The 122,738-nt window shown below is 39.8% G+C and overlaps 9 protein-coding genes, 1 long non-coding RNA gene and 2 pseudogenes across 11 annotated transcripts; 5 read left to right on the forward strand and 7 right to left on the reverse strand.

Moving 5' to 3' along the window:
- The first annotated feature begins 2,278 nt into the window (after window positions 1–2,278).
- Window positions 2,279–4,370, forward strand: LOC102722259 (NAC transcription factor NAM-B1-like). Its single transcript, XM_015842183.1, has 3 exons — window positions 2,279–2,474; window positions 2,871–3,217; window positions 4,056–4,370. Exons 1-3 carry the CDS (start codon window positions 2,279–2,281, stop codon window positions 4,368–4,370), a joined length of 858 nt encoding a protein of 285 aa, XP_015697669.1.
- A 4,518-nt stretch (window positions 4,371–8,888) lies between these two features.
- Window positions 8,889–9,542, forward strand: LOC102722538 (NAC domain-containing protein 83-like). Its single transcript, XM_015842184.1, is given in 2 exon segments — window positions 8,889–9,084; window positions 9,286–9,542. Coding segments are annotated over 2 exon segments (453 nt in total).
- A 3,421-nt stretch (window positions 9,543–12,963) lies between these two features.
- Window positions 12,964–14,848, forward strand: LOC102722814 (annotated as a pseudogene).
- A 2,587-nt stretch (window positions 14,849–17,435) lies between these two features.
- LOC107305276 lies at window positions 17,436–18,382 on the forward strand. Its single transcript, XM_015842418.1, has one exon. The coding sequence runs from the start codon at window positions 17,491–17,493 to the stop codon at window positions 17,848–17,850; it is 360 nt and encodes a 119-aa protein (XP_015697904.1). The 5' UTR covers window positions 17,436–17,490; the 3' UTR covers window positions 17,851–18,382.
- Window positions 18,383–24,576: 6,194 nt separating this feature from the next.
- On the reverse strand, window positions 24,577–26,646 carry LOC107305310. Its single transcript, XR_001551435.1, has 3 exons — window positions 26,480–26,646; window positions 25,460–25,591; window positions 24,577–24,916 (listed from the first exon to the last, which is right to left on the reverse strand). It is a non-coding gene; the product is annotated as an uncharacterized LOC107305310 (long non-coding RNA).
- Window positions 26,647–45,585: 18,939 nt separating this feature from the next.
- LOC102714802 (vacuolar protein-sorting-associated protein 37 homolog 1-like) lies at window positions 45,586–52,024 on the forward strand. 2 transcript variants are annotated; one of them, XM_040529112.1, is made up of 8 exons: window positions 45,586–45,794; window positions 47,908–47,952; window positions 48,600–48,827; window positions 50,286–50,373; window positions 50,779–50,818; window positions 50,938–50,984; window positions 51,157–51,277; window positions 51,630–52,024. In XM_040529112.1, exons 2-8 carry the CDS (start codon window positions 47,927–47,929, stop codon window positions 51,788–51,790), a joined length of 711 nt encoding a protein of 236 aa, XP_040385046.1. In that variant the 5' UTR covers window positions 45,586–45,794; window positions 47,908–47,926; the 3' UTR covers window positions 51,791–52,024. The 2 variants fall into 2 exon arrangements, with proteins under 2 accessions (XP_040385046.1, XP_006665021.1); XM_006664958.3 differs by lacking the exon at window positions 45,586–45,794 and adding an exon at window positions 47,703–47,714 and having other exon boundaries at window positions 48,603–48,827; window positions 51,630–52,022.
- A 4,791-nt stretch (window positions 52,025–56,815) lies between these two features.
- LOC102715085 lies at window positions 56,816–69,371 on the reverse strand (annotated as a pseudogene).
- A 7,842-nt stretch (window positions 69,372–77,213) lies between these two features.
- Window positions 77,214–82,275, reverse strand: LOC121055677. The gene is given in 4 exon segments (XM_040528545.1): window positions 77,214–77,411; window positions 77,544–77,902; window positions 77,904–82,113; window positions 82,116–82,275. Coding segments are annotated over 3 exon segments (4,608 nt in total). The 3' UTR covers window positions 77,214–77,411; window positions 77,544–77,664.
- A 4,566-nt stretch (window positions 82,276–86,841) lies between these two features.
- LOC121055678 lies at window positions 86,842–90,322 on the reverse strand. The gene is made up of 4 exons (XM_040528546.1): window positions 89,806–90,322; window positions 88,481–89,373; window positions 87,467–88,231; window positions 86,842–87,108 (listed from the first exon to the last, which is right to left on the reverse strand). The coding sequence occupies exons 1-4, from the start codon at window positions 90,320–90,322 to the stop codon at window positions 86,842–86,844; spliced, it is 2,442 nt and encodes an 813-aa protein (XP_040384480.1).
- A 2,019-nt stretch (window positions 90,323–92,341) lies between these two features.
- Window positions 92,342–103,518, reverse strand: LOC102716652. The gene is made up of 7 exons (XM_040528547.1): window positions 103,002–103,518; window positions 101,677–102,569; window positions 100,903–101,427; window positions 100,763–100,823; window positions 100,043–100,276; window positions 99,801–99,958; window positions 92,342–95,365 (listed from the first exon to the last, which is right to left on the reverse strand). Exons 1-7 carry the CDS (start codon window positions 103,516–103,518, stop codon window positions 92,342–92,344), a joined length of 5,412 nt encoding a protein of 1,803 aa, XP_040384481.1.
- A 2,019-nt stretch (window positions 103,519–105,537) lies between these two features.
- LOC121055679 lies at window positions 105,538–115,928 on the reverse strand. The gene is made up of 4 exons (XM_040528548.1): window positions 115,924–115,928; window positions 114,940–115,002; window positions 114,623–114,743; window positions 105,538–108,561 (listed from the first exon to the last, which is right to left on the reverse strand). The coding sequence occupies exons 1-4, from the start codon at window positions 115,926–115,928 to the stop codon at window positions 105,538–105,540; spliced, it is 3,213 nt and encodes a 1,070-aa protein (XP_040384482.1).
- Window positions 115,929–116,979: 1,051 nt separating this feature from the next.
- On the reverse strand, window positions 116,980–119,612 carry LOC102718777 (leucine-rich repeat protein 1-like). Its single transcript, XM_015842386.1, has 7 exons — window positions 119,534–119,612; window positions 118,841–118,973; window positions 118,316–118,387; window positions 117,884–118,027; window positions 117,534–117,614; window positions 117,369–117,421; window positions 116,980–117,062 (listed from the first exon to the last, which is right to left on the reverse strand). Exons 1-7 carry the CDS (start codon window positions 119,610–119,612, stop codon window positions 117,022–117,024), a joined length of 603 nt encoding a protein of 200 aa, XP_015697872.1. The 3' UTR covers window positions 116,980–117,021.
- Between the last annotated feature and the right edge of the window lie 3,126 nt (window positions 119,613–122,738).

The raw sequence follows: 122,738 nt of genomic DNA on the forward strand, positions 1-122,738 counted from the left end.
ATTATGTGTAATCACCGAATCTCAGCATTTATATGTAACCGTGGGGGCGGGGGGGGGGGGGGGGGGGGGAGGTATGGTCACTAGGACGTGCAAAAAAACCAACATTACCAAACAATTGACATATAATAGATATACAAAATATTTTATAGTGAATTTGTTGAGTCTTTGAAACCTAAAAATTCTCTTACACAAGCGTGTATGTGAGAAAGCAAAATTAGGTAGTGTGCATGTGAGAGATCAAAATTGATGAGGTAGAGAGTGAGTAAACCAATTTTTACTAGTTGAAAACAATAAATCACTACAGTGTCAGAGAAGGCGAAATTGGCTTAGTTAGGCCTTACATTTTATAACCACGGGGCATATCTACTATAGGAGCCATAAGAGTACCGCATCGCCATGTAAAATGCTATAAACATAAATTTTCTGAAAGAATTTATTTAGTCATTGAAAGATTTTCTTTGAAAAATTGTGAAATATAACATTAGTATGAAAACTGGAGAGGCATTGTAGGCTTCAAGTAATAGAATATGTAATTTAGATGTACTTAATTCATGCCCAGCAGATGCTAGCTATCTAACAAAATGAGAGGTCGATTTTACGCTGGTAATGTGTAGCACTACTTTATAGATTTTTATAGAACAACATTTTCATTGTGCAACAAATCCGAAATGATTGCATGGTAAAAATAATGGTGCGTATACATTTAATCATATGATAGTATTATCAGTAGGCTATGTTAATTAACACACAATTTACATCAAACATTCCTTGTTGGGTTGTCTCCGGCACTACACAAACCCATGTATTTACCATTGCCTCAGTGTCCATGCAATTCAATCATAAATGAGAGTATTTTTTGTTCAGAAAATATTTTCTGATATTCATTAAACAAAGTGCCCCCGCTGCCCCCCACCACAACCCCAGAAAAAAATCCAGTCATGACATGTTCTCCAAAAGAGCCAGGTGTGGTTAATTTCCTTTTACATCATGAAGAAAATTAAACATAATTGATTATACCTACGAACTAAATATAACATAGTATAACTATAAAGTTACAAATAGCTTCAGAAAAAAAATTATCTAAGCTAAAAACTGGCACCCATGAGGAATGATTTTAGACCAAATCTTCTTTGAAATGTGGCACCATTAATCTATTTGATATTCCACCTTTGTAAGCTTCCACAATGAAACCTAACTTGAATGCCCGCGCAAATGCACGGACTGCCTTCCTAGTTAATTAGTTTCTTAAAAAAGATAAGTTCTATGGAGTTTCACAAAGTTATATCGTTAGCTGAAAATAATTAATTTTTTATTTAATCAAAGCGGAAGTTCTCTTGCGTCGCTTTTTCAAAAATTAAATTTGTTGCATCCTAACATCTTATGATCGAAGTCACGCTCATCATACATGTAACTGGTTATTTCGAAAATAAAATGTATTTCAAAATTCAGATGGTGCATGCGCTCATGCATGTATGAGTGTCCAAACAAAACGAAAAACCAGCAAAGGCATATGGACGGCTCCTAAAGTATGCTAGCTCATGCATGTATGCCCAAACAAAATGAAAAGCCAGCAAGGCATATATGTGGAGCTGGCATTTGAAGTCACGTTTTCCAACAGAAACCCCCATGTCTTTAAACCAGCAATTTACTCCACTAGCACCAGTAAAGCTCTGCCATCCATCCAAACCAGGACACAAATTAAACAGCTTGCAAGCAAATTAAGGCCCACCAGCCTTAATTCCGGACTTAATAGCTAAGCACCCACAGTTTAATTTCATAGTCAGCAGTATTCCAGCGTCTCCTGATCACTGTGATCATCTCCCCCCAAGAGACGCATCAAACTGCAGCTGGAAGAGCAAGATACAGTGAATCTCACCCGTTCTAAGCACAAAAAAATCATGAGAAAACTCCATCGCTAGAGTTCTCCATCCTTTTGGACCATCAAAGCTGCCACACCCCCTGGCGCTAGCTCACGATAGACAGCTTAGAGATAGATAGAGTGAGGCAGCAGCAGCAGCAGCAGCAGCAGGATGCATGGCATGGCATGGCATGGCATGCAGAGAGAGAGAGAGAGGTTGAGTCTTGCTCACGGCATTCACACCTGCCGGCCCATCCACGTGGCAAGATGGTGAGCTGGCGACACCCCCTCTTGGTGCTATAAATACAGCCTCCAGATCTCTCCTCCAGATCACCACAGCAGCTTCAAGCATCCTTCAATCAGTTGACAAGAGTCTAGGGTGAGATCTGTTTGTAGCTTGCAAGAAAACTAGGTTGCGTGATGGCTGGCCCTGGAGTTTGCATCCCCTTGGTGAATGGTAGGACGATGCACCTCCCCCTGGGTTGTGCTTTCCGCCCCACCGAGGGAGAGCTTGTTGTCAACTATTTGTACCGCCGGGCAATTCAGGTGCCACTAGCTTCTCACTTCATTACTGATGTTGACATCATGCGCCACAACCCCTGGGATATTGTCCCTGGTAAGCATATTTTCACTCGCCCATCCTTGCTTCCATGAAAAATATTGCCTGTGAAGGTCATCTTTTGGCTTTTTCTAGAGAAAAAGTAAACAGCATATTTATAGAAGGAATATAATTTGTAAATAATTTTTTTATGTACGTGTTTATGTCGATCTAGAAGCCATGACTGAAAAATAAACTACGACTAAAAAACCTCAAAATCAACTCTAAATTTAAAGTTGAAAATTCAAATTTGTCTTATAAGCGTAAGCAAAAGTCAAAGATGGGGGTTAACTAATTTCTTATCTGATTTTGTCATCTGTAGCCTCACCTTGGATAGATTCTGTTTGTTTTCACGGTTATCTAATTCTGCTTTTCTCAACTTTTACTTTCATTGGTTGGGTGATGATGGAGCAGCGGAGGAGAAGGTGACCGGGAAGCACTTCTTCACCCGTAAGGAGAGAAAGCGCCCTGGTGACAGCCGCAGCAACCGCGCCGCGGGTGACGGTTTTTGGAGATCGACAGGGCCAGAAGCAGCAGTATACCACAATCCCGGTGACAGTGGCGGTGAAGTGCTGGTGGGGATGAAGCGCACCTTGGTGTTCCACTACGGGAAATCTTCGTCGTCCGCTGAGAGCACCGAATGGGCGATGCAGGAGTTTCGTCTTGCCGGTTGTTGCCTCTTGCCTGGCCATGTGACAGGGCCTGCCACAGGTGATAGCTCCAACCCATCGTGCATCAGCACCCAAGTGACCATTGCCATGGTAAGGCATTGCATCAGAACTTCATACTGCCCCTTTTATGTTGGATTAATTTTTTTATTTCAATCTGCATGTTGAATATGATTGGTAACATATTTGTAAGCTGTCATTGCATTGTGTGATTCATATTGGGGGATAGGAAAAATATGATGACTTGCTACCTTACAATTATATTATTGGACTGTTAACTATATATTGCTGTTGATGGGTGCCGGCCACTAGGTCTACCTTGATTTATCAAAGCCATACTAGTCATTTAAATCTTTTTATGGCGTGGGATCTAGAGGATTAGTAGAATATTATTACAATTAATTAGATTTTTATCGTTATGGGTTTCTTTTAAGAGATACAAATTTGTTGAGATGCAAAATGGATACATTGTCAGCTTGTGTCTTTATCGGTTGAGATCTTTATTGAACACCACACATAGTTATACCCTTAGTCTGGTGATATTTGAACATCTAAAAATTTTGGGATCTATAAAATAATTTATTTCAACATGTGAAAAGGGGATGTTTTGTTGTTTGCATTTTTCTCAGCGAAACTCTTTGTTTGAATATCATTTGTCATTAACCCATAGTACCGGGATGAGATGTTTGGATACTATTTTCATCCTGATCCCTTATTTTAATGAAAAATGACATCTACAATTTATTTGTACAATTAAAACCAGGTAGGAAGTTATCAAATGCTTCTATTTCAGTCACTGGTTGATTAGCATGAAACTGGCATGAAACTATTTCTTGCTACTAATACACTCATCTCTCCCTCTCAGCTGTACATGTTAAATATACGATTACATATCCTTAATAAGCATCAACTAATAGACTATATGATGCAGAAAAACGATGGCCAGGATCTGTCGGCAGCACATACTCATGACACCCCCCTTGGGAAAACCATGGTCGTTGAGCCTGACAGTTCTTGGCTGATCTGTCGCATCTACAAGAAGAGGCAGCGTGCGCCACATGTGATCATCCCTCCATCCATTGGCGATGCAAGGGAAGTTGTCCTCGCCCTACCAGCTATTGTCAATGCAGGTAGAGGCCGATTCCGCTACGTTGACTTCCCAGGGCAGCCGTCTTTTGAGGAGGGGACTGATGAGTCTCCTGATGTCCACGACGACAAGGCTGCTGATGGCCCTGGCAAAAACTAATCGAATGGAGCAACTCAGTTGTGACAAGAATAAAAATCGCATATGGGATGCCCCATATGTGACAAGAAAAATCTGCGAGCTATCTATGTGTTTGAATTTTAAGTTCCTGCTTGAGAGACTATATATGCATCACTATGTTTAAGTTGGAGTACTCAGCTGTTAGTTTAATCTGAGGTCTATGTTGTTCTGTCGTTGGAGTTGGAGTTTGTACTTTTTAATTATTATTTTCAACAAAGTAAAGTGTGCTTGGGTTGCCCGAGAGGCAAGATGAAATCACAGGGAGGTATATAGCTGCCTTTATTCTGGTGAAGGTTAACTATTGCAGCTGCCCTTCTTCATTATATTGTGTTTTTTTTATCTCGTATACACTAGGTATATCTATATGCTACATGCATTTTATTTTCAATTGGCATAGGTTCTTCACCCTGCTCCAGTGAGCTTTGTATGTGATTGATGCTGTTTATATACAGACTGCTTGGTAGATTACATATGTTGAAAAGGCATGTACGGTATATATCTGCAAGGCTTGAAAGTGATTAGTACATGGCATATTATTACAGAGTTTCTATCTCTGTATCATATCATCAGTGAAAAGTACATGTTAATCTCAAGCGGAGTCATCAATATGAGAGGATTACTACATCCTTTGTGTTTGAACAGCAGTAGGATTATTTGTAACACCAGGTGTGCGTGTTACATAGAGAGAATGTATATTGATATAGATGGGATAGATAGAAAAATGATTGATGATAAGAGTTAACTTTGTAGTACGCGTAGGTGTAGCCAACTTAAATTCAATGTGTGTTTGCCTGTTCAAACTCTCTCCAGCTATAAGCTATTGATTTGGGACTGATTGAATGTGGTATATCTTTTGGTGGAGAAAAATAAACTAATTTCAGTGGAAAAACGATGCTTGCTGTGACATGCAAAATTGATCTAGCAGATTAGGTTTTATTAGAGTAGATGAATAGGATTTGTATGATCGGTATGATAGGATTAATTCTTATCTCTATCTATTTCACATCACTTAAGACATAAGTCATTCTATATATATATATATATATATATATATATATATATATATATATATATTGGTACTAGCACTGCTCATGTTCTTCCCTTGCTCCCACCATTTAGACTAGATATCACCCAAGGGAGGACTGTTTTTCGTTTTTCATCATCTTAGTATCGACAAGCTGTCCATCATCGCAGGAGAGGCCACTTCCCCATGTGTTTCTATCACCATCAATCAGTGGTAAAACACCTTGACAGCCCCAATCGTCCTTGACTATAACTCAAGGTGTTCAGGACCTCTGTCACGCTAATCTAGTGGGACAATTTGTGTTTTGGTACTTCCTGCCTCTGCTAAGGACCCCAAGAGGTACAAAGTCATCCCACCACTCTCAGTTGCCCATTGCCGCAAAAGCAAACAACCTTCCTAGATCTATCCTAGCGGACCATCCAACTCCCCTTATCCCTCAACCGGGTCGCTATATGGCTTGCACATATCTGAGGCTTGTGACTGCCCTCCATAGCCGCTGCCTATCTCTAGCATTGTTCATGATGGTTATCATGTTCCCCATTGCCTCCACCTGGTCTACACTACTAGCCCCACCACCAGTTCCACTACCAACACACGAGGGAACTCATCTTTTCCGGCCTTGATAAGGACTCCATCTCTCTGATGCCATACCACAACTGCTAGCCACCTTTGTGATTATTATCATGTTCCTCACTACGGCCTCCATGAGACTACACCACTGATCACGCCACTTGGTCCCACGGTCAGAGCATGGGTGGACTCGTTTTTATGGGTCTTGACAAGGACTACCCTTCTCTGACTGTACCTCTCCGATGACAAAGGGAAGCTCAGTGCTGACATTGTCATGTAGCTTCCCTATGTCTTCTTTGTGGGTGTCATGGTCGTCTATATAAGGTCATGTTCGGTTGTTAGGATGTACGTATGCTCCAGAGAACAATGATGGCTAGGTAAGGCAGGACAATGGAATGCAATGAAGATTTGTTTGATTTACTGGTAGAGATAGCCTTCATTTTTAATTATTATGAATATTGTATAATAGATAATATATACCATAATAATTCTTAATATAGATAAATATGCACTAATATAGCTTAATTTAAGCTAAGTATTATTGAATGATGTTGTTAATTAATTAATATAGCCAGTTCAGCCAGGCTCACTAGATACAGATGTCCTTGTTTCCTCGAAGCCAAGCCAAGCTTTATATGATGCTTGTCTCCAACCCATGTCAAGCCAACCAAACAAAGAAATATTGCATAAGGTAAGAGAGGCTTGACTGAAATACAGTGAACCAGGCATCCTCTAAAGATCAATGCCACCATTGCCATTGGCTCTCTCCATAGCTGCCCACCTGTCTCCACCCATACGGATGCCTCTTGGCCCTCTTCGCCGCCCTTCACTTGGACTGGCCATCCCAGCTCACCGGCAGGCAGCCACTCACTATGGAAGGCACATGTAGGAGCAAGCAGCAGGAACGTAGGGGTAACAACCTAGCCGGAAGCAGCAGTTAGCAGCACCACCCCCATACCAACGAGGTACGCATACTGTACACAACCAAGTCATAGAACAAGAAAATTCTATCAAATTTTGCTCAGAATTGTGTTGGTAAAATTAAAATCATTTAACATATGTCAGTATTTATCTGCATTGTTTTGTGACCATATGTCATGTCAAGAATTTGTGTAAAATAAATCCCCTTATTTGCAACAGCCCCATAAATAAATTATACCAATGGAAATCCCATGAAGTATGCTTTACTGACCTAACTCTGATTTAACTCCAACTTGAGTACAACTTGATCCTTATTAATTCCTAACTTTTGGACTATTTAATTAATAAATGTAATAAAATGAACCTCCAACATGAGAACAGTACTTATTCATTAATCCCTTATATTAAAATCACCAGAACATAGAAAAACTATAACTGACTTTCAAAACCAAACCAAATATGACAAATTTTAACTACGACTACAAGCTAAATGATACTTGTAATTTAATGCGAAATTCTTAATAATATTAACAGAACTGCTCTTTCTATATAGTTTTTACCAACTAATAAGCAGTAACTAGAATTTGTTTGTCATTGGATCATATTAGTATAGAGATAGCAGGTCTGGTATTAAGAAGTTCATCATTCCCATTTAATTGAATTATTGATTAGTCACCCTTTCACATTGATCTCCACTTCTAGCGACACAACGCATATTTTATGTGCTTATATTTCCAGTATAACCGACCTCTGTATGGCTATGATTGTTTTTGTTAATTCGCAAGCTATAATTATTTTATATATTTCCATAGCAGATATATAGCAGGGAAGTGAATAGTCAACCATCTCCTTGTTTAACAGCCACATACATCATTTGCAGTTGTGGTTCCATTTTTGCAATCTCGTAGGATAAGTCGCCGGCATGGAAGCACAACAGCACGAGGAGAGGTGCTTTGAGAACCCAGGGAACAAATACTGGAAGCAATTAATAATTAATTAATGTATACTGATTATCAAAGAGTTACTTGTGTGTGTGTGTCATTTGATGGAAAATAATTAATTTTCAAGTCAATAAAAGGAGAATTTCTCCTACACCCCTTTTCGAAAAATTAAATCCATTACCTTGATATCATCTTATGATTGAATTGGTTCCCATCGTCCATGTATTACTGGTTATATGCAAAGCAAAATGTAATTTAATATTAAGATGATGCAAAAAAAAATGTATAACATCAACAACCTACAAATTGCCTGGCATGGCTCATGATATGTAGACGATGCCTGGCATGGCTCATGATAACTCCAAAATAATTGTAAATCCAGCTAGGCCTATATGGAGCTGATTTTTTCAAACCACATTTTCCAAACGTATCTTTAAACCAGCATATTAATTACCTGCAAGCTCCATAAAAAAAAACTCTATTAACAATCCAAATAGGGACACAAATAATATGCTTCCAAACAAGTTTCAGCTAGCACCATTAACTCCATCCGTAATTTGCTCCCACAGTTTTCCCAATCAGCAGTATTAATTGTGCAAACATCCTACCTCACTGCTATGTTCTCCCCAAGAACACATCAAAACAGGAAGCGAGATAGAGTACTGAAACTCACCAGATGTACTATCTCCCAAGGAATTAAAAAGCACAAAAAATCAGGAGAAAACTGACGTTGTGATCCTCATCGCCACATCAGGGCTTTGCAAGATAGAGTAAGGGCAAGCATAGCATGCATTGAGAGAAAGAGAGAGAGAGAGAGAGAGTTAGTGAAGTTTGAGTCTCCCCCACGGCTCTCGCATTTGTCCATCCAGGTGGCAAAAAGGTGAGCTGGTGACACCCCTCTTGGTGCTATAAATACAGCTCCTGTCTTCCTCCATTTCTATCAACACATGCAGTGCATGCCTTCAAGGTTTCATTCATCACTTGAGTGAGTCCAGTGTGAGAGGATAGTTAGTCAAATCTAGTTGTAGCTAGCAAGCTAGGAAGATGGCTGGCTCTGGAGTTTTCATGACCTTGTTGAACGTTACCACGGTGCACCTCCCGACTGGGTATGTTTTCCGCCCCAGCGATGGTGAGCTTGTCCTCCACTACCTATACCGTCGTGCCATTCAGGTGCCACTGTTGTGCGACTTCATCATTGATGTCGAGATCTTGCGGCACAACCCTTGGGATATTGTTCGAGGTAAATATATTTTGATAGAAACTTTTTTACTCCAATTAACATTATTGAACCAAATCTTTACCAATTTCTTTGATTAATTTTCTTAATCTCTAGCCTCACCTCTGATAGAATGCTTGTAGGTGTTTCGATGGTTGATTTATCGTTGTACTCTTTTTGTCTCAACTCTTATTTAATTTCTTGGGTTCATATCGTTATATGGAGTAGTGGACGAGAAGAATGGGAAGCACTTCTTCACCCGCAAGGAAAGAAAGCACCCTGGCGACCACCGCAGCAACCGTGCCACCGGCAATGGTTTCTGGAGGTCAGCAGGCTCAGAGGCACCGGTGTAGTACAGCGCCGGTGGTGGCGCTGAAGAAGTGCTGGTGGGGATGAAGCGCACCCTGGTCTTCCACTATGGGAAGCCTTCATCCGCGGAGCGCACTGAATGGGCAATGCAAGAGTTCCGACTAGCATGTTGATCTGCATGTTGAACGTATTGGATGATATTTTTATTAAGTTGATCTGCATGTTGAACGTATGTGGTAGATTATTAGTAAAAAAGTATAGGTTTGTGAGGCTCGTCTTGCATAATAGGAAAATATGATGAATATATTAGTCATCTTGGCTAGTGATCCCATATATTTGAGTTGGTTGTTGTTATAATTGATTAAATTTAATCACAAGGCGCGAGATTTATAACATAACCAAAATTGTCGATATCCAAAAAGGGTGTGTTCTCGGCTTGAGTTTTTATTGGTGGAAATTTCTACTGAACACCACAGGTTGTTATGCCCTTAGTCCTGGGGTGTCTGAAAATCCAAAGTTTACAGGATGTATACGAGGTTCAAATTTGTCGAGATGCAGATATGGGTTATATCATCAGTTCATTGCTTGAATACAATGCATGGTTAATTCCTTGGTCCCAGCCTCCCAGGCTGGGATGTTTGTAGCAAGCATGTCTAGTCTCTACATTTTAATGACAATTGACAGTCTGCAGTATATTGGTCAAATTGACTGGGGCATGACACACAGGGCCCATTTAATTCCAAATTTTTTTTACAAAAACATCACATTGAATCTTTGGATATCTAAATGGAGCATTAAACATAGATGAAAAAAACTAATTACACAGTTAAGAGAGAAAATCATGAGACGAATCTTTTGAGCCTAATTAGTCCACGAATAGCTATAAGTGCTACAGTAAGCCACATGTGCTAATAACGGATTAATTAGACTCAAATGATTCGTCTCACGGTTTCCAGACGAGCTATAAAATTCATTTTTTCATTCGTGTTCAAAAACCACTTCCAACATCTGGTCAAACGTCTGACGTGACACCCAAAAATTTTCTTTCCGCAAACTAAACAGGGCCTCATTTGTCCACATCAGAACAAAAATTGGACATATAGCCAACGTTACCAAATTCGGTCACTGGTTGATTCTCATAAAATTGGCATGCATCCAATTTTTTCTTTACTATACTAGTACACACTACTTCATCTATCCCTTTTTTGTTCAAGATGTTACAGATACCACTGCCGCGCCTTAATAAGCAGCATGAACTTACTGACTATATACATGGGGGCTGTTCTATAGAAAAACGATGGTGGCCTATCGGCTGCACATACTCATGCAACCTGTGGGGAAATCATGGTCCAGCCCGATAGTTCTTGGCTGATATGTCACATCTATATGAAAAGGCAGCGTACACCATATGTCATCATCCCTCCATCCATTAGCATTGCAAGGGAAGTCGTCCTGGCCTTCCAGCCATTGGCAATGCAGGCGAAGGGCGCCAAGTCCGCTTTTTCGACTTCCTGGGGAAGCCATCCTCCCATAATAACTGCATCATGCCTCACTCTTTGGAGGAGGGATTTGATGAGTCAGCTGATGTTAAGGACAACAAGCATGGTGATGATGGCCATGGCAAGAACTAATCAAAGGATAGAACTTAATTGGGTGAGATGAGAATAAAATTTGCAAATGGGGGTGCCCCATTGCAAGGAAGACCTGTGAGCTATTTATATGTTTTGTTTTTAAGTTCATGCTTGAGACTATGTTGTTATGTTTAAGTTGGAGACTTTGTTGGTTAATTAGTTTCAAGAAAGTCAAGTGTGCTTGGGCTGTAGGATTCTAAGATAAATTCACATTATTCATCATTTACAGTCAAATGTGTCTTCAATCAGCTCAACATATTTAATTATTTTACCTTCTAAATAGTGGGAAGGTAACATACCGTTCCATCTATGGAAGAAAAATATTTGTTACATAATTATTTGATGCCTAATTAATAGATATTTAACAATTATTTGGTATCTATTTCCTCCATATTAAAAGACAACCAGTTCTAATTTTTTTATTTGTGGGAGTAATAATGCAGTGAAAATAGTATGGCTTCCAGGATAAAATGAGGGTGACTGGGAGTAGAATTAAATGATATGGTTCCTTACTGTTTGCTACAAAAATCAAACTGTAGACGCTCTTATGTTGGAAAGACAATAGTAATAGGTAATCACAATTATCATACCTAGTAAACGATACCTAACCCAATTCTTTGAATTTCACACCCCCCCCCATCATGTTAGAAAATGGACTGCTCACTGGCACTTAAACCGGCTTTGTGTCTGCTCCACAAGTATTCATTTTTATGCGTAATCTCAGAAGGACTTGACGACGCAGCCAGTATTTTACTTATATACCTATACACTATTGTACTATGGTTAAATTTTTGCTTAGCTTTTGAATCTGGTATTTATTAGTGTGGGTAGCATTTTTGATAAACCGACTTTGTGTCTGCCCCACAAGTATTCATTTTTCTAATTTTATGCGTACTCCCGGAAGGACTTGACGACACAGCCAGTATTTTACCTATGTACCTATACACTATTGTACTATGGTTAAATTTTTGTTTAGCTTTTGCATCTGATATTTATTAGTGTGTGTAGCATTTATGATTTTCATTTATATTTTGGCCATGATTTCCTAGCTTATGTACCATTTATTATTTCGTATGTCCATTGGACGTGGAGAAATAATGAGTCCTGCAATCAAGAGTTTTAACACATATATGTAGTGCAAGGAAAATTCTGATGCAAAAAGTAATGGTGGGTCAGTGATTGTTAGAGGGTAAGGTTCAGAGAAATTTGAAGAAACAATGTTTTATGAGGAGCACCCCAGTGCTACCTGGCAAATAATTAATTGTGGTTAACATTTATTGAGGCGTACAGCTAGCATTAAACTCACATTCTTCAACACAAGCCTCCTATTGTATGACCATCAAACAAGAAAAAAAAAAGAAAAGCTCTACCAACCATCCAAAAATGAGCCAATTCAACAAGCTTACAAACATGGTTTACACATCCTTTAATTCCAGCCTTAATAGCTATGCACCCACCGTTTTCCTAGTCATCACTGTTGTGCACATCTCGTCATTGTTATGTCCTCCCCCATAATAAAGCACCAAACCATGAGGCGAGGTAGAGTGAGACTAACCGGTTGGATAAGAACTCAAGGAATGGAAAAGGCACAAAAATTCAGAAGAAACTGACGCTGTGATCATCACCCATCCCTTCACCACAAACCCCATGCATCTCCAGGTTTTCCATCTTTTAGGCTTTTGTGTGTTACTGCATGCATGCACTAATGGACGGTAGCTAGGACACTAGTCGGTGCTTTTGTGTGAGCTGAGTGTGTCAGAGAAAGAAGTATGCATATGAACTCATACGGCACCCACAGTTGCCTATACATACAGGTGGAAAGGTGAGTTGGACACACCCAAGCTGGGTGCTATAAATACAGCCCCCTCTCACCATCCATCTTCATCACCACAGCCCCTTTGTGACCATCCATATGTTTGAGTGACACTCCACAGTCCAGGGCAAGTGACCAAGCTAGAAAAGTATGTCCGGTGCCGGAGTTTGCGTCCCCTTGGTGAGTGGTGCGACGGCGATGCATCTCTCCGCTGGGTGCATGTTCCGCCCAGCCGATGGTGAACTAATCATGGACTACCTCTACCCCCGTGCCCTTAACATGTTGCTGCCCTCCAGCGTTATCCCTGATGTCAACATCCTGCGCCACAACCCCTAGGACATCGTCCCAGGTAAATATATTTTCACAACATTTACCCCCTGCCAGTCTTGATTTGTATATATGTTTCTATTGATAGCTAGCTAGATTTGTTGCTTGGTTTTGGTTTTTTGCGTTATTTGTTATGCCTCTATTCTTATGTGATATCATGGTGATCATGGACACAGGTGGAGTGACGGAGGGAGGTACTTCTTCACGAAGAAGGAGACCAAGTACCCCGGAAGCCAGCGCAGCAACCGTGTCGCCATTGATGGGTTCTGGAGGTTTGCAGGATCGGAGAAACCTGTCTACTACAACCCAGCAGATGGCGGTGACCGCATGCTGGTGGGCATGAAACGCACCTTGACGTTTCACTACAGAATCTCACGGACCAGATGGGGCATGACAGAGTTTCGCCTCGCCAGTTCTGGTCTCCTGCCTTGCCCCGTCATGAAGCGTGTCATCGGCGACGGATCCAACCCGCCCTGCAACTGTGCCGAAGCAACCATCGTGAAGGTAAGAGAGGACTCGAGACACTTTTCTTGACATTTTAGTCTTGGATCATCTTGATTTCCTCCGTAAATTGAATCCAGCCTGATCATGGTAATGTTCTTGTATCATCATGATTTCCTCCGTAAATTGAAATTGTCGCAAAGATGGTAATGTTCTAGACATTTTATTGACATTTAGTCTTGGATCATTTTGGGGAATCCGGTAAATATGATGATCTAATTTGTTGCCGCTTAGAATACGTGTTGCTAGATCTATAGTTTGCCGACTGTTGACATGCAAAGCGTGGGATCTATACATGATTCAAATTTTCTTGTCATATAGTAGGATTTATATTTATTTGTAATAGCAGAGTACCATGACTTTATGTTAGAAGAATCTAGTGATTTATATTAATTTTTTTCATGACATGGCATATAGCGGTTCTGAGATCTATAATTGATTTTAATTTGTCAAGAAGAATAGAGAGGCTTGTTGTTGGCTTCCAAGAAATGAACTACTTTAATGAACACTATGTGTTGCTAGCTTGTTTCTCTCAGGATTATATCAGATAATGTATCGATCATTTACTTGTCAAAGTTATTGTCTTTTTTTCAACTGAACAATGGGGAATACTCATTTTCCAACATCATGAAGAAAATTAGACGACAGAAATAAGTTAGCACGTACATCTTTTTCATTCATTCACCATTCATTAGAATCACTAAACAAGGCATATATATATACACACAAACTATTCCTCTCTACTAATACTTCATCTATCTGTTGTAGTTGTACATGTTATATATGCCAGTGTTGCACCTTCAGCAACATCCATTTGACAGAGAATCTGATGACTGTTTTACAGACAAACGATGCTCTCTCTGCGGTTCTTCGTTACGCACTCTCTCTTGCCCCCCTTGTGAAAACCTCTATCAAACCTGATGGATCATGGCTTATCTGCCGCATCTACAGGAAGAGGCAGCGTGCACCGCGTGTCGTTGTTCCCCCAGCCATTGCAAATGCAGGGGAAGAAAATGTTGCCCCTCCTGCCAATGACAATGCAAGAGAAGCTCAAGTTCACTTTGTTGATTTCATGAGGCAGGCACCACACCTTGACCAATCCTCCCCCTGTAGCTGTATCATGGACCCTGCTTTGGAGGAGAGGAGTGATGAATCTGCTGGTGGCAGCAATGAAAAGGATCAGGAGGCGAACAGCGCGGCCAAATGATCAAAAGAAGAAAGTCAACTAAGTCAGTAACAAAAATGTAAGCTTGGTGCCCCAATGCCAGTAAGAGGATCGATGCCAGCTATGGAAGTATTAGTAAGGTCTAGCTTGTTGTGGACTGTGTTCTATTTAAGTTGGAGTATACTCAATGTTGTTCAAGCCGGAGAACTATGGGTTTCAGTTTAAGTTGGAGTCTAATCTAAGTTAATAGTTTCAAGGAATTAAAGCATGTTTTGGTTCTTGAATAAAAACATAAGTTGTCCCAGATGAAAGAAGTCCAAGTGAGGTTTCTGGAAACCGTTGTATCTTCCTGTATTCAACATATTAATATTATATATGCCATCTTTGTATCATGCCACATGCATTTGTGTGAGGCTCGTGACTATATATTATACCTCATTTCTATTGCCATATTGATTTTTTTTTCCAGTTGATCTATTGCATTGTTGTTTTGTGCTTGATGCTGTTGCTATCCACATGTGAGAACTATATGCATGGAGGTGCAGAGTTTTTAATTCTTTGATCCCGATGTATGTCTGCATGCTCCAGTGCAGGGGATCGAGATACTGAGTTTCTTTTAGCTCTTTTGTTTTATTATTTTTACGCTGCACGCGTATGGTGACAGACGATTGCGCTTTTAAGTGGTTAAGCTATGTAATTGTTTGACTTTTATATGGAGAGAATTATACCATGTATTGTAACAACACGTACAATGAACGGATTATCATCCACATATCACGACGGTTCAAAGTCTTTTACTGGCACTTTTTTGTTGGGGCGCAGGGAAGTTAATTAGCATTTTACCAATCAAAAGAATACTTGTGAGTGAAAAAATAACTACGATCTCCAGAGTAAAAGTTTACTCCAGGTTTATGGAGTACACATCAGAAGTAAAAATGTTACTACTAATAAAAAAATGCATGTTAGCAAAATTACCACCGAATGAAACAAAATGAACTGGTGGAGTAAACATTTTATCCGACATAGGCCGTGTTCGTCCCCCACCCATAATTTAACTTAACCATTCATTTTCCGCACGCACACCTACCAAACTGTTAAACGGTGTATTTTTTTAAAAAATCTATAAGAAAGTTACTTAAAAAATCGTATTAATCTATTTTATATTTTTAATAATTAATAATTAATTAATCATATACAGTACGTTTTCTGCACCGGGTAAATTAACTTATCAACCCCTCTAACAAACGCGGCCATAGAATGGGAGGAGAAACAAAAGAGACCTGAAGGGTGAGAGTGAAAACGGGGGAAAAAACTATGCAGTACAAACGTGAGGGAGGGGGCATTTATAACATAAAAAATAAAATTGTGGGAAGTGCCCGATTTGGCATTGGTCTTTTTACATACGTAGTAAAAAGGATTGCCGTAATCACAACCGACTGTGATTAATTACGGTAGGAATAATGGCCATTTGTCGAGGGCATAATTGCAAACTAAACATGCTTGTCTCAAGCCAATGATGTTTACCAGTTACAAATGGTTATGAAAAAACAATATTAATTGTTCTCATATGTCATATCATGATCATTATTGGATCCTTAAATTGATCATTGGTGCCGTAATATCTGTATATATATTAATTTTTTTAGCAAAAAAATTGCAAGTACATCTATCTATGATCCAAAAGATGGAAACAGTTTCTTAGAAAAAAAAACTGGTTGTAGTAGCCAATTGTGCACAGATCCAATGAACCAATGTTGTTCCACGTGAAGGAATATTGCTGATTTTAGATGTAAAATAATTTACTTAATTTTTTCTGAGCTAAAACCTAAAAATAAAATGAATTATTATTTTCTTACTTATCCTGGTTTTATGGTCTAAATGTATCAAATAAGTCTACATCCTTATAAAAACCACAATAATTTTCTTAGTGAATATATAGTTAAGCCGGCCAACAGCCTTAATCAGTAAATCAACATTTATAAATTTCATTTGCACTCAATACACGCTCAACATATGTAGTGGCGGTGTTTCATTAAACATTAAATATGTAGTGCTTTTTTAACGGCGGCTCAAACAGTAAACCAATTCAACAAGCTCACCAATGCATTCACATTCACCAGCAGACTCACATATTTTCAGTTTAACAACGATGCCACGTACATATTTATGTGATATATGCATGCATGACAAAGTGACTGATAAATAAATAAATACTAAAAGGTTAGATGACTAATTATTAACACTCTATCTGATAAAAAAATAGCTAGCTAAAGTTGCAAAATTTCAATAACCTATTTTGTATTAAAAATAAATTTATAAAATCTAATAAGTTTATATTATTATGGTACGACTTTCCGAGAAAAAATTGTGTACGTATTATCTGTGTTGTGTTTAACCAAAACATTAAAAAATTATCCATGATCAAACTTAACGATCGAGTTTGATCAAATATTACATGTCATATTTTTGACGGAGGCAGTTGCTACCAAAAAGCGCTAAAAACTTCTCCGTAATATTAATAGCAAAAGCAGATAAAAAAGATAGGACCCTACTTTCCCGCCATCTCGTGGTGCATGCATCCACCTCTATTTATCTCCCTCATCCGCCTCCTCTCCTCCTCGTCTCCGCCTCGCGCGAGACCACCACCCAAATTAACCTTGCGGCCATCCTTTTCGCCCTCCGCCATGGGCTGCTCGACGTCCAAGCTTGAGCCAGAGGACCAGCTTGACGTGGCGCCGGCGTCGTCGAAGCCGGCGGCGCCACGGCGCGGCTTCGCCAGCGACCTCTTCGGCCGCGCCAGGAGGAGCAACAACGTCAGCAAGAGCAGCGGCACCGACGTCGCCGCCGGCGACCATCCGCAGAAGCAGCAACAGAAACAGCAGGAGGAGGGGCAGCCGCGGCAGCAAGCAACGAAGAAGGGCGGCGCCGGCGGTGCCACCGGGCGCGAGCTGGCGCGGTCGCCGGGGTCGCCGAGCTTCCGGTACTACTGCGAGAACGCCGCCGGCGCCGCCGCCTTCGCTGAGCCCAAGAAGGAGCGGCGGTAGGGACGCGTGCATGCGCCGCCGCCGCGCGCGGCACACGTCGTACCGATGCAAATCGAGACGAGCTCCTGGAGTTCCCTTTTCATGCATGGTGAGTTGATTCTTGATTGTTCTGGTGTTCTGCAGGTGAAGATTAATTTCGACTCAGTCTGATGTCTGTATTTTACACCGTCTTTGATCGTGCTGAAACATACATGATCAATTAATTTTTTGATCACTCATACTATTGTTACTGTTTATTTTACATCAGTACAGGCATTGCAAAAGCACAAATTAGGCGATAAATTCACGTTCTTTCTCGCCTGTGTCCATGGACCAAAGATTCAAAGGCAACGCAAAGATGATCGAAGAAGAACGAAGTTGTACAAATATCTCAAGGAGATGTTCAATGGACACAGGCGAGAAAATGACAAATTTGGTATGTTACACACATCCAACGATCAGTTAATGTAACACAAAAAACAATCAACACACGATCCTCATGTTACACATAGTTCGGGCTAAATTTGTTTGTGTGTATACACAATTGTTTGAATCAGTAACTTAACCCAAGCTTTGCTTACAAATCAATTAGAGCGCATATATATATATATATATATATATATATATATATATATATATATATATATATATATGAAGTCTCTATCTCACTACATTGTAGCTACTCCCTTCACGTCTAAGGTGCAGAAACACCTCTATACATATTTCTTCTCTCTTCCAACAGAAAGTATAAATTCTATACATGTAGTTATATCATTCACATAATATTTAATAATGTCTATACTTTTTATTGGGTGGTAGCAAAAATAGTTATGAAAATGTTTTTATCATAGACATGCAGGGAGTAGCTACAACTGGTAGTAAGATCTAATTTTCATATATATATATATATATATATATATATATATATATATATCATATAGGCATTTACTCTCTTCCCATGTAACAATAATTCCTGAGTAGTTTGATTTGGCTTTGAGTTGCCTAGGATGGACCAAAAATATATTTGAAATAATCTAATTGCTTAGCATGCATCAAAGCTAATTTAATTTTCTGTTGTAGATCGATGCCACTATAATTTTAATAAGCTTAGTCACACTTACAAGTAGTTTGATTAGAACAAACCCAAAACAACTTGTAACATATATGGCCGGAACACAGGGAATATATATACATATAGCTTGGAAACTATTCCGGGTTAATTTCATGAAGGAAAAATAATTAATACTGATCATGAGCTTAATTTAAACCAGATGTTTTTAAGTTGCTGGTTTAAATTTCAACAAAATCTGAACGCTATACCTGATAAATGTGTCCGAGCCGGTTTGTCTGCGAGATCTAGCTATAGCGATGTTAAAAGCAATGAAACCAACATGGAAGAACGGCAGCAGCAGTTGTTAATTAAAGAAGTTAGCAGCTAGCGAAGATATATACTTGGAAGTCCACCGATCGAGCTTGTAGAAAATTTGGAGAAATATGCAGTTTCATGAGAAGCTAGTGATCCAACCAGATAAGCATTATTCATATATATATATATATATATATATAGACAGATATATATGGTGTACAATTAACACATCAAATCATGCCAGAACAGGGTGAGTTTCGCTATTAATTATATGAGTACTTCACATGCAGTTCACACATACTATATGCATGCATGCAATGCAAGTCATCCTACTTTAGTTTTTTTCCAAGAGAATTGTTCATCCCTAGTCGATCATCCGGTCAAATCGATCGGAGAAAACAAGTCCCCTCTGTGGCTCTGTCTAGTCTCTTCCACACGTCTTAACCGAAGAACAGTATCGCCATTAAATCGATACTGCCTCTGCTTAATTAATTAGCACATATATATGTAATTACTGTTAGCTGCTGTTATTTCTGGCTGATGAAAAAGATAGTATACCACGTAACATCGTCTTCGTCCCAATATAAATGTGTTCTTAATTTTAGTTTAAATTTGAACCGGAATAATATAGCTATATTTTGGGATTAGACGAGGAGCAAAGAGGGAGTAGATCGAAGAGAACACGATATAAACATAGCACTGGACGGCACATACAGCAACAAAATTAATTAAGCGCGTAATCTAGTTAGTAACATCTACTCTGTACACACTGTAATATATACCGTACGTATAAGCGCTCTATTTAAGGTGGCCTACAATATGTTTTTCTTCTGCGAATTTAAGAGCATTCCTAACTAATACTCCCTCCATATTTTATTTATATGACGTCGTTGACTTTTAGATCCACGTTTGACCTTTCGTCTTATTAAAAAAATTATATAATTATTAATTATTTCGTTATAATATGATTTATTATATAGAAACTTGAAGTATGCTTTATTATTTTGTATATTTAGATATAAATTTTGAATAAGATGAACGGTCAAACATAAATTGAAAAGTCAACGGTGTCATATAAAAAAATATGGAGGGAGTATAATCTTTTCGTCTAAAAGTAATTTTATTTTTCATCCATCCCACACCCACCAATATAAAAGAAAACGAAGAAAGTATTTTTTACATTATAAAATTTTGATGTAATTGTCTCTCACTTTATATAGTTCCAAATACATTTTTTCTATTTTTATGAACTTCAGTGCAATGATTACTTAAAGATAAATTTATTTTAAGACAAACAAGATAAAACAAATATGATCTTGTTGTTTCGGGACAAGGTAGTATATACCAGCACAAATCTAGCCATGTTTCAGCTTAAACTAATAAATGGATAAATGTGCATGTTTCTCGAACTCCTAATATGTGCTTTTTGTAAGATTTTCTGTATATAAATTTTCTAATATGTGCTTTTAAGATTTTCTGTATATAAATTTCTTAGAATACGTACTGCTTTAAGTCTATTTGTCAACTTTATAATATTTAATTCATTCATTCAATGTACCCTCGAATAATTATTACTATATATAAATATTTTTTCTAAAACATAATGATTTATGAATCCAAAGTGTCAAACGATCAAAGTATTTCTAGAATAAGATGAAGCAAATATAGCATGAACTAAATGGAATTCTACACGACTACACGGCACACGCACATTCTATGTAACCAAAGACAACTATTGTAATAATATTGAAAGAGCTAAGAATAAGAACATTTAAGAATATATGGCATATTCGATTTGAAAAAAAAAATTGCGGAAATTTTAGAGCAAATTAAAATAACTGTGTTCCGAAGGAGCCTATAAGCTAGGCAGCACCAAATCTATTGGAAAACCAATAACCAGACCCTCAAGTTTGCAACTTCTGAGAAAGAATTAGCCAAGAACAACTCATCAGCAGTTCAGCACAATAAAGTAGAAACTCATTTTTATGTTTGTTTTGAGAAATTTTGCTAATTAAACATGCCAATTAAATTGAAGAAGGAACCGTGCCAAAATCAACTGGGGTAATTTTTGAAACAAAGAGGAGACCCAAAGCGTATGATCGATCGATAACCCTAGCTAATAATTAAAACATCGAAGAGCCCCAGCAACATATATATGATCCAAGACCTGACAGAGGCCAGATTAATTTAGTTGCAAGCAACGTAAAGCAAAGCAGGAAGTGTGCCGCGCGCGATGCTAACGAGACGCCGCGTAGGTATGAGTACCTTGTGCTGGCGAACTGGAAGAGCTTGGCGCCGGTGGCGGAGAAGACGACGAGGCCGACCTAGCTCAGCGTCGCAGAGGATGAAGAGCTCCCCCGCCTTCTTGAAGAGCCCCCTCCTCCGCTTCGAGAAGGTCACCTGCCTCGCCGCCAGGTTGTCGATCCTCCATATCGCTATCCTCCCCCTCTTCCCCATCGGCGCCAGCCATCGACCGGATCACTCGCTACGGCCGGCGACAAGATCAGTAAAAAAACCAAAATAACAGATGAAACGAAAACCCTAGCTAGCTAGCACCAGCTCCCAACAATCCAGAGCCCCGCAGATCTGCATGCCCGCCATCTCTCTCCTCCTCCCTTTCGATCCGGGCAGGAGGCAGACCCCGCTGCTACTACTTATCGAACAAAAGCCAAGGGGCCAATGGAACCGAGCCGAGAGGCAGAACCGCAGAAGCAACAGCAACAGGAGCAGCGAACCGCTGCAGCTAGCGGTAGGGCAGCGGCTACTTTTTAAGGCAAATTGCGGCCGGTGGAGCCACAGGCCGGGACGACGGAGCCAGGTGTCCACCGCGAGGTTGGTCAGGTCTCATGGCCCCTACGCGGCGACGCCATTGGCCCCTTTTTACCCCTCTCGCAACTTTTGCCATTTTGAAAGGTCACACCAGCTTCAAGCTTGGCACAGGGAGAGAGAGAGAGTAGGGTATGACCGATCGGTCGAGGCGATCGATCTATCCGTCCGTTCTTTTCCATCACGGCAGCTGCTGCTGCTACAGGCAGAAATCGATGAGCTTTTTAGGCCCTGTTTAGTTTTAAAAATACATGAACATTAAAATTAATTACATAGTTACGAAGGAAATCATGAAACGAATCATTTGAGCCTAATTAGCAGATGGTTAGCCATAAGTGCTACAATAAATAATATGTGCTAATGATAGATTAATTAGACTCAAAAGATCCGTCTCGCGGTTTCCAGGCGGAATCTAAAATTTATTTTGTAACTATACTACATTTAATACTTTAAATATGTGACTGTACGCGTCGATATGCTTTCTCTTCTAAAAATTTTTCCAAACTGAACAGAGCCTTAGGGGGTGTTTAGATGTCACATCGGATGTTTGGACACTTATTATAAATATTAAACGTAGACTAATTATAAAACTAATTACAGAAATGAGAGCTAATTTACGTGACAATTTTTTAAGACTAATTAATCTATAATTAAAGAATGTTTACTGTAGCATCACATAAGTTAATCGATCATAGATTAATTAGGCTCAATAGATTCGTCTCGTGAATTAGTCTAAGATTATAGATAGATTTTATTAATAATCTACGTTTACTATTTATAATCTACGGTTACTGCTTTGGGGGAAGGAAGGAACCGGGGAACAGGCAGAGGGGAGGAACCACGTATTTGTTGAATAGTCCCACATTGGTTCTGGATGGGCAAAAAAGACCTAGAATATAAGTGGAGGAGCCTCTCACCTCAATTGCTAGATTTTGGGGTGAGAAAGGCCCTTTACGATCCTACAATTGGTATTAGAGTCTGGCTAGTTTAACATCTCTGGCCTGATGGACACAGCGTGTAAAGGCCTGATGGATCGTAGGTGTCTACGGAGATGCGGGGCCTGTATATACCTGATGGACTGTGGGCTGGTGATAACCCAGATACGATGAACCGCGAAGGGCGGTCAAGAACTGAGGGACACCAATGTATAAAGGGGAGATTGTTGAATAGTCCCACATTAGTTGTGGAGGGACAAAGAAACTAGTACATAAGTGAGATGAGGGAGCCCCTCACCTCAATGACTAGCTTTTAGGTTGAAAAATGCCCTTTACGATACTAGTGTACTGACGGATGGATTGATGCATGGACGGCGAGCAGCAGGCAGGGCTTAGTGTGGTGTGACATCGTGAGGTGTTGCCGTTTTTAGTAGGTGCAGGTGGTATTGTACAGGATGCATCACAGCCCATTGCATAAGGCATTCTTTGGATTTAATTTTTCCAGCTTTTTTTTCATTGATCCTCGTTGTTGCAATTATTCTAGGGTGATTATTTGTCTTTTTCAAATGCTATATTAGCAAACGAACAATAATTTATGAATAAATTTTTACATGTGTATTCTTAGTGATAAAAGGACAAGACTGGAAAATAAATTTCGGTGAAAAAAATATGAAAATCAACTCTAAATTTAAAACTGCAATTTTTTTTCTTATAAGATGGGGGTGTAACATTTCTAGACCCAATCAAATGTTTAAAAAGAAAGTCTAATCAATTTAAAATTAAAAATAATCGTTGAGGTGACTAACTCCTTGTTTATGCTAAAGAACATAAAAAACGCTTATATTTTAAAAATAGAGGTAGTAATTCCACCATGTGTTTCACAAATGAATGCTGACTTTTTACGGTTTATAACTTCTAATACTACCTTGTTTTTTGAAATTCTATAGGAGTATTACCAACTTCTCAATTAAGGTTAGAAAGAATTGCCCTTAGTAAATAAGGAATGATGAGAGTAAAGGGATAAAATAGAAAAAAATTGAATAAGAAATGATCGATAAACAATTATACCCTATAAGAGATGTGTGGTTTTTTGACATCGTACTTATATCATAATATATGGAATTTATGTCACAATATAAACTTTGTGACATATAGTTGATGAAAATCCAAACGTCAAAAAACTACCGTCACAAATTTATTATATGACATCTATATAGTTTCATGTTATAAGTGTATAACAATAGATTTGAATGTCATAGAGATTTATGACATTGATTTGTTGTCATAAAATGCTAGACCTTGCCAGATGGACAAACGCCACATAGGATAGAAAGCTGACATGACAGAGAAAAAATAACGTCATAAAATAAATTTTGGTCTGCTAAAGCCCAACCTTTGTGACGAAGTTAAACATCATAGATGATTACCACGAGGCGGCCAACATGGTAGGTGACGTGGCAGCTGACGTCATTAATTATTTTTTAACGGGCCATTATTTTTGTAAGGGCCCATTAATTTCAACATCCCATTTTAGAACTAAGCCATTTTAAAATGTCGGCCCATTTTGTCAACATACTATCAGATCAAAACAACATGCCTATTAAAATCTGAGCCCACCAAATTGAATCCAATTTCTCATACCATAAATCAGAATACAACAGAATGTTTATCAGCCTAATAACAGATACAATCTCATATTCAAAGGAATTCATCCCTACTTCTAGAATCAAACAATTGTTCCACAACAAGCAACAAAAGTTTGTGTACACTAGCTCGTCCAGGTTCATGAATCACACAACATTCTAGCAGAACACAAAATGTGAGCTACCAATTTTGGTTCAACAAACATAAGCAGCAAAAGTACCACAAGTTGCAGCCCACACCACGCAGGTCCTATGGTAGCCTTGGGCCTTTGGTTGTATGTGTGAAATTTGAAACCAGAATGTGCTCTTTGCAATATCTAGAAAAGAACACAGAGAAAATACTCAATAAGATGTCAAATATAAATTTTACCTTTTGTAAGAAATTAATATTAATTTGCGATGTACTGCTTAATGGGATAAAATAAATCACTAAATAATGTAACCAATACAACTAATAATGGCTAATTGGCTATGCATAGAGAAGATTAGATAACATGTGAGACATGCCGAGGAATTACCTGGTTAGTTATATGCTAGTTAGTTGAAAACACATTCTTAAGCATTTATCAAAACAATGGCTAACCTAACTGTACAACATATGTAACACGGCATATTTAAATCTCTACGGATGAAAGCAAAAGTGTGTAATTGTTAATCTTGCACAACATGAATATGTCAAATGGAAATGCTAGTTACAAATATAAAATTTCAATGGCCCTGATAACAAATTAAGCTAAATAGACCTTATGAAAACTTATAAATAGCCACCAAACTGGGAACATTGGAGACTAAAGGAGTATCACGTACTGTACCAACTTCACTTTCTTCAGCGCAGATGAAAGAAGGCATAGCAGTCTTACCGTCTAAGTTCTATATGTTGCAGCAGCACTTGCAACACCCATGTAAGAACATATAAGCATGTATCAGAATCTGTAGTGCTCGATCTGTTGTCAAGTATAGCAGCTCCTTCAACTCTAATCTTCCGTAGCAGTCTAAATGAAGGACAAAAATCACAATTTTATAGACATTAATTTGCGGCCATTGAGCATACCAATGGCATGGCAGTCATAGTTGAAGTCATGCATGCCTTAATTAGTCAGGGAACACCACTATCAGGTAAGCAAGAATTTGCTAGATATGGACTTCCCATTATTACGATTATTAGGTTCTTTGGCAAGTGAAACAAAAAATTATAGTGATCAAGAGAAATTATCCGGACATCTTGAATAAAAGCTCTGTGGCAAGCACTGGTATATAAAACTAAGGTAGCACATGCATGTTGGCTGGAACTCAAGCTAGCTTCTATAGCAAAAAAAGAACAGATTCAAACACCTCCAGCACATAATGCTTTATTATCCCATTAATCAGTGCATTACTAAGATGGGATGTTGCATGCTTAGGGACCACCATCAGTACTATTTTCCTTTCTGAATTAAACTACGTTGCTATTATTCACGATTCATGATCAGTTAGCACAAAATTCATACAAGATTACAGGTTGATAAGCATGATTGCATAAATTTACATCAAATTTAGGCAAATAGCATAAATAATAGTTGAGTTCATATATAAATCATCAAGTCAATACAACAAACTGACACAGCACACAAAACATTGGGTTCAGTATAATCCACAGCGAACAAATCAATATAGCCAGTGCACATGCACATCACGATTCAGTCATTCACACATAGACACACACAGTTCATAATTCATAAATCGCAACTTTATAGTTCAGATTTAGTATATAACATAGCAGGCTAGCGGAGTAGCAGTGGTACAGCATCAACACCAACACATGAGCATACCTCTCAAAGACTTAATCACATACATTCGGATATATCTGACGGGTTGGAGCTAGGAGAGGAAGTAAGATTTACCTCGGACTAGAATAGCAAGGAAGCGGATGCTCCTCTCCTCGAGTCGTCGCTCCGCTCCAGAGCCGTCCGCCTCCGCGTCCGCGTCTTCGTGCCCGGCGGCGACGGAGATGGGGGTTGATAGCATAGTTCTTGCTGCTGTCTTGGTTTAGTGGTCGTCGTTTGTTTTTCTTTTCTCTGAACTCTTCTGTTTTTTCGGTCTGTTGGTCGAGTTCCCTGATCTGACTTGGCATGGGCGACGTGCGGGATGGCGCACTACCCAGCGTGCATGGCGGGTGGATTAGTGTGTTAGTTGATGTAGCACGTCCTGACGTGTGGGATGGCACACGAGATAGATGGGCATGGTGCATGTAGCGGTTTGTTACAATTCTGTAATTAGTTTGCTTACTTAAGTGCAATCAGAGTCTGAAAAAGCTGCCGCTTGACAGCACGTTTGCTTTGTTGAGTGAGTTCCTGTTCATTTTCAAGGTGTTTTCACTTCACGTGAGTTTGATCGGTTCTGACAGGGGTCAGCGCGGCGAGCAGCGAGGAGGGAGGTGAGAGGCGAAGGAGGAGGAGACCGGCGTGGCCAGCCAACGCCCGCCGCCGCGAGGGGAGAGGACAGGGAGAGGCAGAGGAGACGAGGAGAGAGGCGGCTGCGAGAGGCGAGGGAGAGAGGAGAGGGGGAACGGGTTTATATGTCGCTAGGGTTTGGGTTGCGATCAGAACCATCGGATCGATGATGGACGGCTAGGAATATTTAGGCCTTAGCCTCATTTAATCTCTGATTAACTTTTTTTTCATTTTATTGCACTACTATGAAGTAGTACACAAAAATAATCATCTTATATATGACAATATATTTTTTATATATAATTTACTACATATAAGTTGTCTCCTAGCAGTTTCATGAATTTTGGAGCTAATTACTATTTTCTATATGTTAAACGAATTTCTACATGATTATCAAATTTAATTCTAAATTGAACTACGTGTGCATCTAATAAGATATAAGAAAATGTGGAAAAATTATGTTTAGACTTGTATGTTCAATTTTAACCCGTTTCCTCGATATACATGATTATTAACACCAAAATTTAGAAAATTACCTTAGTGGATTCGGTTAAGGAAAGACGCAATTAGCAGATGAAAATCTTATCCAGAATAGTCCAAATTTAAGAAGGAATCGTGAAGACCAAGGCTTGGCGGCGTAATTTTATCTAGTAGTTAGTGTTAGTTTAGGATTTTTTTTTTATCTCTAAGAGAATTAGAGTCCGATCGGGACCTGTTATTTCTTTTTATCTACTAGGAGACGTGTGTCGTGTTAGAGGTAGAGTTTGTTATTTCTTTTTTCTATTAGGAGTCATGTGTTGTGTCCGACATGGACTATTATCCATCCATGGGTATAAATATGTATGTCTAGGGTCATTGTAAATTATCTACTTATCAATAGATAGATCAATTACTTTCGGCGCATCGCCACCTTCTTCACCGATGTTTCAATACCGGCAGAACTTGGCACCCGACGCGGGGCTGCATCGGTTTGATCTCCGGCGAAGGGGTAAGTCATACGTTCCGCCGTCCACGGTAATCATATCCGCTAGATTAGAACTGTCTCAGTTTAGTTCGATCATCTAGTCTGGTTGTATGGTTACTAGTTATCGTATCAGATTTAGCTTAGGCCAATATCTTAGATTAATCTGGTCGACCACTTCGTGTAATTTACATCAATTTGATATTTGCTATTTGACATCTTTAATCTCGTACTGTCTCGGTTCGGTTCGATCTATTAGATCGCATTTATCAAATTGTTTATATCAGATTGATGTATCTTATTCATTGTTTTATCAAAGTACCAGCCGATAAGTTATCAATCATCGGTTCATTAGCTTGATAGTAATCTAGATCTATTTAGTATCTATCCTGATATTGCTAGGCATAATCTTGAACTGTCTCGGTTTGGTTTGATCTTCTATGATTATCCTTAATAATCTAGGTCAGATATTTTATAGATCATGATCGTTTGTCAATCATTTAGAGCAGATGATATTTGTCAATCCACATGTTCATTATATTTACATCAATAGAGTAGCCGATTGTCTTACTGCATTATTTTTACACCAATCGGCTGGATTTACTTAGATCGGTAATTATTTCATGCTGCATTGGCTTACGAGGATCACATGCTAGTTGGTTTTAGCCGATTGTAGCAAATGATTCATTGCTTATTTAACTACTTGAGTTTATATGTATCGGATTCTCAGACGATCCAAGCTTTAAACAACCGATTGATCAGCCTATCGACTAAATACTGCTACATCAACGTTCGATCGATTGGTTTCTCAGTTACCTATTGGCTCGATAGCCGATCGGCTTGTTTTACTGTTTATCTTGTCAGTTGTAGGATCAAACTAAATGGCATGCCCACGCACCTTCTAAGAATTTAAGTCCTGCACTGGAGCGGTCTTAGAGTGACTCTCAGGTCTTTATGTATGACACGTTATCGAATCACATTTTGACGTTAACAATGATAAATTAAATTGTCTTGTGGCGACAATTCAAACTCCTATCTCTAAATTAACACATAATAATTTTCAATAATATCTAAAAAAGAAAACAAGAGAGGGAGAAGAATTGGACTTCTTTTGGGCTGAAACCAAGGAGAAGGGAGGGGAGTTGGGCTCTAGTGACCAGGCCGAAAGAGGGGAAAGGGAGAGAATTGCTGGGCCAAAAATGGCCCAAAGCAATGGGAGAGTTTTTAAATATTTGAGATTTAATTGAAACACTGGAATGATGTTTTATTTATTAAGAATACTTCACATGCTCAATTAATAAAATTTTATTTTGACTATTTTCAAGTTGAAAATTTTCCATAAATTTTAACCTTGCTTTTGCATTTTAAACTTATTCTAAAGAAAATATTAAACAAATAAATTGTTAATTAATATTTTTCTGGGTCGTGAGATATAAATTTTGGAAAAAAAAACCCTCCAAGTTGGATTCAAAACCAGGAGCTCATGATTAAACAACGGCACATGAATAGCAGTTTGGACTGAGCGGAGCAAAATTGAGCTACGACAAATTTCATCTTGCCATGGACACTTGCATTAATTTTTATCTACTGGATTCTAATTACCAAATACTAGCTCTACTTGAAATATATATATATATCTCAATCTGTTGTCATGCGTGATTCAAAAAAAATATATATATATCTCAATCTGTTGTCATACATGATATAATGTCTCTCTAAAAACGAATAATATGATGACATTATATCATGTTGTCATACTGAATACGTCAAAAAACCATATATTTCTTGTAGTGGTAGTACATGAAAATGCATATATTTCGGTGCAAGATATAAATTTCATAAATGGTTACATTTTAGAATGGATGGGTAATTTTTAATCCAAACGAGAATCTAGTCTCTCTAAAAAGATAACGAAACTACTCCCATCGTATTTATAGTTTCATACTACTATAAGTTAATTTGGATTTGTTCTATATCAAAACCACTCAAGTTTACCACGTTTATAGGAACATATGAGTATATATTAACATCTACTACAACACTAAATTATTTTCATTAAATATGGAATATATTTTTATAGTATATTTATTTTGTATTAAAAAAATTACTATATTTTTCTATAAATTTTGTAAAACTTAAAAATTTTGACATAGAAAAAACTGAATTAGGGTGCGTTGAGGAGAGGATGTTGGGAAACTTTCTTCCCAACACAAACAATGGGGTGGCTTGTTATTGCATGATTAATACCTATTAGCTAAAAAACTTCAAAATAAATTAATATGATTTTTGAAGCAATTTATCTATAGATTTTTTAAACGACACATTAGCAGTTTAGAAAGTGTGCATAAAAAATAGGAAAAATTCGGTCTATAGCACAAGTGGAGGGTCGAAATCACAAAATACCACCGAAAGCTCTCAGTTTTGGTTTTTACCACGGCGCGGTGCTTTTGTCTTTCGTTTTCGTTTGTACCACGACCGTTAAGAATGACATTCACGGAGTTAGACTGATCGAGCTCATTCTCCTCGTTGCAGCGTCACAGACGTTACTCAACTTCATGCTTAGTATCTAGAAAGCGCTGGGATCATGCCGCTCGACGTGCTTCCGTGTTAACATGCACCCATCAAGCACAACACACGCAGCAGTCCAAAGGGAACAATCATGTGCTCTAACTGACTAACAAAAAGCAAGAAAGGAAGGACATGCAGAGTAAACAGAACTAATACCAAATCAACTAAACAACTAAGCGTGCAAAGTCTTATTTGCTAACGTTCATTGATAAACATTATATGCTGCATTCACAAGCATGTCTGTCACGCCCAGAAAATCATCACCTGAATTTCTGAACTTAATTGTGTATTAAATCCCTGTCCAGGACCAGCCAGGGTACAAAAAAGACAATGTTGATTACATAACCATCGTTCTTAGAAACAACTGAAAATTACACTTATTCTAGCGGAAATGCAGCGGAAAGAAAAAAACAAAGGGGTAGACTAGCTCCAGCGGGTACGGCTCCAATCCACAGGCAACACTTCGACGGCGGAACAGCTCACTCCTGAGAGGCACCTCCATCGGACTCTGCTTCTAGCTCTGGGTTGGGAAAGTTAAGCAATGCTGAGTACAAACCACCGTACTCAACAAGTAACACAGACAAGGGGGAAAAATAAATGATGCAACGGAATTTACAAGGACGGGCTAGGGTTAGTTGCGACAAAGCAGCAGTTTAAATAAATAACAGAGACTGAAAGAATAAAGATAATTTAAATACAGTAAAGCATAAATAAAACAAGCAGTTGTAAAATACCACAACACTGTCCAACGTTACACCACGTTGCAATAGGCCCAACCACTACTCAACGTTACACCACGCTGCAGTAGTCCCAAGTGATAACAGATTTTACTCAAGTTATTAGGGTTCACTAATCACAGTGAAGCTGGGAGTTCGCCCGTAACCGTGGGCACGGCTATTCGAATAGTTTATACTCTGATCAGAGGTGTACTACTGTACCCACAAGACACGACTCTAATACACTTGAACGTGCGCCGACATACCACCACGGCATACCGGAAAGGAGACCGTGATAGGACCCGTTACACAACCCTCCCTATTTAATCGTACCACACTTCAGGTTTCACCCCCTCCTTTACACCAAGTCGGGCAGTCCCCTCTTGTGCCTCGGTAGATCCGAAAGCAGGAGAAGCTTTCGTTACACCACGATTGCCCGTCCATACTCCATCACGCCTACCCTTGCCTGGGTACGTCAAATAGTTCGAAGTCATGCTCCAAATCCCACCTTACCCATTTCGGCATGTGGTTAGCACTTAACGACTTCCAGGGTTTCCCGTGAACCGGTCCTTAATCGCCATGGGTGCGACTCTCAAAACCATGCACCCACAGCCCACCATTATCAATATTTTAGTTGACATTAACCCGAACCGGGTAGTGAATCATTATCTCAGCTATTCAGAACTAAGCATAATTAAATGTGATCCCATGAGCTATTTGTTCTAAGCATGGCTAAGCATTAACCTAGGCCTGACACTAATCAAGTTACCCCTGGTCCAGCAATGAATAAAGTTGGATAAACAACGGCATACTAATAAGGTTTACCCGAAAATAACATAAAGTAAGTACTTTAATTAAAACAATGCATATTTGAGATAAATAAGCGGGGAATTTGCAATAATGGGTTCAATATGTTCAAGGATGAGTGTCACTTGCCTTGCTCTGGCCCTTGGGGAACTTCGGCGACGATCTCGAAGTAAACCGGCTCTTCGGCGGGGTCCGAATCTAAGCGACAAAGCACAAAAATAAATAAAACAGGCACAAACTCTACTGAAACAGCAAAAGAAACTATTTTTAATGGATTCTTGATAATTTTATGAATTTAATGAAATTTGAATGGACCTAAACGGAGACTAGATGAATTACTTATGAATTTTAGAAGTTTTCTGGGTTTTTTTAACTAAACAGAAAAGTCCTAAATCAATTATTGCGCAATTAATGGGGCTGCTGACGTCAGCGAGGAGAGAGGGTACTGACGGCTGACAGGTGGGGACCACCTGTCGGTGAGAGAGAGGGGGAGGGAGAGACTGACATGCGGGCCCGGGAGGAGAGAGAGGAAGAGAGGGCGCGATGAGCGACTGACGAGTGGGACCCACTCGTCAGCGAGAGGGAACAGAGAGATGGGGGCCGAGCGCGCGGTCGGGCGGACGGCGGCGACCGGCGGGAGCGGCGGGCGACGCGGCGGCGGCGGCGCTCGGCGACGGCGCGACGGCGACGACCGGCAAGTGGCGACGGCGCGACGGCGACAACGGCCGGGGCGGCGGCGCACGGGCACAACCCGGCAGAACAGCGGCGACGGTGACTGGCGAGCGGCGGCAGCGCGGCACGCGCGGGCGCAAGAGACGGCGGCCAGACGGTGGCAACGCGGAGGCGACGACGACCACGGTGGCCGACGGGAGCGGCGGGCTACGGCCTCGTCCGGCGACGGCACGCGACTCGGCGGCGGTCGGCCGAAGAGGGGGAGAAAGTGGGGAGGAGGGTGCGGAGGCTCACCGGCGGCGGCGAGGGCGCGGACGGGTCGGCGAGACCGAGGCGAAGGTGGCGACGCGGGCGGGAGCGGGAGATTGGCGGTGGCGGCGGAGATCGACGGGTGCCGGCGACGGGCGAGACGCGGTGGCGGAGAGGTTGGAGGAGCTGCGGCGGGCGCGAGACGTCCACCGGCGACGACGAGAGTGGCGGCCGGTCGGCGACAGCGGCGCGGAGGTGATGACGCGGCTAGGCGGCGACGAACGGTGACTGGCGGCGAGATTGCGCGGCGGCGGCGAACGGCGGCAGCGCGGCGGCGACTCGAGCGACGATGGAAAACGAGCGACGGCGCGCAGCGGAGGGGGATTTATAGGGTGGCGGCGACCGGCTAGGGCGGGCGGAGGTTGGAGACCGAGTCAGCGACGACGCGGTCTCGGCGGCGGCGGATGCGGCGGCGGCGGTTGCGGCGCGGCGGCGACTCGGACTCGGCCGGCGTGGGCGCGGGCGCGGGCGGCCAAAACGGTCACTGACAGGTGGGCCCCACCTGTCAGTGGCGCGCGGGAGAGGAGGGAGGCGGCGCGGACTCGCGGCGCGGCGTCGCGCGAGCTGGGCCGAAGCCGCGGCCCAGGCGGGGCGCGCGCTGGCGGGCGGAGGGAGGCCGACTCGGCTGGGCCGGCCGAGGAGGAGGATGGGCCGGCGCGGCTGGGCCGGCCCGGGAAGGAAAAGAAAAAGAAAAAGAAAAAGGAAAAAGAGAGAGGGAGGAAAATTGGACTTCGGCCCAATTTGAGAAGGAAGGGAAAAAGAAAGGAAAAAGGAGGGAAAAAGGAAAACCCCACTTTTGCCGAGTTTTAAATTAATTTGTTTGGCCAAATTTTATACTTCTGCAATTTGAATTTAAATCCTGTTAGTCGATTTGCGAGCCTCGATTTAAGTGAATTAATTCCTTTTAGAGGGATTTTTCCTGAGTTAATTAAGCCAATTGTTATTTACGGATTCCTTTTTACGATTTAGGCTTAGGACGAAACTCCGGGTGTGACAAACCTACCCCCCTTAAACGGAATCTCGACCCCGAGATTCGGAGGCACTGGCGAAGAGGTGCGGATGAGCGGCCTTGAGCTCATCTTCTCTTTCCCATGTTGCTTCTTCTTCTGAGTGGTGACTCCACTGAACTCTGCAGAATCTGATCACACGGTTCCGAGTCTTCCTTTCACTGGTTTCTAGAATCCGTGTTAGCTTCTCCACATACGTTAGATCTTCCTGCAGATCGATGTGCTCGGAGTTGGTTTGTTCCTCAGGCACACGGAGACACTTCTTGAGCTGCGACACATGGAACACGTCATGGATTCCGGCCATGTTAGCGGGGAGTTCCAACTGATACGCAACTTCTCCCCTGCGTTCCACTATCCGGTATGGTCCCACGAAACGTGGTGCCAATTTTCCTTTGGTCTGAAACCGGTGTACTCCTCGCAAAGGTGTGACGCGGAGGTACACATAGTCTCATGCTTCGAAGGCTAAGTCCCTTCGACGATTATCTGCATAACTCTTCTGTCTGGTTTGGGCTGTTTTCAACCTTTCACGGATTATTCTGACTTTTTCTTCCGCCTGGCTTAGAATTTCAGTCCCAAAAACTTGGCGTTCTCCTGTTTGATCCCAGAAGAGGGGTGTACGACACTTTCGCCCATACAATGCTTCAAAAGGTGCCATTTGCAGACTGGCTTGGTAACTGTTGTTGTATGAGAACTCTGCGTACGGTAGATTCTTATCCCAAGTTCCACCAAAGTCGAGAGCGCAAGCTCTGAGCATATCTTCAAGAATCTGATTTACCCTCTCTGTCTGACCATCTGTCTGGGGATGATAAGCCGTACTGAAGTTCAGTCGGGTTCCCAATTCTTCCTGTAGCTTCTGCCAAAACTTTGAAGTAAACTGACTCCCACGGTCAGAAACGATCTTCTTCGGTACTCCATGTAAACACATGATCCTAGCCAAGTAAATCTCGGCTAATCTTTTCCCTGAGTAGGTAGTGTGAACTGGTATGAAATGAGCGACCTTTGTCAATCGATCAACAATTACCCAAATCGAGTCATGACCAGCAGCAGTCTTTGGTAAACCAGTGATGAAATCCATCCCGATTTCTATCACGCCCCAACCCTAGGAACCCCCCCTAGGTCGGGCCTGTGCTCTAGGACATCAAGACTTCCCTCACACAACCAACACACATGTCTTTTCTGCGCACTTTGTCCTCACTCATGCGCACCCGAGAAATAACTTCCCGGTCGGTCACCCATCCCAAGATTACTCCAGGCCAAGCACACTTAACCTTGGAGTTCTCTCGAGATAAGCTTCCGGAAAAGAAGTTGCAACTTGTTGGTATGAGTATCTATCAAATCCTATTAAGGCTTGGGCTGGGATGTTACATACACCCAGCCTCAAAGGACCCGACGTCCCCGTCGGTCCAACACACCCACACTTGGGCAAACAACCAGGAACGTTCCCCTCTTGGCCACGTCCGTGTGTCCAGGTCCGACCCATGTGCCATGCCGTGTCCCCGCAGGGCCCACGCGCCATGCGCAACATGCCCGCGCCCCTGCGCCCACACGCGCCCGTGAAACCGCGAGGGTCGGCTCTGATACCATTCTATCACGCCCCAACCCTAGGAACCCCCCCTAGGTCGGGCCTGTGCTCTAGGACATCAAGACTTCCCTCACACAACCAACACACATGTCTTTTCTGCGCACTTTGTCCTCACTCATGCGCACCCGAGAAATAACTTCCCGGTCGGTCACCCATCCCAAGATTACTCCAGGCCAAGCACACTTAACCTTGGAGTTCTCTCGAGATAAGCTTCCGGAAAAGAAGTTGCAACTTGTTGGTATGAGTATCTATCAAATCCTATTAAGGCTTGGGCTGGGATGTTACAATTTCTTCCCATTTCCATTCTGGAATCTGGAGAGGTTGCAATAGTCCTGCTGGCCTTTGGTGTTCTGCTTTGACTCGTTGACAAACATCGCACAAGGCGACGTATTCTGCAATCTCTCTCTTCATACTAACCCACCAAAACTTTTCTTTGAGGTCCTGATACATCTTAGTACTCCCAGGGTGAATAGAGTACTGGGTTTGATGAGCTTCTTGGAGTATCAACTCCTTCAACTCCTTGTTATCTGGTACGCACAACCTGTTTCTCATCCAGATTGTTCCATGTTCATCTTCTGAAAAATCTCGAGCCTTACCAACTCGCATATTTTTCTTTAGTTCGGCTATCTCCGGGTCATTTGCCTGGGATTGGCGTACTTGATCCACCAAAGTGGGCTGCGCTTCTAGGGCTGCCACAAAACCTTCTTCGACTAAACCCAAATTTAGTCGTTCAAACTCCTGTTGCAACTGCTCACAAACTTCTGTTGACATCACAGCGTTGCAGTAATTCTTCCGGCTCAAGGCATCTGCAACTACATTCGCTTTGCCTGGATGGTAGTGGATACTTAGATCATAATCCTTGATCAATTCCAACCATCTTCGCTGACGGAGATTCAAATCCGGTTGTGTAAAGATATACTTTAAACTCTTATGATCCGTATACACTTCACACTTGTTACCGATCAAGTAGTGTCGCCAGATCTTTAGGGCATGCACTACAGCTGCTAATTCCAAGTCGTGAGTCGGATAGTTACCCTCATGTGGTCTTAACTGACGAGAGGCGTAAGCAACCACCTTTCCTTCTTGCATTAACACACATCCCAGTCCTGATCTGGATGCGTCACAGTAAACCTGGAAGTCCTTCGTTTGATCCGGCAAAACCAACACGGGTGCCGAAACCAACCTTTGCTTGAGCTCTTCAAAACTCCTATCGCACTCACTTGACCACTTGAACTTCTCTTCTTTTTTTTAACAACTGTGTCATTGGCTTGGCTATCTTTGAGAAATTCTCAATGAACCGGCGGTAATAGCCCGCAAGTCCTAAGAAACTCCTGATTTGGGAAACCGTCTTAGGCGGGGTCCACTTGATCACTGACTCCACATTGCTGGGGTCTACTGCTACACCTTGGGCATTGATCACATGGCCAAGGAACTTCACTTCATACAGCCAAAAATCACACTTGCTGAACTTGGCATACAACTGGTGTTCTCTTAGCTTTTCTAGCACAATCCGCAAATGTTGCTCGTGCTCTTCTTCTGACTTGGAGTAGATAAGAATGTCGTCGATGAAGACAACCACAAACTTATCCAGGTATTCCATGAACACCTTATTCATGAGGTTCATGAAGAATGCCGGGGCATTAGTAAGTCCAAACGACATTACCGTACACTCATACAAGCCATAGCGAGTAGTGAATGCCGTCTTAGGGATATCTTCTTCCCGAATTCTCAACTGGTGATACCCTGATCTCAAATCGATCTTGGAGAAAACTTTGGCTCCCTTCAACTGATCAAATAGGTCATCAATCCTTGGCAGTGGATACTTATTCTTGATAGTGACATCGTTCAAAGCACGATAGTCCACACACATTCTCTTAGTTTTGTCCTTCTTCTCAACAAAAATAACCGGGGCACCCCAAGGCGAGGTACTCGGTCGGTAACCTTTCTGGAGCTGTTCATCCACTTGCTTCTTCACTTCTGCCATCTCATTGGCGGCCATCCTGTAGGGTCTCTTATAGATCAGTGCGGTTCCGGGTACCAAGTCGATACGGAACTCGATCTCTGTTTCTGGCGGCATCGTTGTGAGATCATCTGGAAACACCTCCGGATACTCACAAACCACTGGTATGTCTTCCAACTTCTTTGGGTCTTTGTCTTTTTCCGAGGGCTGCTCTTCGGCTTCCATCTGATTCAAACAAGTCCTGGTTGACACTGACTCCAGCGACTGATAAGTCACCACTTTACCTTCTTCACTGGTCAAGGTGACTGTACGCTTGGCACAATCAATCACTCCTTGATGCTTGGTAAGCCAGTCCATTCCCAAAATGACATCTAGGTCTTTAGATTCGAGAAGGATGAGATTGGCTAGAAAGGGTGTCCCTTGGATTTCTATGGGCACAACAGGGCTATAAAGGTCCGAGAACATACTATGCCCTGGAGTGTTAACCCGCATCGGGTCTCTTAACTTTTCCCTTTTTAACCCAAGCATTCCCACAAACTTATTTGAAATAAAAGAGTGTGTAGCACCAGAATCAAAAAGTACTGTAGCAGGTACGGAGTTGACAGGAAACGTACCCAGTATTACTTCTGGCGCAGCCTGTGCTTCTTCGGCGGTGACGTGATTCACGCGAGCTTGCACGAACCTTTGCCCACTGCGCTTCGGCTTCGGGCACTTGTCAGCAAAGTGACCTGGGTCGCCACAGTTGTAGCACACCCCAGGCTTTGCACCTGCATCCTTCCTGGCTGGAGGAGGTTGAGCTGTCGGTGGAGGAGCATTCTGTTGCCGGGGAGCTGGTGCAGGAAGAGCGCGTTGAGGTGGAGCACGCTGGGACAAAGCACTGGAGAAGTTGTTGGGATTGTAAGGACGATGTTGACGGACAATGAAGGTTGATTACCCGTGCTGCTGATTCGAAGGATAGAGGCCGGTGTGGAATCGGGGCTTCTGAGGAGGCGGCTGGTTAGACCTGAACTGCGAGGCCTTCCTCTTCTTGTCCATCTGGAGGTGCTGGTCCTCTTGACGGATGGCCTTGTCCACTAGTTTCTCAAAATCAGCATAGTCGCCCGAAAGCAACTGCTTCTTCAGTTCATCATCCAAGCCTCCGAGGAACTTTTCTTGCCTTTCGGCGTCGGTGCGGACATCCTCGGGAGCGTATCGCGCTAGGCGATTGAACTCATGAAGGTACTCTGTCACTGTCTTGGTACCTTGCTGCAGAGCGCGGAACTCACGCTTTTTCTGGGTGACTATCCCGTCAGGGATATGGGCCTTGCGGAAGTTAAGACAGAACTCCGCCCAAGTCACTTCTGTGGTAGCAGTGCGGGTAGCCAGGAAATTATCCCACCAAGCAGAGGCGGGACCCATCAGTTGATGTGCGGCGAAGGAAACCTTCTGTTAGTCAGTGCACTGCAATAAGTTGAGCTTCTTCTCGATAGCATGGAGCCAATCACTTGCCTCCATGGGGTTGGTGGTGCTTGAGAAAGTTGGGGGACGGACGCAGAGAAACTCCGGCAACTTGGACTGAACTGGGGGTGGTCCATGCTGTTGCTGGTTATTCTGACTTTGATTTAGAAGCTGCTGTAGCAGTTGTTGGTGTTGCTGCTGTTGCTGTTGCATCTGCTGCATCATCCAAGAGAGCATCTGTGTCTGGTTAGCAAGAACCTGGGCAAGCGACGGGTTCTCTGGTGGGGGCGGTGGGGGCGGCGGGGGCGGTCCTCCGGTGCTGGACTGGTCGGTGTCGCGGTTGCCGTGGCGGGTGTTCACCATCTGCGGGGCGGGAGGAACAGAAAGAGAAAGGAGAAAAAGAAACGACTAAGCAAACAGGGGCTTTATTTAATTAGTGAACTGTAATTGTCTTGCTTAAGAAACACACTTAAAAACCACACAACTCCTGGCGGCACAACCATAACCCCACTACTGCTATGGTTCACCACTAGCCCCAAGCGAAGCAAACCTAACACACCAAAACTAGCACACAACGACTAAAACGAAGCTAAGGGCGGCGTCTAGGGCACGGAAGGAGAGCGACGACCGACGACGGGAGACGGATCTTCTTCCTCGTCTTCAGAGCGGCTTCTTGAGTTGCTGGGGAGGCCATCTTCATCTTCACCAGAAGCGGACTCGCTGCTGCTCGAGACCGTGACGACCCTGTTGCGGTTCCTTGCTGCGTTGAACGGGGAGACACCTTCCTCGGGCACTGGGGTCGGAGAGGTTGGCACCATCTGCATCAGGGGTCCTGGTTCATCCGGGGCACCGGGGTAAGACTGAACTCTGGGCGGCCCACGGGTTCGCTTTCTTGCCGTAGTGCGACACCTTGCACCTCCGGGCTCTAGGAGTCCTTTGAGCCTGGCGTTCTCCTTCTTCAAGCGGTCGACCTCATCTTGCAGACGAACGATCTGGGTGAGCTTGGCGTCGTTCAGAGCCTTGGACGCTTCGTGGAGGTCGTGATGCATCTGGTCGAGACCCTGCAGCACCGTGCACATCCTACCGAAGGTAGGGTCTTGCTCACTTCGGGCAGACCGAAACCTACTGACCATGGAATTGGGTCCACGACCAGGGTGATACCGGTAAGCCGAATGCCGAAACGTCAGGTCATGCCTGGCCCTGAGCGTCGTCATCAGACTGTAGGCAGCTTCCTGGCAGGCATGCTCATGCGAACCTCCAGCTCCTTCTGCTTCCAAGTTAGGGAGGAAACCGGGGATTCCATGTAGCTCCAATCTTACTCGGTGGGGAAACTCGCCTTCCAGAGGATGGATCGTGGTGTACTCCGGCTCATAGGGGTATCCTGCGGTGAATGAGACTCTTGCCAACTCTGCCACGAATCCAGCCATTCCGTTTCCACGATGGTACAAGGGGTGGTCAGCCATCTAAAGAGCACAAGGATTTGGAATCAATAGATGCAAAATTTTGTTTCAAGATAAATAAATCATAAAAGAAAGAAAGTAAATAAAGTTTTACCCGTAAATCGATTTACTCACGCTTTTCAACAAAAGGGGTTTTGTCTTTTTAAATCACTCACGCTTTTGAAAAACACCAACCCATTTTCAAAACACTCCCACTTTCGCAAACTATGCACAAACATGAAAAGCAGAGGGCTCTTAGAGTTTTCATTGGGCTGATCCTACGGTCAAAGGAGGCTCTGATACCAACTTGTCATGCCCAGAAATTCCTCACCTGAATTTCTGAACTTAATTGTGTATTAAATCCCTGTCCAGGACCAGCCAGGGTACACAAAAAGACAATGTTGATTACATAACCATCGTTCTTAGAAACAACTGAAAATTACACTTATTCTAGCGGAAATGCAGCGGAAAGAAAAAAACAAAGGGGTAGACTAGCTCCAGCGGGTACGGCTCCAGTCCACAGGCAACACTTCGACGGCGGAACAGCTCACTCCTGAGAGGCACCTCCATCGGACTCTGCTTCTAGCTCTGGGTTGGGAAAGTTAAGCAAGACTGAGTACAAACCACCGTACTCAACAAGTAACACAGACAAGGGGGAAAAATAAATGATGCAACGGAATTTACAAGGACGGGCTAGGGTTAGTTGCGACAAAGCAGCAGTTTAAATAAATAACAGAGACTGAAAGAATAAAGGTAATTTAAATACAGTAAAGCATAAATAAAACAAGCAGTTGTAAAATACCACAACACTGTCCAACGTTACACCACGTTGCAACAGGCCCAACCACTACTCAACGTTACACCACGCTGCAGTAGTCCCAAGTGATAACAGATTTTACTCAAGTTATTAGGGTTCACTAATCACAGTGAAGCTGGGAGTTCGCCCGTAACCGTGGGCACGGCTATTCGAATAGTTTATACTCTGATCAGAGGTGTACTACTGTACCCACAAGACACGACTCCACTACACTTGAACGTGCGCCGACATACCACCACGGCATACCGGAAAGGAGACCGTGATAGGACCCGTTACACAACCCTCCCTATTTAATCGTACCACACTTCAGGTTTCACCCCCTCCTTTACACCAAGTCGGGCAGTCCCCTCTTGTGCCTCGGTAGATCCGGAAGCAGGAGAAGCTTTCGTTACACCACGATTGCCCGTCCATACTCCATCACGCCTACCCTTGCCTGGGTACGTCAAATAGTTCGAAGTCATGCTCCAAATCCCACCTTACCTATTTCGGCATGTGGTTAGCACTTAACGACTTCCAGGGTTTCCCGTGAACCGGTCCTTAATCGCCATGGGTGCGACTCTCAAAACCATGCACCCACAGCCCACCATTATCAATATTTTAGTTGACATTAACCCGAACCGGGTAGTGAATCATTATCTCAGCTATTCAGAACTAAGCATAATTAAATGTGATCCCATGAGCTATTTGTTCTAAGCATGGCTAAGCATTAACCTAGGCCTGACACTAATCAAGTTACCCCTGGTCCAGCAATGAATAAAGTTGGATAAACAACGGCATACTAATAAGGTTTACCCGAAAATAACATAAAGTAAGTACTTTAATTAAAACAATGCATATTTGAGATAAATAAGCGGGAAATTTGCAATAATGGGTTCAATATGTTCAAGGATGAGTGTCACTTGCCTTGCTCTGGCCCTTGGGGAACTTCGGCGACGATCTCGAAGTAAACCGGCTCTTCGGCGGGGTCCGAATCTAAGCGACAAAGCACAAAAATAAATAAAACAGGCACAAACTCTACTGAAACAGCAAAAGAAACTATTTTTAATGGATTCTTGATAATTTTATGAATTTAATGAAATTTGAATGGACCTAAACGGAGACTAGATGAATTACTTATGAATTTTAGAAGTTTTCTGGGTTTTTTAACTAAACAGAAAAGTCCTAAATCAATTATTGCGCAATTAATGGGGCTGCTGACGTCAGCGAGGAGAGAGGGTACTGACGGCTGACAGGTGGGGACCACCTGTCGGTGAGAGAGAGGGGGAGGGAGAGACTGACATGCGGGCCCGGGAGGAGAGAGAGGAAGAGAGGGCGCGATGAGCGACCCACTCGTCAGCGAGAGGGAACAGAGAGATGGGGGCCGAGCGCGCGGTCGGGCGGACGGCGGCGACCGGCGGGAGCGGCGGGCGACGCGGCGGCGGCGGCGCTCGGCGACGGCGACGGCTCGACGGCGACGACCGGCGAGCGGCGACGGCGAGACGGCGACGACGGCCGGGGCGGCGGCGCACGGGCACAACCCGGCAGAACAGCGGCGACGACGACTGGCGAGCGGCGGCAGCGCGGCACGCGCGGGCGCAAGAGACGGCGGCCAGACGGCGGCGACGCGGAGGCGACGACGACCACGGTGGCCGACGGGAGCGGCGGGCTACGGCCTCGTCCGGCGACGGCACGCGACTCGGCGGCGGTCGGCCGGAGAGGGGGAGAAAGAGGGGAGGAGGGTGCGGAGGCTCACCGGCGGCGGCGAGGGCGCGGACGGGTCGGCGAGACCGAGGCGAAGGTGGCGACGCGGGCGGGAGCGGGAGATCGGCGGTGGCGGCGGAGATCGACGGGTGCCGGCGACGGGCGAGACGCGGCGGCGGAGAGGTTGGAGGAGCTGCGGCGGGCGCGAGACGTCCACCGGCGACGACGAGAGTGGCGGCCGGTCGGCGACAGCGGCGCGGAGGTGATGACGCGGCTAGGCGGCGACGAACGGTGACCGGCGGCGAGATTGCGCGGCGGCGGCGAACGGCGGCAGCGCGGCGGCGACTCGAGCGACGATGGAAAACGAGCGACGGCGCGCGGCGGAGGGGGATTTATAGGGTGGCGGCAACCGGCTAGGGCGGGCGGAGGTTGGAGACCGAGTCGGCGACGACGCGGTCTCGGCGGCGGCGGTTGCGGCGCGGCGGCGACTCGGACTCGGCCGGCGCGGGCGCGGGCGCGGGCGGCCGAAACGGTCACTGACAGGTGGGCCCCACCTGTCAGTGGCGCGCGGGAGAGGAGGGAGGCGGCGCGGACTCGCGGCGCGGCGTCGCGCGAGCTGGGCCGAAGCCGCGGCCCAGGCGGGGCGCGCGCTGGCGGGCGGAGAGAGGCCGGCTCGGCTGGGCCGGCCGAGGAGGAGGATGGGCCGGCGCGGCTGGGCCGGCCCGGGAAGGAAAAGAAAAAGAAAAAGAAAAAGGAAAAAGAGAGAGGGAGGAAAATTGGACTTCGGCCCAATTTGAGAAGGAAGGGAAAAAGAAAGGAAAAAGGAGGGAAAAAGGAAAACCCCACTTTTGCCGAGTTTTAAATTAATTTGTTTGGCCAAATTTTATACTTGTGCAATTTGAATTTAAATCCTGTTAGTCGATTTGCGAGCCTCGATTTAAGTGAATTAATTCCTTTTAGAGGGATTTTTCCTGAGTTAATTAAGCCAATTGTTATTTACGGATTCCTTTTTACGATTTAGGCTTAGGACGAAACTCCGGGTGTGACAATGTCCTTCTCCTGATTACCAACTCCTATTGCAGCCACATTGCCACCATTTGCTACATCCACTGCTTTGTCATTAACAGTAACAAATACATTGACTTGACGGATAAGAAAATTTGATTCAAACAAACTTGTTAGCTCTGCATTGCTACTAATAGTGACAAATTGACCATTCTCGTCCTTAAAACTTATATTAGTCCTTTGATTTGTACCCCATCGAAATTGTTTATTTATCTCACTAGTCAGTGCGTCCATGGAAAAAATTTCTCCGTCAACTATTATTTCCCATGACGTGCCTTTATGATAGGTCTTCACCGCACCACCTTTGTGGAAGTAGGATTCCATCTCAATGCATAGACGATAAGCATTAAAAGGATCAACCCTGTTATAGCAATGGTTTCTACGGTTAGCATAATCCTTAACCTAATCATAAACTAGTCAACTTTAACTATATATCGCCATTGACCAATGCAAAAACAAACCAAACACTGGAACAAATTTCAGAGAACACTCACCCTTCAGGGATTTCATGTGGAGCCACCATATCTTCAAATTTCAGTTATTCAAATCACACATATATAGCATCCAAACCTAAACATACAGTGCAGAAAAAAAATAAAACCAAAAACAAATCAGGTAGATCAAGGAAATCCAAGCAATGCACTCACCGATCAAATGTTGTGCCAAACCAACAACGAACCAACAACGATGTGTGAGCCTTCAACTGTGATTCGCTACCTTGGTGTTTAGCAAGAAGTGACGGTGAAACACTGTCGCCAAAACCCTAAGCTTGCTGCTGCCAGCAGCCACGGCGATGCTGCAACCAGAGAAACCCCTCCAAGCCCTCAATTCTGCAGTGGTGTTGCCTTCTCCATGACAGAGATTGACGGAGGATAGTTCTAGGGTTAGGGATTTAGGGGGGAAAGAGGAAGCACGAAGACAAGCAACACTTGTGAAGCTGCAACGAGAAGAACGGACTCAACTGGTCTAACTTTGTGAAAGAAATTCTTGACCGTCGTGGTATAAACAAAAGACAAAATTTTTATTTATAAATTATTTCTTATTTATAAATATATCATGTGACTTTTTAATAAAAAGCCAAATGATCGTCCCCTCAAAGTTCCTCTAATGGGACTAAGGTGGGCCGCCTTTTTACCGCGTCCACGTAGTTTCTTCTCTTCTCTTTCTCTTCTCTTCTCTTCGTCTTGTTCCCCAATTTGCTTGTTCTACGGACCAGCCACCGTCAATCTTGCTCCCCTCCCCTTCCACCCGAAGCAACCGCGGCGGTGCCCACCCAGGTCATCCTCGCCGGCGCCCCGCCCTCCGTGACCCCATCCGCCCGCGCTCCTTCCTCTCTTACACCCGCCCGTGCAGGAGACGGTGACCCCCTCCCCTCCCCCCTCACTTTCCTCCCTCTCACTTTCCTCCAACATCCAAGAACTAGGGTTTGGGGAGCCCGTTCATCCCCGGTCAGCCGCCCCCGGAGCCCGCGCCAGTCCGCGCCGCCGTTGCCCGCGACAGTCCGCTGCCGGTCGCCGTCCTCCCCCCCCCCCGGCGACAGTCCTCCGCCCCCGTCGTCCTTCGCCGCCGCTCGGGCTCCGCGTCGGTCGCCGTCCTCCGTCCCCGTCGTCCTCCGCCGAGCTTGTGGTCGCCGTCCTCCTCCTCTGCCGACATCCTCCGCCGCGGTCGCCTCCTCCCGTCGGGCGGCCTCTGTCTCTCCCACCGGCCACCTCCATCTCCCTTCTTCTTCCTCTACTCTGGTAAGCGGTAAGTGAAACATTCCCTCATTTTTTTTTCTTCTACTCTTGACTTACTTGCATGTGAGCAGACTAAGGGCATTTCCCCATAATAAATCTTCTAGATCTATTAAAAGCTGGCATTTTTTGGGTTGGTTTGTGTGGATTAAAGGTTGAATGCTTGCACTGTTGAACCTGTATCATTGTACTCAGTTATGGTGTGATTAACCTGTATCTTTGTACTCGGTTATTTGGTGTGATTATTTATTGTCTCTCCCAGATCTAGTCACTTTTCAGTTTGATTTGCATGAATATTAGTTGTATTGTTGTTTCCTTGATTGTGATCAGTATCACAGTAAAACCTTGGTGTCTATTTTATTTCCATTGTCAACGACTGTTTCCTACTGGACGTAGCACTAGTTGACTGATAGTAGTATGCATTGACAGCACTATCCATTTTTATTCTCTGTCTTGACTATGTATTATATATTTTTATTGGCATAGATGGAAGAAATGCGACGTATTCGACAGACCTTAATTGCTAGAGCAGCTGGGTTAGTTGCAGTGCTGCATGCTTACACCATTTTTGTTATATGAAGAGCTAGAAACCGTACCCCTAGGATCTCATATGGCCCAATGTCCGAAAGAGACGTAGCTAGGCAGTCAAACCTTTGTTTCATCTATCATATAGATGATACGAATTGTTTAAATCAACTCAGAATGAGAAGGGCCCCCTTTTTTCGGCTGTGTAACTTGTTCCGAGAAAGAGAACTATTGCGGGACAGTATACATAGCTCAGTGGAAGAACAAGTTGCCATGTTTCTCCTTGCAGTGGGCCACAATCATAAATTTAGAGCTAAACTTCATGTTAAGGTGGTAGTGGACAACAAGTACTCTTTTGTAGTGAACATGGTCACATGTTGGCTAAGGTGGAAATGGATGCCATACTATTCAGATTATGCTTATTTTATTTCAGCCTTGTTTTATTGTTTGAAGTATTGCAATGTGGAAGATGATGGTTTGGAGTACTGTTATCTACAGAGTGGCTGATAATTTAAAGTATTGCTTCAGGTTTCTTTTCAGTGCATGTTTACTCCATTTTATTTTGTGTTGGGATTGCACATGAGCTCATACTGGACACCATTTTATTTCAGATTAGTATTATTTAGTTCCTTCTGGGTTTGCACGTACGTAGTACAGTTCAATAGAGACTCATCAGCAGCAGCTAGCTTCTTTTTTTTTTGATAATGGAAATTGAATCAACCTGTACATCAAAACATGTTTGGCAGCAAGCAATCCGCCATGCAATCATCTCATTTCACTGAAAATTGCTTATATATACTAGCAGTGGCAGCAAGAAATCTGCCATTTTTTGGCATCCAGAAAATATTATGAACACTGTTGTCACCACCACGATCAGAATACAGGGAAAAATATACATCAATGGCGTGCCAAAAAATAGAATAAAATTCAGTTGACAATTTGTTCAATAAGGACTTAGAAGATTTTTCATTGCACTAACACACGTGGCAACCTCAAAATTTAAAAGAATAGGTGATTGCACTCAAGATCCAAACATCCAACCAAACACCATCTTCTCCATGCAACCTTTTACTGCAGGCAACCAAACACCATCTAACCATATCTGGGCTCATTCAATACAGACAACCAAACAAGTGCATCTGCATATCTAGAAATAGGCCAAACTCAGCCTGGATTAGAGAGATGGGCCAGGCTAGGATGATTCAAGTAACCAAACACACCCATAGGTTCTCTTCTGGATCTGGCCTAATTTTCCTTAATAATAACCTTAATAACAAGTTCTTTTTATTCCCAAAAAAGTTTGGGGGTTCAACTGAACCCTCATGTCCCACAATAGATCCACGCCTTCATCTCACTGTACAGCATATGCAGGAAGTAATTTCAGAGAAGAAAACACGTCCTGTTGAACGTATGACTTATCACGTTATCTCTTCATTTTTTTTTTACAATGGACCTAATAGTGATGGGCTTGAATTCAGTTTTCTCTAAGATTTGATCAATTTTAGTGATGCAACCAACAGCGGTAGTTGATGTTCGTGTTCTGTTTATTGATTACCACCAATGGTTGGAACATATATAACCTGCTATTTCTTCTGATGCAGATTTCTCTAGCCTAGTATAATGAGCTGGAGATTTCCTCTTTTCGGGTATGTCATTATCACTAAAAGCAATAATTTTTGTCATTGTTTCTTCTGATTTCTGAGTCTACTCTACGACCTCATCATTTTTCTTTTCGATAAGCACAAGCGAAACCACTTATTAATGATTAAAAAATAATTTGTTGTTAAAACTTTTAATAGCGACCTAAAAAGCAAAGACTGAAAAATAAACTACGATGAAAAAAACCCCCAAATCAACTGAAAATTTAAGTTTTAAAATTCAAATTTTAGCTTATAAGCATAAGCATAAGCGAAAAGATGAGAGGCCTAGTCTCTTGGAGCATTTGTATTCTATGAACTGAGGCACCTCTTTTTTTCAATACAAAATATTGTCTTTGCCTATCAGTGCCAGCTAACAGGCTTGATGCCATTCATAATCTTTAATTTCATTTTAAAAAGCCTTCAGATGTTACTGCTTACAACTTTGCTTGTTTTTGTCCCAAAAGTTATCTGTCATCCAAATAGAGTTCACATTTCTACTATGCCATTCCTTATGGTTGGGTCAGTTATGCTGAACTATAATATTATCATAAGTAAATTAACATGGCTATTTAATATGATTCGCTGATTACCAGCTTGCTTGAAAAATGTGCTCCTCTTGCTTACTGCCTTTGGCTTTGCTGAATGCTTGCCAGCAGCAACTCACAGCAGCAGCAACCTGACCCAAATTTCCAAGACAACCCTGCGCAGCCGCAACCTTGGTATCCTCCCTCTGTGGTCGGTTCATCTTCACATCCATCCACGCCCAGCTCTTCCAGTGTTAGTCCACATCAAAGAGCTTCTGATAACCCCCAGTCTTCATCGCGTGGTCAACCATCTCCAGCTGAGGCTGCAGGGATAATTGCCCGTTTAAAGGACAAAAGGTAAGCTATTGACCTTCTTTTCTAATAAGTTGCTTGTAGCTTCATTTATACATAGATGTATTTGTATTGTACTATGACAGCTTACAAATTACAACTGATTTGTTACTTTTTACCACAATACCAATGTTCACATTGATAAATGGGAGGCATTATGGTCTACTAGCTCAGTTGCAAAATACAAGCATTTCTAGGTTGTTTAGCAAATATTAAGTTTGAGGAGAAAATACTATTGTACCCCTCAATAAATGAGAAATTAATGGGGCGGAAGGATAGGTGGAGATAAAATGGGAAAGATTTTGAATGGGAAGTGATTGATGTGACGTAATATTGTGAAAAGTGCCAAAAATGCTTACATTTTGGAACATGATTCAAATCCTATAATTGCTTACATTTTCTAACGTAGGGTATAGTGTAACTAGGGATGAAAATGACTCAGAAACGGACAGAAACCACTTTTACCATTTCTATTTCCATATCTTTTTCGGAATCGGAATCGAAAGTGGAAACCTTGGATACGAAAACGGAATCAAATATTATCGAATACGAAAACGGGACAAATTCGAATCGGAGTAGATACAGTAACAGAAATTTATCGCAATATAAAAACTCTGAAACCGAGGTTTCATTTTTTTTTCTAAAATAGTAGATCAAAAATTTCAAATATTAGCAACTAACCATACCACTTTTTATCATTACAACTAAGTTCATAGGTCACTTTGTTAATGATGGTCTAAATACCAAATAAAGGCTATAAATTACAAATTATTATAGTAAAGTGCAAATCACACATATTATTATAAAAGTTCACTATCATATTATAAAATAAAGTGTGCATCATACAAGGTGTTACAGATATATATGTTTTGATAATATATATGTTTTGATTAAAGACTTAAGGCTAAGTTGCTGAAGTGGACTGAGCCATTTGGGTTGATATTGTGAATTTATGTCATATAGGCCTGCATAAAAATTTCGAAAAAAAATCCAGAAAGTTTCCGAGAAAAATTCCGGAAAGTTTCCGACAGGTTCCGATTCTGACGGATACTGCGCTTACCATATCCGACAAAAATTCCGAATCTGTTTCCGTTTCTGATAAATTCCGAAAAAATTCCGACCGACGATTTCCGTTTCCGAAAACTGGTTCGGAATCCGTTTTCATCCCCAAGTGTAACGATCTTTTAAAGTAGTTTAGTTAATACTGCATAATGATATGAAGGATGATATTTTATATTCTATTGATTGATGATGAATGAACTGCAAGCTTTTCAGAGGATATGACAATTTGTGTAAGCCAGAGAGGATGTAACTATATTCTAAAAAACAGTGTTAGGCATGGTTGGGTTGCTGTTTGTAATTTCCAAATATTTATTATGTTTGTATTTGCACAATATTCCTTATGGGCATACTTGTTTGAAATGCAAAGCTGTTTTTTTTATGATATTGCCCTTATTTTTGCAGTATTGATGAGTTGCAGAGGTTGTTGAAAGACAAAGAGGCATACAGTGCTTTCTTTAATTCACTCGATCAAGTTAAAACCCAGAACAATGTAAGATTTGTTTCTGAGTATATTGTTTGATATTTGTATTTCTAATTAGTCAAAGTAATTATGAATATAATTTTGTGGTTCCCTTGGTAGGGTGGTAGTTAAAGATGTTGCATTGGAAAGACCTTCACATAACTCCAAACGATATGCTCCAATTATTTTTCCTTTTTCGTAGCCTATCATCTTTGGGTCTTTGGATTGTGGCACATCTCATGTGTGTGTGTTGATATGATTTGGGAATTAATGTGGGTGAATTCTACACCTGTTTATATTTGATTTTGACCGCTTTTAACCTTAAATAGTAACTGACTTGACTGATTGCTAGATCTTGGCAAGATATTTCATCCTACATAGACAATTCCTAAGAGACCTCTTGTCAATTTGCTCACTTCTTCTTCCAATGTGCAGTTACGCGATGAGCTTAGAAAGGAGACAGTGCAACTTGCAAGTGAGTTATTCGTACTTCTATAAATCAGCATCCATTGTTTTATTTGGATTTTCTGAACTACAAAGAAATATAAACAGCTTATTGTAGTTTCTTAATCGAACATGGTCAACTTATTACAGGGGAAAATTTGGAAAAAGAGCAACGGATCTTGGAGCTCAGGAATCAGGTTTTCTACTAACTTCCATCTCAGAAATAGAAACTACCATAGCCATGCTATTCATCATTATTTGAACAAATTATTATAAAAACTTTAAATACAATTAAGGCCATAGTAATGGTTTTTGTCCGCATGTCATAATCTTTTCCCTGACATTCAGATCACATTTATTATTATGCAGTGCAGTATTATAAGAACTACAGAACTTGCTGCTGCTCAAGATAGGTTGGCTGATTTGGAAAGGCAGAAAGATGAGATTATGAGGTCCTATTCCCCTGCTGCGCTGCTCGACAAGCTGCAAAGTAAGTGCTCTGAACAGTTGAGATTCAGTACTTTATTATCTGTAATAAATTGAATGTTAGCACCAAATACATGTGCATGTTATTTATGTGTGCACAGTATCTTAATGTATTCCCTGCATTTGCACTACACTCGTGTAGTTAGACAGTTAGCCAATGATCACGTTAGTGCTGGTACTGGCGTTATAGTGGTTTATATTTTGTTAGACCAAAGTTCAATCAAGGATCAATCCAGCTTTACAACGAAGCCAAACTAAACTGAGTGCGCATCATAATGGTCATATAATGTTATATTGTTATTCCTCAAGCACCCAACCGCTGACATGTTTCATGCGTTTCATTGGTGCTTGCACAGAGTCGACGGCAAAGTTGGATGAGGAGTCTGAGGAGCTGCACCAGAAGTTCTTGGAGAAAGACATTGACCTCCCGACCTTTGTGCACAAGTACAAGAAGCTCCGTACTACCTACCACAAACAGGCGTTGCTGCATCTCGCCGGCAAGACCTTGCCTCGCTGAGATGACACATGCATACAAGTTTAGGGACCGCTGGTGTATTTTCCTCTTTAATTTTTGTGATAGATGGTGTAAATGATGGAATTAGATAGTACAAATTTAAAATCTATTTTAGAAAAGGCAATATGATGAAACTTGTACATATTTTTTTTAAAAAAATATACTATTTATTAGTTTGGGAAGCGGAAAAAATATGAGAATAGTTAGGGGAGACAGCCAAAGCAGTGGAACTGCACTAGCATGCTTTTCCAACCCGTTTGAAACCCGTGGGTTCTTTGATTCCACTGGATTGCACATATTTGCACAACAAACAGATCACTCTGCCAAGAAAATTCAGATGAGCTGTACCACATCTGGATAAAAAAACTGCATCCTTCAGCAACAATCCACGAGCAGCTAGCTCTACGAGATAAGTAGTAGTTTTTACGGTACGTCTCATATTTTAGAAACGTGGGGATGTATATATTACGATTTATAAAATTAACGAGATACTGTACTTATTAACACAAGTAAATAAGAGGCCCCACAAGCCAAAAATAATGGCACACAGAGACTACAGAATCAACATGCAGCCCTATCATAAGGATTTTTTTTTTCCTTTTCCAACTTCTACTTCCTTATTTTTTATGCACACTTCCTAAAGTGCTACATGGATTCATTTAAAAAATCTATAGATAAATTGCTTCAAAAAGCATATTAATTTATTTCGAAGTTTTTTTAGCTAATAGGTATTAATCATGCGATAACAAGCCACCCCATTGTTTGTGTTGGGAAGAAAGTTTCCCAACACCCACCCTCTCCTGAATGCACCCTAATTCAGTTTTTTCTATGTCAAAATTTTTAAGTTTTACAAAATTTATAGAAAAATATAGTGATGTTTTTAATACAAAATAAATATACTATAAAAATATATTCCATATTTAATGAAAATAATTTAGTGTTGTAGTAGATGTTAATATATACTCATATGTTCCTATAAACTTAGTAAACTTGGATGGTTTTGATCTAGAACAAATCCAAATTAACTTATAGTAGTATGAAACTATAAATACGAGACTAGATTCTCGTTTGGATTAAAAATTGCCCATCCACACCACACCGAAGGAGGCGTGGGGTGGTGGCGGCGGAGGCGTCAGGAGGTTGGTGCGGTAGACAGGGCGGTGGGAAGAAGGGGATGACAGGTGGGCCCCACCTGTCATCCACCCCGAAGCGGGAGGGAGGTTGAGCAAACCCCAGCCCAGCGAGGAAAGGAGGGAGAGGAGGAGGCAGGCCACGTGACGGAGGGGAGGAAATGGGCCGGACGGGCCTTAGGGAAGGAGAAAGGAAGGGAGAGGAATTTACCTTGTTTTGCAGATTTTTAACAATTGTTTTCTCCATTTTTTCTGAATTAATTAAAATTCCCCTTATTTTATTTTGACGCTTGCAGAATATTTTAAAATATCCCGACAAGTGCTTCAATTTATTTAAATAGTTTTATGTGGAGTTTTTCTCCTGATTAGACTTAAACGAATTTTTTTCAATAATTTATTTTGATTATTTGGACTGGGAGTAGAACTTCGGGGCACGACATTTAGTGTGGTTACACTTAAGAAATGATAGATTACTAGAGTTGAGGAAATCTAAGTTGATGCCTCGAGCTGATGGTCCCTTTAAAATACTTAAGAAGATCATCGATAATGCATATAAACTTGATTTGCCTCCAGAGTTTGGGGTTATTCCCAGATTTAATATTTCATATTTCAGAATTGAAGTCATATTGGGGAAGAAGATGAGGTTGAGTTGAGTACGACTCTCTTCAAGAAGGGGGCCACGAGGTTTATAGAGATGAAGCTGCTAGAAGAAATGTGAAACAAAAACAGAGAAAAAAAGGTTTCTAGAAACAAAAGGGTAAGATTAGTGCGTATAATTTTATGATTTGCCCGGCTAGTAAAACGATTTGCAAATAAATCCTTATCCTTTAGTAAAAAGTTTTGGAGAGCTTCAAAATATTGGAAATATAAATTTACACAAGTGGTGGTAATGTACTCATGTGGTAATGAAGAACTGAAGTGCAACGACTCATGAGATCTTGGAGAGAAAGATCAAATAAACCTAATCCCCAAATACCATGTTTTCATCTGGTGGACAATCTAGATCTATCGAAAAGTCGAAACACATACATGTTCACGTGATTAAATCATACTACTATGTTCATGTAACTAAAGTAATACTATGTTTGACTTTTTTATTTGCAACTTTTGACCATTTATCTTATTTAAAAATTTAGTACCAATATAAAAACGATAAGTTATGCTTAAAGTTTGTTTGATAATAAATTAAGTCACAAGCAAAATAAATAGTATTTTCATAATTTTTTAAATAACACGAATGATCAAACATTACAAGTAGAAAAGTCAAACATCTTACATTTACATTATAAGAAGACGGAGGGGATAGACGGAGGGGATATGTATATTATTTCTTTGAGGAGGTCGCGGTCGGATAAATTTTCAAGATAATTACATATCAAAACACTTTCCAATAGATTTAAGGTTTAGTGCACAAATTTAATATAAAAGAAATCTCGAGCTAATCAGAAATCTTGAGCAAATTTCTCTAGGATTTCACGCCGTCATTCCCCTTTCCACAGTCTTGCAATTTCAGCAACGGGTGGCCGGTCAGACGAGGCATCATCATTGGGTCTATCATTAATTACTAAATATTTGACGTCGTTGATCTTTTTACACATATTTTATCGTCAATGATTTTTTTACACATATTTTACCGTTTGTTTTATTCAAATTCTTTTTTAAAATATATAAAGTTATATATATACATAAAAGTATATTTAATAATAAATAAAATGATATAAAAATAATTAACGTGTATAATATAATTTAGGGACGGAGGGAGTACATTGTATAACATAATTTTGTATTCACTTTGGTGGTATATATATCATAATTTAGGGCTGTTATTGGACGCTTTCAATTGATACAGGTGGGGGTGGAGGAAATGCAAACCCCTTGGCGAAGAAATTGCTCGAGCTAGTTAGTAGGAACAAACTTACGGTCGACCTGAGCTAAAATTAAAGATGGATGTGACCTAAATCATGTGCTTGTTTTTGTTCCTTTTAATACTTCAACGACATAAAATGCCTGCTAAAACTGTTCATTGACATAACCGAATTACCCATGTAATTACATACCCATAGTGCATATGTTCTAAAAATTTGGGTCTGTTTGCATTAACCGAATATATATAAATATTTACATATGCAAGCTCACAAATTTAGGGATATAAATGTTGAGCTCCAAAGTTTCATAGACTTATGGAAACATATGTTTCACTCTTTTGAACATGTGATTCTATTTTACTCCTTTTTAAGTCTTTAAGCTGACAGATGTATTTAAGCTCGCACATTGACAATATTATCCACATATGACTTACATCCGTAGTGATTAGTGATGTTGTTATCTCTGTTGTCCAAAGTAGTAGTGAAGGAATGGGCTGTCAGCTTGTTGAAGCGAATAACTGTCTCTCTCTACAGCTTTCTCTTTTGTAGTGTCTTGCCCATGGTACTTGACAATGATATCATTTTTTTTTCTTTCACTTCATTGTTTATGTTTGTTAAAGTTTATATTTTGTTAAGAGATTAAAAAAAATGCAGAATTCCATTCTTATGTACTTCTGTGTTTGGTAGGAATCTCGATTAAATCAGAATGGCAGTCAAACTTGTTGGATTTTTTTGACAATGTTCAGTTTAATTGTTGTATTAATTTATTAATGATGAACCATAGTTGGAAATTAAACTATTCAACTTTGACTTCCCCCTACTTTCAAAGGTAAAAATATTTAAATATCTCATTTTTCTAAGATTGAGATCTTAAAGGTATGCTAGAATAAATTAATTATCTTTTATTATTTACAGTTGCCTTTTTTTTAACTTCTTTTGTGCATGTATTCAGTCTGGACAGACAAAGTTTCTTTTAACATATTCAAAAAACTTAATAAGTTAAATTTATTAGATGCTCGGAGAAGTCATTTAGTAATATGGAAGAAATAGATGAAATACTGCTGATGACTAAGTAAGATGACTAAGAGTTACTAGAAAAAAAGATAAAAGGTGGTTACCAATAATTTGTCAAACTGGTTAAGTTTTTTTCTAACAATTTTTACTGTGTATAACATTTTCAATGAGCAGCGTCGGTAAATGTTCTTTCAATGCATATTGGAAGGTATATGTTCTTTCAACATTGTGCTACACTATATAATGCCATTTCAGGGAAAAATTTTAGGAAATGTAAAATAAAGAGATACTTTGCTATAATACATGTACCTCTTGACATTATAATGGTTAATACTTGCTAAGGTACATGTATTATCCGTTATCGTTAGCAGGTTAAGATGGTACTAGACCTAACATAAACACCATAATGTGTATGTATATTACCATAATGTGCTAATGCTTCAATGCACTCTGTTTGAATATTGGCCAAATTACTCTCCTCTTTAAAATGTGACTTATTATCTTGTGGCAGATGAAAAAGGGAAAACTTCAAATAAGATAACTATATTTTAGAAGAAACTGATTCTGTTCCCACATTAATAAAGTGGCTGATATTGGATGCTTAATTAACTTCATGCTAACTAACAAGTTTTAGGTCCAGAGGTATGAAACCATACATTGCAGACAAGCAATATAGCAGCTTACTAATACTAGTATATCAGAAGAGACCGCAGGTCCCTTTCAGGGCTAATCCTCCAGACGCAAGCACAATGATCTGACTGTCCATCCTCATTCTTCAACCTACAGATGGAATCGATACAAGTCACCCTGGGTTGCACTTACAACAAAGCAGAAATCTTAGCGGATGTGAAACCGAGCATCTCACCATTCTAGTAACCACAGAGACAGGAGAAGCATAATCTGAAGACTGTTAATACTCCTTGCCTCCATCTGTAAAAAGGAATTCAGATTAAGAACTAGAAGCATAATAATGAAAAGGTTCAGTTTTTTCAGTCAGATACCTTGCAATGCAGCAGCATTCAGGCCTCATCTTCAGGGAACAGCTGCAAATTCTTCGTCTTGAGCAGGAAATCAACAGCAGCATCCTGGAAGTCCAGCAGGCTGCCAACTTTTATGAGCTCTGCAAGCGAGGGTATGCGGTCCGCCACATCAAAGAGCAATCCCTGAGATATCTCTTCTGCGAAGTATGTCGCAAACTCGATCTTTTCTTTGTAACCAGCTGCACCATGGCTTCTCTGGATGTACAGCTTATGGTCCTCCCTCTCCCACCGGAGCATCCGGCTCGCCTTCACGTCTAGAGCCCCTCCTGATGACAGGCTGACACTGTTGGGCTGTAAATAGATTAGTGTCCGTGTGTGTACTGTGAGTTGGCCCATTAGCTGGCCCATGTGCTAATATATATGTAAAAGAAGCAGCAATAGAAAAAGAACGAAGTTGAAGTTTCCAGAAAAATCTTCATGGTATCAGAGCTAGGCTGAAACCCTAGCTAGCTCAGGGAGGGAGGTCACGCCATTGCCGGGCGGCCAGGACGACGCGGCGGAGGGGTCCTGGTTCGGGCGGAGGTGCGACGCGGGCGCGCGACAAGCGGAAGGAGCAGGAGCTGATTCGGAAGGAGGCACAGCCGGGCGACGGGGACTACTCGTCCAGAGGCAGAGGTAGCAGGCAAGCCAGCGGAGGCAGTCCGGAGCCAAGAGCTGCGGCTGGGTTGCGCTGCGGCACGAGGCAGGTGAGGTCCCTTCGTCCCGTTGCCGGCGACGGCGAGGTGAGCAAAGGTTGAGCAGGGCCGTCGGTGTGTTGGTGGCTGTGCTGTTTGGTGCTGTGGTAGCGGCTGTGGCTGTGTGGATTGGCAGGATAAATCACCAATCAGTGTTGCTGCTGCTGTGTTTTTCTCACTCAAACTAAAGCAGTTAGTGTTGTTTTTCATCTCTGTTACTTGATTAAAATGGCAGAAAATCAGGGGCTTGAACAGGTGATGGGTAAATTGGTGGATATGCTTGCAAAGAAGCTTAGTGAGGCCCCAGCTACAAGTAATGCAGTGGTTACTCATACTGAAACAGTGCAAAAAATTGAGTTGATGCAAAATGATATCAAATTGGAGGGTGTAAAAAATTATTTGAGCTGGTCAAGAAGAGCACTATTGATTTTAAAGACTAAGGGATTGGAAGGATATGCTACAGGGGAAGTGAAGGAGCCTGAGAACACTAGTGTGGAATGGAGGAATTGGAGCACTACCAACTCGTTGGTGGTAGCGTGGTTGTTAACCTCACTTATCCCTGCGATTGTTACAACTGTTGAGACCATTTCCAGTGCAAGTGAGATGTGGAAAACTCTTACTAATCTATACTCAGGAGAAGGAAATGTGATGTTAATGGTGGAGACACAGGAGAAGATAAGTGCTTTGAGACAGGGGGAGCATTCTGTTGCAGAATATGTTGCAGAATTGAAGCATTTGTGGTCTGAATTGGATCATTATGATCCTCTTGAGTTAGAGCACCCCAGTTGTATAGCAAAAATGAGAAAATGGATTGAGCGCAGAAGGGTCTTTGAGTTTCTGAAGGGCTTAAATTCAGAGTTTGAAGGGAGAAGGGACTCAATGTTTCATCAAGCCACTCTTCCTACCTTGGATGAGGCTATTGCAGCTATGGCACAAGAGGAACTTAAAAGGAAAGTATTACCTAATGTCACACCATCTCCCTCAAATCCCACATATGCAGTTGAACAAAATAAAGAGACCAGGGAGTGCTTCAATTGTGGTGGAATGGGGCACCTCATGCGTGATTGCCGTGCTCCACGCAAGCCTAATTATGGGAGAGGAAGGTTTAATGACAGGGGTGGAGTAAGAGGTGGAAGAGGTTATATAGGTAGATGTAACAGAGGCAGAAACTATGAGTATAGAGGTGATCACAAAGCTAGAGTGGCCACTCTTCAAGAGGGTTCTTCTGGGACTACAAATATGGATGTTGCCAACATTGTTCATTCCACCTCAGGTAACTTAAATCAAGCATTTATGTCTTTTCATAGTTCCCACTCAAATTGGATACTAGATTCAGGTGCAACTAGACATGTCACGGGTATGTGTGAAGAATTTACATCATATAAACCACACTCATTTGCACGGAAAGAAACAATTCAAACTGCTGATGGAACATTATGCTCTGTTAAAGGAGAGGGTACAGTACGGTGTACTCCTTCAATCACTTTACCATCAGTATTATATGTCCCTTCTTTTCCAGTGAATTTGGTTTCGATAAGTTATCTTGTTGATCATATGGACTGTCGGGTATCCCTTGATCGTGAGAATTGTTTAATTCAGGAGAGGCAAACAGGGAAGAAACTTGGGATTGGCATCAGGCGTGATGGACTTTGGTATCTGGATCGAAAGGAGAACAGTGAAGATGTATGTCTTACATTGATGGCCACCACAAGTGAGGAAGAGGCTAAGGTATTACTTTTGCATTGTCAACTAGGGCATATATCTTTTGAAACTATGAGCAAGATGTTCCCAATAGAACTAAGTAAAGTGGATAAACGTAAGCTAGTATGTGATGCATGTGAGTATGGGAAACATACAAGAACATCATATGTCAGTAGGGGACTCCGAAGTATATTGCCTTTTATGTTGATTCACTCAGATGTATGGACCTCGCCAATAGTCTCTGTGAGTGGAATGAAGTATTTTGTTACCTTTATTGATTGTCATTCTCGCATGACATGGTTATATCTTATGAGACATAAGGATGAGGTACTTAAATGTTTTCAGAACTTTTATGCATATATTAGAAATCATTTCAATGCTAAGATTCAGTTTATTAGAACTGATAATGGAGGGGAATATGTTAATGGTGAATTTGGTAGACTTCTTTCATCAGAAGGAATAGTACATCAGACCTCTTGTCCTGATACCCCTCCACAGAATGGTGTTGCTGAAAGGAAAAATCGTCATATTTTGAAAATAGCTCGTTCATTAATGTATACTATGAATGTACCTAAATTCCTTTGGAGTGAGGCAGTAATGACAGCAACTTATCAACCGCACACCCTCAAGGATACTTGGAATGAAGACACCATGTGAGTTGATATTTGGGAAAAATGAATTTATCGTTCCACCAAAAGTGTTTGGTTGCACTTGTTTTGTTCGAGATCATAGGCCTTCAGTTGGAAAATTTGATCCTCGAGCTGTCAAATGCATTTTTATAGGCTATTCATCTGGACAGAAGGGTTATAAGTGTTGGAGTCCATCAGAACGACGAAACTTTGTAAGTATGGATGTTACTTTTAGAGAATCTGTCCCATTCTATGGTGAAAAGACAGAGTTAAGTTCTTTATTCATTGATCTTGATAGTTCAACTAATGATCATGATGGTCAACAAACAGAGGGTAAAAATTTGAGCCCAAAGGGAGATGAACAATCGAAGAAAGAAAAGTTTGTGATTGGCTCAATTCCATGTCCTATGGCTGGTCCTATTGCACAAGAGCAAGAATGGAGGAAGCCACATGAAGAGGAAAATCTTCAAGTTTACACAAGGAGAACAAATCGTCTAGTAATTCAGCAGAATGAAGAGGATAATCGGGCAGTGGAAGATGTGAGTCATGAGCAAGGGTCACTGGAGTCAGGGGGAGATGAGGAAGAAACTAGAGAAGAATCTGACTTACCCATTGCCATCAGAAAGGGTGAAAGAAGCAATGCAGGTAAACCTCCACTAAGGTATGGTTTTGAAGATCAAGATGAGAGTGATGAAGAGAATAACATATCCAACTATGTTTCCTATAACTCCTTGTCATCCACATATAAGGCCTTTGTAGCTTCACTAGATTCAATGCAAACCCCAAAGGATTGGAGAGAAGCAAAGCAAGATCCAAGATGGCATCAAGCTATGCTAGATGAACTAGAGGCTCTTGAAAAGAACAGAACATGGGATCTTGTACCATTTCCTGAAGGGAAGAAAGTTGTCAACTGTAAGTGGGTCTATACAATAAAGCAAAACCCTGATGGTAAGGTGGAAAGATACAAAGCAAGACTTGTGGCTAAGGGATATAGTCAAACATATGGAATTGATTATGATGAAACTTTTGCACCAGAAGCAAAGATGAGCACGGTGAGAACTCTTATCTCTTGTGCCGCTAATTTTGATTGGCCATTACATCAGTTAGATGTTAAAAATGCATTCTTACATGGAGATCTTCAAGAAGAGGTGTATATGGAGGTCCCACTGGGATTTGCTACTTCACAGACTGAGGGAAAGGTGTTGAGATTGAAGAAATCCTTATATGGCCTTAAACAATCGCCAAGAGCATGGTTTGATCGGTTTAGGCGTGCAATGTGTGCTATGGGCTATAAACAATGCAATGGAGATCATACAGTTTTCTATCATCATAGTGAAAATCATATGACCATTCTTACTGTCTATGTTGATGATATGATTATCACTGGCAATGATTACTTGGAGATATCTAAGTTAAAGCAAAATCTAAGTAAAGAATTTGAGGTCAAGGACCTAGGCCAGCTGAGATACTTTCTAGGTATTGAAATTGCAAGATCTCCTAGAGGGATAGTTCTCTCACAACGAAAATATGCATTGGATTTGCTCCGAGATACAGGTATGCTTGGATGTCGTTCAGCCTCTACACCGATTGACCAAAATCATAAGTTATGTGCAGAGTCTGGAGCCTCAGTGAATAAAGAAAGATACCAAAGATTGGTGGGAAGATTGATATACCTATGTCATACACGACCTGACATAACGTATGCTGTTAGTATGGTGAGTCGATATATGCATGATCCAAGAAGTGGTCATATGGAGGCTGTGTATAGAATCTTGAGGTATCTGAAGGGAAGTCCAGGCAAAGGCTTGTGGTTCAAGAAAAATGGACATATCAAGGTAGAAGGGTATTGTGATGCAGACTGGGCTAGCTGTTCTGATGATAGAAGGTCAACTTCAGGCTATTGCACTTTTGTTGGTGGCAACTTGGTATCTTAGAGAAGTAAGAAACAATCTGTAGTATCTCGCTCAACTGCTGAAGCAGAATATAGGGCAATGGCAGCAAGTTTGAGTGAATTGTTATGGGTAAGAAATCTTTTAGTTGAGTTGAAACTTTTGGAAAACAACCCCATGAAGTTGTGGTGTGATAACAAGTCAGCGATTAACATCGCCAATAATCCAATCCAACATGATAGAACAAAGCATGTGGAGATAGATCGTTTCTTTATCAAAGAAAAACTAGAGGAGGGGGTTTTGGATTTACAATTTGTAACGTCTAATGGACAAGTTGCTGATTGTTTAACAAAGGGTTTAGGTGTTAAAGAGTGTAATTGTTCTTGTGACAAGATGGGTATGATAGATATCTATCACCCATCTTGAGGGGGAGTGTTGGGCTGTAAATAGATTAGTGTCCGTGTGTGTACTGTGAGTTGGCCCATTAGCTGGCCCATGTACTAATATATATGTAAAAGAAGCAGCAATAGAAAAAGAACGAAGTTGAAGTTTCCAGAAAAATCTTCAGACACTGTAACCTATCGTGATCGGCTCATCGGTCTCTAGGACAGTCACATTCAGAAGCCAAGAAATCATCTTGCGCCGCTCTTCGGCAGCAATGTCGAGCTCTGGATCAGCAGGGAAAGCGAGGACTACTTGCAGCAGACCAGGTTTGATCACCTCATTCAGGCCAAAAGTTTTGAAGCTCTCACTTCCCAAGGTGAAAGAATCATTCTTTTCAGCAGCTTTTGATATAGTCCCAACACCGATGCTACCATAGATATTGTTAAGCCTTGCACGAGACATGGAAGGCAGGCTTGAAGAAGGATACCAGATGAAAACTGATTGCTGAGAGAGCTTGCTGAACAAATCCTTGAGCAATAGATCATCAGGGATGAACACATCCTTCTTGTTCGACAAAATGATCTTTCCATCAGTGCAAACAGGAACCTTGATACAACCAGAGAGAAGATCTTTTGTCCTCTGGCCCCAGTTTGTTGCAATGAACTTCCAGAAAGCAGAGCAGTCAGCGATAGATAGCTCACTTACTGAGCTCTCCCACATACTCCAAAGTTTGCAATAGTCTTCAGCACTAGGGCCATGCCTCACACCAAGCGAGACTTTGAAGAAATCATGCAATTTCTTGTCGTAATATTTGTCCAAAACATTCAGCTGTGACGCAAAAAGATTGTCCCTGTCATGAACAACACAGCTTACTGGGCTTACCCATTCTCCATCACCACTTCCATTTGGTATCCAAACCCAATTGCTCATTTTATTTTCAGGCTTCCAACAGCAATCCATCAGGTACATGTAGATACTGGAAATAGTATCACTGTCCTTGTGGCTGCTTAGATGCCGCGCAACGAGGTCACACCCACATTTCATATCCACTATAACACCAATGTTTGCAAGTTCATTTCTGAATGAGACAATCTCAGAACCATAGAATTCTTCATCAATGAAAGGGCCATCTTGTGTGCAGATGCAAGAACACTTCGGATCAAAAAGGATACACTCGTTAGGACATCTGTATCCAATGGTTGTCTTCAACCACTCCTTGCTAACGATGTTGTCAAGGAAGCCTTTGGGAAATGGAGTTGCAGACAAGTAGCTGCCGATGCACTTGAGAAGTGCCAAGACTGTAGCTTTGGACAGGACTGAAGGATTATTGGGAATGTTGAGACCTGTGATAACAAACCTTGCTCCATGTTTCACTTCAACAATAACACCCAACTGCGTGAGCACATCTTTATAACCATGTATCTCATTGCCTAAACCATACTGAGATTCACCATCATCTATAAGAGGTAATTTTGCTATGTGTTTCAGAGACTGCCATTCTTCACTAAACAGGATTGCATCTTTGGGAGCTTGGAATCCCATTGATGTGCACAGCCACTTCTCTGTGTGCATGCAGTTGAAAAGCTCATGAGGAACTGGGCTGTGTGTTGTAAGCTGCCGATAAGATGATAGCAGAGCAAGAACACTCGCCTTTTGAAGCGATGACTCTGATACCATCTGCCTAAAAATATTGGCTACAGCCTTCGACGCCTCTTCAAATTTTATGATCAGTCCAGTCTTCTTCAGCTCTTCTTTGTAAGAACTGATCTTGTTCCCATAAAATCCAAAATCAATAACCGGGATGCGAAAGACCTTTATAAGGCATTCCCATTCAGGATCCACAAAGAAAGATTCATTTGGAACACAGAATCCCATGTTGGTCTTCACCCATTTCAAACCTCTGAGCTTCTTTACAAACTCATCGCATGATTTCACATGCCGGATGCAGTCAAGGATCAATATTGAAGCTTTAGGAGTAATTTCAGCGGAACTGAACTTGAAGTTGTCGATGACAAGATCGTAATTGTCTTTAAATCCAGCAAGAACGCCAAGCAACTCAAGCTCTGCCTTATAAAAAAGAATGGCCTCACCATAGAACTTCACATCAAGGAATGCCTGTTTACTGATACGTGATGCCACTTCCCAGTCTGGATCTAACAAAATACAACCAGCAGGAGACCTGTAGTCAAGAATGGTTTTCATCCATTTCCCTTCTCTGACACTGTTGATTAGTTCACTTGGAGAAACCTTTCTCTCATAAACCTAATCAACCGAAGCAATGAGTACACATTCTCTTTGGTGAGCATCTTACTCTCAGCCATAGACATGAGGCGGTCACCAATGTGAGCTGATGCCTCCCCAAATTCAAACCTCACACCAATTGCCTTGAGTTCCTTCTTGTAGTCTTGCAACTTGTTTCCATAGAACTGTTGATCAATCATTGGTATATCAACAAAGGAAGATCCAGTTTGCAAAAGGCTTCCCCACTCTGCGCTCGATAGAAATGATTCATTTGGTGGTTTGTACCCAATTGATGTCTTCAGCCAACTTCCCCGTTGTGCAAGACAAAAATCGATCCGGTAATTTTACGCCTTCTGATTTAATATTCTTTATCCATTGCAATAACAAGATTGCATTCTCCACTGTCAGAGGTGATGAGACAGTACGAAAACTTGCATTTGGAGGCGTTATGAACGGCACATCTAAGGCTGGCAGCTCAGTCTCGAGGAATGCCATGAGCTGACCTTCAGATGTGTAGTTGCCAGCAAAATAGCCTGCTGACATGTAATCTGATGATAATTCAACATACTTTTCATTCCTCCATGGGTTACTGCCAATTAATCCAACCCATTTGCTACCCATGGCAGGAACCAGAATGATATTTCTTGTTGTAATCACGCTACCATAGTTGTCAATTACAGGCATATCAAGCAACAGTACTTTCATGTTGTAGCTTTCTATGTGATCCCTCTGGTACGAGTGACACAGAAAGTGAGCAAATGCAATAGCATGCCTCCTGTTGGAACCCAAGGATTTAACAACTGTCAGTCCATAACCATAAACTGATACAACCTCCACTTTTGCAATGTTCTGAAGCCAACTACTGACGGTTGATCTCCGTGAGAAATCTTTTAGAGCAGCTTGTGTATTGGGTGGCAAGAAGAACCGTCTAGCAGATGGAAACTCCTTGTTCCAGCTGATAAGCCATGATATGTAATTCTTTGCAGATGCAATGAGCAACCTATCATTCCATTGAGTAGCACTAGATAAACTCCAGAATGAGATAGCATCATTCATGTCGACATACTTCAGTAGGGGAATGGAAGACATGTTAGTGCCGGAAAAACAGTTCTGCCAATTGTCTGCAACAAAAGATTAGCATTATTTCCAGGTACAGCTGTTCAGGTACCCCCTTCACAAGATTAGATCCTCCAATGCATTTAGCATACCACTCAGGTTTCACACTTTTGATACCAAGAAATTCAAGTACCCTGTCATATGCACTGTGATCAAAATGATAGCTGAGAATGTAGGTACCATGAGTCGATAAGTTCTTCAAATCCACTCCAGGACATTGCTGTGCTTTTGTCAGTATATCCCAGAAGGCTGGCTTGAGCCTTCCAACCACACCAGGCTTGCAGAATATCCTCTGTGGAGTGTAAGACTCACATGGTACTATATCCTCACCAAGAACCTTGTCTTTGATGCCAGTCCTAACCTGCTCAAGCGACGATATCGGAGAAGAATCGACAGGAAGGAATTTGAACATGGATGGCGGGTAAGTTGGGTGCACATCAGTCTTGGACTTGACAAGTGCAACAAAGGCATTCAGAAAAGCACTTGGGACACACTCAAGAATTCTGCCTGAATGATGAAGGGGAAGTTTGTGACCATCTCAGTTGGCAGGAAAGCATAGACACCTGGTGAGAGTTGGTTCCCCCGGGACAGGCGCTGCCCGTGCGGGAATGCCAGGGTGATCACCCATTCATCAATCTCTGCACGTTTGTCCACTCTGTTCTCCGGCTTGACAATGAACTTCTGCCTCCACATGTAGTAGCCACAGTCTCCTTCTCCTTTCCCATTCTCTGAAGCTGATAGATGGAGTGTGTAGGACTCTGCGTTCACGCTCTTCCGAGCTTGGAAATTCTTCTCGCTAGAGATTGAAATCTCACTGACAGTGTTGCTGTTAGGATTGCAGTTATCCTCCTTGACAGAGAGCTGCCTGATCTTTGACAAAAACAGTAGCATTTCAGGATGCATGCTGGACAGCTGTTTCTTCACTGCATCAACTTTCTCACTCTTCAGGGGCAAGATGATAGTAGTTGTTGGGAGGACTTTGGATGACCCATATATTGCTTGGATGTCTGAAAGGGTAGGCCTTGATTCGACCCACTCAGGGACAATGTATCCAATACCACATTCAGGACAAGGATTCTCGTTGAACTTGATCTGATACCCATTACTGAATATATGGGGCTGGCTTGATATCAGGAAGACACTCTTGAACCCAATACCTGAATAAAGTAAGTACAAATCAGAAGCATGCATGAAAAAATGATACTATTTTAATAACAACATTATTTATAGCTGGAACAGTGCAAGGAAATTTTGTTTATCTTCAATAACTGTAGGATTTAATGAAGGTAGATTTGGTTTGTCCCATGTCGCTTTCAGTTACAATTGTTTGGGTTGTCTGTATCCTAGATGCAGAGGTTGTGGACAATCAAAGCCTATTGGTGGTTTAGCCTCAGGTATGCTCACTATGTCAAATGGACAGCATTGCCAAAGACAACAGCATAAGCAAGAAATTTCTTCATCGATAGTTATTAAGAATCAAAATAATTAACATATAGATATCCACTATATTGTAAGATGCAAAGAACATTTGTAGTATATGATAAATGATCTGTTCTTATTCAACAAAGATGTATAGCATCAGAATTTGTGTCAGAAAACAAGCCCTCCCATCTCCTGTACTGAATGTCAATACTAAAAATGGCGCTTGGTACTTATGCAATCAACTTCATCTATAGACTGATTATTTGCCTCCTGAATATATTCAAAACATATGTTGGTTCCAAAAATCATAAAAATGTTCATATTCTATATTGTGGAATAATTAACCTATTGTTGAAACACTATTATCTTATTAATATGGAAACATTAAAAAACACTAGTAAGTCTTTTCAAGAATATGAATAATGGCTCTAGATTAATTGAATTCAACTAGCACCTAGACCTGATAACAGCTCTTATTAAGAACCCCACAATGTTTAAGCCATTCTGCATTGCATTTAAGTTGTGGCTATCATAGTGCTTAACAAGAACATCTCAAACCTCAAATCAAACTAAACAAATACATCCGCAAATAAGATTATTAAAGATTTGGTAAGTTTCAAGCATTACCTTTCTCTCCAATGTAGCCTACATCCCTGTTACCCTTTTTCGTTGACTTCCCTACACGAATAATGGATTCTATATTGGCCGGGGAGAAGCCCTTCTCATTGTTGAAAATGAGCAGAGTAGCTGATGCACCAGATCCAGTAATATCATTTGATGTAACTAGAAACTCCAAAGAAGGTGCTACCCCAGATGGGTACTCGTTATCTTCAGCATTCTATTTTTGAAATAAGGAAATGTTAAAAATACATGAAACTATATGATGAGTTTTACTATGGATACAAGAAAGCAGACTAATTTGTCATATACCCTTCATACAGAGCATCAATTCACTTGATAAAAGAATAACTACTTCTTCGATAATAAAAAATGAAAAACAAAGAATAGTAGGTTCAAATGTTCCAGATATTTTACATCTTTAAACATAGCCCTCACATCAGACTTTCTAATCACATTAACATGGGAACTGAAGATCAATGTGTGATATTAATCATCTGCGCAATGCAATCAGCGTTTAACTATTTGCTAGTACCACAAAATAATGCACAAAAAGACAAGCAAACAGAATTTGGGATACACATCATAAGACATCCCCTAAATGATATGCATCACGAATATGCCATCCATTTCAGCAAGGGCAAGCCGAATTATTTCCACAAATTCACCCTATGCCATTATTTGAAGGGCAAACCTGATTATTTTTAAATATGTGTGAATTTCGCAAAACACCAGTTTTCAGTAAATGTTAACACATGACCTCAGGCTTGTTCGTATATTTTTTTCTCTTGTTCAAATATACAATGTTGATTTTTTTATATATTCTCTTGTTGCCATATACAAAAGATCGAGTTATGTACGTCCATTTACCGATCTTGTTAAAAGAACAAAATGTATGTACAAATTTAAATATATAATAAGTAATGTACACACACAGAGAGAGATAGGCACCATTTACTTCATTAGAATATATATATATACATATATATATATATATATATTCACTTTTCTATATAGACATAGCATCATGGAATTCTTTCCATCTTTAATATGCCCTTCAATAAAAGCACATATTAGAAAAACATGCTGCAAGAGCTAGGAATCAAACCATGATCTTATACATAACCAAAACAGCATTAGAGCACCACATTATTAACAGAATCTTCCGACGACAGGATATACAAATAAAAAAATAGAGTTTTTTTAACATCATTGAAAAAATACCTCAAAGTACCATATTTTTTAAAAAAAATTTTGGTACCTTAAGATACCGTAATTTTGTACTAAAATTTTTAGTACCTCAAGTTACTTTCCAAAGAATGGTAAAAAAAAAGCCTACAAAGTAAAGTAGTAGATGCATTGCAGGAGGCAATAAAGTAGTAGTTCCAGCAAACAGAAACCTCCATGGCAGGATAACTCGAGCAAACCAATTAACAGAGTACAAGTATACACATACCACTAGCATGCGCGAAATGACAGGAAACTAATTAATCAGCAGCATCATCTAAAAGTTATTTTAAAGCAAGCAAACTTCTATACACGGGTTATTAATATGCTCTCAGTAGTAATCTAAAAGCAAATACTGAAGAAGGAAAAAAAAAAGGCTACGTACGGCTAACAAAACACAAATTAAAACCAACTCGATCATGTGGGTTTGAGGAATCAGGAAAGGGACCTGGACGAGCTCCATGAGGAAGTGGACGTCCTTGGAGTAGAGCTCCTGCGAGAGGTAGATGACGGCCTGGTGCATGTCCTCCGCCAGCGGGTTCTGCTCCTCCCGCCCGATGTAGTACCGCTCCCGCCGGATCCTCTCCACGTGCTCCCGCGGCGCCGCCCTCGCCGGCAGCGAAGACGACGACATCTCTCCACCCCTCCCCTCCCCTCCCCTCCCGGCCGCTTGTGTGCGAGTGAGCAGTGAGAGAGACGGTGTGGTGGAATAGAAGAGAGAAGATCGATGTGGTTGGCTTCAATTCTTCGCCGGCTTTTATTTTACATGGGTGCTTTAATTTCGAAGGCCGTCTGCATTCCACCGCCTCTACGACTTCAAATCCCTTCCTCTTCCTTCTGCTTCCCAAAATAAATTAATTTCTAAGAATCAATCTAAAATTTTAGTTTGTTCCTATAAATTGATTTCATTTGGATAAGGAGTAATCTGGTTGCGCTCCTTTTTTTACTATGGTTGCATCTTTTAACATAGGTTTTTATACACACTACTGCACTACTATAGAACCGGTTATCGGTGACAGGCGTAAATTCATATTTATGACGGGCAATGGTCTGATCAGTGATGAGTAGTCACTGATAAGAAAAACCTATTATTGACGGGCCAAAGTCCGTCACCGATAGACATCATCTTTAATTGGCCAAAAGTAAAACCAGTCACCGACATGCTAATAGCCCGTCCTGGATGACTGATCCGTGACAGGCACGTATTATGGCCCTTCACGGATGATTAAAGATGACTAAAACTCATCTTTAACAGGCTAAAATTATGGCCCATCACGGATGAGTCATCTATGGCGGGCCATGATACGGCCCGTCACGAATGACTCATCAATGACGGGCACTTATTATGGTCCTTCACGGATAGTGAAATACACAACAAAAAATAATTTGATTTATTTTCTAGCCTCACGATGTTGCTAGCTATGCCCTAAAAAATAAATGAAGCAATATACATATATATATATATGTATATATATATATATACATGCTCAGAACCCCATAGATATATATCCATCCCTACATTATTTTAATGTCAACACTAAAATAAAAACTATAGCCAAGTAAATCAGTAGTGTACTAAAACTACATCCAATTAGAAGTACACTAAAATAAAACTACAGCCAAGTAAAAATTCGAAAGGTCTTTGACTAAAATTGGGAGCACTCAATTTTAGTCGTCGTCGCCCACTCGTTGTCATCGACATCCATCGTTGGGGTCGGCGCCGCCGTGGAGGGGCAGCCCGAGCGACAGGGGCGACATGCCGGCCACCCACTCGAGCTCGGCGCCGAGGGAGGAAGAGAAAGAGTGAGAAGGAAAAATATCAGGGAGAGGACAGAGACGAGGGAAAAGATAAAAATTTTGAAGTGGTAAGAAGGGAAAATTTTCATTGGAAGTATTTCATGTCATCCGTGACGGGCACTAATTTTGGTCCTTCACGGATGACTCATTTCATCTTTGACGGGCCATAGTTCCGTCACGGATGACTCATCCGTGACAGGCCATAACTATGGCCCTTCACGGATAAGTGTCGTCAGTGACGGGTGCTGATTTTGGCCCTTCACCGATAAGTTGTGTCGGGCATAAATTTTGGCCCGACACAGATGTCATCAGTGACGGGCCAAACCGAATAGAGCCATCACAACGGGCCTTATTTTGGCCCGTCACAGATGAGTGTGGGTGTGACGGGCTGTTAGGTTCCGTCACGGATGACCCGTCAAATTTGCTAGGTTCTTTAACAGTGACATATCGTTCTCGAATTGATGGACGGTGTGTTTTTAAAATATTTTTATATAGATATCCATCCTCTCACATTTCAATACTACATTTTAACTTTATAATGGTTAATTATATCATTTATTTTGTTAAATAGTTATCAGAAAATCATGCGTCTTCCATCTTCTGCTAAGGAGATACCAATAATCTCGATATGCCGCGTAGATAAAACCAGTCTACATGAAATCTAGACCACTTTGCATTTTAGCTCTCTCATTTTTTTCCCTCCTCTCTCCCATTCGACCTTACCCTCCACCGCTCCCTCCCTCCGTCGCCTCTCTCACCCCTCCGACGTCGGAGGTGGCGGACCCTAGCGATGGTGGAGCTTAGGCCGGCAGATGTGTCGGTCGCAGGCGGAGGCTTCGGCTGCAAGCGTGTGGCGGTGCAGGCATCAGCTCAGGCCACACACAGAGAAGTCGACATCCTACAATGCGTACCCTAGGGCGGCGTCCTCACCACGCTCAAGGTCGGGCCACATCGTAGCGGCGCTGCATCGCGCTCTAGTTTTGTACATCCGCACAGCGTAAAAACCCTAAGAAATGGAGAGTGGATTTTAAACTCTTCAGGAAATGTCCCCTCATATATTGCACGTTATCTAAATAGTCATCAAAAATTTTGTAAAGATAGATTAATATAAGATATAGCACTACCAAACATGCAAGTTTAAATATGACTTATACAATTCATAAAAAAATAACAAATTGAACTCTGAATAATATACATATACTTATAGTCATATTTGTTATTTTTGTTATGGATTGTAGATTTCATATTTAAACTTGCATGTTTGTATAGTGATATATCTTATACTACCTCTGTTTTATATTGTAAGTCGTTCTAGCCTTGTCTATATTCATTCATTGATGAATGTATATACTTTATATATGTGTGTAGATTCATTAGCATCTAGATGCATCTAGGCAATGTTAGAAAGACTTACATTGCGAAACGGAGGGAGTATTAATCTATCTTCATAAATTTCTTCAAATTTTTTATGACTATTTGTATAACATGCAATAAACAAATGGACGTCTCCTTGAGGGATTAGAATACTTTCCCTCAAAAATGTAACAGACTTACTAAGTAATCAGCTAAGACTTTGTTTAGTTGCTAAAATTATTTGGCAAAACGATCATGTCGAACATTTGACTAGATGTCGGAAGAGTTTTTCGGACATGAATGAAAAAAACGAATTTCAGATTCTGCCTGGAAACCGTGGGACAAATCCTTTGAGTCTAATTAATTCATCATTAGCACATGTTGGTTATTGTAGTACTTATGGTTAATTATGTCCTAATTAGGCTCAAAAGGTTCGTCTCACGATTGCCCCATAACTATATAAATAGTTTTAATGTTTATGTATATTTAATGCTTAATTTAGATGTCTAAAGATTTAATGTGATGTTTTTGAAAAAGAAAATTTTAAAACTAAACAGGACCTAAATGAGTAATGTAACGTAGCAACAACTGTCTTAGAGGCGAAGGAAGGAAAAAGAGAAAAGATGGGGAGTGAATCTGTCACGTCTGTACGCAAGAAGAGAAGTGATTGGGAAAAGTGCCGTGAAGCGAAGCTGTGCAATGCTAAGCTACTACTATTGGCTAGTACATTTCCGATAAAAGGTTTCTTCTTTGATGCCCACTCTAATAAATGTTTGTGCCGCTGAGTTTTTGTAGGCCCCGTACTAAACATATATAATAAGATTAGCTAATCACTTTATATTCGTTAGCACACTTCGTTTTGGGTGAATTTTTTTTTAAAAAATCAACTAAAAATATCTTTTTATTTTTTAATATTTAATTTCTAATTAATTGCATGTTAATTATATTTCTCTTTTGGGTGAGACTAACCGCATGTTAGGCACTGTTTAGATCTTTCAAAATGATAAACATTTTGCTATTTTGAAGTACTTTTTGGTAAAATGGATCTAAACAAAAATGACAGCTTTGCATTTAGCATTTGGCAGTCTAGAGTAGCAAATTTCACAAAAAAGTACACAGGGACGCAGACCACCTCTCACTTTTACCAAAAAATGGTAACTTTTGCATGCCTCTAAACCCAACTTGCAAAAATATAATGCCAAAACTTTTGCCACTAGGAGCATAGCCAACAGCCCATCTAAATTTGTTCATCTATATCTTCATTTGGATGATCATCTAAACTAGTTTCATCCTTCATATCTCTTTGTGCTCCACTAGATCATCCATATATGACATCCCCCCTATATCTCTTTAGAGGATGAAGAGAGATCATTTAAATATGAAGGTTATCTCCTAATATGGAGGACATCTAAAAGTAGATGATAAGATGGTCGTTCTGTTGAAGCTCAATTTGTAGTCTTCCTCCTCTATTTTCAGGATAGAGAATGGGATAGATGAACTGTTAGAAATGCTCTAAAACTTTTATCATTTGTTATTTATTATTCCAAATGCCTCTAATCAGGTCTTAATCTAGCTTGCTAGATGCTAGTTTGCTACTATAAGAAAAAAGGTGATTAATTATCTATCTATCGTTATGGTTCATTTTTCGCCGTGGGTAGCAATGATATTCGTCCCTCCTCCTTTCTTTACCTTCATTAATTTTCATGTCAGCGAATATTTCTACAGTAATTAACAACGTTAAGAGCTCACCATTAGAGCAAGTTCAACAGTAGCCAACTACTGGCTCTAATTCATCTATAATCAATTTAATAGCCAATTAATACAATAGTTATCAATAAAACATTAAGACTTGGTCCCATATGTCATGACGTCTTGGATAGTTAGGTATAAATTAGTAACCTGCTCTCTTGCAGTCTACTATTGTACCTGCTGTTAATGACCGTTGTATATGCATTGCCTCCAACCACGAAAGGCTAGAGCCACAGAAACCAGCGATTGACTTTTCCATCAATTGACCAAAGGTCAGAAAAATCATGTGCCTTTTGTGTGCAAGTGCCTTGGAAAGGAGAAAGGAGGACGTGGTAACCTACCCTTTAAGGGCTTGTTTGGTTACCACAAACTTTTTTTTAAGTTTCTATCACATTAAATATCTGATGTTAATTAGAAGTATTAAATATAAACTATTAATAAAACTTACTTCATACTCTGTACTATTTCGCGAGACGAATCTATTGAGCCTAATTAGTCCATGATTAGCGAATGTGATGCTACAGTAAACATTTGCTAATTATGGCTTAATTAGGCTTAAAAAATTTGTCTAATGAAATAGCCTTTATTTATGCAATTAGTTTTGCTATCAGTTTATATTTAATACTCCTAATTAACTTCAAGCATTCGATGTGACAAGAGACTTAAAAAAAGTCTCTGGATCCAAACAGCCACTAGGTACACTACCAATGCATGCAATCGCCTTTTCTTTGGTAAACATAAATATTGTAGGCATCCATGTAACCCAAAAGTCTAGTCGGTCTTCCACTACGAGGGAGATTAACAGTAGAATCAATTATCACCTTCATCTTTTCGTTTACCATTATGCTTACAGGCAAAATTTGAATTTTCTGCTTTAATTTGAAGTTGGTTTTTAGTTGTTTTCCATTATATTTGTATGTCACCTTGGCTTTTAGATCGCTAAAAACACGTATGTAAAAGTATTATCTACAAATTATATTCATTTAAAAATATACCGTTTTGTTTATTCCACAAATTAGGGTAAAGATGGGCACATATAAATTCATATTAGAGCTAGGATGTACAGTAGCTTAGCTATAAACATGACCGGTCCTAGGAGTTGAGTTGTGCGGCCACTCTGATCCCAAATCTAGGGCCTCACCCCAAATTTTTAAGATAACATATAAGATATTTTTTATATAAATATTATTTTTGAATGCAACTTAAATGTTAACAATAATAATTTTTATATATAAATTATATATATTGATTATTATTATTAGTATATAACATAACAAGTGTCTCTATGTTTAGGCCAGAGCCCTGAAAGGTTAGGATCAGCCCTAGTTTTAAAGTTTGTTTTAATATTTTTCTCCAATCTTTTCCTTAATCATATATTTAATGCGGAACATATGTTCATTTTATCTCTCAACTTAGGCTTATAGCTGATTTACAGTAACCACTGCCAAGAAACCTGGATATTATGCTGCGTTGCGTCCATGCTAAATCAAAGGATTTGAGGCTGACGGCTCTGCTCAACTGATCAGAGATGCAGACGCTGCCTCCGAATACATTTTAACCCATACCTTTTAACTTTTACTAATGTTTATAAGCTAGAATATAAATTTTTAACTTTAAATTTAAAATTGATATTATGGTTTTTTATTGTAGTTTATTCACCAACTTTAGTTGCTAGATCGCTACGACCACACATATAAAAGTTTATTCATAAATTATTTTCTGTAAGCAAATATTGTTTTTAATCCGATCCCTCCATGTGTTTATACGTACTTTGGCACCAAATACTTTCTCTATTTCAAAATACAAAAATTTTGTGTTTTGAAATGAAGCTAGATATCTCTTTGTTCAGATTTTAGAAAACATGCAGCAATATTTTAATTTTGAAATGAGAAGAATATTATTTATATAGAAATTTAATCGTTCGTCTTTTTTAAAAAAAAATATGACTCTTTCAAAAGGCAACATATTATGAAAGTAATTTACATGCCAAATATAACTATACACACTACATTCATAAAAACATCATAATTTAAAAGTTTTTATTGGTCAAATATACAATTACACTGGTCTATGTTGTCAAATAAAAATGAATGGAAGAACTTCTACATGTACTGTATTTGTAAGCCCTCTAATCACTCCATCCCAAAATATTGATACTTATATATATTTTTTTGTACATTAAGAAAAGAGAGGTAAATGTACTACATTTCTCTTAATTAATTATTCTGGGTGGTAGGACGCTGATAAGGGTTCTAGATATAAGGTGTACTTTAGAAATATCATCACTACAAACACCCTAGGTACTATAGAAGTGGCTATATTTTGTGATAGAGTAAGTGTATTTATTTCAAAAATAGAAGCAAAAAATGTAAACACTTTGTATAATGTTAAAAAATATTTATTTAAAGAAAAAATTTAAGTATTAATAGAAACTAAATTTATCATGCACGTTAGTAGATGTAGATCCTAGTGTATGTTCACTATGTTGCCAACAAAAAATATCTTGGCATTCCAAAGTTTGGTAGAGTAAGTTGAGATCTGGTGATGTTTGGTTTTAGGCCATATCAAAATTTGGTATATTTTGTTGGTTTTGTTAGTAATGCTGTGTTTGAGTTGTTGACTCCCCAAATTTTGGTGAAAACAATAGTAACGTCAAAAATGGCAGCAAATATTAAGATTGGATGTCAGCAAATATTAATGTCGAAAATGGCAGCAAATATTAAGTGAACAAACTTTTACTTTCTTTTTACCAACAGCAATTGTGGAAGTTAACACTTAACCCATATTGACTACTCTATGGAGTTCCAAAATATAGGCGTTTTTAGCAAATATTAAGATTCGGTAGAAAATATTTAGATACCCCTGATTAAACATGAGATGATTGACGGTGAAAGTATGGCCAGGGTAAGATGGAAAAATGATGAATAAGAGCTGATTAATAGATTAAAATAGTACATTACAGATGCTTCTATTCTAATATAAATTTTAAATACTACAAATGCTTATATTTGGAATAGGGAATAGAGGGAGCAGTTAGTCCGAGCGACCAAGTTAAAGTCAAATTAATTTGGTTACCTGACTGATCTTTCTCACACTTATTCTATTTTTAAAAAATCCATATATATTTATTAAAAGGAGTGATTTTTGGAACGCGTTACACACAACGATATGCATATTTTCATTAATAAATATCTATATTCCTTTAAAGACGTTGTCGTAGTGAATATGTAATCTTACCAGACATACTGCATTTTTTACCAACGAACCATGTCCTTCAATATTTAAAAAGGTCCTTCTAGGCTTTTACATGCTGTTAATATCTTATTTCATCTCTAGAATACAAATTTAGCGTGCAAAGCCATCTGCTGCCTGAAGGGATAAGATTGTTTCAAAAAAAAAGTTCTCACGATCTTGTTGCAAACAACGGCAGCAAGTGTAGTTCGGTTTTATCCATAGCAAAGCACCGACATTTAGCTTTTAAATTAAAAGAAACTACTAAAATTTATAAAAGCAATTGTACCAGCCAAATTTATAGTAATTCACCTCAATACCAAATGAGCTTCAAGAAATTCTGCATTAGGTCGTGGAGATTTGAACGATATCAGTAATAACCTAACAGAATACACCGAAGGAAATGCAGTCTGCAACCACATGCTTGACACAGTCTAGAAAGCTAGTAAGCAAAAGCTGACATTACACTACTGAACTACGGACAAATCAGTAACCACAGGAACTGTTCCATCCTGAACCTCCAAATGCAGCACTGGATCTTGCCCTGGCAATAGCAACAAACAAAGAGGAGCAAAACAAGTTATCACCTGATTGCAGAGGAGACACAAGTGAAATCATGTGCATAACAGAAGCAAGATAGAGTGGAGGGAATAATAATGTTAAACAAAATCATTACCGGCTGAAGAGCGAATTCTGAAGAACACTAGCAGGTCCTGTTGCCACTGTTAACCTACCACCAAAAATATATACAATGCAGAAACTAGATGCCACCTTCAGTGTTCAGCAGAATGATCCTATCACCACATTGCAGAATCCAAAAACTCTTCGTCCTCGGGGAAAGGCTGCAGATTCTTGGACTTCAGCAAGAACTCGACGGCAGAGTCGTGGAAGCCCAACAAGTAGCCGAATTTGATGAGTTCAGTGAGCTCAGGGATCTGATCTTCCATCTCAAACAGCAAGCCCTGAGATATCTCATCAGCAAAGCACGTTGCAAACTCGATATTTCCTCTGTGACCAGCTTCTTGGTCACATCTGCATGTCTAGCTTGGAATCATCTCTCTCCCACCGAAGCATTCGGCTGGCCTTCACAGCCACACGCCTCCCCGAAGATAGTTTCACACTGTAATCTGCAGTGATCGGCATGTTTGTTTCTAGGATTGTGACACTCAGAAGGTGGGAAACCATCTTATGCCTCTCTTTGGCAGGAATTTCAAGAACAGGGTTGGCAAGGAAGGCAGTGACTATCTGGAGTAAACCATGTTTGATCACAGAACTTACATCAACTTCTCGCAAGTCAGTGTCTCCCAAGGTGAATGATCCATTCCACTCGACAGCTTCAGAGATTGTCCGAACACCGATGCTACTGTAGATGCAGTTAAACCTTGCTAGAGACATGTAAGGTAGGCTTGCAGGAGGATACCAAATGAAGATTGATCCCTGATGGAGCTTGTCAAACAAATCTTTGAGTAGTAGATCATCAGGAATAAAGATATCCTCCTTCTTTGACAGGACAATCTTTCCTTCATTGAAAACAGGAACCTTTGTGACACATGCAGAGAGAAGCTTTTCTGTGGCTTTGGTCCAGTTCTCCAAGACGAACCCCCAGAATGCTGAGCAATCAGCTATTGCCAACTCACTAACTGAGGCCTCCCAAGTACTCCAAAGTTTACAGTGGTCTTCAGCATTTGGATTAACCCTCACATCAAGAACAAGTGCAAAGAAGGTGAGAACCTTTTTGTTGTAATGTTTGTCCAAAGCATGTAGCTTTGAGCAAAAAAGATTGTCCCTGTCATGAAGAACACAATTTGCAGGGCTCACCCATTCTCCACTTTGGATTCCACTTGGTATCCAAATCCAATTGTTAGTGTTGTTTCCAGGCTTCCAATTGCAATCCATGAGGTACATGTAAATACAGGATATTGTCTCACTACATGCGTGGAGCTTCATATGCTGAGCAACAAGATCACATCCATTTTCAACATCAACGACTACTCCAATTGCCGCTAGGGTATCTTTGAGTGACAGAATATCTGAACCATAAAATGTTTCATCGATGAAAGGGCCATCTTGCATGCGGATGGAAGAATGTTTGTGATCAAAGAGGAGGCATTCATTGGGACATTTGTATCCCATGGTAGTCTTTAACCAATTCTTACATGTTTTGTCCAGGAAATCCTTAGGAAGAGAAACCCGACAAGCTATCCAACTCTGGATGCACTCAAGCAAGAACAGTACAGTATATGCAGGTATGGCTGACTGATCATTGGGAATCCTAAGATTCAGTATGACAAAGCTAGCACCATCTTTCACTTCCACAGTGACACCTAAATCCTTGAGCTCATCTTTGTAATCATATATCTCCGCTCCTAAGCCATAGCAGGAGTCCCCATCATCTATGAAGGGTAAGCTTGCAATGGGAGATAACAACCACCATGACTCATCAAAGAGAATAGCATCTGATGGGCTCCTGAATCCATGTGATGTGTGCAGCCACTTCTCGTCACGCAAGCAGTTGAAAAGCTTCATGGGAGATGGCTCATGTGACTTCAATTGTCGATAGGATGCAAGCAATGCAAGGACATTTGCTTTGGTGAGCGATGATTTTGACACCATCTGCTTGAAAAGATCAGCTAGAGCATTTGAAGCCTCCATGTGTCCTGCAATCAACCCAGTCTTCTTCAGCTCTTCTTTGTATAGACTGATGACACCCCCATAGAACCCCAGATCAATTAAGGGTACTTCATCAAAGACCTTCAGAAGGCACTCCCATTCAGGCTCAATGAGAAATGATTTACTTGGAACACAAAATCCTACATTAGTCTTTATCCATTTTATATCCTTGAGTTTAGTTATGAAATCATCACATGGGCTCACATAACGGAGACATTTCAGGATTAGTACAGTTGCCTCTGAAGAAATAGCATTGGAACTGAACTCAAAGTTATCAATCACAACTATATAGTCATCTTCAAATCCAACAAGAACACCAAGCAACTCAAGCTCTGGTTGATAGTCAAGAATGTTTTCTCCATAGAACTGTACATCAAGAAATGGTAGGATACTGATACATGATGCCACTGCCCAGTCTGAGTCGTAGATAATGCAATTAGCTGGAGATCTATAGCCAAGAGTACTCTTCATCCATTCTCCGCTACTCACACTGTCAACGAGAGCACCTGTAGGCAGATTGCTCTCTTGCAGAAACCGAATCAGCTGAAGCAGTGAATACACATTATCTCTGGTTAGCATATTGCTTTCAGCAATGGACATCAGGTGACTACCAATGTACACGGATGCCTCATTAAATTCAAATCTCACCCCAATTGCTTTGAGTTCCTCATTATACAGACGCAGCTTGTTTTGGTAGAATTGCTGATCAATGATTGGTATGTCAACAAACGAAGATCCAATTTGCAGAAGACCTGTCCACTCTGCACTGGACATAAACGATTCGCTAGGTGATCTGTAGTCAGCAGATGTCATCAGCCAATTTCCCTTACTGATACAATCCACAAACTTGGCTGGCAGTTTTACTCCACGAGACTTGAGATTCTGTAGCCACTCCAAGAGCAATAATGCATTATCAACGGTTAATGGCGATGAGACTGTAGGGAAGCTTGCATCTGGAGGGTCTACAGATGGTACATCTAAGACCGGCAGGTGCTCTGTCAAGAATTTCAAGAGCTGGCCATCAGGTGTGGTGTTCCTGGCAAAATTAGCCGAAGACATGTAGTCTGCTGCCAATACTGTGTATTTCTCATCCTTCCATGGGTTGGTGCCCATTAACCTGACCCATTTGCTGCCCTTAGCAGGAACAAGAACAATGTTTTTTGTCTTCACCACCTTCCCATAGATGTTAATGATCGGCATGGAACGGCACAGCTCTATCAGAAAGTATTTATTCTCTATGTGGCTAATCTTAAATGAATGGTATAAGAAGTGGGCGAATGCGACTATAGATCTGCGGTCAGAGTCCAAAGATTTAGCAATGTTAAGTCCATAGCTATAGACAGAGACAACCTGCACGTTCACACAGTTCCGAAGCCAGTTTACCAAAAAATCGTACTTAGAGAACTTAAACAGAGCTCTGTGTGTACTGAGGGGAAGAAAAAACTGTTTGCAAGAGGGAAACTCCTGGTTCCAGTTGACGAGCCATTGTATGAACTTCTGAGAGATGCATAGTCTGTCACTAGACTGACCAGCTCTTGATATGCTCCAGAAAGAGGAAACACCATAACTGTCAACATACTTCAGTAAGGGAATAGATTTCATTCTTGCACTCAAAAGACTGTCCCAATTTGTTGCCACAAAATGTAGAAGTTCAATATAAAGGTCTTCAGGTAGCTCATCGGCAAGATTGGACCCTTCAATGCATTTCGCATACCATTCGGCACTCACACCTTTTACATCCAGAAATGAAAACACATTGTCGTATATACTCTTATCAAAATGACAACTAACAATGTAGGTTCCATGAGCTGATAGATTCTTCAAATCCACTCCAGCTTCTTGTGCTTTCCTGAGGATAGCCCAGAAGTCTGGCTTGAGCCGCCCAACTTCACCTGGTTTGCAAAACATCTTCTGCAGAGTATAAGACTCACATGGCATAATATCCTCAGCAAGAACCTTTTCTTTGATGACACACCTAAGTGGCTCTAGAAATGGTACATGTGAAGGATGCACTGGTAGGAAGTTGAACATGGATGGCAGTGACATTGCTGGATAATCAGCTCTCGACTTCACAAGTGCTACAAATGCATTCAGGAAAGCGCTCGGAACACACTCAAGAATTCCCTTGTTCCACATGCTATCAACAAGTATTGTCTCTCTTGAGGATGCAAGGAGGAAATCAGCCTGAATGATGAAAGGGAAGTTTGTTAAAATCTCAGTAGGAAGAAAAGCATAGACACCTGGCAAAATCCGTTTCCCCCGGGCTAGACGCTGGCCATGTGGGAAGGCCAGTGTGATCACATACTCATCTATATCAGCACGTTTATCCACTCTATTCTCCGGTTTGACTCGGAACTTTTGCCTCCACATGTAATATCCACACTCTTCATGTTGAGTATTCTCTTGAGCTGACAAATGGAGCGTGTATGACTCAGCATGTATGTTCTTCCTCACTTGGTAATTCTTTTCACTCTCCATGGATATCTCACTTATTGCGCTGCATTTTGGATCACAATTATCTTCTCGGACAGAAAGCTGCCTTATCTTTGTGAGAAACAGTAGGATTTCAGGAAAGTAATTACTTGGATGAGCTCCATGAGGAAGTGGACGTCCTTGGAGTAGATTTCCTGGCTGAGGTAGTTCACCGCCTGGTGCATGTCCATGAAGAACCTCTCGCGGCGGATCCTCTCCACGTGCTCCCGCGGCGGCGAAGGCGAAGGCGAAGGCGACGGCAACATGGGGGGAGCAGTTCGCGGGGACTTTTGGGCTTTCCCTCCCTCTCTTTTCTCTTTCTCTTTCTTTGTTTTACTTATAAAAATATATATATATATAAGTAGGAGTAATTATGAGGCGTCGTGTCGCTGCAGTTAAGCGTCTAATCCGTAACATTTTCGCTCTTCAGGAATTACTTCGGATTTTTCCCGTATTTTTCTGATGTAGGAAGTTGTAACTCCTCCTATCGAAAAAGTTATTTGGAGTTTAAACTTTTTATTGAAATAGATGAATTTTAACTCGCATACTTCCTCCCGTTCCTTTCTTTCACGCTGTTAGATTTTGATTTATATTTGATACTTCGTCTTATTCAAAAAATTAATTCAAATATACAAAATTATAAATCATACTTAAAGTTATTTTAGTAATAAATCAAATCATAATAAAATAATCAATAATTATATAAATTTTTTAATAAGATGAAGGGTCAAACGTATATAAAAAAATCAACGGCGTTAAAAAAATCAGAGAGAGAGTACTTCGGTAGTCTAAACAGGCTTCATCTTTATTTTTTGTTGTTTGTTCCGTAAAGACTTTATTTTCTGGTAATTGTTGGGTTAGATTTGAGTAAAGTAGTGAATAGATATTGGAGGATCGAACAAGATCAAACAAACCTACCAGAGGGAGGTGAATGGTAGGCAAAAACAAAACCCAAAAATCTTTTACGGAATAAAGAATTACCTCTATCGAAGAAATTGACGCAGGCTTGTTACCTTGATCGCGCCGCTCATGTGCCGCCAAACAGATCATCGAATCGCGCCACTCCTATGACGTCGATCGGATCGTCAGAATCCAAAAAAATCACCAGTAGATGAAAGCCGAAAACGTAGATTGAATGATCTTGACTTTATTGCATCAACTGGTATTTACAAAGTGCACCAACAGCACTCCTATCAAAATCGTCGATCTAGAATCAACAACTAAGTCTCTCAAAAGCACACCGGGGGCATACCCCTCGGTCTCTATTTATATCGAAAAGTCTATCACCAAATAGGAGTAGGACTCCTTATACCAATATGACTCATCTCTTAGTTTTCCTAATCAAATCCAACATGCCAAAATCAGACACAGCCGCAGAAGTCTAAACGTGCTACAGTAGTCCGACTGCTACAGTACCCGCCGCGCTACAGTAATCCGGGTTTGCCACAGTAATCCGATCCGGTTGCTACAGTGCCGCGCGCTGCAGTACTCCGGGTGCTACAGTGCCGTGACGCTACAGTATCCGACGCTGCTACAGTGTCCGAACATGTAGCAAATTCCTTTCCTTTTCTCATCCAGTTTTGATCCGATTTAATTCCCAATTTTTCCGGCGCTTACACACACAACATGTGAAGCCCGTTACGATTCCATCCCACACGGTGTTGCTCCACCATGTGCTAACTCGTATTCAATATCGTCACCTGGCATCCTCGATCGTCCGAACCTCAGCTCCTCCTTGAGCCTAGTCACGATCCCACCGCCATTGATCGATATTGACCTCAAGTCACCTGCACAACTAGAGACAAACCTACCGTTTTCGAGCACAGATATCGCAACCTGACTCACATTAGTTACACACACTCGCACCAACACCTTAATTGTTTCCAAACCAAATTCGATTTATAAACCAAATCGCAAGCCAATTGTTGATCAGAAAATATTAATCATGCTTATGATCTTACAATCTCCCCCTTGATGAGCACATTGGCAAACACTTCAAAATTTGTTTTGTTGTTTTTTGAAGTAACTCCAAAAAGCATGCAATGCAAAAATCTCTCACTTTTGAAAAGAAAGAAAATCCTTTGAGTATGACAATTATGCACAATTTTTTTTGTTACCTTGTTCTTCCCCTTTTGACAATGAATTCATCAATGAAGGTTTTTTATTTTCATTTTTTCTCGGAGAGCTTTGCAATGTACCAATAGTAACTCAAGAACTTGTATTACAATAACAAGGTAGAAAAAGTGACTAGCTAACTAACAAGCATGCACTAAAGTAAAACCATGAACTTGAGATATGACAATTAAGATCAAGTCAACATTAAGAATTCATGATTTCAAAGAGTTATAATGCAACATCGGTACAAGCACATAGATTGAAAAATAAATATTGTACATATATACCCATTGTATTTATCATTCTTTCTCAAATTAGCTCTAGCACAAAATTACCAAGAGAATTTTTAACCTTTTTACTTGAGCCTTTTTACTCAATTTTTTTTCTCTCAATTATTCCGGGTACGTCCTTGTCGTCAAGACTGTTTCCAAGGATTCGGCACCCATTATTTTTGCTCACATCGAATACGTCCTTGTCGTCAAGACTGTCCAAGGATTCGGTATTCATTTTTTTTTCTCTCATAGAAATTTTTTATTCTCTTGAGCAATTTAAAAAGCTATCGAGGAATAACAAATCAATAAAGCATATATATAAGCATTTAAAAACAACCCATATGCTAGCATCAATATTGCATATTTACTTAATTCAAGTATAGAATTTAAGTTGCATGCATTATCTCCCTTAAAAGCAATATCAAAAGCTCATGTATAAAGCAAAAATGCAGACAAGCTAGATTACTAATCATATTCTCTAACAAGTATTGCAAGCAAGTACTAATATATACTAAAGGCACGAAACAAAGCTCTTCCTTTTTTTGATTTTTTTTTGGTTTTAAAACACACCATGCATTAATTAAAACATGTATGCAAAAAACAAAATCAAAAGAGGAAAATGCAACACGGAGCCAAAAACTCCCCCTTAATTGATGCCAAAAGGATGAATAACTCTCAATTCTCCACGAAGAAAAGCAAATCGAGAAGAATCCAAAGGTTTCGTGAAAATATCAGCCAATTGCAATGTAGTATCAACAAATTTTAATTCCACATCTCCTTTTTCAACGTGATCCCTCAAAAAGTGAAAACGAATATCAATGTGCTTAGTGCGTGAGTGTTGAACAGGATTCTTAGCAATATTAATAGCACTTGTATTATCACAAAAGAGAGGAACTTTCTCAAAAGTAAGACCATAATCTCTCAAGGTTGAGATAAGCCACAAAATTTGGGAGCAACAACTAGCAGCAGCAACATATTCAGATTCAGCAGTTGATTGAGCAACATTAGATTGTTTTCGAGAAGACCATGCAATCAATGAAGTACCAAGAAAATGGCATGTACCACTGGTACTCTTCCTATCAATTCTACAGCCTCCAAAATCCGCATCCGAATAACCACTCAAGCATATAGAAGATGAAGTAGAATACCAAATTCTAAATTCAAGAGTGTGTTGTAAGTACCTCATGATGCGTTTAACCGCTTGGTGATGTGAAGCTCTCGGAGAAGCTTAAAATCGAGCGCACAAACACACAGCAAATTGTATATCCAGTCTTGAAGCAGTGAGATAAAGCAATGATCCTATCATACTTCTGTATTCCTTTTGATCAACCGCTTCACCATCTTCATCAGGATCCAACACAGTAGCAGATCCTATAGGTGTAGTCATCGGCTTGCAATTGTCCATCTTGAAACGTCGTAAAAGATCCTTGGTGTATTTTGTTTGATGCACAAACGTGCCTTGAGGTGTTTGTTTAATTTGCAATCCCAAAAAATAAGTCAACTCGCCCATCATACTCATTTCAAATTCCCTGTGCATCGTTTCAGCAAACTCCACAACCAAAGGGTGAGATGAACAACCAAAGATGATATCATCCACATAAATCTGAACGAACAGTTGATCATCACCATGCTTAAGAACAAAGAGAGTTTTATCAATTTTTCCCATTATAAAACCTTTAGCAAGTAAAAAGTTTTTAAGCCTATCATACCATGCTCTAGGTGCTTGTTTCAAGCCATACAAGGCTTTAGAAAATCAGGATTTTCAAAACCAGGTGGTTGTTTCACATAAACTTTCTCCTGTATATAGCCATTTAGAAAAGCACTTTTAACATCCATTTGAAATAATTTAAAACCTTTTGTAGCAGCAAAAGCCAACAAAAGTCTAATTGCTTCAATTCTAGCAACATGAGCAAAAGTTTCATCATAATCCAACCCTTCCATTTGAGTAAAACCCTGAGCCACAAGTCTAGCCTTGTTTCTAACAATTAAACCATCCTGATTTTGTTTATTTTTGAAAACCCATTTAGTTCCAATAATATTATGACCAACAGGAGGTTTAACTAAGTACCAAACTTTATTTCTTTCAAAATTCTCAAGTTCTTCATGCATGGCATTAATCCACGATTCATCAGTTAAGGCATGAGTAATATCTTTGGGCTCAAAATTAGCAACAAAAGCAGAATTCACATGAAAATCACGAGTTATTACCTTCGACCTTGTAGTACGTTCATCCAAGTTACCTATTATTTGTTCCGGAGGATGTCGTCGTTGAATATGAAGTGGAGCAGTGGCTTCAGATGAATTTTCATGTTCTGTACCCTGTTCTGACGAACTAGAGGTTTCTGGAGGTCCACCACCATCCGCACCTGAAGCACATGAGGAAGATCCTCCGGGCCTGTTTGAGCGCTCTTCTGCCTGCGGTCTGACTGACATTGTGCCACCGGTCTAACCAGCCGACACTTCGTCGTCGTCCTCGTCATCACTTTCCTCCACAAATATATCCTCCCCCTGAACCTGTGATATTGTACCTGAAATTTCGGGTCTAGTACCTGGACTAGCCTCATCAAAAGTGACTTCACAAGTCTCAACAATTTTGTTAGTTTCTAAAACAAGTACACGGTAACCTCGAGAATGGGCAGCATATCCTAACATAAGTCCATCACGAGAGCGTGATTCAAATTTATCTAAAATCCCAGACTTTAACACAAAGCACTTACACCCAAAAACACATAAATGAGAAATCTTAGGTGTATGTCCAAAACGAAGCTCATAAGAAGTCCTTCTAAGTTTTGATCTCAAGAAAACACGATTGGAAATATAGCATACAGTATTAACAGCTTCAGCCCAAAATTTCCTAGGTGTACTGTACTCATCAAGCATAGTCCTAGCCATCTCAACTAAAGAACGATTTTTTCTTTCAACCACACCATTTTGTTGAGGAACCCGGGGAGACGAAAATTGATGTTCAACACCTTTTTCATTGCAAAACCTCTCAAAAGAAGCGTTTTTAAACTCTCCACCATTATCGCTTCGGATGGTTCTTAAAGATCCAGGAAGTTGAATGGCCAACCGAAGATACACTTTTAAAGTGTTCAAAAGCCTCATCTTTGGTAACCATAAAGAAAACCCAAGAATAACGAGAGAAATCATCAACTATAACCAACACATACCACTTTCCTCCAACAGATTGCACTCTAGCCGGACCGACAGTGTCCATGTGTAAGAGCTGTCCTGGTGCATCCGTCATCACAGAAAATGTAGGAGTATGCGAGCATACAACCATTTTAGCATGACGACATGGCGAGCAAACCAAATCAACATCTTTTTTAAGTTTAGGCAAACTACGAATAAGATCTGAACCACTAATCCTAGTTAGATGATCAAAGCCAATATGTCCAAGTCTGCGATGCCAGAACATCACATCTTTAGAAAACTTTGCAACAAGACATATAACTTCAAAAGAAATACTACTTTCAAAATCAGCTTTAAAAACTCTTCCATATCGAGAAATATTAAGCACAACATCTCCAGAAAAATAAAAAATTTTACTTCCACTTTTCTTAAACAGAACATCAAAATTCTCATCCACAATTTGAGAAACGGAGAGCAAATTGTACTTTAGATTTTCAACCAAAGCGACATCATTCAATGTAAATTTGTCACTTACCTTGACAGATCCAGTTGCAGTGATCGTACTAGTAGAAGCATCACCGAAGATGATTGAATCCTTCCTTGATGCCCTCACGAGAGAGGAGAACCAACTTTTATCACCGGTCATATGTCGCGAACAACCGGAGTCCACAATCCACACGTTCTCCTTCCTCGCCAAAAATGCCTATGCATAAGCAGATGCCGAAGTCTCAGTACTGGGGTTAGATAATAAACATTTAGGAATCCAGTACTGAGACACACGACCAGATCTAACAGGAACATAACCAGTAGAAAATTCAATATGTTTCCTTTTAGAAAAATGCTCCCAAGGCTGGTTTAACTGCTTAGGAACCTGCGGTCTGAGCAAAACTTTACCACCGTTCTAACGGGGGTTATAACACTGGTTTGACTGCTGGTACTGCTGTAGTCTAACCGCCTGCCTCGAGGTAAAAGCCAATTTTTGCCATCTTTGTTTTGCAAAAGCAATTTCCCGTTCCTTTTTCTGCTTTCTAGCAAGTCTAAAACAGAAACCAACAATATGGCCATCTTTGCCACAAAAGGAATATGTATACTTATCACGATGAGTTGAAGCACAAGTTGATATAGCAGGTTTAGCATTAACAACCGATGTAGTACTAAAGACAGGTTTGGCATTTACAACAGATTTAGTGTTAAAAGCAGGTTTAGCATTCACAACATGTTTAGCACTCACAACTTTTGATGAAGAAGCACTCAAGGAAGACATGAGGCCAGCAGATTTAAATACAATAGTCTTAGGTTTAGGTTCAGTCAAAATTTCACCATTCTGAATAATACTTAAAACAGTAGGAGGATGTCTAGAAAAGTGAACATGAGGATCAAAACCTAAACCACGATTGTGTGTGCTAACTTTAGATTGATCAAGAATCATGTTGAGGTTCCTTTTTCCATCAGAAAATCTTTGCAAAGAACTTTTTAAATAAGAAACCTCTTGAGTTAAACTAGCACAATTTTTACAAGAAATCACTTCATCTCTTTTAACAACTTCCTCCATTTGTTTAACACATTCCAAAGCATGTTTAAGTTTCATCTCATTAGCAGGACATGTCAAGCAAGGTTTAGCACTAGATTGCTTGATTCTTTTAGAGCTAATCAAGTTAAACATAGAACTAGCAAACACAGCAACTCGACATTTGTTTAAAGCTCTCTTAGCCAAAAACAATTCATCAACCAATCTAGTATTCATTGTAAAGCTAAGAGCAAGACAGGATTCAAGTTTTCTAGATTTCTTGGTTACAACATCAAGTTTTTTGCAATTATTCTGATTAACTTCTCTTACAGCATTCACTTCAGCAAATAAAACATCACACGATTTGCATTCATCATCATTAGAAGTAAGAGATTTTAATTTACTATTTTCAATATTAAGAGAATCAATAGTAACTTCTTGTTGACTAATTTTTTTCTCAAATTTAGAAATCTTGTAACCAAGTCTAGCAATCACTTCTTGAAAATATTCAACACTAGAAGGACCAGTTACCTTGTTGTCATCGTCAGAATCTTCAAAACTTTTAGCCATGAGACAAACACCAGCAATGTTCATACTCTTGTCTTCTTCTTCATCATCTTCAAACTCAACGTCACTGTTTTCTTGAACAGCTGCAAAAGCTTCATCCAACGCCTTTTGATAATACTTCTTTATCTTCATATTCTTGATTTGTTTCTTATTCTGCTCGGCATCTTTGAATGCATCTTGAGGTTTAGCTTCTTCCTGTTTACCTCTTCCAAGCTTGGGGCACTGAGAACGGATGTGATTCGGTTGACCACATCCAAAGCATCGAATTGGTCCTCCTCTTCTCCTGATCCTGATATTACTCACAGCTCGAGAAATTCTGTTAGCGGCCAAAACCAAGTCCTCCTCACTGATCTCTTCCAGTTGATCATCGGACAAGGCGATAAAAGCAGCAAAGGCTGCCAAAGAAATAGACTCAGAAGAAGATCCAGATGAGGATATTAAAGCAGTAGATTTCAAATCAGTCCTTTTTGAAAGAATATTCATCTCATATGTTTTCAATTTAGTATAAAGAATATCCAAAGTTAAAACATTCATATCAATAGACTTTTGAATTGAAGTAACTTTAACATCCCAAACTTTCATATCAAGGCCATTCATAAAGTGACGAGCAATCTCAGATTGAGAATAGTTAACATCATAAGAAGCATCAACAGATCTAAGATCACTCAGGATTTTATTGAAACAAGCCAAATAGTCATCCAAGGATTCTCCAAGTTTCATCTCAAATTTTATGTACTCCTTTTTGAAAACATCCTTTCGCAACTCTTTGATATTTGAAGTTCCAGTATGAAAATCATTTAAAGCTTTCCAAATCTTATTAGCAGTTGCAAGATGCGAAACACGATCAAAATCGGAGCGAGAAATCCCATTTAGAATAATATTGCGCGCTTTGCAATTATTTTCAAATTCTAATTTTAGAGCCGGAGTATCAATGCGTTCAGGAATCTCATAAGGTTGATTAACTTTAAGCCAAATATCATAACCCTGAGATGTAATATAAGATTCCATCTTTTTCTTCCAATAGCCAAAATCAGATCCATTAAATATGTGAGGTTTGTTTGAAAACTTTTCAGCCATGGCAAACAAATCTAAAGATCGGCGAAGATCAAATAGAAAACGAGGCTCTGATACCACTTGTAGGATCGAACAAGATCAAACAAACCTACCAGAGGGGGGTGAATGGTAGGGAAAAACAAAACCCAAAAATCTTTTACGGAATAAAGGATTGCCTCTGTTGAAGAAATTGACGCAGGCTTGCTACCTTGATCGCGTCGCTCCTGTGTCGCCGCTATCTTGATCGCGCCGCTCATGTGCCGCCAAACAGATCATCGAATCGCGCCACTCCTATGACGTCGATCGGATCGTCAGAATCCAAAAAAATCACCAGTAGATGAAAGCCGAAAACGTAGATTGAATGATCTTGACTTTATTGCATCAACTGGTATTTACAAAGTGCACCAACAGCACTCCTATCAAAATCGTCGATCTAGAATCAACAACTAAGTCTCTCAAAAGCACACCGGGGGCATACCCCTCGGTCTCTATTTATATCGAAAAGTCTATCACCAAATAGGAGTAGGACTCCTTATACCAATATGACTCATCTCTTAGTTTTCCTAATCAAATCCAACATGCCAAAATCAGACACAGCCGCAGAAGTCTAAACGTGCTACAGTAGTCCGACTGCTACAGTACCCGCCGCGCTACAGTAATCCGGGTTTGCCATAGTAATCCGATCCGGTTGCTACAGTGCCGCGCGCTACAGTACTCCGGGTGCTACAGTGCCGTGACGCTACAGTATCCGACGCTGCTACAGTGTCCGAACATGTAGCAAATTCCTTTCCTTTTCTCATCCAGTTTTGATCCGATTTAATTCCCAATTTTTCCGGCGCTTACACACACAACATGTGAAGCCCGTTACGATTCCATCCCACACGGTGTTGCTCCACCATGTGCTAACTCGTATTCAATATCGTCACCTGGCATCCTCGATCGTCCGAACCTCAGCTCCTCCTTGAGCCTAGTCACGATCCCACCGCCATTGATCGATATTGACCTCAAGTCACCTGCACAACTAGAGACAAACCTACCGTTTTCGAGCACAGATATCGCAACCTGACTCACATTAGTTACACACACTCGCACCAACACCTTAATTGTTTCCAAACCAAATTCGATTTATAAACCAAATCGCAAGCCAATTGTTGATCAGAAAATATTAATCATGCTTATGATCTTACAGATATGTCGAGATTTAAAAAGGCACGTGACAAAAGTATAAGAGCATCTTCAAGACAATGTTAATATTTTGTTATGCAAAAACTTATATTGGGTTCATCTAAAAAATATTAGATATTAAAAATTACACACTACTCCAACAAAAATCTAAAAATGAACTACTTGTATTAGTAACTCATATTTTTGTCCCAAATTTAGAATACGGGGTAATTTTAGGCATATGTAAATATTAGGAATATCTTTGGTAACTTGTTGAAGATATATTTTCTAATCCAATTTTCAAAATTTAGTTTTAGAGTCAATTTAGACATCCGTTGGAGCTTTAAAAAGTGAAAGATATTTTAGTCTTTATAGCTTTTGTTATAAATATGTAATATATGCTAAAATGTAGTTTTTTGGGAGAGAGAGGACATAACATGAATTCATAAATCAACAAATTTTATTAATTCAATATCATTCATCTATGCAGATAACAACGTAGTCCCTATGTCCCTAAAACAATCAAGTCCTAGCTTCCCAAGAAAGAATTAAGGAGTTAGCCAAATGACGAAAATACCCATCATTGATAGCAAAATAACGGTAGTGGATGGGTAAGCCATAGCAGGAGTCCCCATCATCTATGAAGGGTAAGCTTGCAATGGGAGATAACAACCACCATGACTCATCAAAGAGAATAGCATCTGATGGGCTCCTGAATCCATGTGATGTGTGCAGCCACTTCTCGTCACGCAAGCAGTTGAAAAGCTTCATGGGAGATGGCTCATGTGACTTCAATTGTCGATAGGATGCAAGCAATGCAAGGACATTTGCTTTGGTGAGCGATGATTTTGACACCATCTGCTTGAAAAGATCAGCTAGAGCATTTGAAGCCTCCATGTGTCCTGCAATCAACCCAGTCTTCTTCAGCTCTTCTTTGTATAGACTGATGACACCCCCATAGAACCCCAGATCAATTAAGGGTACTTCATCAAAGACCTTCAGAAGGCACTCCCATTCAGGCTCAATGAGAAATGATTTACTTGGAACACAAAATCCTACATTAGTCTTTATCCATTTTATATCCTTGAGTTTAGTTATGAAATCATCACATGGGCTCACATAACGGAGACATTTCAGGATTAGTACAGTTGCCTCTGAAGAAATAGCATTGGAACTGAACTCAAAGTTATCAATCACAACTATATAGTCATCTTCAAATCCAACAAGAACACCAAGCAACTCAAGCTCTGGTTGATAGTCAAGGATGTTTTCTCCATAGAACTGTACATCAAGAAATGGTAGGATACTGATACATGATGCCACTGCCCAGTCTGAGTCGTAGATAATGCAATTAGCTGGAGATCTATAGCCAAGAGTACTCTTCATCCATTCTCCGCTACTCACACTGTCAACGAGAGCACCTGTAGGCAGATTGCTCTCTTGCAGAAACCGAATCAGCTGAAGCAGTGAATACACATTATCTCTGGTTAGCATATTGCTTTCAGCAATGGACATCAGGTGACTACCAATGTACACGGATGCCTCATTAAATTCAAATCTCACCCCAATTGCTTTGAGTTCCTCATTATACAGACGCAGCTTGTTTTGGTAGAATTGCTGATCAATGATTGGTATGTCAACAAACGAAGATCCAATTTGCAGAAGACCTGTCCACTCTGCACTGGACATAAACGATTCGCTAGGTGATCTGTAGTCAGCAGATGTCATCAGCCAATTTCCCTTACTGATACAATCCACAAACTTGGCTGGCAGTTTTACTCCACGAGACTTGAGATTCTGTAGCCACTCCAAGAGCAATAATGCATTATCAACGGTTAATGGCGATGAGACTGTAGGGAAGCTTGCATCTGGAGGGTCTACAGATGGTACATCTAAGACCGGCAGGTGCTCTGTCAAGAATTTCAAGAGCTGGCCATCAGGTGTGGTGTTCCTGGCAAAATTAGCCGAAGACATGTAGTCTGCTGCCAATACTGTGTATTTCTCATCCTTCCATGGGTTGGTGCCCATTAACCTGACCCATTTGCTGCCCTTAGCAGGAACAAGAACAATGTTTTTTGTCTTCACCACCTTCCCATAGATGTTAATGATCGGCATGGAACGGCACAGCTCTATCAGAAAGTATTTATTCTCTATGTGGCTAATCTTAAATGAATGGTATAAGAAGTGGGCGAATGCGACTATAGATCTGCGGTCAGAGTCCAAAGATTTAGCAATGTTAAGTCCATAGCTATAGACAGAGACAACCTGCACGTTCACACAGTTCCGAAGCCAGTTTACCAAAAAATCGTACTTAGAGAACTTAAACAGAGCTCTGTGTGTACTGAGGGGAAGAAAAAACTGTTTGCAAGAGGGAAACTCCTGGTTCCAGTTGACGAGCCATTGTATGAACTTCTGAGAGATGCATAGTCTGTCACTAGACTGACCAGCTCTTGATATGCTCCAGAAAGAGGAAACACCATAACTGTCAACATACTTCAGTAAGGGAATAGATTTCATTCTTGCACTCAAAAGACTGTCCCAATTTGTTGCCACAAAATGTAGAAGTTCAATATAAAGGTCTTCAGGTAGCTCATCGGCAAGATTGGACCCTTCAATGCATTTCGCATACCATTCGGCACTCACACCTTTTACATCCAGAAATGAAAACACATTGTCGTATATACTCTTATCAAAATGACAACTAACAATGTAGGTTCCATGAGCTGATAGATTCTTCAAATCCACTCCAGCTTCTTGTGCTTTCCTGAGGATAGCCCAGAAGTCTGGCTTGAGCCGCCCAACTTCACCTGGTTTGCAAAACATCTTCTGCAGAGTATAAGACTCACATGGCATAATATCCTCAGCAAGAACCTTTTCTTTGATGACACACCTAAGTGGCTCTAGAAATGGTACATGTGAAGGATGCACTGGTAGGAAGTTGAACATGGATGGCAGTGACATTGCTGGATAATCAGCTCTCGACTTCACAAGTGCTACAAATGCATTCAGGAAAGCGCTCGGAACACACTCAAGAATTCCCTTGTTCCACATGCTATCAACAAGTATTGTCTCTCTTGAGGATGCAAGGAGGAAATCAGCCTGAATGATGAAAGGGAAGTTTGTTAAAATCTCAGTAGGAAGAAAAGCATAGACACCTGGCAAAATCCGTTTCCCCCGGGCTAGACGCTGGCCATGTGGGAAGGCCAGTGTGATCACATACTCATCTATATCAGCACGTTTATCCACTCTATTCTCCGGTTTGACTCGGAACTTTTGCCTCCACATGTAATATCCACACTCTTCATGTTGAGTATTCTCTTGAGCTGACAAATGGAGCGTGTATGACTCAGCATGTATGTTCTTCCTCACTTGGTAATTCTTTTCACTCTCCATGGATATCTCACTTATTGCGCTGCATTTTGGATCACAATTATCTTCTCGGACAGAAAGCTGCCTTATCTTTGTGAGAAACAGTAGGATTTCAGGAAAGTAATTACTTGGATGAGCTCCATGAGGAAGTGGACGTCCTTGGAGTAGATTTCCTGGCTGAGGTAGTTCACCGCCTGGTGCATGTCCATGAAGAACCTCTCGCGGCGGATCCTCTCCACGTGCTCCCGCGGCGGCGAAGGCGAAGGCGAAGGCGACGGCAACATGGGGGGAGCAGTTCGCGGGGACTTTTGGGCTTTCCCTCCCTCTCTTTTCTCTTTCTCTTTCTTTGTTTTACTTATAAAAATATATATATATATAAGTAGGAGTAATTATGAGGCGTCGTGTCGCTGCAGTTAAGCGTCTAATCCGTAACATTTTCGCTCTTCAGGAATTACTTCGGATTTTTCCCGTATTTTTCTGATGTAGGAAGTTGTAACTCCTCCTATCGAAAAAGTTATTTGGAGTTTAAACTTTTTATTGAAATAGATGAATTTTAACTCGCATACTTCCTCCCGTTCCTTTCTTTCACGCTGTTAGATTTTGATTTATATTTGATACTTCGTCTTATTCAAAAAATTAATTCAAATATACAAAATTATAAATCATACTTAAAGTTATTTTAGTAATAAATCAAATCATAATAAAATAATCAATAATTATATAAATTTTTTAATAAGATGAAGGGTCAAACGTATATAAAAAAATCAACGGCGTTAAAAAAATCAGAGAGAGAGTACTTCGGTAGTCTAAACAGGCTTCATCTTTATTTTTTGTTGTTTGTTCCGTAAAGACTTTATTTTCTGGTAATTGTTGGGTTAGATTTGAGTAAAGTAGTGAATAGATATTGGAGGATCGAACAAGATCAAACAAACCTACCAGAGGGAGGTGAATGGTAGGCAAAAACAAAACCCAAAAATCTTTTACGGAATAAAGAATTACCTCTATCGAAGAAATTGACGCAGGCTTGTTACCTTGATCGCGCCGCTCATGTGCCGCCAAACAGATCATCGAATCGCGCCACTCCTATGACGTCGATCGGATCGTCAGAATCCAAAAAAATCACCAGTAGATGAAAGCCGAAAACGTAGATTGAATGATCTTGACTTTATTGCATCAACTGGTATTTACAAAGTGCACCAACAGCACTCCTATCAAAATCGTCGATCTAGAATCAACAACTAAGTCTCTCAAAAGCACACCGGGGGCATACCCCTCGGTCTCTATTTATATCGAAAAGTCTATCACCAAATAGGAGTAGGACTCCTTATACCAATATGACTCATCTCTTAGTTTTCCTAATCAAATCCAACATGCCAAAATCAGACACAGCCGCAGAAGTCTAAACGTGCTACAGTAGTCCGACTGCTACAGTACCCGCCGCGCTACAGTAATCCGGGTTTGCCACAGTAATCCGATCCGGTTGCTACAGTGCCGCGCGCTGCAGTACTCCGGGTGCTACAGTGCCGTGACGCTACAGTATCCGACGCTGCTACAGTGTCCGAACATGTAGCAAATTCCTTTCCTTTTCTCATCCAGTTTTGATCCGATTTAATTCCCAATTTTTCCGGCGCTTACACACACAACATGTGAAGCCCGTTACGATTCCATCCCACACGGTGTTGCTCCACCATGTGCTAACTCGTATTCAATATCGTCACCTGGCATCCTCGATCGTCCGAACCTCAGCTCCTCCTTGAGCCTAGTCACGATCCCACCGCCATTGATCGATATTGACCTCAAGTCACCTGCACAACTAGAGACAAACCTACCGTTTTCGAGCACAGATATCGCAACCTGACTCACATTAGTTACACACACTCGCACCAACACCTTAATTGTTTCCAAACCAAATTCGATTTATAAACCAAATCGCAAGCCAATTGTTGATCAGAAAATATTAATCATGCTTATGATCTTACAATCTCCCCCTTGATGAGCACATTGGCAAACACTTCAAAATTTGTTTTGTTGTTTTTTGAAGTAACTCCAAAAAGCATGCAATGCAAAAATCTCTCACTTTTGAAAAGAAAGAAAATCCTTTGAGTATGACAATTATGCACAATTTTTTTTGTTACCTTGTTCTTCCCCTTTTGACAATGAATTCATCAATGAAGGTTTTTTATTTTCATTTTTTCTCGGAGAGCTTTGCAATGTACCAATAGTAACTCAAGAACTTGTATTACAATAACAAGGTAGAAAAAGTGACTAGCTAACTAACAAGCATGCACTAAAGTAAAACCATGAACTTGAGATATGACAATTAAGATCAAGTCAACATTAAGAATTCATGATTTCAAAGAGTTATAATGCAACATCGGTACAAGCACATAGATTGAAAAATAAATATTGTACATATATACCCATTGTATTTATCATTCTTTCTCAAATTAGCTCTAGCACAAAATTACCAAGAGAATTTTTAACCTTTTTACTTGAGCCTTTTTACTCAATTTTTTTCTCTCAATTATTCCGGGTACGTCCTTGTCGTCAAGACTGTTTCCAAGGATTCGGCACCCATTATTTTTGCTCACATCGAATACGTCCTTGTCGTCAAGACTGTCCAAGGATTCGGTATTCATTTTTTTTTCTCTCATAGAAATTTTTTATTCTCTTGAGCAATTTAAAAAGCTATCGAGGAATAACAAATCAATAAAGCATATATATAAGCATTTAAAAACAACCCATATGCTAGCATCAATATTGCATATTTACTTAATTCAAGTATAGAATTTAAGTTGCATGCATTATCTCCCTTAAAAGCAATATCAAAAGCTCATGTATAAAGCAAAAATGCAGACAAGCTAGATTACTAATCATATTCTCTAACAAGTATTGCAAGCAAGTACTAATATATACTAAAGGCACGAAACAAAGCTCTTCCTTTTTTTGATTTTTTTTTGGTTTTAAAACACACCATGCATTAATTAAAACATGTATGCAAAAAACAAAATCAAAAGAGGAAAATGCAACACGGAGCCAAAAACTCCCCCTTAATTGATGCCAAAAGGATGAATAACTCTCAATTCTCCACGAAGAAAAGCAAATCGAGAAGAATCCAAAGGTTTCGTGAAAATATCAGCCAATTGCAATGTAGTATCAACAAATTTTAATTCCACATCTCCTTTTTCAACGTGATCCCTCAAAAAGTGAAAACGAATATCAATGTGCTTAGTGCGTGAGTGTTGAACAGGATTCTTAGCAATATTAATAGCACTTGTATTATCACAAAAGAGAGGAACTTTCTCAAAAGTAAGACCATAATCTCTCAAGGTTGAGATAAGCCACAAAATTTGGGAGCAACAACTAGCAGCAGCAACATATTCAGATTCAGCAGTTGATTGAGCAACATTAGATTGTTTTCGAGAAGACCATGCAATCAATGAAGTACCAAGAAAATGGCATGTACCACTGGTACTCTTCCTATCAATTCTACAGCCTCCAAAATCCGCATCCGAATAACCACTCAAGCATATAGAAGATGAAGTAGAATACCAAATTCTAAATTCAAGAGTGTGTTGTAAGTACCTCATGATGCGTTTAACCGCTTGGTGATGTGAAGCTCTCGGAGAAGCTTAAAATCGAGCGCACAAACACACAGCAAATTGTATATCCAGTCTTGAAGCAGTGAGATAAAGCAATGATCCTATCATACTTCTGTATTCCTTTTGATCAACCGCTTCACCATCTTCATCAGGATCCAACACAGTAGCAGATCCTATAGGTGTAGTCATCGGCTTGCAATTGTCCATCTTGAAACGTCGTAAAAGATCCTTGGTGTATTTTGTTTGATGCACAAACGTGCCTTGAGGTGTTTGTTTAATTTGCAATCCCAAAAAATAAGTCAACTCGCCCATCATACTCATTTCAAATTCCCTGTGCATCGTTTCAGCAAACTCCACAACCAAAGGGTGAGATGAACAACCAAAGATGATATCATCCACATAAATCTGAACGAACAGTTGATCATCACCATGCTTAAGAACAAAGAGAGTTTTATCAATTTTTCCCATTATAAAACCTTTAGCAAGTAAAAAGTTTTTAAGCCTATCATACCATGCTCTAGGTGCTTGTTTCAAGCCATACAAGGCTTTAGAAAATCAGGATTTTCAAAACCAGGTGGTTGTTTCACATAAACTTTCTCCTGTATATAGCCATTTAGAAAAGCACTTTTAACATCCATTTGAAATAATTTAAAACCTTTTGTAGCAGCAAAAGCCAACAAAAGTCTAATTGCTTCAATTCTAGCAACATGAGCAAAAGTTTCATCATAATCCAACCCTTCCATTTGAGTAAAACCCTGAGCCACAAGTCTAGCCTTGTTTCTAACAATTAAACCATCCTGATTTTGTTTATTTTTGAAAACCCATTTAGTTCCAATAATATTATGACCAACAGGAGGTTTAACTAAGTACCAAACTTTATTTCTTTCAAAATTCTCAAGTTCTTCATGCATGGCATTAATCCACGATTCATCAGTTAAGGCATGAGTAATATCTTTGGGCTCAAAATTAGCAACAAAAGCAGAATTCACATGAAAATCACGAGTTATTACCTTCGACCTTGTAGTACGTTCATCCAAGTTACCTATTATTTGTTCCGGAGGATGTCGTCGTTGAATATGAAGTGGAGCAGTGGCTTCAGATGAATTTTCATGTTCTGTACCCTGTTCTGACGAACTAGAGGTTTCTGGAGGTCCACCACCATCCGCACCTGAAGCACATGAGGAAGATCCTCCGGGCCTGTTTGAGCGCTCTTCTGCCTGCGGTCTGACTGACATTGTGCCACCGGTCTAACCAGCCGACACTTCGTCGTCGTCCTCGTCATCACTTTCCTCCACAAATATATCCTCCCCCTGAACCTGTGATATTGTACCTGAAATTTCGGGTCTAGTACCTGGACTAGCCTCATCAAAAGTGACTTCACAAGTCTCAACAATTTTGTTAGTTTCTAAAACAAGTACACGGTAACCTCGAGAATGGGCAGCATATCCTAACATAAGTCCATCACGAGAGCGTGATTCAAATTTATCTAAAATCCCAGACTTTAACACAAAGCACTTACACCCAAAAACACATAAATGAGAAATCTTAGGTGTATGTCCAAAACGAAGCTCATAAGAAGTCCTTCTAAGTTTTGATCTCAAGAAAACACGATTGGAAATATAGCATACAGTATTAACAGCTTCAGCCCAAAATTTCCTAGGTGTACTGTACTCATCAAGCATAGTCCTAGCCATCTCAACTAAAGAACGATTTTTTCTTTCAACCACACCATTTTGTTGAGGAACCCGGGGAGACGAAAATTGATGTTCAACACCTTTTTCATTGCAAAACCTCTCAAAAGAAGCGTTTTTAAACTCTCCACCATTATCGCTTCGGATGGTTCTTAAAGATCCAGGAAGTTGAATGGCCAACCGAAGATACACTTTTAAAGTGTTCAAAAGCCTCATCTTTGGTAACCATAAAGAAAACCCAAGAATAACGAGAGAAATCATCAACTATAACCAACACATACCACTTTCCTCCAACAGATTGCACTCTAGCCGGACCGACAGTGTCCATGTGTAAGAGCTGTCCTGGTGCATCCGTCATCACAGAAAATGTAGGAGTATGCGAGCATACAACCATTTTAGCATGACGACATGGCGAGCAAACCAAATCAACATCTTTTTTAAGTTTAGGCAAACTACGAATAAGATCTGAACCACTAATCCTAGTTAGATGATCAAAGCCAATATGTCCAAGTCTGCGATGCCAGAACATCACATCTTTAGAAAACTTTGCAACAAGACATATAACTTCAAAAGAAATACTACTTTCAAAATCAGCTTTAAAAACTCTTCCATATCGAGAAATATTAAGCACAACATCTCCAGAAAAATAAAAAATTTTACTTCCACTTTTCTTAAACAGAACATCAAAATTCTCATCCACAATTTGAGAAACGGAGAGCAAATTGTACTTTAGATTTTCAACCAAAGCGACATCATTCAATGTAAATTTGTCACTTACCTTGACAGATCCAGTTGCAGTGATCGTACTAGTAGAAGCATCACCGAAGATGATTGAATCCTTCCTTGATGCCCTCACGAGAGAGGAGAACCAACTTTTATCACCGGTCATATGTCGCGAACAACCGGAGTCCACAATCCACACGTTCTCCTTCCTCGCCAAAAATGCCTATGCATAAGCAGATGCCGAAGTCTCAGTACTGGGGTTAGATAATAAACATTTAGGAATCCAGTACTGAGACACACGACCAGATCTAACAGGAACATAACCAGTAGAAAATTCAATATGTTTCCTTTTAGAAAAATGCTCCCAAGGCTGGTTTAACTGCTTAGGAACCTGCGGTCTGAGCAAAACTTTACCACCGTTCTAACGGGGGTTATAACACTGGTTTGACTGCTGGTACTGCTGTAGTCTAACCGCCTGCCTCGAGGTAAAAGCCAATTTTTGCCATCTTTGTTTTGCAAAAGCAATTTCCCGTTCCTTTTTCTGCTTTCTAGCAAGTCTAAAACAGAAACCAACAATATGGCCATCTTTGCCACAAAAGGAATATGTATACTTATCACGATGAGTTGAAGCACAAGTTGATATAGCAGGTTTAGCATTAACAACCGATGTAGTACTAAAGACAGGTTTGGCATTTACAACAGATTTAGTGTTAAAAGCAGGTTTAGCATTCACAACATGTTTAGCACTCACAACTTTTGATGAAGAAGCACTCAAGGAAGACATGAGGCCAGCAGATTTAAATACAATAGTCTTAGGTTTAGGTTCAGTCAAAATTTCACCATTCTGAATAATACTTAAAACAGTAGGAGGATGTCTAGAAAAGTGAACATGAGGATCAAAACCTAAACCACGATTGTGTGTGCTAACTTTAGATTGATCAAGAATCATGTTGAGGTTCCTTTTTCCATCAGAAAATCTTTGCAAAGAACTTTTTAAATAAGAAACCTCTTGAGTTAAACTAGCACAATTTTTACAAGAAATCACTTCATCTCTTTTAACAACTTCCTCCATTTGTTTAACACATTCCAAAGCATGTTTAAGTTTCATCTCATTAGCAGGACATGTCAAGCAAGGTTTAGCACTAGATTGCTTGATTCTTTTAGAGCTAATCAAGTTAAACATAGAACTAGCAAACACAGCAACTCGACATTTGTTTAAAGCTCTCTTAGCCAAAAACAATTCATCAACCAATCTAGTATTCATTGTAAAGCTAAGAGCAAGACAGGATTCAAGTTTTCTAGATTTCTTGGTTACAACATCAAGTTTTTTGCAATTATTCTGATTAACTTCTCTTACAGCATTCACTTCAGCAAATAAAACATCACACGATTTGCATTCATCATCATTAGAAGTAAGAGATTTTAATTTACTATTTTCAATATTAAGAGAATCAATAGTAACTTCTTGTTGACTAATTTTTTTCTCAAATTTAGAAATCTTGTAACCAAGTCTAGCAATCACTTCTTGAAAATATTCAACACTAGAAGGACCAGTTACCTTGTTGTCATCGTCAGAATCTTCAAAACTTTTAGCCATGAGACAAACACCAGCAATGTTCATACTCTTGTCTTCTTCTTCATCATCTTCAAACTCAACGTCACTGTTTTCTTGAACAGCTGCAAAAGCTTCATCCAACGCCTTTTGATAATACTTCTTTATCTTCATATTCTTGATTTGTTTCTTATTCTGCTCGGCATCTTTGAATGCATCTTGAGGTTTAGCTTCTTCCTGTTTACCTCTTCCAAGCTTGGGGCACTGAGAACGGATGTGATTCGGTTGACCACATCCAAAGCATCGAATTGGTCCTCCTCTTCTCCTGATCCTGATATTACTCACAGCTCGAGAAATTCTGTTAGCGGCCAAAACCAAGTCCTCCTCACTGATCTCTTCCAGTTGATCATCGGACAAGGCGATAAAAGCAGCAAAGGCTGCCAAAGAAATAGACTCAGAAGAAGATCCAGATGAGGATATTAAAGCAGTAGATTTCAAATCAGTCCTTTTTGAAAGAATATTCATCTCATATGTTTTCAATTTAGTATAAAGAATATCCAAAGTTAAAACATTCATATCAATAGACTTTTGAATTGAAGTAACTTTAACATCCCAAACTTTCATATCAAGGCCATTCATAAAGTGACGAGCAATCTCAGATTGAGAATAGTTAACATCATAAGAAGCATCAACAGATCTAAGATCACTCAGGATTTTATTGAAACAAGCCAAATAGTCATCCAAGGATTCTCCAAGTTTCATCTCAAATTTTATGTACTCCTTTTTGAAAACATCCTTTCGCAACTCTTTGATATTTGAAGTTCCAGTATGAAAATCATTTAAAGCTTTCCAAATCTTATTAGCAGTTGCAAGATGCGAAACACGATCAAAATCGGAGCGAGAAATCCCATTTAGAATAATATTGCGCGCTTTGCAATTATTTTCAAATTCTAATTTTAGAGCCGGAGTATCAATGCGTTCAGGAATCTCATAAGGTTGATTAACTTTAAGCCAAATATCATAACCCTGAGATGTAATATAAGATTCCATCTTTTTCTTCCAATAGCCAAAATCAGATCCATTAAATATGTGAGGTTTGTTTGAAAACTTTTCAGCCATGGCAAACAAATCTAAAGATCGGCGAAGATCAAATAGAAAACGAGGCTCTGATACCACTTGTAGGATCGAACAAGATCAAACAAACCTACCAGAGGGGGGTGAATGGTAGGGAAAAACAAAACCCAAAAATCTTTTACGGAATAAAGGATTGCCTCTGTTGAAGAAATTGACGCAGGCTTGCTACCTTGATCGCGTCGCTCCTGTGTCGCCGCTATCTTGATCGCGCCGCTCATGTGCCGCCAAACAGATCATCGAATCGCGCCACTCCTATGACGTCGATCGGATCGTCAGAATCCAAAAAAATCACCAGTAGATGAAAGCCGAAAACGTAGATTGAATGATCTTGACTTTATTGCATCAACTGGTATTTACAAAGTGCACCAACAGCACTCCTATCAAAATCGTCGATCTAGAATCAACAACTAAGTCTCTCAAAAGCACACCGGGGGCATACCCCTCGGTCTCTATTTATATCGAAAAGTCTATCACCAAATAGGAGTAGGACTCCTTATACCAATATGACTCATCTCTTAGTTTTCCTAATCAAATCCAACATGCCAAAATCAGACACAGCCGCAGAAGTCTAAACGTGCTACAGTAGTCCGACTGCTACAGTACCCGCCGCGCTACAGTAATCCGGGTTTGCCATAGTAATCCGATCCGGTTGCTACAGTGCCGCGCGCTACAGTACTCCGGGTGCTACAGTGCCGTGACGCTACAGTATCCGACGCTGCTACAGTGTCCGAACATGTAGCAAATTCCTTTCCTTTTCTCATCCAGTTTTGATCCGATTTAATTCCCAATTTTTCCGGCGCTTACACACACAACATGTGAAGCCCGTTACGATTCCATCCCACACGGTGTTGCTCCACCATGTGCTAACTCGTATTCAATATCGTCACCTGGCATCCTCGATCGTCCGAACCTCAGCTCCTCCTTGAGCCTAGTCACGATCCCACCGCCATTGATCGATATTGACCTCAAGTCACCTGCACAACTAGAGACAAACCTACCGTTTTCGAGCACAGATATCGCAACCTGACTCACATTAGTTACACACACTCGCACCAACACCTTAATTGTTTCCAAACCAAATTCGATTTATAAACCAAATCGCAAGCCAATTGTTGATCAGAAAATATTAATCATGCTTATGATCTTACAGATATGTCGAGATTTAAAAAGGCACGTGACAAAAGTATAAGAGCATCTTCAAGACAATGTTAATATTTTGTTATGCAAAAACTTATATTGGGTTCATCTAAAAAATATTAGATATTAAAAATTACACACTACTCCAACAAAAATCTAAAAATGAACTACTTGTATTAGTAACTCATATTTTTGTCCCAAATTTAGAATACGGGGTAATTTTAGGCATATGTAAATATTAGGAATATCTTTGGTAACTTGTTGAAGATATATTTTCTAATCCAATTTTCAAAATTTAGTTTTAGAGTCAATTTAGACATCCGTTGGAGCTTTAAAAAGTGAAAGATATTTTAGTCTTTATAGCTTTTGTTATAAATATGTAATATATGCTAAAATGTAGTTTTTTGGGAGAGAGAGGACATAACATGAATTCATAAATCAACAAATTTTATTAATTCAATATCATTCATCTATGCAGATAACAACGTAGTCCCTATGTCCCTAAAACAATCAAGTCCTAGCTTCCCAAGAAAGAATTAAGGAGTTAGCCAAATGACGAAAATACCCATCATTGATAGCAAAATAACGGTAGTGGATGGGTAAGCCATAGCAGGAGTCCCCATCATCTATGAAGGGTAAGCTTGCAATGGGAGATAACAACCACCATGACTCATCAAAGAGAATAGCATCTGATGGGCTCCTGAATCCATGTGATGTGTGCAGCCACTTCTCGTCACGCAAGCAGTTGAAAAGCTTCATGGGAGATGGCTCATGTGACTTCAATTGTCGATAGGATGCAAGCAATGCAAGGACATTTGCTTTGGTGAGCGATGATTTTGACACCATCTGCTTGAAAAGATCAGCTAGAGCATTTGAAGCCTCCATGTGTCCTGCAATCAACCCAGTCTTCTTCAGCTCTTCTTTGTATAGACTGATGACACCCCCATAGAACCCCAGATCAATTAAGGGTACTTCATCAAAGACCTTCAGAAGGCACTCCCATTCAGGCTCAATGAGAAATGATTTACTTGGAACACAAAATCCTACATTAGTCTTTATCCATTTTATATCCTTGAGTTTAGTTATGAAATCATCACATGGGCTCACATAACGGAGACATTTCAGGATTAGTACAGTTGCCTCTGAAGAAATAGCATTGGAACTGAACTCAAAGTTATCAATCACAACTATATAGTCATCTTCAAATCCAACAAGAACACCAAGCAACTCAAGCTCTGGTTGATAGTCAAGGATGTTTTCTCCATAGAACTGTACATCAAGAAATGGTAGGATACTGATACATGATGCCACTGCCCAGTCTGAGTCGTAGATAATGCAATTAGCTGGAGATCTATAGCCAAGAGTACTCTTCATCCATTCTCCGCTACTCACACTGTCAACGAGAGCACCTGTAGGCAGATTGCTCTCTTGCAGAAACCGAATCAGCTGAAGCAGTGAATACACATTATCTCTGGTTAGCATATTGCTTTCAGCAATGGACATCAGGTGACTACCAATGTACACGGATGCCTCATTAAATTCAAATCTCACCCCAATTGCTTTGAGTTCCTCATTATACAGACGCAGCTTGTTTTGGTAGAATTGCTGATCAATGATTGGTATGTCAACAAACGAAGATCCAATTTGCAGAAGACCTGTCCACTCTGCACTGGACATAAACGATTCGCTAGGTGATCTGTAGTCAGCAGATGTCATCAGCCAATTTCCCTTACTGATACAATCCACAAACTTGGCTGGCAGTTTTACTCCACGAGACTTGAGATTCTGTAGCCACTCCAAGAGCAATAATGCATTATCAACGGTTAATGGCGATGAGACTGTAGGGAAGCTTGCATCTGGAGGGTCTACAGATGGTACATCTAAGACCGGCAGGTGCTCTGTCAAGAATTTCAAGAGCTGGCCATCAGGTGTGGTGTTCCTGGCAAAATTAGCCGAAGACATGTAGTCTGCTGCCAATACTGTGTATTTCTCATCCTTCCATGGGTTGGTGCCCATTAACCTGACCCATTTGCTGCCCTTAGCAGGAACAAGAACAATGTTTTTTGTCTTCACCACCTTCCCATAGATGTTAATGATCGGCATGGAACGGCACAGCTCTATCAGAAAGTATTTATTCTCTATGTGGCTAATCTTAAATGAATGGTATAAGAAGTGGGCGAATGCGACTATAGATCTGCGGTCAGAGTCCAAAGATTTAGCAATGTTAAGTCCATAGCTATAGACAGAGACAACCTGCACGTTCACACAGTTCCGAAGCCAGTTTACCAAAAAATCGTACTTAGAGAACTTAAACAGAGCTCTGTGTGTACTGAGGGGAAGAAAAAACTGTTTGCAAGAGGGAAACTCCTGGTTCCAGTTGACGAGCCATTGTATGAACTTCTGAGAGATGCATAGTCTGTCACTAGACTGACCAGCTCTTGATATGCTCCAGAAAGAGGAAACACCATAACTGTCAACATACTTCAGTAAGGGAATAGATTTCATTCTTGCACTCAAAAGACTGTCCCAATTTGTTGCCACAAAATGTAGAAGTTCAATATAAAGGTCTTCAGGTAGCTCATCGGCAAGATTGGACCCTTCAATGCATTTCGCATACCATTCGGCACTCACACCTTTTACATCCAGAAATGAAAACACATTGTCGTATATACTCTTATCAAAATGACAACTAACAATGTAGGTTCCATGAGCTGATAGATTCTTCAAATCCACTCCAGCTTCTTGTGCTTTCCTGAGGATAGCCCAGAAGTCTGGCTTGAGCCGCCCAACTTCACCTGGTTTGCAAAACATCTTCTGCAGAGTATAAGACTCACATGGCATAATATCCTCAGCAAGAACCTTTTCTTTGATGACACACCTAAGTGGCTCTAGAAATGGTACATGTGAAGGATGCACTGGTAGGAAGTTGAACATGGATGGCAGTGACATTGCTGGATAATCAGCTCTCGACTTCACAAGTGCTACAAATGCATTCAGGAAAGCGCTCGGAACACACTCAAGAATTCCCTTGTTCCACATGCTATCAACAAGTATTGTCTCTCTTGAGGATGCAAGGAGGAAATCAGCCTGAATGATGAAAGGGAAGTTTGTTAAAATCTCAGTAGGAAGAAAAGCATAGACACCTGGCAAAATCCGTTTCCCCCGGGCTAGACGCTGGCCATGTGGGAAGGCCAGTGTGATCACATACTCATCTATATCAGCACGTTTATCCACTCTATTCTCCGGTTTGACTCGGAACTTTTGCCTCCACATGTAATATCCACACTCTTCATGTTGAGTATTCTCTTGAGCTGACAAATGGAGCGTGTATGACTCAGCATGTATGTTCTTCCTCACTTGGTAATTCTTTTCACTCTCCATGGATATCTCACTTATTGCGCTGCATTTTGGATCACAATTATCTTCTCGGACAGAAAGCTGCCTTATCTTTGTGAGAAACAGTAGGATTTCAGGAAAGTAATTACTTGGATGAGCTCCATGAGGAAGTGGACGTCCTTGGAGTAGATTTCCTGGCTGAGGTAGTTCACCGCCTGGTGCATGTCCATGAAGAACCTCTCGCGGCGGATCCTCTCCACGTGCTCCCGCGGCGGCGAAGGCGAAGGCGAAGGCGACGGCAACATGGGGGGAGCAGTTCGCGGGGACTTTTGGGCTTTCCCTCCCTCTCTTTTCTCTTTCTCTTTCTTTGTTTTACTTATAAAAATATATATATATATAAGTAGGAGTAATTATGAGGCGTCGTGTCGCTGCAGTTAAGCGTCTAATCCGTAACATTTTCGCTCTTCAGGAATTACTTCGGATTTTTCCCGTATTTTTCTGATGTAGGAAGTTGTAACTCCTCCTATCGAAAAAGTTATTTGGAGTTTAAACTTTTTATTGAAATAGATGAATTTTAACTCGCATACTTCCTCCCGTTCCTTTCTTTCACGCTGTTAGATTTTGATTTATATTTGATACTTCGTCTTATTCAAAAAATTAATTCAAATATACAAAATTATAAATCATACTTAAAGTTATTTTAGTAATAAATCAAATCATAATAAAATAATCAATAATTATATAAATTTTTTAATAAGATGAAGGGTCAAACGTATATAAAAAAATCAACGGCGTTAAAAAAATCAGAGAGAGAGTACTTCGGTAGTCTAAACAGGCTTCATCTTTATTTTTTGTTGTTTGTTCCGTAAAGACTTTATTTTCTGGTAATTGTTGGGTTAGATTTGAGTAAAGTAGTGAATAGATATTGGAGGATCGAACAAGATCAAACAAACCTACCAGAGGGAGGTGAATGGTAGGCAAAAACAAAACCCAAAAATCTTTTACGGAATAAAGAATTACCTCTATCGAAGAAATTGACGCAGGCTTGTTACCTTGATCGCGCCGCTCATGTGCCGCCAAACAGATCATCGAATCGCGCCACTCCTATGACGTCGATCGGATCGTCAGAATCCAAAAAAATCACCAGTAGATGAAAGCCGAAAACGTAGATTGAATGATCTTGACTTTATTGCATCAACTGGTATTTACAAAGTGCACCAACAGCACTCCTATCAAAATCGTCGATCTAGAATCAACAACTAAGTCTCTCAAAAGCACACCGGGGGCATACCCCTCGGTCTCTATTTATATCGAAAAGTCTATCACCAAATAGGAGTAGGACTCCTTATACCAATATGACTCATCTCTTAGTTTTCCTAATCAAATCCAACATGCCAAAATCAGACACAGCCGCAGAAGTCTAAACGTGCTACAGTAGTCCGACTGCTACAGTACCCGCCGCGCTACAGTAATCCGGGTTTGCCACAGTAATCCGATCCGGTTGCTACAGTGCCGCGCGCTGCAGTACTCCGGGTGCTACAGTGCCGTGACGCTACAGTATCCGACGCTGCTACAGTGTCCGAACATGTAGCAAATTCCTTTCCTTTTCTCATCCAGTTTTGATCCGATTTAATTCCCAATTTTTCCGGCGCTTACACACACAACATGTGAAGCCCGTTACGATTCCATCCCACACGGTGTTGCTCCACCATGTGCTAACTCGTATTCAATATCGTCACCTGGCATCCTCGATCGTCCGAACCTCAGCTCCTCCTTGAGCCTAGTCACGATCCCACCGCCATTGATCGATATTGACCTCAAGTCACCTGCACAACTAGAGACAAACCTACCGTTTTCGAGCACAGATATCGCAACCTGACTCACATTAGTTACACACACTCGCACCAACACCTTAATTGTTTCCAAACCAAATTCGATTTATAAACCAAATCGCAAGCCAATTGTTGATCAGAAAATATTAATCATGCTTATGATCTTACAGATATGTCGAGATTTAAAAAGGCACGTGACAAAAGTATAAGAGCATCTTCAAGACAATGTTAATATTTTGTTATGCAAAAACTTATATTGGGTTCATCTAAAAAATATTAGATATTAAAAATTACACACTACTCCAACAAAAATCTAAAAATGAACTACTTGTATTAGTAACTCATATTTTTGTCCCAAATTTAGAATACGGGGTAATTTTAGGCATATGTAAATATTAGGAATATCTTTGGTAACTTGTTGAAGATATATTTTCTAATCCAATTTTCAAAATTTAGTTTTAGAGTCAATTTAGACATCCGTTGGAGCTTTAAAAAGTGAAAGATATTTTAGTCTTTATAGCTTTTGTTATAAATATGTAATATATGCTAAAATGTAGTTTTTTGGGAGAGAGAGGACATAACATGAATTCATAAATCAACAAATTTTATTAATTCAATATCATTCATCTATGCAGATAACAACGTAGTCCCTATGTCCCTAAAACAATCAAGTCCTAGCTTCCCAAGAAAGAATTAAGGAGTTAGCCAAATGACGAAAATACCCATCATTGATAGCAAAATAACGGTAGTGGATGGGTAGGATATGAAGATAAAATTGCTCGATATGCGAAGGTAAAAGTAAAGAAGTTGATTTATTTTTGACAAATTTAAAAATCTAGGAGTTAATTTATTTTGGAATGGAGGAAGTATTGTATTCGTTTCAAAATAAAGTTATTTCTATGACTCACCCTTTGTCGTAAAATGAAGATATTTCTATATTATCTCCTTATCTTAACTAATCACAGTCATTTTTTGTTTAATTTTTTCCAATCTATATTCTCTTCCCAGTTAATAATTGCATTTCTTTTATTCACACTTTAGACGCTTTCTTCTTTCCGTGAACATTGTAGTTACTAAGCATGTCCATCGCTGATGTAATTTCTATGCGCATGCACTTGCTCACGCTTGTTTAGGTAGGGACCCAAAACAGCCGAATGTTTGGTCTGCTTCCCTCCCGGATTTTGTGAATAATTTGGTTGATCGTGCTTCCACTCATAATTTGCTTTGTGAATAATTTGCTTTAAGAAAAACAGTGATTACATTTATAACGGAAGAGAGTAGCTATTAAACCCAGCCCGACGATTGGACCAATCAAAACTGGTCGATGCTTTACTCATCAGCGAAAATCAAAAGCAAGAAAATGCTTTTGAGGGTAAATTGCACCCGCAATACATAAATTTACGTGGTGCATGCAAGTAATTGCAGTAATTTATAAAATGTGCACTCTTGTGAATTTTTACTAGTTCTAAACCTTTTTATTTTTTAAATTTGGAACTAAACTCTCTCCACTTATTTTCGGATTTGAACACCACACAACTAACTGTGCTTAATATAGCCAAATAGTATCGCCATAACATTAGCAGTCGGTGCGATAGCATTTTTCTGAAACGCTATTCTCACTGACATAACCAAATAATGACGTGGCTAATTAAATAACAATGTCACGTCATCTAGGCCGTCGTAATAATGTTATTTGGCTATAATAAAGAAAATCATGATATGATTATCTGGTTACAGCGTCTCTCGTCTGCCTAAAAACATCGCAACTAGATATTAAAAAATTAGAAAAATTGCAAACGTGTCATTATAATTTTGTAAAGTTAGAAATATATCATTAATATCATAATGACATATGATACTCGTATAAATCAATGACATATAGGTAAAAATGACATATCTTCAATTTTATAAAATTATAATGGCGTCCTCTCAAATTTTTTTTTAACGCACGCTGGCGCCTCGTCTGCCGATAGAGGGGAAAAAAAAAGAACTGGTCGTTCGGGCAATGATAGCGTCTCGTTATCTGCAGTCTGCTAGTAAAACATGTAAAAGAAAATCATGCTCGGCAACAGTTTGAGCAAGTTTAATAGTATAGTCACTGCTAGATTTAATTTATCTATAGTCAATATAATAATCAATTCATACAATAGTTACCTATAAAATATCAATGCATGGTCCCATATGTCATACATACATTTTGTCTTAAAGCTCGTGTGTAGCTGGCTACAAATTAGTAACCTACATCTTTCTCTCTTCACTCTTATCCCTTTAAAATATGCTTATAGCCGGCTGTTGTACTTGCTCCTATTCGAAGAATACCTGCATGAAGGAAAGATTGTTTCATTGGCCAAACCCAGCTATAGAGCAGTTGACAATCAATATATGATCAGATTGAACAAAGGAACTAATATTGTTGAAGCTCTTGATCAACCATTAGATTTTCCACAGTACACTTTTTCTCTAGTGCCATTTGATAAGTTACATGATTATGTTGGCAGGACTGATCGCTTTCTAGGTATTATATTAAAAGGAGTAAAGCTTTAGGACATTCCCAACCCAATGATTAGGATGGTATCCATAGCATTAAATAAGTTGTCACGTAAGATGAAAAATGATGTAGCAAGTGAATAAATGAGGAAAGAGAATGAAACCATGTCTTGCATGAGACATGGTTTCTACGCAACATACAAGATATCATGTGAGATAAGTATCATTAAATTTAAGTGTGGAATAGTAGTGTTTGCATTGGAAGAGTAGTGTCTAGTACTAGTTTCTTGATGATGAGAAGTTTATAGAAATCATATCTAGTGTTATGGGTTGTGAATGCCCTTAGTATATGGCCGGTCCTTAAACTTGTGGTGTGGTACCGCTTAGGCCCATAAATTTAGAAAATATACGTTTAGGTCCATAAACTCGTTTTAATGTCTAAAATCATGGACCTGGATGATATATTAAAACGAGTTCATGGATCTGGATGGTACATTTAAAACAAGTTCATAGACCTGGATAGTACATTAAAACAAAGTTTATGAATCTAAACGTGTATTTTCTAAGTTTATGAACCTAAGTGGTATCGCGCCACACGTTTAAGGATCGACCATGCACTTTACTCTATTAACTTATACTTAATTAGCATAAAGCCATAATATTCCATACACATATATATATATATATATTAATTTATATTTATATATACAGATGTTATTTGGCCATACTAAACGTAGTGCATAGCCAAAAGATTGGGACTTAGAAATAAATTTTGAGATGGTTTAGTTTTAAAATAAAATATTAAAATGGTCCAAAAGAATTTAAAAAAAATCATAACTTGTATGGTCAATGCCAACCTAAACCAAAGCTTGTGTGACTTTCTCATTTTACTGTGCTAAGAGGATACTCCCTCTATCCAAATATATAAAGATATTATGGTTTTAATTTATCCTTAAATATAATATATTTTTAATACTAAGTTGTCAAGTCTATTACTTTCTATTTAGATTTCTTCCCATCATACCCCTTACCTACTAATCACCATTGGGTATACTAGATATTTCTCTTTTATCCTTAATGATTCTAAACAGAGAAATATCTCATGTATATTAGACAGATAGGTAGTGGGCTGATTAGACTTTACTGGGTGGATCGCTAATTAAGAAAATATGCTTGTTGGCACAATATTAACTTTTTTTTCTCTCTTGCTTGTTTGTTATACAGGTCTAATTATTAGTGCCAAGCTGGGAGGTTTTCTCGGGTAATGTACAGCTCGAACAACGTGAGACTTTTCCTTAGGTTGTGATGATTGATGTTGTAATTATCTACATGTAGCGACTCGATTTGGGTTTTGTTCGTTTATGGAGTTGCACCTGATGTTTTAAAATGACTTAATAAATATTCACTATTAAATTTACACCATCAGTGCTATGTCAAACTTTATTTTTGTGTACACTGGCTCAGGGGTGAACCCAGAATAGAAATTACCGAGGATCCAATACGTACTAATCATCTATTTTTTTACTTGTATACTAATTAATATGATATAATTTAGTAAGAATTAGATAATTTACCTATGGTCCGAGGACCTGGGGAAACTACACTTAGGATCATCACTGGACTGGCTTAATTTGGTTGGCACTGATTAGACAAGTTGCATAGGAATTTTTGGGGGTGATTGTTTGTTTTTTATGTAAAAAGGAGTCATATTTGAAACGAAAAATAATTTAAGGTTGAAAATTTTGAATAAAACGAAGGGTCAAACGTAAATCCAAAAGTCAACCGTAACAATTAAAAAAAATCGGAGTATCTATGCAGAATTTGATTCAGTTTTTTATGCCTATAAGCTAAAGTTAATCTGTTGGAGTCATGTGCATAGGAGGCAAGCTCTCAAGATACATGCCACCATTATATATATAATAAATTGCATAATTTCATACCTGAGAAAAGAACAGTCTTGGCCTGGCATGAGTGGCATTCTGGTTCATAATTGCCTTCTGATCCACAACTAGAAAAGGGAACAGTGATACAGCATCTGTTGAAAAAGCAATCATCCTATATCTACACCAAAAAAAAATCCATTATGTGCTGATTTGTCATGGATTCAAATACATTTTGCCCAAAATAGTTTTTTTGTGAAACTTTGCTGATTTTTCATGATTCAAAGAATTTTCGCTGAAAATAGCAAGGTTGTTTTTGCCAATATAAGTTTTTGAATTGCACTTTTGAACAAATACTGTGCAAAACAAACTGTTACCCATGAAAGAAGGCGATCATTCTTTCTTTGTTTCCAGGTTCAGTTTCTGGGTTGGCCATATACCTGCAGAAAATATTTAAGGTCAAGATACTGTGATCTAATATTGCTTTCATTGCAATAGAACCTATTAGCAAATTGACAGGCAACCGAAAGTCTGAAAGCACTATTTTCTTCTTATACCATACAGAAGTTCAATTGTTCTTTAAATATAGGCTTCTGACCAATTGTTTTCTCGATTACAGGTTCACAGACGGTATAATCCATTCTTATCTTAGTCCATTGTTATTTTGCAGGCAGGTATGTATGATGCTGCAGAATTAATGTTTGTATCACTCAATTTTGCTTGAACATACATTTTCTAAATATAAATTTATACTGACTGCATTTGATACCTTTGAATTCTGCGGCATAAGAGTAGGCGTGATGGAGTATGGACGAGAAATCGTGGTGTAATGATGGTCTCTATTGCTTCCGGATCCACCTAGGCATAAGAGGGGGCTGCTTGACTTGGTGTAAAGGAGGGGATGAAATCTGAAGTGTAGTGCGATTGAATAGGGAGGGTTATGTGACGGGTCCTATCGCAGTTTACTTTTCGGTGTGTCATGGTGGCACGTCGGCGCACGTTCAAGTGTAGTGAAACTGTGTCTTGTGGGTATAGTAGTACATCTCTGATCAGAGTAAAATTCATTCGGATAGTTGTGCCCACGGTCATGATCGGACTGTCAGATTCACTGTGATTAGTTGAACCCTAATGACTTGAGTAAACTGGCACCGGGTTAGGACTACTACAACATGATGTAATGTTGAGTTATTGTTGGGCCTGTTATAACATGGTGTAACGTTTAATAGCGTTGAGATACTTTACTAGATGCTTTTACCTACTTATTTTTCTGGTTTTTCTATTTAAGTCTCTTTTTTAATTAATTCTTGCTTTGTGCAACTAACCCTAGCCTATCCTTTAGATTACTTGCATTCATTTATTACCTCATTTTCCGTGCTGCTTGTTGAGTACGTGGTTATACTTAGTCTTGTGTTAATTTCCCCCTTCGGAGGAGGTAGAGTATGATTCTGATGGAGGCGACTCTTAGTTTGAAGCTGTCCGCCGTCTAGGTGTTGCATGTGGTGTGGAGCCAAGTTACGTTGAAGCCCGCGCCTTTATTTCTTTTTCGCTGCATGTCGTACACTTTATTTCTATTTAATGATGTTTCTAAGCACGATGGTGATATAATCAACTATTGTCTATTTGTGTACCCGACTGGTTTTGAATAGAGATTTTAATACAGAATAAGGTCCAGAAATTCGTGTGAGGAATTTCTTGACGTGACAAATAGAGATGTTCCCAATGGTAATCCCGAGGGTGCGGATGCCAATGAGGATGATGCAACGGTAGAAAATTATATACAAGATGAAAAACAAGAACCTGATCAAAGTTTATACAAGATCATGAATATTTCTCATCAACTATGTAAGGTACCCATGCTATTTGAACATTTCAATTTCACCCTTCTATACTATATTAGCAATTTTTATTTTCATCGTATGATTTATATTACTATATAAAGCAAACAAAATAATCTTAAGGGCCTATAATGTCAAGTTTGCCTAGGATCCTTGAAAACATAGATCTGATCCTGTTGACTATGCACTTTTGGTGGTGCTCCCTGCTCCCAATAAAACACTGACTAGCAGAGTGCTGAGGGGCCAACTCATCACTGGCTGCCTGTCCACCCGAGACCAATGGACGTTTGACATGTCGGATTCCACCCGTAGCTAGTGGTTTTTTTTCCACTATCTGGGTGTTAAGAGTAGAAATTCATAATTTTTTCAAACAAAAATCTACTTTTATAAATTCATATAAAATATAAAAAACCCAAAAAATGTCAAGCTCATCAGTTTTTTTTGCAGAAATATATCCATACAATTCATCTCCTCATACGTGTTGCCACAAACAAATGTGCACAACAAATTTTATTCAACCTAAAATTACATTGCTATATACGTCTAGAATAATGCATCCAAATAATCTACTTTCTACGCTCGTTGCCCAGCGTGCGTGAGAAAACAAAGCCGTGATTGTTGGCCTCAGCCTGAGCTCTTCATCCTGTCCTGGATGATGGTAGTCACTGGAAATGATGCCAATTTGGAAAGTTAGTACTTTTAGTTAACCATAATTAAGCCATGACATCTATGCAGGTACCACCCTCGTTCTTTGCTTATATTTATAAACCAAAAATTAAAATTTTAATCTTAAATTTAAAGTTGATTTTAGGATTTTTTTTACCATACTTTATTTCTTAGTGTTTGTTTTTAGATCGTTAAGAACACATGTAAAGAAATTTATTCATAAATTATTTTTCGTGTGTGAATCCCCCAAAGAAACCACAAGATTAATTAAGCCATCAACGCTGCAGATTATATATTTCACATACCTCTTGGTCCAGCTGATCCGACAGTGCCATCCAGATTGTTTCTAGCAACATTTCTGCAGGCAAATATTTATTTATTAATTTTGTCTGTGCAGGTCTCTGGAAATGGAGCACAATAATATATCTGATAAATGCAGTTTAATTATGGGAAAGGATTATATGACGCACAGCTCAGTCAAGTTCCCGACAAGGACAAGGGAGAGGACTTCCAACGGCACCGTCCCCGTCAGAGAATTTCTGTCAACTCGCCTGTCGATAAGATGCAGAAATTAGTGTCATTTGTTACTTTGATTAGTCTACAGGTTAGAAATTTAATGATTATATATTTCAGAAACTCTATGAATCCGATGTTTTTTCAATCGTCCAGGTTTCAGAATTTTCAGATTACTATGACTCTGGATGTATGGTACGCGAGGAAACTTGTGCTTTTTCACTTGCACAAATGTTGAAAGTTATAAAACTTAGAACCTTTTTGTGCAAGATTTCATTTGGCAAAAATTCAGGAAGAAACCACATACATGAACTCCATTGTTTTGATGTTGCCAAGAGAAGCAGGGATAGTGCCACTGAATGCATTCTTCTGAAGTTCCAGTCTGATGAGGTTCGTCAGGTTTCCGAAAGATTGTGGTATAGTTCCAGTCAGGCTGTTCTCATGCAACCTCCTACAGAACACAGTTTTTTTTTTTTTTTGCAAGTGCCAAACAAAAGTCAGGTTGGGTTGCCCAATTAAGGGAAGATAATTTTTTAAGAGCAATTTTACCATCCTTCAGAAGGTATTAGGAGGTATTACTGTTTTCTATATAAAATTTAGTATCTCTTGATACTTTAGATACTAGAAGGTACCAAATTTTACATAGAAAATAGTGGTACGGTGATACCTCATGCTACCTCATCAAGGATGAAAAAAATGCTCTTTTTTTTTTAATGGTTCAGAAAGCTGCAGTTCTTACAAGTACTGAAGGTTAGTGAGTCCTCCAAGCTCTGGAATCAGAGAACCTGATAGACCTGCTGACCCCAAATCCCTGCATAAGAAGCAATGTGTTCATAAGATTTTGATGCAAGTATCTATTCTACTCTGTGTGTAGAGATCCAAGAAGTCTAATTTACACGGTAAGATGCGGGTTTCAGGAATCATTATAAGTTCTTAATTTTGAAGAGAATGAACAAACCAGAACTTTATATTTCATCCATGTGAAGTACTACTATATAAGTAAATATTCTACGCTTTCCTCGAAGAAAATTATCCTAAAGAAAAGCAAGCAGAACCACTGAATAATTTATAGCATATTTGTAAACGAAAAATAATTTATGAATAAAAATCTTATGGTCGTATTTTTGGCTTATAAAATTAAGGCAGAAAATGAACTTCGATGGAACAACATCAAAATCAACTTCAGATTTAAAGTTAAAAATTTAAATTTTAACTTATAAGTATAAATAAAAACGAAAAGATAACCGTGAAGTAAGTGACATACACACGAACGACAGAGTTGTCATTGTTGCAGGTGATATGGAGCCAAGTGCAGGGATTGACAAGGGTTGGATCCCAGCTCACCAGCACATCGTTCACGTCCTTCCATGCCTGCCTTTGTGCGTACAGAATGTCGCCTTCATATTTTCAGATCACAACATATCAATTAGAACACCTCAAGTACAAATATTTTTAGTCTACTGAGTATGATGATAACTTACTTAATCTCTCTGTTCCTAAATACATACTCTATCTGGTTGTATAATTCTGAATGTTTTAGACAAGGTTCCAGTCAAACTATTATAATTTTGGCTATAGTTTTAAATTTTTTACTTTGAAGACACTAGATAAAAGAGGCTTGGCTATGGTACTCTATTAGTATTCTAATACTACGTAGTATATTATCATTGTTAGAAGAATCTCAACAGTTCGTTTAAAGGTCCATTAATAGCATCAATATAAACAGAAACAAAAAGATAAGCCAGCGAAAAATATGACACCGGAGGGAGTATCAGTATTCAGTATTGACCAGTACTGTTTTGAGTTCTGACTTTGACCACTGATACTTAAGGAAACAAAACGCTTCCATACTATAACAACACTTTTTGCAGAATAGACAAACAATCATAGTTCAAACATGAACAGTGTCTAGTGACAAATATTTACAAATAGAGGGAGTAAATCTAACTGTATGTACCTTCAGTGTTGCAGCTCACAAGAGTAGCAAAACCAAGAAGGCCAGCGAACAGAGCTGCTGCTGCAGAATGAGCCCCCATTGCTGAAAATCTGAATACTTCTTGGCACAATGAAAATTTTAAGAGAGGAAAGGCTTCTTATATACAGATGTGCAGAGAGTAACTTGGATTGGTTTTTCCACCAGAATCTCTGAACTTTTCTTGGTCTCCTGAAGTTTTTTTTTGTTTATTTAATTGACATGATATTTTGCCTTCTCTATAATATTCTGCCATGTGAGTCCAGGAGCAGATCTATTGTTTTGACAAGTAAAAATCTTTGGTTGCAGAACCTGCCATTGAACATTCAGACATTTTTTGGCTGCTGTCTGAATATTACTCCTAGCCCTGCTGTTTCTCCTCTGTCATTGTAGAAGTTCAGAATGTACACCAATCCTAGTCATCAGCACGTGTATTTAGTGTAGTCTTCTACGAGTACCTTGTTTGTCTATATAGTAGAGTCGTGATATTTGGAACCGAGCTGTTCTAACTATAATTTTATATAAGTTATAATCATCTTACTGCATTATACTCTCTTTGCCCTCAAATATAATGAATTATGGGTTCAAATTAAGAAGGAAGGCAAAAGGCTATAATGTCCCTAATTAAACGAAAGGTGGAATGGTTACTGGGAGTAACGACAAGAGAAACACTATGATGATCTCTATTGGTAATATAATACTATCACTACAATAATCTAGACTGATGGTTTAGTAATTTACTAACTCAGTTATTAGGGGTAATATTTTTTTATCAAATTATTAGGGGTAATACTGGTATTTAGAGAAAGTGTTTTGGCTATATAAAAATTAGATAAATAATAATTATTAAAACAAGGGAAAAATTATATCTCCTCACAAAACAAAAATTATATGTTTCATCATTAGTTGACAGTGTAATCACTTTGGATAAGATTAAATTCAATGTTTTAAAATCTTGACTATTAATAACTTTAAAATGTGTACTTTAATGACACCAAAACAAGGTTTGCAGATAAGCTTTAAAAATACTTTCGTACAAGTGAAAAAAAACTGTTTATTTATTATATATATTACAATAGAAAATCTTAATCAAACATGAATTTTGGAGACCATGTTGTTGTTGAAAACGATAAGTATTATAAGAATAGAGGGAATACAATTCAAGATATGCAAATACTACAAAAGTGTTTGGGTTATAAAAAACAATTAAATTTTGTAAACATATAAATATACTCCCTTCGGTCAAAAAAATATCGTTCAGGACAAGATTTGATGAAACTTCTAAAATTCCCACCATCGATTATTTCTTAAATGCTTGGTTTAAATACACGACAGATGATACATATAGATTCTTCTCGAAAAGAATTATAATAATATCATAAAATTATTATGTTTATGAATTTATTTAAATATAAGTTGCTTGTCAGAATTTAGAATTTTGACCTAATCTTGTTCTAAAACGACAAATATATTTTACCATCAGAGCATATCATAAACATGGATATTAAAAAATACAAATTAAGTACATTAAGTTCTCTTTAAATAATAAGGTATCAAAGTAATCAATATTTAAGTTGAGCCAACCCATATATTATATTTAACATCATTCGCTACTCCCTTCGTTTTATAATATAAGATGTTTGCTAACAATGTTTGATCATTTGTCTTATTCAAAAAATTATGAAAATATTATTTATTTTGCTTATGACTTACTTTATTAGAAAAAACTTTAAACACGAGTTGACATTTTTTATATTTGTACAAAATTTTTGAATAAGACGAATGGTCAAACGTTACGACCAAAAAAGGCAAACATCTTATGAAACGTATCCAGTAATAAATAAGACCAAACGTATGCAGATTGCCGCACATTGTTTATTGTTTGGGATAATTTCGTTCCTGCTCTGATTTTTAAGTCTAATATTGATTTTACCCCTCCTTTTTAGGGTTTTTGTTTTTGCCCCTCTTTTTTTAACTAAATGAACTGTTTACCCCTATTTTCGTTTTTGTCCCTCTTTTTTTAACTGAATGAACCGTTTGCCCCTATTTTGGACGGAAGTTATGTTGACCATTAGTTGACCAATATATTTAGTTTAAAAAATAAAAGATTTAATTCCCAAAGTAATTAATGACAAAATTACCCCTGTTTAAAAATTATAAGTTTTTAAACATGTCATTTGAATTATTAATATATTGCTTTTGTATATTTGTATGAAACTTATAATTTTTTTAAAAAAATTGACATAGTTTTGAAACTCTGTCAAATATTTTTAAAAAATTACAAGTTTTTAAACATGTCATTTGAATTAATAATATATTGCTTTTGTATATTTCTATGATTTAGAATAGAGGTAACAACATAAATGACTAAAAAAAATCAAAATGAGGGGTAAAATAGTCCTTTAATATAGCATTTAACACAATTAGTCCTTCCGTCCAAAGGAGGGGAACTGGTTCGTTCAATTTAAAAAAAGTAAGAGCAAAAACAAAAAACCCTAAAAAGGAAGGGCAAAATCAGTATTAGAACCTGAAAGAGGGGTAGAAACGAAATAGCCTCTTATTATTGTTTCTAGTAGGAAACGCAATCATAGTCTATGACAACTCCACTCTACTTGAAACCAAGAACAAGTAGGATTTTGTGTCTACTCCACTCTACTAGACGAGCAAAATTTACTGTGCTACCAATATTTAAACGCATTACAAATATGACTAGTGAGTAAGGTGTGTTTTTATTAGATAAATAAGGGCAAATAAGAAAAAACAAGTAATAAATTTTGTGCAGATTACCAAATGAAGTGAGAGTCCTGTGGATTGGAAGCTCGAATCTGACAGAACGCGCGGCTGAAGTGCTGCTATCTAATTTTGATATGGACGTATTAAATTAATCATTCATACGGTATAAGGGATATTAACTGTTGTAGTCCAGTATATATCGAGCTGTGTTTTCTAATTCAACCATTTTCATGTCAGTGTTTAAATGGTTTGCAACATCAATCAGTTTAAATGGTCAGTTATAAAGTTAGGCCCCACTTTGAAACACATGAATCTCAAAACAAAGGAATAAGAAAAAAATAATATATCAATCAACTTACATGGATTATCAAGTCCTACATAAAGAAAATAATAGGAAAAGTTTAAAAAGGGTTGTTTGGTTACAACATAGGATTGCAAGACAAAAAAGTGATTAAAA

This window comes from Oryza brachyantha, chromosome 11 (genome assembly GCF_000231095.2).
Source record: "Oryza brachyantha chromosome 11, ObraRS2, whole genome shotgun sequence".
Lineage (NCBI taxonomy): Eukaryota > Viridiplantae > Streptophyta > Magnoliopsida > Poales > Poaceae > Oryza > Oryza brachyantha.

Bases quoted from the DNA above. Each gene is read 5' to 3' on its own strand.
- LOC121055678 (XM_040528546.1), bottom strand. From the start codon at position 90,322: ATGAAACTTGGAGAATCCTTGGATGACTATTTGGCTTGTTTCAATAAA. The intron at 89,374-89,805 runs GTAAACAGGAAG...TATTTGCTGAAG, and splicing joins GTGCCCCAAGCTTGGAAGAG to TGAATGCTGTAAGAGAAGTT. The intron at 87,109-87,466 runs GTTGGCCATTCA...TTTGGGTGTAAG, and splicing joins ACTTTAAAAGTGTATCTTCG to TGCTTTGTGTTAAAGTCTGG.
- LOC102716652 (XM_040528547.1), bottom strand. From the start codon at position 103,518: ATGAAACTTGGAGAATCCTTGGATGACTATTTGGCTTGTTTCAATAAA. The intron at 102,570-103,001 runs GTAAACAGGAAG...TATTTGCTGAAG, and splicing joins GTGCCCCAAGCTTGGAAGAG to TGAATGCTGTAAGAGAAGTT. The intron at 101,428-101,676 runs GTTAGACTACAG...GCTTATGCATAG, and splicing joins CTTTTACCTCGAGGCAGGCG to GCATTTTTGGCGAGGAAGGA.
- LOC102718777 (XM_015842386.1), bottom strand. From the start codon at position 119,612: ATGGGGGCTCATTCTGCAGCAGCAGCTCTGTTCGCTGGCCTTCTTGGT. The intron at 117,615-117,883 runs GTATGTGGTTTC...TCTTATCGACAG, and splicing joins ATCAAAACAATGGAGTTCAT to GCGAGTTGACAGAAATTCTC. The intron at 117,063-117,368 runs GTATGTGAAATA...CATCATTTCCAG, and splicing joins CGGATCAGCTGGACCAAGAG to TGACTACCATCATCCAGGAC.
- LOC102722259 (XM_015842183.1), top strand. From the start codon at position 2,279: ATGGCTGGCCCTGGAGTTTGCATCCCCTTGGTGAATGGTAGGACGATG. The intron at 2,475-2,870 runs GTAAGCATATTT...ATGATGGAGCAG, and splicing joins CCCCTGGGATATTGTCCCTG to CGGAGGAGAAGGTGACCGGG. The intron at 3,218-4,055 runs GTAAGGCATTGC...TATATGATGCAG, and splicing joins CCCAAGTGACCATTGCCATG to AAAAACGATGGCCAGGATCT.
- LOC121055679 (XM_040528548.1), bottom strand. The intron at 114,744-114,939 runs GTAACAGTTTGT...TTTTTGGTGTAG, and splicing joins ATGATCGCCTTCTTTCATGG to ATATAGGATGATTGCTTTTT. The intron at 108,562-114,622 runs GTATGAAATTAT...GAACTACCTCAG, and splicing joins CAAGACTGTTCTTTTCTCAG to CCAGGAAATCTACTCCAAGG.
- LOC107305276 (XM_015842418.1), top strand. From the start codon at position 17,491: ATGGGCTGCTCGACGTCCAAGCTTGAGCCAGAGGACCAGCTTGACGTG.
- LOC102714802 (XM_040529112.1), top strand. From the start codon at position 47,927: ATGAGCTGGAGATTTCCTCTTTTCGG. The intron at 50,374-50,778 runs GTAAGATTTGTT...TCCAATGTGCAG, and splicing joins AAGTTAAAACCCAGAACAAT to TTACGCGATGAGCTTAGAAA. The intron at 50,819-50,937 runs GTGAGTTATTCG...AACTTATTACAG, and splicing joins GGAGACAGTGCAACTTGCAA to GGGAAAATTTGGAAAAAGAG.